This window comes from Pezoporus occidentalis, unplaced genomic scaffold (assembly GCF_034315485.1).
Source record: "Pezoporus occidentalis ecotype Australia unplaced genomic scaffold, CSIRO_AGI_Poc_V1 ctg65, whole genome shotgun sequence".
NCBI classification, from domain to species: domain Eukaryota; kingdom Metazoa; phylum Chordata; class Aves; order Psittaciformes; family Psittacidae; genus Pezoporus; species Pezoporus occidentalis.
The window spans coordinates 1,181,184-1,325,362 of record NW_026915998.1 but is presented as its reverse complement, the minus strand read 5'-3'; the positions used below and the strand labels follow the sequence as shown (position 1 = coordinate 1,325,362).

Below are 144,179 nucleotides of genomic sequence, written 5' to 3'. Positions count from 1 at the left end.
TACAGGCTCTGAGCAGACAAGCCCACTATTACAATGTTGTCAGGGCCCTGCTAGTTTTCTAGTTCAAATCCTTGTTCATGCTGTTTGCTAAGTACTTGTTCACTGTGACAGCTTTCAGCAAAACAGAACACACTGAATGCTTCTTTCCAAACAGCTCTGTCCTGCTGGGCTTCGAGTGAAACAAGCCCTTCAGACTCCATCATGTGAACTTTTCATAAGGAACAATCTCCTTTAGACAATTCCTTTCAGAGATACTATCCGTGAAACTGGGACTTGGGGATGAGGTGACATCACAGCCTTCTTCCTCTGGCCAGGGTCATGGCCACCAAAGTTGTATTTGTCAGGAGGCCTCCACATGGCATGGTGCATGATTTCCTTAATTACCTAATGTTTCCCCATTAAAAAAAAAAATCTACAACAACTTTCAAGTGTATTTTAGCACATTTTATGTTGAAAGAAAAGCAAATGCTTTTGTGCAGACAGTCAAATCCTAGCTTGTGAAAATCAGAACTGATTACTGAGACCGCAACTCACATGCAGTTAAAAATTAAAGGCAGATGTGCTAGAGCTGGTGGACCAAAACTGAGACAGATCTTTGCTATTTCTCTTGTTGGTTCTGTACCTTGTGCTGTTCTCTTCTGTCTCACTTGCCTTCTGTGTTCTTCTTGATAGCAGTCGTGCAAACAGGAGGTTTGATGAACAAGGCCAGGTGTATATGCTCTTTCCACTGAGTTAGCAAGTAAATGGGCAAAAAGGGCTGGGCTAGAGAGTCTGGGAGCATGCAAAATGCCGTGTGCACTTCAGCAGCAAGAACTTAGGCCCCTGGGTCTCCTCCCACCCCATTGCTGAGAACAGACCCTAGAAAAGTACCACCATCTCTCCAGGAGGTGAAGGTCGAATTGATGACCCATGAAAGCTGTCCCGACCCAACTGGCCACCGCCCCAAGCATCTGCCATGCATGGGCAGGGAGAGATAATAATGTGGTAAAAGCACAAGGGAAACAGTCACATGGAGAAAGCTGATGGGAAAGAAAGGTTGCAGGTGTATGATTTGATGCCTTCTGTTTGGTCCTTCTGTTAGTGCTGTGTCCCATTGATATGGGAAGAGAGCATTTACGCCATTTTGTGCTTTTTGCTATTCTTGGTTTGGTAAGTTAATATACAAAAAAGATACCAAATGAGTAATTTGGTGTTTTATATGGATATTTCTTTTTTACTTTTATATTATATTACTGTTCTTCTGTACTGCTTTTTTAAAAAAAAGACAATAAACACAAACACATTAAGAAGGCATTGACCTTAAATATCTTAAAACATTAGAAAACAAACATAAAACAATGTCCTTCAACCCCAGGTGGTGTTTGGTCCTTCATGAAAACGTTGCCTGTTGGTGAAACTGGTAACTGAAAACATTTTGTTTATCCACTTTCCATGGTGAAATGTATCCCAACTATGAGCTCCAGAGTGCATTTTTTCCTTAACACAGCTGTATGTTGCTGTTTTCTAATAATGGGTACAAAGGTTGCCTGATCAAAGGAAAGGAGTCTGAAGAGCATGGGAATTATTCATAAGAAGGAATTTATATGAAAATCTGTTCTACAACGTGTTCTCTTTGTGGTATTTTCTGCACCATCTTTGGATGAAATTCATTGAAGAGACTGAAATTTTTTTCTTTCTTAATTCTAGAAGTAGCAATTTGGTTTTTTTTATTTGTCTTCCTATAAATTTTCATCCATTTTCAGTCAGATCAGGGACTAGCACTCCTCTGTGTGAATTTGGTCAACAATTCAGGATTTTGGAACACCTGCTGTGAAGAGGTCAGGATAACTAACCTGAGATAATGCCAGGAGATGAACCTCACGAAACTCAGCAACGGCATCTGTTTGGGAAAGCCCAGAATGCAGGCTCATGGATTTTGTGGATAAGGGGACAGGCAAACCTTTACCATCCTGCAGTATTTTCCACATTGCTCTTTTTATTTACTTTCCTAGGGGAGCTGGACTATGCCATCTACTCTCTGTACTGGCATCATTCCTTCCTTCCTTATTTCAGTATCATAGATAGAAATACCTGCACACAGGACATGGAGGTTACTAACCAGCATGTCCTCCTTGCTGACAACTGATCCAAGAACCCTTCCAGATGGAAATCCCAATAAAGATGTGATCGGAAGATAAAAAAAATTAATAGGTGTCACAAAGACAAGTATCTCTTGTGTACCACTTCCATTTCCTCTTCACCATTAAGCGGGTTCTGCTGGCTTGAACCACTTCAATGCCTCAAACTTGAAGGAGCAATTGGAATAGTGGTAACTTCTTTTTAAGATCATAGAATTTACCTCCACTACTCATAGCAGTAGTTAAACAAACTAAAACAGCATCCTGGACCATCAGAGGTGGTCCAGGGCTCTTTTACCTGTGTAGAAATAACTGAGAATGTGACGCATCAGAGCAGTAGGTCTTTCTTTTTATTCCATATACTTCTAATGAGAAATATTCACTTACAGCTGCTACAAGTTATGCACTGGCTGCCTCATGCATTTTGCCTACAGGGTTGTAGATCAAGTTAGTAAAAAACTGGAGCAGGCTTGGTGTAATTCCACAAGTTATTTATACTCCTGTGTAACTTTGTGCACTCTCAGAGGTATCCTATTGCTGCTGTTGTGGAAGCTATAATTCTTTCTGGCTGCATCCTACCTTAATGAGAAATCACTTCCATGTGCAGTTTCACTGGTATTTCTCTGCCCAAATAAAGAAGGAAAGACTGAGGCCAAATTTTAAAGATACTGAACAGACAATAGCTCAGCTACATTTCAGTTGGAGATGTAATTGCTCAGTACTTGTGATTCCCTTGTTGACAAGGAAAAGAGAGAATGTCTTGATACTCAAGTGTTTATGTCTGTTTCTTTTCACCACTTGGGACCTGTGTAATTCCCATTGAGGATGCTGGGAGTTTTTTCTGCTCTGTAATTTTAGCTATTAAAATAATTTTAGCAACAGGCAGTGACTAAAATTAATCCTGTAAGATTAATCATTAATCCTCCTAAGGAAAAAAAACCACAAAACAAGAAACCTACCAAACCCCAAAAATACAGCAGAAAGAAAAGACCTCTGAAGAATCAAATGATATTTAGAAATCAGTTTGCTATGATGTCTGTTCTAAATGTAGTCAAATGAAATAATATTTGAAATTAATAATATTGCTTTAATGTGGTTTGCCTTAAAATGCTCACCATTTCCCATGCTGTCTAATTCACATCTCCTGGAAGAGCCAGTGATAGAAAGCTAATTTCAGTGTCAGCCAGGTGGAAGTTAGTTATACGACTTAGACTGTAACCTGCTGCTTTATTTTACAGGACCTCGTAAGTAACAACCAGCTTCTGCCCGTTCTTTGTCCTTTAAACTCATATAAGACCTCACATATAGACACAGAGAAAAGGAGAGCAAGAAGAGGAATGTATTCCAGAAGGGAGAACTTGAAGGTAGTTATGTAGAACCGTCTATTGCATTTGTTTATGCAGTGTAAGGGAACATAAGTTCTGTGCTTAACTATTTTCCTTTAAAAGTGCATATCACAGATTTCAAGTGTGGGCTGTACCAAACACAAACAAGTGTTTTATTCATTCGGCTGCGGGTTTCTCCCGTTCACTCCTCTGCATTCTCTCTCATCACTCTCAAAAACGCGAAACGCACGTTTCCAAGTGGGGGGATGACGGGGCAACTACGATTGAGCTTTTTCTAAGCAACCCTTGCTTTTTCACGATTCATTAAACCCTTTCTCCCTCGCGTGTAATTGGACCCCTCTCATTTACATGCATGAGGGATGCATAATTCTGAGAGAAGTACCGCGGTCCAAAAAAAAAAAAAGGAGGAAAGAAATAAAAAAGAAATAAAGGGAGGCGGCTTTTGGGCCAGGGTGCAGGAGACACGGGGAAACTTGGCGAGAGCGACCTGCGTAGCAGCGTTGCATCTCTGGAGGGAGGGAGCTGATCCCGCTGCTCGGTGCTGGTGCTGTGCGGGGAGGTGAACTGCTGCTGCTGGGAAAGCTTTGGGCTGCCTTGAGTGACCCCGGGGCTGGGGCTTACTTCAAAACCCAATCTTTGCTGTGACCTCAGCTCCCCAGAGAAGTGCTGCTCTGTGTCTGAGGCAGCAAACAGCTTGACTGCCTGGGATCCTCTGCCCGTTGGCACCTGATTAATTAATTAATTATTGCTAATAGAGCATTTGGTGCTATGGTGAAGCCTCCAGGGCTGAAATCGCAGCCACTGAAGCTGAACTGGCAGTTTTAGGGTGGCAGAAGTGAAGAGGCTCTTTCCCCCTTCCCCTGCACTGTGGAAAAAGCCTCTTCATATCTAATGGATTTTTCCCTGTGAGACAATAGTCTTGTTCCTCCTGTTCATAGTGGGGAAAAGTCTCCAGCCAGAAGGTGAAATATTTGACTGAGTTAAGTTTCTACTTTGAAAACTGCATCCCATGTTTGGGGTCCTCTCTTCCTCTGCACAGGCTCTGCTTAGCACATCTTTATGCAGCTCTTAAAGTTGTGCCAGTCCTGAGCTGCTTTATAAAAAGCTCTAGCATCATGTCTCCCACTAGTAACTCCTGATTTATTGGTAAGATGGTAATATAATCAGGCTTGTTGTGATCGAGATACTGAATAACAAAGCTTATTTTTTAAGCTGTGGTTTTGACTATATAATGCGTAGTCCAGACTGTCTGTGTGTGGGTCAGACAAGAAGTTAAGCACTGGTACCTGTCCTGCAGGAGAACTGCTCTAGCAATACTTGCTCTGTTCTACCTAGGCATCTCTGCCTGTGCTGCACTTGTCAGCACTCCCGTAGGGGGAACAAGCAAGAACTCTATTTTCCCTGGTACAAAGAACACTAATGCTGACTGATACTTTGGGCAAAGTATAAATACTGTCACATTTCAGGTGAATTCTTTGCAAGAGAGCAAGCAGCGTATGGAGCTTTAATAATTTACTTCTAGAGACAGCGCTTGGCTTTATGTGTCTTAAGGGGCAATGATTTATGGTGGTACTAATTTAGTTGTTTTCAATCCCTTAACAGAAAAAAAAGGATGTGTTAATACCCTCTGGTGTAGCACTTAGGGTTGTGTCTGTTGTTAAATGTCAAAACTCACTTCAGAGATTATTTTTAATCAGATTTATTTTTATAATTGTTTTTGCTAAACTAATTGGGTACATTTGATGGAAGAAACTATTTAAACACAATCAGGGCTAATATTTGTTTGCACATTGTTGACAGGGAAAGTTTTTAAGGAATTAAATTTTTGAAGAGTACATAAATATATTAATGAGCGTTTCTCCTAAGCTCTTACTTTATATGCTTAAGCCCATCTTTTAGCTTAACTTCCATTTAGAAAGTTGAAAGAAACTAGGAAATCCCTGCAGAGAACAGCGAGCCACACTTCTGAATTTCAATGTGTCCTTCTAGACAAGCGCCTTTGATTTTAAATGGTAACGTTGTTGCTTTAATCAGGAGACAATCCTTATATATTAGTTGTACTGGCCTATAATTGTAAGAGCTAAATGATACACAAAACTGGATACACATCTTTGCAGGCCGATTAATGGGGAGGACTGAAAGCAAAAGTAAACACTAACCTTACAAAATGGAAGAAGTTAAAAGATAAGTGTTAAGGACCTTTTTCTTTTTGGAGAATAAAACAAGATTTAGTAGCTTTCCACTTAATTTAAATGAAAAGAATCGCTACCTTACATATTGCACTGATAATGCAGGGGAGAGTGAAAACAAAACCGTCTTTGTAGCAGTGACACCTCCTATAGTTGTTGTGAAGAAACTTTTCCCCTTGGTATCTACTAACCAATTCTAATTAATGCTGCACATTCCTCCACTGAAATCATTTAATGCATAACAAGGGGGGGGGGGGGAGGTGGTAAAAAAAAAAAGAGAGAGAAGAAATTCTCAATGCTGATGATTGCCCTGTTCGAATTATGGGAGTGAAAACCCGGGCCCCCTAACCTACTGTCTATAAAGCAGAGCTTTCAAAGAGAGCTGCGACCTACAAAAGCTGTCAATCTCCCTTGCCCCGAAAGCCTGGGTTCACATGGATTCAAGTGACAGCCCTCCTCCCCCTCGCACAATACATCAATCTGTCTCTCCCCCGAGCACCCACAGCCCATTGTGCGAGCCGCAGGTGCCTAATGTAGCACCCATGGCCCCCCTGAGAAGCAGCCCTGCACAAAGGGCCCGGCGGGTGCGCGGGCAGATGGGCAGAGCCGGGGGTGCCACATAACCCATGGGGGGTAACTTTGTCTGGGGGGTGCCTCTGCTTCAGACCAGCATCTTCCCCCTGCTTTGGTAAACCCAGTCCTGTGGCAGGGGCTGGTGTGGGGTGTTTGGTGCCGGGTTTCTGGCATCTGGGAAGAATGGGTGTTACGAATGGATGCAGTACTTTCTAAGGTATCTGTGAATACAGAGGTGATGGCTGCTCCTGCCTGGTGCTCAAACTCTCTTCCCACCATCTTAATGGGCAAACAAGCCCTGGGGGTGTCTCTGTTCTGACCTACCTGCATCTATTGGGCACAATGGCAATGTAGAAGGGTGGTGTAGTCACCCAACTGTCCAGGCACTGAAGGATGGTTCTGTACAGCTGTGCTGGTGGTGGCCCTAAAAGGAGTTGACTGCTCATTTGATAATGGGCTTTGGGCAGTGAAGATGTGGCCTGTAATAGTGTCCCAGGCTTTCCCTAGATGGTGGGTAAATTGCTTTTTACTTGATGTCTCAGTTGCCTGATGTAAAATGGAGTGAAGGTTTTTCTCTTGTAAATGTGGGGAGATAGGATGTGTCTGTGTGATCGTACAGTGTCCAGCATGGGAGGACATTTCTGCCATAAAATAAATTAGTGGCAGTGGTAATGTAGATGATAAAGAAGACTTTTATCCTGTGCTGCATCCTGCTAATGCACTGCACAGTGGCAGAAGCAGCACTGGTTCATTTTCTGCTGTGTGAACTGTCAATATTTTCCCCACCTTTAGACTACATTATTTAGTTGGGTCTGGATAATCCAGAGGGTATTCATGGAGTTATCAGGAAACTGCACAAGGAAACTGGGTGTGGAGGGGAGGGAGCTCATCCATGTTCATACCATTATGAATGGCACATGAGCTGCTGTTAGTGTTTTTCTCCCAACACTTAAAGCACAGGTCTTCTATTCTGATCTCTTTTAGTGGAAGTAATATAGTCTGCTCTTGAGTAATCCCAGAAGTTACTCAAGAACTTTGCCTTTACTCAAGTTAAAATTTTCATGAAATATTTTATTCAATTCCCCTTTATATATACCAAAACCAAGCAAGCAAACAAAAAATAACAGCACAAACTTGACTTCTGTAAGTTCCTTACCAGGTAATTTTGTTCTAAAATGCCCCAGCAAGTCTCCCTTTCTCATCACCACTGACACAGCCCTATTATTTCAGGGCTGCATCCTCACCTGCAGGCTCCACTGGGTTGTGGGGACATCCCAGAGCTCAGTAGCGTGTCAACTACAGCAGCGTGACTCCTGCAGCACTGAGTTGAGTGCAGGCTAATTGCTGAAGTATTTCCTTTGCTTTTGGTGAGGTTTTGCTTCAGTGATTGCAAATTAAAGTGACACTGCAATTCAAGTCAGCACAATGAAATGATGCTCTCACTGCTTTGATCTTGGTCCTTGGATAGATAACTCCTTAAAAATAAAAAAGGAACTGCCGACTAATTTGGTACTAAGCATCAGTCAGAGATCAAAAATGTCAAAGTGCAGAGCCTGCTTGTAGGTGTGATGATAACATCTGTAGGTGAAGACAGGTAAAAATGTTCTGGTCCTCCCTCAGCAGCTAAGTGTGTTCCACTTTGCTGGCTGAAGAGCTATGTTTCAGCTTTCATTTCAGATGGATGTTTTACAAGCAGAAGCCAGAGCTGGAGCTGAGAGAAACAGTGGAGCAGGGCAGTCCAAGCCAGCCAAGTAGTCTTAGTGGTAAAACTGTTTATTTTGGGTAAAAGAATCACAGATGTAGGATGCCAGATCTGTTGTGGTGAAGTGAGAAGCTGAATGCATGAGCAGTAACAGTTTGATGGCTGTTAACTTTCTCTTGGTTGGGACTGACAGAGCAACTTCAGCCAGATTTTGAGCCTCCTGCCAAAGCATATGACAAAAGCACATTCATATTGGCATTGGCTTATCTTAGCAATTTCTTGCAGTATGAGATCAAATGATCATGTTGTCTGATACTTCTGGTTTTCTTCACTTGCCTTCAAGACTAGATGAGTAGATTATTCAGTATATCAGAACATGGGAAAGCTCAGCTGTTTCAAGCCAAGTTTTGTCTACAGCAAGATTCTATTTGTAAAAATTCTCTAGCTTAAAGTGTAGGGCCAAGTCATTAATTTGGAGGCTTACAGCAATCATCATCTTCTCTTCTGGGAATTGCCAAGTAGCAGGTTTTATTTCCTTTTCAAGGTTGACTCAACTCCAAAGTTCACAGGTTCACTGTTTAATGTTGTTCATGAAAGACAGGGATGTCCAAACTTTGCTGGAACAGGGCAACAGTGCAAACCAAAAATTATCTGGGTAGCACTGTATTTTGCTTTCCTTTTTGTCTTAGCTTCTGGTCACAAATGACATGGAAATGTTTCCCTGGAGCCAGCACTTCACCAAAGATTTGAGAGAGAGACACCTTTTTGCCTTGAGCAAGGGTTCAACCAGGCAAAAAAACCCTGATGTGTTTGACACCTCTGTCATGGTTATCTGCACAAGGAGCCAGGGTCTGGCAGTCCTGGGTAAACAGTGCTCTGAATCAAACTTTGTTCTCCTGAACTTAAGCATCTTAGGAGAAGTTTAAATGTATGACTGGTACAGGAAAAGATGGTCTAAATATGGCATCTCTCTTTGAAGGTAACTGTATCACTGCTAACATTAAAAAAAAACAATAAATCCACTAGCTCTTCAAAAGACCCATCTGCTGCTTTCTTATAAAACCAACCTCTTGCACATACACAAGTTAAAAATAAAGGCAAGAACCTGGACACCGAGATGAGCTTAACTCATCTGAAGTACAATTTGCAGCAAGGAAACTGGAACTGAACTACAGAAGTGATTCATTACCCATATATTCAGCTCCAGCAGAGAGCTGCAGACAGCTATGCTGGGCCTTAATCGCTTCTGTTAACATCATATTCTAGAGCTCATTAGTGATAAACAATGTGTATTAATATCATTCAGACAAGAACTAAAGATTAAGGTGGAAATCTATTTGCTGTGATGGCTATTAGTCAATTCAGAGCTGTTGAATGATGCTTGAGAATCTAATATGAATTGGGTGAGTCAATATTTCATCAGGCAGATCCTCTCATCTTCCTGTGGAAAGTTCTTTGCCTAAAAAAAGTTACTTTATGAAAAGTGCATGCATGAAAAGTACACACACTAAGTACTGCCTTATTGGTCTCCTCACAAAATGTGGATAATTGGATAAGAGTGGATAAGTGTAATTATAAGAGTGGACAAGGCCAGTTTGGGGTCTGATAGAAGCATGTCCACTGCTTGTCACGGTGGTAAGTTTGGCCCAGTGTTGACAACTTAAATGTTTTCAAAACATAGAGGGTTCTCAGCTTCAGTCCCATTTTCGTGGTCTGGGGAGGTTACTTGCTTATTGCGAGCAACTATGTGTTGGGATATATAGAATCATAGAATAGTTTGGGTTAGAAGAGACCTTCAAAGGTCACCTAATCCAACCTCCATGATTTCTCCAGACCTGACTGGCCAAGAGTACAATTTGTTACTCATTGTTCTTAATTCATAGTAATGAGATCCCACAAATAGCCTAGCATCAGATGTATGAACATCTGATACCAGCGGCACAAATAGCCTTCTTCACACTCAGAAGCTGTAGAAGCTGTTGTAGAGTAAATTTACCTGCTTCCTCCCCACACACCATTTCTTCTGTCTGAGTATCAGCAAATGTCGATTTCCCTTCCTAACTTTGTTCTGAATGTCTTTTCCCTTAGAATGTAGAAGACCCACATTGCTGGCAGCCTGTGTGATCTCAGGAACAAGCATGGTGCATGTGACACAAAGCACAGTGGGGGTCTTGTTCCTAGGCTGGGGAGGTAAGTCACATCCATCCATCTGGTGTTTTAACTCCCAAGTAAAGGGGTGATGTAAAGGGAGGAAGTACATCAAGCGAAGGGGGAGGAATGTGGTCCTGCGTATTTGAATGAGAGCCCAGTTCTGGCGTAGAAGTTTGTTCAAGGATTTGGAACATACTGAGAGGGTTCAAAGGAACTTGAAAAAGGGAACTTAAAGTCTTTAATGTTAAATTTGGGAAACTGGTTTTAGTTTATTTTTAAAAGCAGTAGAGAGGTAGTTTGGCTATTGAATTACTTATAAAACAGGAGAGCTGGAAAGGAGCCATTTCTATGTGTGTTTCTGAAATGATCAGCAAGATTTGACAGCTAGAGGCATACATTTGCTGCCTTCAGTGAAAGTGCCATTTCTTACCAATAAGGGGATTGCACATTGAATGATCCTGCTTGGATGAGCTCAGAATGTCATTGTTTAGAATACCTCTCCAAGATATACTTTATGCACCTTCTGGTAAAATTCTGTAACCTGTATATGCACAAGGTCAGACTACATGACCCTAATGCTGCCCATCAGAGCCCTCAGAACCGAAACTTCTATGGGTTTAGTTGGAAAGATGCTAGAAAATCAGCTGGATTCATTTGTATGAAATCACATGGGATTTCTCTTGACAGGTTTCACGTGTAAATTGCCTGTGTCTCACCAAATAAACTCCAATTTCTCCTACTTCTTTTTTGGTTGCTATCTCTGGTGTGGTCCATCTAAAGAAATTACTCTGGCAAACACCTGAGGAAGTCAGCATCAGGGTTTTTGTTATCAGAGATCACCTATTCCTGATGCTGAATGTCTGCAGCAATGTTCAGGGTAATATTTGCTAATGTCAGCACAACAATCCCATGTTTTGCTTTGTTTCTCATTTATTCTCCAGTGCATTATTTTTTCTCTTTCCGTCAGAATTAAGAGGGCATTTCAGTTTACAGGAGGCAGCACAGCTAGTCCGTGTGGCTGCATTTGCCAAACCCCCAGACTTTTCAGAACACAAACTGCCTGAAATTACCCTTCTTGTTTTGCTCTCCCAAAGGCTCTAGGTTTCCAATTCCCAGTGCCTTTATTTCTCCCAGCTGAGAGCTGAATCTGGTTTGTGGGTCCTGCAGTAATAACTGAACAGCGAGGGGCTCCTCCTCAAAGCCGGGAAGGGGAAAGGGAAAACGGGAAAGGAAAAGAAAAAGGAAAAGGAAGCTCGCACAAGCACTTCTGCCCAGTGCCCGGTTTCAGCGGGCACTTCAGGAGCATCTCCCTCTTATTTGTAGGCAGAGAGCGCCGCCTGCCGCAGGTATTACATTGAGTAAGATGCTTACAGCGCAGGCAGGAGCAACATGTAATGTTTTAACTTCAGATTTTTTCAGCTCCTTAGATAATGAGGAGCTGAAGTCCAGGGCGCTAGAGAGTGCACTGATGGGATTACAACAGCTTGTTTAGGAAAAGGAATTAATTGCACGTTAATCCTCTTCTATTTCGATTTTGCAAAAGTAAAGATTTTATCTTGTATCCTATAGCTTGTATCTTATATACAAGATTTTCTTGTTTCTCTTGTATTTTATATCTATGTCTCATATCATCTTATATCTTTAAATGTCATACCTTATTTTATTTTATTTTTCATTTTACTTTTGAGAAGCAGCACACTTTCAATTATCTATAATACTGACACCATTCAAAACTGTATGACCTAAAAGGAGTACCAAAGATGCTTTTGTAACTTAAGCTTTTAGAGGATCATTTCAGCAGATCAAGAGCAGCTAGTTGCCGCTGTTATTCAGACGAAAATCTTCATTTACACCAATTGAGGGTATTAATTTTCTGTTTTAAATGGTGAATGGCAAAAAACCTCCACCCTGATCTGTTAAAAAATGATCTGTCTGTGAGTCAGGACCCTCTCATATGGTCTTGTAGACCGATCTGATCAATGACTGTCAGAGCCCCGAGGGCACTAATAGGCCCTAATGGCCCTGAGCAGCCAGTTTCGCCAGGGGCCTCCCCTCCACACCCTGCCTGTTTTTAATCTGAGCCCGGAGTTGCAGTATCTGCTTGATCTGCCCTGCAGGAATGCTGATCCCTGGTTCAGCCACAGCCATACCCTGGCTGCGTTTAGGTCCTGATCTGTGGACTCATGTCCTGGACCAATATTGGTTCTGTCTCATCACCATGGTCCTGCCTGGTCATCCTAGGGTTGTGTCTGATGATGGATATTTTTGTTTGACCTGATCCTGAGCTGTGGATTGACTTCTAAACTTGACTATGGACCTGCCTGGTCACCATGGACTTGTCTGGTGATCCAGGATCTTGGCTGAACCTCACTTAAAGCACCTAGCTCCAGAAAAGAGCTTCTCCATATTAGGTATCCCACATGGTACGAAGTGCAAAAAGCTGCATGTCCTGTTCCTTCAAGATTACCCCCAGAGTGCCAATAGGAACTATGTCAGGGGGTACCTTCATTGACACACACTTGTCTGAACCGAGGGGAGTCCATCAGATCCTATTCGAAAATAGTGCCTGTGTCCTGGAACTAGCTGGTTTTGGACTGCTGACTTTTGTGACAAGCAACAGTCCCTTGCACAGTGTTCCTGTTGTTATGAGACAAACACATAACCACCGGGATGGTTATATGAGGCGCTTTATTGAGGCGCCGGGAACCAGGGGTACGCACCCAAATCTGGTTCCGATTCCCGTTACATCGCGTTCGCAATTTATACACTAAGAATTTCGTAACTAATACATATTCAACACAGATTACATCATTGACTAATACATATGCATCAAAGATTGCTACATCAATCTATTACGACATCAGCCTCTTCTGCGCTTGTGCCGCCCCCTGTGGTGGTCGCCCTGATGAAGTAAGGAGTCTTCCTCAGATGAAGTAGGAAGTCTTCCTCAGGTTGTCCTTTTCACCTTTCCTTTACTTGGCCAGGTCCCAGTCGTCTTCTGGACGTTAGCATTCTCTTATCTTCACCAGGATGCTTCTGGTATGCCGTTTTTGGCTATCTTAAACTTAGGTTCTGCTTGGGTAGAGTTTTACAATACATACACCTATACTCCCCTCACCATATGCAGTTATGTTAGCTCTTGTTACCAAGACTACCATTGTATCATGTAGTTACAGAGTAACTATGATACAAAACGCCAAAGTTACAACGTCTTCTATTATACAAAGCCTCACTATTGATTTATAAATTTCTCAAATATAATCACTTTACTATTTTATATGATTATTTTATTGTAAAAACTTCACCCTCTCTAACACTGTTGCTCAGGAGAAATGTCTGGAAAGAAAGACACAGCTCCATCCCCAGCCCTGGAGACACGTGGTTATGCTGTTTCATGCCACCTGGCACAGGCTGCCCAAAGAATATCGTGCCTTTGGAGTAAATGAGGATGAACCAAAACATGGTAAGGCTCTATTTTTAATTTATGATTTTTTTTTGGTGTGGGAAGTCAGTGGAGTTGTATTCATTTAACCCCCTTTGGGTTTCTCCCACTTGCTATTGGGCAGAATAGATTTACTTTTCATGTCATGGCAGCTGGAAGTAGGGCTTTTTATTGTGAGCACTTAGAGCTCTGAGGTGGAACTTGTCTCTTGTAAAGACATCACCTGAAGGTGGCTTAGTGCTTCTGGAGTCTCTTACTGTGAGGTAAGAAGTCTTACATGGGAGGGAAACTGACTGAGGGGAGAAGCACTTTCATTGCAGACTTTGAGCAGAACTCCTGGGTGTTTAAAGCAGTTCTTGTGTGGTGAGATTACTCTGAGACCTTTATGACTACTTCAGTTCAAAATCAGCTTGTTTGAGGCCCCATTGCCATGAGGAAGAATATGCAGAGATGCTGGAGCAGAGTCACCTGCAGAGGCTGACCTGGAGCAGGTTGGTCCATGGAGTGATTCAGGCCCAGAGGTCACCCATCTGACTGCTTGCAGACAGCAGGTCTAGTTCTGGCAGGTGTCTCAGGGCCTTGCGCCATGGAATTTACAGCTTCCTCATGTTTTGAAATGATGGAGTTATTTCTTTAGGCCCTTGTGGTCACTGGACTGTGTGGAGACTAATAGGGTCTTGTGTTATGTCTGGGCTGTGTGATGGCATGACAGGAGACCTCCTGCACAGAGAACGGAGAAGCCACAGGCAGTGCAGCAGCCCCCTGCCTGCTTTCATTTGGCCAGGCTGGATTCCTGATGGGATCTGGGTTAGCCCATGGAAGAGGTAAGAGCCTTTTCACCAGCAGATCCAAAGGCAGGTGCCTCCTTCCCCCTTCAACGTATTTTAAAAGCGCTTTGCAATGACCTTTGGTTCTTCTGCCATCGTGTGGCTGAGAGAAGGATGCAGGTTATCCACTGTGCATGGTAAGAGCTCTATTGCTTTAGTAGTGACACCTTAGTGGATAAAAGGTCTTTTAATAAGGATTGGCTTTGAGCTTTCTCCCTTGCCTCAGCTCTCTATCAGGGAAATAGGGATTTACAACACTCCCCGCCAGAGCAGGGGAGCAGTGGGAAGGGCTCCTCAGCTTGGTGTGAAGGAGTTTGAGATGCCCATCCGAGCAGATTCTGGGATGCAGGACGCTGAGAGCCTCCAACAGCTGAGCTGTGCAGGGTGCTGCTGTGGGGGCTGGTGGGGAAGAGCACACACTATCTTCAACCACCCTAGAGATGCAGCAGTGCTTCATCCATGCCCTGCATGGCTCCTGAAGAAGGGAGCTGAGTTCTGCCCCACTGGGACTGTTACAGAGCAGGGTGTTAGAAAGCCAAGTCAAGTGAATGCCTGCTAGCACAGCCCATGGGAGAAAGGAGCAGAGAAAGGTAAAAGCCATTCCTAGTGTCGAGGTTCTTGTCAGCAGTATCAAGGGGGCAAGGACTGCAGTGGGAACAGGAACATGTGTGAAAGCACAGGGAACAAGCCCTTATGGATATGGTGGGGTCTCGTTGCTGGCATCTCAATCTGTCATGCACAAATGGTCCTGATTAAACCACATGGGCACTGGTGCTGGTGCTTGTGTGTGTTTGTAAGTGGATGAAATCTGTGTAAGAATGCATGAATGGCTTAAATCATGTTAAATAAATAGCACTCGTACAAGTGCTGCAAGTCCACCCACTCCTAAAAAGGCACAAAAAGCAGATGGCAACTTCAATTTCCAATATTTATTCTTATTAAAACAGTGCTACTCAAACTGATTTATGGCAGTGATTTATGGCCTTGCAAATAGAACATATTAATGTAAGTAGTTGGAGTTACACTTTCATCACTTTTGTTAAAAGGAGGAGAGAGCAAGGTGGTACAAGAACATAATTTGTAAAGGGGGTGGGAGGGAGGGAAGGAAAGAGGGGGAGGACATTTCCTTCCCCAGCTGTGATGCACTGAAAGGAGAGGAGTGATGCAGCTGGGAGATGAATGCGACTGTCGGCTCCTGCCTCTCAGTACTGGCAGCACAAAAGTTGGATCTTCCCCAACAAGGACCTGGGTGAAAAGCAGGGGATGAGGAGCCATGTGGGCTGTCTTTTTGTATGCTGGGAGCAGGAGTTCTCCTGCCGTGTCTTAAATTAACCAGGTGTTGCATTGTCTTAGCTGTGGCTTTCTCCTAATCCCATTCCCAAGAACAGAAATGACGCTTCATGTTGTTAATGTGGAATTCCTCAGGGAACAGTGTGGGGAGCACAGGATACTGGAGCAGAGCACAAGGGTGCATCCAAATGTGCTGTGAGAACTACATGCTTTAGGCCTGATTCCTTCCTTCCTTCTGGAGCCTTTTACTGATGGATGCAAACTCCAGGGACTGCTTCTTCTGAAGGCTTGTCTGGAAAACAAACTCACTTTTTGGTGCTCCAGCTGTCGTGTCCACAGATGGCCCCAACAGCAGATAAGAACATGGGCAAAGATGAGTCATGAGTTCTTCAACAGCAAGTACCTGTGAGTCCAAATGCGCACTTGGGCATCTTGGAGCAAAGGGAATTCACATCCCAGCTTGACTATGCAAGTCAGTGGTGATGTGGGGAGCAAAGCTATGCTGTAGCCTTCCCTCAGTTGAGAGAAAAGGTTCCAATTACTCACAGCAGTTGGGGGGGAGAAGACTTAATTCGCCTGGGGAGAACAGAGGACACGACACCCACCTACTGCTTGAGCATGTTTTGCCCAGCACTCTGTGCAAGTTGCTGTCTTGGCACAGAAGTGGTGCCACAGGGTCTGTATTGGCCATTCCCAATGGAGCAAGTGATCCTCAGCTCTCCTAGGACTCTTCTGTCATTACACAAGGAAAAAGCAACATTGCTTCAGAGCTTCTGCTGTTTGCCCATCTCCTCAATGCACTGCCTGATGGTAACTCTTCCCTATGGGGATTTTTAGATGAGTCTTACAAATCCTCCCTCACCTCCCTCCAGATGTTTTATTTTCCCTGCTATGTCTCCATTACTTCCATTACAGTTTTCCCAGTGCTCCACACAAATAAATGCAGAGAAGAAGGGGGAGGGGGGGGGGGGGAGAAGAAATTAAATCAGGAGAATTCAAGGCAATTTTCCATTGCCTTACCCTAACATAACAGGGTCACAAGCCAGGTTAAGTAAAATTTACAAGAAGAAGAGCTACACTCCTGGATGCAGAAGCTGGAGTAAACAAATAATTTTTAGCAGGCTATTAAGTAAAGTGGATGCTAGGAAGTGAAGCATGACAAAGAGCAGCTTTAGAAGTAAGAAGTGAGATAGCCTCCCTGTGCTTTTGCCTAGCACACCACCAATGCTGATTGAGTCAAGATTGGGTCAGCTCCTGCAGGACTTTTCCCAAGGCACTAACTAATCACAGAATGGCCAAGGTTGGAAGGGATTACTAGAGATCATCTAGTCCAACCTCCCTGCTCAAGCAGGGTCACCTAGAGCTCAGGGGTATGTCCAGATGGCTCCCAAATATCTCCAAGGAAGGAGACTCCACAACCTCTCTTGGCAACCTAATCAGAGCAACCAGTCCCGAAACACTACAGACCTTCCCAGGAAGCACTTTTTATTTGCCAAGCTGCTCTGACTCACTCCAGTACATCCACAGCCACTCACCTACCAACCCTAATGCTACAGATTTGTCACTGGGCCTTAGGGGCACCACCTCAGGGACTGCTGGGACCCCTCTTGTCAGCCTCTGGGAAGTCAGTGGTCAGGTCCCCAAAGGTAGATTAGGGTTTAGATTTGTTCACTCACCAGTTCAGGTCACTTCTGTATCTTCTGACACTCCTTGTCTAGGGTGGGCTTGTGCTCCTCACTGAGGCTTAAAACTCTTTCTGTCCTTATTGTATTGAAACAGCATCACCTGTGTGGGCACAAAATTCTTGTAAGGAAAAAAAGAGCAAAACTGCATAGCTTTTGAGCGATGGCAGCTCCCTTGCCTATTCATATTCATTTAGTGCTTACAGCACGAGACTCAGTTTCATCCAGGGCAGCATTGTTTCAGTAACATGGTAAGTCTTTAATAGGTAGCACAAACCCCTAAGAGCAGAGGCTGATTGGTACCGTGTTTTGGTCTTTTCTGCACCCAGGGTAGAGGACTGTCCTATAGAAATCTTCACAGTCTTGATGTGGCAGCTCCCAGTCAGACACCAGTGCTACAGTCTCCACAGTCAAGCTGGACACAAGAAACTTGGTTCATAGCACTGAACTGAGATACAGCCCAAGAAACACAAGTATATATACCTAGTGGTTGATGGCAGCTTAAGTTCTTTGTGTGTTAGAAGGTGTCCAAAAGTTTCTTCTTCAGGTTTTGTTCCATCCTGATACTCTCCTGTCAGAAAAGGAAAACAGTGACTATGCTCCAGCTGAAACACCTCAGACCTGTCTCCTTGAATTCAACCAGTGCTGTACCATTTCCAGTGTGATGGTACACATCTCATACTCAGTGGGGTGCAGCTCTGAGCCTGGGTTATACCCTAGGCCCACAAGGTAAAATACACAGGGAGCTCATGACATTATTCATTGCAGTTTCAGAAATGTGCCTGTTTAACAGATGCTTTGCGCAGGGCATGGAGGAGCACATCTCAACCACTGTGCAGTGATTCACAACTGCCTCCTGGTACCCTCGTGCCAGAGGTTTTTGCCTAATTTCCACCCCTCTGCCACTCAGTGCATGGTCTGATTTACACAGACCTGCTCCGAGTACATTTGCAGAGCTGTATCTGAAAAAGGCTTATTCTGCTGTCTGACAGCTGCAATGGTATAAAGAAGATACATGTTACCCGCTCACCTATTGCCTTCGTCTCACCTCTAGGACATTTCTTACTCAGTAGGCTGAATAGGTCCATTTTCCTGACAACCTCTCTTTCCTGGAACAGAAATGAAGCTACGCAGTGCTCCAAACCACATAATGAACTCTAAGTCTCTATGCCCAAACATGGAAGTATTTACATATATAAGCACTAAAAGCTTCTTCATAACTTACCCACTTCAGAAGGCGAAGGACAGCAGAGAGGTTGACCATGACTTAGCTTAAAAGCAGCTAAACTTTTCACCCTAAGGGCATTGCAGCTCCAGAGCCCCTCCCCAGCATTACAGAGACCTCGAGCTCTTCACAGAGCTTTTCACAGAGCACTTACTTACTGCACTGTGCTGCAGACAAGAGGCTCAGATCACTCAGCAAATGAAAATATCAGAACACGCTTAATTTAAAAGCTAAATGTAATATCAGGATGATGCTTGACAGTGTTCCTTTAATAAAAAAGTGATGTTATTTGCCCAAAGATTTATACCTTTCAAAAGAAAATTTGATACTTGATGATATCTCTTTTTTAAGTGCCTATGCTTTCCATTCCTGTAATCCTTTTACCCACTATAAAATCCCAAAGGCTGTATTAACTTGAATTAAACTGAGAACCTTTGATATGTTTCGGATTTATGCTGGAGACCGTGTTGATAATTCAGGGACGTTTTGTTACTGCTGAGCAGTGCTTGAACAGAACCAAGGCCTCTTCTGCACTTCACCCCACCTCACCAGTGAGGATGCTGGGGATGCACAAGGAGCTGGGAGAGGACACAGCGAGGACAGCTGACCCCAACTGACCCAAGGGGTATTCCAGACCAAATGACATCATGCACAACATATAAAGCTGGGGAAAGAAGCAGCAAGAAGGGGATGTTTGGATTGATGGTGTTTGTTTTCCCAAGTAACCATTACGCATAATGGAGCCCTGCTTTTCTGGGATGGCTTAATACCTGCCTTGATCATGGGAAGTGTTGAATTAATTCCTTTTTCCCTTTGCTTTTGTGTGTGGCTTTTGCTTTACCTGTTAAACTGTATTTATCTCAGCCCATGAGCTATTTCACTTTTACTCTTCTGATTCTCTCCCCATCCCACCGGGAGGGTCAGGGAGAGGGGTAATGAGTGAGTAGCTGTGTGGGGCTACTCACTCATGATGACAGCTGGGGTTAAACCACAACACATGGTTAAGTTTAGTTACCCAAGGGACAACAGCCAGTCATGTTCCCCACCCAGCATCCTTGTGAAGTCAGCAGTGCTCTGTAATTTCACCTACTCAAATTGAGACCTAATAATCCACTCCTGTGACTTGATGAAGGACCAAGAGCAGAGCTAAAGGTTCACCCTGATTTTCCCAGCGGCCATCCCACAACACGCCACAAAACATGCTGTAATTCAGCTGTTCAAAGTAAAAGAAGTCGGTGTCACAACTTGGGCTAAAGGAGAGTAGAGCTCTTCCACTGCTCTGTGATAATTACCTTCAATGGCTTTATTCTCTGGTTCTGGTGGGCTGAGCCTGCTTCACCTGTGAGGGCAGAATGTACAGCCATCAGGGGCATCATTCCAGAAGACATTTGCATTCTGCGAGTCTTGAATTTCACCTTTCCTCTGTGGTGTATGGCCCTGTCCCCTCCAAATGCTGTCTCCAATGGGAAGCCAAACAGACACACGCAAATTCAAGTTCCACATCTCCACCCAAGCTCAGCTGACATCAGTAACTACTTTGTTTCTGAATACCTCCAAACAGCAGAGAGCTCTTTGCCCTGCAACAGCACATTTGATGCCTTGTGCTGATGCATTGTACTTTATGACATGAACTTTTAGAGTGCCCCAAGGTTATCAGCTATAAAAGCGGCTAATATGACAGTGGAGGTTTATCCAAGCATTGCTCCAAGCCCTGAGACTGGCAGCTCATCAATAGGGAAGGGGCAGTAGGCACTGAATGTTTTAAATCAAAAACCATGTCCTTAAAAGAGGATACTAACATTAGCGATTCTTTCCCCCATCCCACTAGGGTGGGAGTGAACAAGTGGGTGCGTGGTGCTTAGTTGCCTGTTGGAGTTCAACCACGACACAGAGGAAGCCACTCGAACTGTAGCAGGCACGTTTAGATCCAGAGCAACGATGCCATTACTGCCAGGGTGACAGCAGGCTGCCCCTGTTCATATCTGGGACAGCCACATGGCAGGCGTTGGGAACACCTCTACACGTTCCAGAGCAGAGGGAAACTGAGCAACACCTCCAATGCCACAAAAACTTATCTACAAGGAGCAGTTCACATACAGGTTACCACTGAAGTGCATTGCAGGGGAATGACCTCAGCTTGTCTGCCTCTTCCTACACTCAGCTAATTTCAAGAAAGTGCAGCAGCATGGATTTCAGAGTGCATTTATTAAATCACCTAATGTGGTATGTCCTGTGTTGCTACAGTCATTTCACCTTAACCCTGCCGTATGGGAAATGTCTGCACAAACAGCATAAGCCGTTATAGTGTTGTGATGCATAAACCCACGGTGGAATGAGAGAGAACAATTAATGAGTATAAAATTTTGTGTTGTTTTTCAGTTGAAAAAGAAGCCTGGGAATTTGAAGAGCTGTTTTTTAAAAAGCTGCCTAGGATGTCAAGGGAAAAAACCAAAAGAAAGAAAAGAGAATCAGCCTTTTGCATGTGATTCATGCCTAAAAACACCCACGCAGCTCATCACATTGACCTCAAAAGACAGAAATGCTGCAACAAGATGCTTCCAGAGAGGGAATCCATGGGCACTAAACCACAGGGAACAAAGAGCCCATGAATTACCCACTCTTCAGAGCTAATCTGCTAAGCAAATATTAATACAATTAGTGCTGATCCCTGAGTCTCATTGTTTTCAAGATATACTGAATTTTTTGAAGGATGGAAACTTGTCACTGCTGTCAGCAGATCTGAGCTGGAGGGAAAAAAGGCTGAGAAAAACCTAATGAAACAAGGAACTGTTTCTTTTCTCTCTGTGTAAGCAAAAAGCAACTGGGTATAGCCAGAGTGGCAGAGATGATGCCTAGTGTTGCTTTCATCAGGCTGCTCCAGAGAAACTGTTCTCTTGGCTCTTGAATTGGTATTGCCCATCACTGCTTGCTCTGCTGTCTCAATCTGTCATATGTCAAGCTAGTCTAGATTTACCGAGAAGGGAAGGTCTGAAGGGCCTGTGCTCATTCTCTGGGTGCTAGCACAGTAACCTGTGCTCCTGAAGAATTTCATATGCCCCAACAGTAGCTCAGCCCATCCCAGGCAGGAGGTTCTTCATGGCTCCCTAGAAGAGAAGAGGCTGTGTATTAGGGTATGACGTAGAACAATAGGCCACCCACTGTCTCATCTTTGCAATCCTCATTGAATCCAAACATAGATCTCTTTCTTCACCCCAATTACAAGGATAAAGAAGAAACCTACTGCTTGGGTATCTACAGATGAATCTGCATGAATACTTACAAAACTGCTTTCAACTTCTTTTCCCACTGCTTCATGTGATATCTGGTCAGTTTCTGACTTCTTCACATATTTTTGGACTTCTTGAAAAGTGACCCTCTCCATAGAGGTAGAATCACTGAAGAGTTTGCACAGAGACCTTCATTTCCTCGGTACACACCCAAGTTTGAAAATTGCAACCCTCAATGTTCAACCCAGCCAATTCTTGCTAAGAGACAAGGGTTAGGCTGCAGCTATCTATTGTGTGAGTGTCATAACCACTGGCTTTGAATACATCTGACTAGAAACAATGAACAAGCTGAAATACACTGGTCCGGCTATGAAATCCACAGCAATCATATTGAAGTGTCAGCCATAGCTTCAAACCTTTGAAGATAAGCAAAGCCTCTGAATGCTCAGGCTAGCAGTGTCCTAAGATACTCATAACTAAAAAGAAAAATCCATACGGCAGCCCAAGCACTGAGTCCTCAGCCCAGCCCCCTCTGAACAGTGCACTTGGAGTTATTCTGCAACGAGACAACATGCACATCAGAACAAGCAGCTCTTGTAATTCATTTATACCTTATTTGCATCCAGGATAGGTTTTTTCATATTCTTAACATTGTTAAACATAGTCCTGGGAAATTCCTGGCCTAATACTGATTATGGTTCAAAAATGATGTGTTCCTGAAGGGAAAATATCTTGTGAAAATATGGACAATGGCCTCACACAGAGTTGTGGTCAATGGCTCAATGTCCAGCTGGAGACCAGTAACGAGTGGTGTCCCTCAGGGATTGGTGTTGGGACCGGTCTTGTTCAACATCTTTGTTGCTGACATGGACAGTGGGATTGAGTGCGCTCTCAGCAAGTTTGCCGATGACACCAAGCTGTGTGGTTCGGTTGATACCCTGGAGGGAAGGAATGCCATCCAGAGGGACCTTGACATACTTGTGAGGTGGGCTGATGCCAACTTTATGTAGTTTAACCATGCCAAGTGCAAGGTCCTACACCTGGGTCGGAGCAATCCCAGGCACAGCTACAGGTTGGGCAGAGAAGAGATTCAGAGCAGCCCTGCAGAGAAGGAGTTGGGGATGTTGGTCAATGAGAAAATGAACATGAGCTGGCTTCAGTGTGCGCTCGCAGCCCAGAAAGCAACCGTATCCTGGGCTGCATCAAAAGGAGCGTGACCAGCAGGTCAAAGGAGGTGATCCTGCCCCTCTACTCTGCTCTTCTGAGACCTCACCTGGAGTATTGTGTGCAGTTCTGGTGTCCTCGATACGAAAAGGACATGGAACTGTTAGAACAAGTCCAGAAAAGGGCCACGAGGATGATCAGGGGACTGGAGCACCTCCCATATGAAGACAGGCTGAGAGAGTTGGGGCTGTTCAGCCTGGAGAAGAGAAGGCTGCGTGGAGACCTCATAGAAGCCTTCCAGTATCTGAAGGGGGCCTATAGGGATGCTGGAGAGGGACTCTTCATTAGGGACTGTAGTGACAGGACAAGGGGTAACGGGTTAAAACTTAAACAGGGGAAGTTTAGATTGGATATAAGGAGGAAGTTCTTTACTGTAAGGGTGGTGAGGCACTGGAATGGGTTGCCCAAGGAAGTTGTGAATGCTCCATCCCTGGCAGTGTTCAAGGCCAGGTTGGACAGAGCCTTGGGTGCCATGGTTTAGTGTGAGGTATCCCTGCCCATGGCAGGAGGGTTGGAACTGGATGATCTTAAGGTCCTTTCCAACCCTAACTGTTCTATGATTCTATGATTCTATTCTAAAAGATGAATGAAAACCAGTTAGCAACACTCTAACTTATCAGTTTAAGCATTTTGTAAGAATTCATCTTTTACTTTCCAAATATAAACACTTTTAGCATTAAAAAATATTTGTACTGGATAAAAATCATAAGTGAAATAAAAATCTAAGTTTAAAAGTGCACCATAATGAGTCACACAACTGTCCGCCAGTCTTAATGCATAATTTCTAACAGGAGCTGAAAGCAAAGGGAAGAAAAGCAAGAGCAAAGCAAGGATGCAAGATGCTAATACTCTGCTAATACTCTGTAACACCTTAAAACCTTTTCCGCCCTTGCAACTGAGGCACATACAGTTCCTCTGTCTTTAGCAACACTAGGAGGAATGCCTTTCATTAATTGATCATTTTCCCCTTGATTGCATGTAAACCTTTGCCATCCGTGATGTCTCTTTGCAGGAAGATCTGTAGTTCAGCCCCGTGCTGAGTGAAGAATCACAGCCTTTTGCTTGCTTCCAAACTGTTCCTATCAGTCTTATTTGGTGCCTCCAGATGCTTGCAGTAGAAGAGAGATCAACAATCAGTACCCAACCACTGTCCCTATTCTGCTCATATATATACAAGCTGTGGGCATATAGATGAGATACTGGAGTAGATATTGGATAGTGTAACAGAATAGATATTAGAATTCAGTGTAATAATATAATAAAGTATTTTGATAGACTAATAAATGTTCCCCCACCCAAGTCGTCACAAAGCAAGAAATCCCAAAGGTTTAGTTTTCAACATTTCTGCATGAAAACCAGTTTTAAAAGAGCAGAATTTCCTTTGACACACAAAATCTGACTTCTGCTAAGCAGTGCTGTTGAACAAGCACATTCTGAAGCACTTTTCCTGTATTGTTTCTTTCCGGAGACAAGCTCCGTGCTGTCCCCTTTCCAGGTGACGTCTGTTACTAGTGAGAGGATGTGACAGGCCGTTTAGAAGTTTCCTTTTTCACGTACTCAAGAAAGGATTGCTCTGAAGCTTGCCACAGTGAAGTGATTTCTTGCCATTTTCTCTCTTTGTGCTTAGCTGCAGGTTTCCACCTCTGGTCTGCAGCACCCTAGGGGAAAATACATACTACTTGTAAGCTGTCAAGGCAAGGCAACTCACTGGAGGAAGTCATAATCAGGAGGCTTAAATTAGCTGTAGAGGGGACTGCACCTTCACTGGAAAATACCGATTGAAACTGAAAACAGAGAGGGCAGCCCTGGATGTTGGTTGGTAACAGAAAAATGATAGAAGCAGCATTTTTTTCTTCTCCCTTCTTGCTTCTCTATTTTTTGGTCTCTCTCCATTTTAACCAGGGCAGTGCAGTGACTTTCCTGTCATAGATGCTTGTTTTGGGTGGTTTACGTTATTTTTTTCCCTTCCTCCTTTTTTTTCTTCTCCTCATTGCCCCTTTTCCTTTTCTCCAAAGAGCTTTCTTGGACCGAAAATGGCAGCCACCTGCTTCTATTGTGAGGCTGCTCCCAAATGCGAACAGCCACTTTACTGAACACAACTGCCTTTGGGCAGAAGCAGGCCCAGCTGGGACTAAGATCTACAAGTGGACAATTAGCAGCCAAGTAGTGGACTAAAGCTGGTTATTTTTATTGCTGCCTGAGGAGATAGGTCAGACAAGGCAAAACATTAGTATAACCAGCAAACTGTAAGCATCTGAAGCTTCTGCAGGCTCTGAAATGCCTGCGTGCCACATTTTTGCACAGCACCAGGTAGCAGGAAGATGTTTTTCACATCATGTTTGTAGCAAGAAAGCAGGAAGCACTCTATGTTATTGTTAATATCAATATCTCAGCTTTAAAAGCCAATTTAGTATTTTTTCTTTGCTCACCATGTTATGATTTTTCTTTGCTGCCAGCACCACTGGTTGCTGACAATGCCAGAATGGCATCTTTCACTTGCGTGTGCTAAACCTACATCTCCAGAACCGGTCCAGAGGCACGGGGCAGGCTCCAGATGAGCATCTGTCAGAGGAACTGCTGCCAGAGGAACTGAAAAGGAGGTGGCCGCAATTTTCTTATGCTTCTTTGCACATCAGCACCATCAGCTAGCAGTGCTGTTTGGCAGAGCTGGGCTGCTCTGTGAGGTGAGGATCTAGATTGGAGGGGATGCTGCAATGGAGAAGTAGCCTTAAGCTGTGGATATGCCAGTGTGAAACTGCAGTGCCTGCAGGGAATGATCTTCCTCATCAGAGACATTTGGCTGGACTTTGCTTCTTTCCAGTTTTCAGGCATGTTTGATTAGAGGAAATGGGACATTGGAGACAGAACCGGAACCTGCTTGCCTGAATCCTCCATGTACTGTTATGACTGCTCTTCAAGCCACAGTGACACCCCATGTAGTGTCAACCTGGCAGCCAAATTCCCAGAATAGATGCATGTGATTTTTTCAAAGCCTGTTGTGATGTCAGAAAACTTCCCTTTTTAGCTTTTGCCTCATCTATCAGCTAGACCTCGCTCATGGTTGCTGAGCCATAAATAGAGTCTAGTGGTTAACGTAGGCTAAGATTCATAAAATCATTTGAATAAGTTAAAGATCATTAAGAGGGAGCCTGAATATCCTAAATAGCTTTTATTGCCTTAACCTCATGGCATGATGAGAGGCATGAAAATGTGATGGAAGTACACGATGCTTCATTGTAATGCAGGGAAGCTCTTCCAACATATTTTACATCTATCATCGTGAAAGACTAAAGGCACCAAGTAGAGATATGTTTTTACTTGGCCCAAAAATGTTGAAGGCTGAGAAGAGGGGACAGACAGGCGGACTTGTACACCGCTTCCAGAGCACAATTCGCCTTCCCCTGAAGTAACTGAAGTACCTCCTAAAGGTGGACTATAAGTGAAGCTTTGAGTGAAAGCTTCCTATGGAGGCACCTGAACCATACTGGAAGGGGATTTAGAGTCTGCCCACCTATATGTGCCTACAGCTTCACCAGTGAATCCCCCCAGCAGCCAGGGTCATGAGCACAAACTGAAACCCTCTGGGACTTTCTGAGGTTGTGCCAATTGACAGCGCACTGACCATTAGTCTTCCCAGACAGAACAAAAGCCACCTCACTTCTAACCATCTATCTAGTCAAAGTACTGAACATCCCTGCCACAACCAATGAATCAAAACTGTCACGGAGTCCAAAGAGCTATCTGGCTAAGAAGCTGGTAGAGATGTTGTACATTTAAGCCAGAAGCATTTGCTGATGTTTCTTTCTAGTTGTTTACCACACAGCAAGGACATGCAATGACACAATATCTGCAGATACACTCACGTGCACCCACTTCTTCAGGAGCTGGTGAGCCCACCCATGGAACACCTATTGCTCTGGCAGCTGATAAAATCTTGCTTTGCAGTGTCAAATCCCCTGGAGAGGAAAACCCAAAACTTTAGGGAGTGAGCAAAATATTACAATCTCCCCGTCGCACCACTGCCCAGCAGTGAAGCACTTTATCTTTTCTGTCTGCATTCACCTCCTTTTTCCTCAGCTCAGAAATGGCAGCTTTGCTTAAATACTCAGAAAGAAACCTTTAAATGGTGAATTTTGGAAAGCAGGAAGACTGCTTCTTCATGTGTAACTGCCCATGAAGCAGTTTGCCTTCTAAATCCCCTATTATGCAGGACAGAAAGCTTCTTCCAATTCCTTTACTAAATGTCTCTCTTTAAGGATATGTGCAAGGAGTTCCCCACCCTGCTCCCACCTCAGCCCCCTTTCATTCACCTCCTCACTGTTGCTGTAATTCATGTTATGCAATTCCAGATGACCCAGGACACCCAGTAACAGTGGGCCAAGTGGAGCATTATGTGTGAATAAAAGGAGCTATGGAGCAAACCCTGATGCACCTCATGGGAAAACTCCTGCATGCAGCAGGCACATTTCTCCAGCACAGAGTCATGGAGCTGTGCTGCAGCACAAGAAACAGCAAAGGTCAGAGTGAGATGGGGCCTGGTATCTAAGATAGATGGGATTTGATTTATTTTTAACTGGTTTGTCAGTGGCTGGTGTCAGGCTGCAGTGAGCTACAGAAGACAGCACAGGTTTATAAAATTACATCTCTAGGATTATTTGTCCCTGTGGTGGAAGTGCAGGTCCCTGCCTGGTGACTTTCATGTTGTTTCAGATAGGGATTCTTAGAAGATTTCAATTTCAGATTAAAGATTTATGAACTTTACGTTAGTGACAGCATGACAAGTTTGCAGGTGATCTGTCTGCAGGCACGCGGCAGCTGAGGGCAGAGCTATTTTAATCCACAGGGCTGTTGTTTTGGTGGTGGTTTTTGTGTGTGTGTGGGGTTATTTTTATTTTCCTTCTTCTGTTGTTTGGTTTTGGTGGTGTTTGTTTATTGTTTTAAAGAAAACAGGAGATTTGCACCTTGGAGATGTTTAGATATGTTCCTACAGTGGCAGTCAGGTTAAAAGTCAAAGTTCAGCACATTTACTTATCCAGTACACTTCAATATTATTTTTGCTAATTGCAGCTTCAGTGCTCTTTCACTTAAACCATACTGAGCCTGCAGTAAAGTAAAAGATGGAGCATTCCCATGCCCTGTGCTACTCCTGCTCATCCCTGGCAGTATTCATCTCTCTGCTAGGGAATCTCTTTAAGGATGGGGCCCGTTCACTCAAAACACCTGCTAGTCCAGGCATGGCAACACCATTACAAGCCCTCTTGATTTGTCTCAGCAGCTGTCCAGTGCTCAGCAAGTTGACCTTAAAAACCTCGATGACTTCGCACATTAAGAGCCCCTGATGAGATCCCTCTCATGGATCTATCCTAGATTAGTTTCCACTTAATTCATAGGGTATTAATCTTTTAGAATTTGTTTGCTGCCTTTAAGCTGCACTTTGCAAGAGGCTGAAACACCAAGGGAGCCGTGGGTTGTAGATCAAGTGTATGTAATCCTTTCTGCATGAATATTTAAGGCTGAATTTGTGGGAAGCCAGCAATATTGGTTTCTAAGCTAAAGGTAAAATTAGTGGGGGCAAAAGAATAGGAATCAATGAAGGGACAGCAAGGGGCTGTGTGATCATACCATGCAATCTGGGATAGTTTTAAATCAGATTTAAAGCTGCAGTTCCCAAGGTCTACCACTAGATGGCGATAAAACCAAAACGCTAAAGCTGACTCGGCTTTATCATCTCTTCCCAGCGCAGCTGGAGGAGTTTCCCCGCACTACGCCACAGTCCAGCGCTGCCCGTGAGCCCAGAAGACACCACTTGTCCCTGCAAAGTCCAGCAGACTGATATCACCTCCTAACCACAAGTCGCAGTAGTTGGGCTCTGCTGCTGTGCTAGGAAGCACATTGCATAGGTGTACCTGCCAATGGCCGGTGTGCAAGGTAAGTGTAAAGATTGGGAGAGTTTTGCTGTTGCCAAATAGGGTCACTCATTGCCAGTCTTGCAGTGAGGCAAACCTGAGGTACCATGGTCCCAGCTGCAGAGGGCTCCAGGAGAGGACGCTTGCCTTTTCTTTTAAGGAAGGTCTCCATAGAGCATCCTCCTCATTATGGCACACGTACCCAGGCAGGGACTGCCACTTCCACAGTGATTACCGTTTCCCTCTAGCAAGACTTGAGTAGTCTGGAAGGGAAATCTTAAGTAGAACATTTAAAACGCCAAAATAAATGGGACTGCTCGAAGCACCGCGCTGCTCAGCAGGCGTCAGGAGCTAAATTATTCCAGAAGCACCGCGTGCCTGTCAGGAGCAATTCTGTATTGGCAGAGAGAGGATGGACAAAGCAGCCTGATAGATCCCTGCCTTCCATTCCAGCATCTATAATTTCTCTGTTAATCACTTGGAATTGTGTCCTACATGTCAGGACACATTTTGATTCCTTGCTTGATAAAGAGCTGGGGCCAGTAAGATTATTCAATTAATTGCACAGTCCAATACCTCCCCCAGCACCAAAACCTCTCATCCCAAATCAGCCAGGATTGTCTTTCTGTACCTCTGCAAGAGCCCAAGGGGGAAGAGAGCAGAGCAGAGAGAAACGTGCATTCCCCTCATTTAAAAAATGTGAAACACATTCAGGATGTGTAATAGTGTTGTAAATCTTATTTCCATAAAGTACCTCCAGGGCTAATTCACGAGCCATCAATCATATTCCAGCTTCTCCCAGCTGTTAACTCATCTTCAGGGCTTTTAATGAAAGATTTTGCATGCATTTTCTAAAGGCAAGTCATACCAACAGGATCTGGCCTACTCGGAGGTGAGGTTTACATGGTCTGGAACAAAGACCACCTTAGAGGCTCCCAAGCCCCTGCCTGGCAGGTTTCACTCCCCAGCAGAGTCCTCCCCAGCTCTGAGCAGTGTTACCTCACCCTCCATTCAATGATGCCCCATGGTGATGAGGTTTGGCTAAGGGACAGGCAGTGATGTATTTCCAGGTCACTTCCTTTAAGCGCAATCTGATTTATTCCCAGCCAGTGCACTGCCATTGTTCAGTGACAGAACCTTTAATTATTCCTTTAAATCTCATTTCAAATTCCAAGCACTGCCTCCCTCCCTCCAGCCTCCTGGAATTATAATCTGATTGTGTGGATAAACACACTGTTTCCTTTTATCCCACCCGTCTGAAGGCTCTTCTCTCCAGGAAAGGCCTTGTTTCATCTCCGTGTCATGTTAGGGAGGTGACAATCTCAAAAAGGCATGGGATCTGCTGTCTTGGGGACCAGGGAACACAATTGTCCCCAACCTGGGAATGCCACAGAACATCCAGAGAGATGGGATGCACCTCTTTAAAATGCTGCACATACAAATCTCCCTTGGCAAGACAACAAGTGACTCCAAGTTGCAGCAGCAAGGTGACCAGGCACTGGTGTGCTGCATTACAATGTCTGTTCAAAGCTGTTCTCCACTGACATCTCCCCTGCCCCAATCTGCTCACTCATCTCATGGGCCTCACCAAGTCCTTGTCTCTTTCTGCTCCTTGCAAAAACAACCTCTCTGATAGCCAGGCCTGTACCTCCCCATTCAACCTGCATGATTTTTCCTCCAGACGAGCCTGGGATAGCAGGGGAGAACTGTCCTCATGTTAGCAGCCAGGCAGCAGGTCTGCCCCCAACCTCTTCTTTCCTCAAGCTCTTTTTCCATATGCAAAGCCAGATTTGGGAGTATTGCATTGTCTAAGTCCATCCCCCAAATCAGCCTGCTGGCTAATCCTGTTTTAAGCATATTCCACATTCAAGGGAGCATCACTGTGGTTGCAGAAGACCTTTTTTTGCTCCACTTACTTGCACACGGTAACATTAAAACCAGCCTCAAACTGCAGGAGCCCGGTTGTCAAAGTGGCACAGTCTTTCCAAAACCAGTTTCTTCTCCACTGTGAAGGCTATAAAAATTAAAAGCCAGCAGCTACTTCAAAAAGGGAAAAAGCTGGGCATCTTCCCAGTATCAGGACAGGCAGTTTTCAGTAGTGGTGCTCACTCAAGGTTGTATTCTCAACTGATAACTCAGGTTTTCATTGATTTATTTAACCACTTAAAAAGCCCAAACAAACCAACTAATTTTAAAACTTAAAAAATTCTACTTCATACTGAAGCATCCAGGTGTTCAGAGCTGTTGTTTTCCAAGGGAAGTATTTAAAACTTTTAATTCCTTTTCTCAGCTAAAGTTAATCAGCAAATTCGCCTCATTTCCTCAAACTGTGTCTTTAGCAGAAGAAATCACTGGCATTGCTAAATCCAGAAACATTTTTCTTTCTTAAAAAATAACAAAAGAAGATGTGGGTAATAGAAAGCCAAGTTAAGCATAGGTGGGACAGCATTAAATCTAGACAGAGGCACAGTGCGAGGAGAGACATGTCTTAGTTTTTGCTGGAGGAGAAAAGATGTAGAAGTTTAGGTATAATTGTTGGTGGACAAATAAAGCCTCTGCTTGTGCAGCCTTCCCTGTAGTTCTTTTCCTTCCAGACCAGCTTTAACTTTCTACTCTCACCATAAGCAGTTGTGGTTTCAGTGCCCTCCAATGATCCAACATCTGGAATGGGACTAACAACTATTCCCAGCTTCCCTCCCAAGTGCTTTGCCATCTTGAAGGACCCTAATGACTGGTTTAAGGCTAGCAGGGAACCTCCAGCTGCTCACAAAATCCAAGCACCCTCCAGCACGGTGTGAACTTCCAGCCATCTGCATCAGAAGTGATGGAAAGCCAGCATCTGGACAGGCCATGGAACCAAGAGACTGTACTTGCACATCTTGTAAAGCTGCTACAAGCTGGTTGCTGCTGTAAAGCAGAGAGAGGTGGCCGGTATTGCCGGTGACCTGGCTCTAATCCTGTGCTGAGGACACAAAGCAGAAGAGGCCTAACCTCACCACAAGGTCATGCAAGTGTGTGTAAGGATAAAGCAAGAAACCAAAACAACTGAGCAAGTCAGAGTCAAAATGCTGATTGCTGCTGCATTTTGGGCAAGAAAGCACAGTCCGTGCTCCAACCTTTTGTCTGTTGACATCTACTAAAACCCATCTCCCCAAGCTCAGCACCAGCACAAATGCATTCTCTCTGGACTGCATGCATGTTGCTTGCTCTGTCTGCAACTCTCTCCTCTCTCCTTCCTTCTCTTTATTGATGTTTCTTCCTTTCTAGAAGCCTTCCTTCAGAGATGACAGTTCAATAGTGTAGCTATTCCTGATATGCCACTCTCCAAAGAAAGGGGAACATTTCTGTCCTACTAATCCATTGCCTACCGTGCTGCAGGCCTCACTCTTCCTGCCTGTTGCATCTCAGTTTAACACCACAAAACAGTGTCCTAGGGTTACCTCATTAAAGGCAGAAGAATTCAAGAGTAGCTATCTAGCACCCTGACTGTATCACAGCTAAAATGTGGTCTTACAAGTGACAGAGGCAGCCAAAAAGAAAACAACCATTAAAGGAAAAAACAACCCCAATTCCTTTTCTCACCTTTCTTTTGCTTTCATTCCTAAAAGATGATGGTTTTGCCTTAGCATTTCTGTAGGTTCCCCACTGCCCCACACAGCCTTTCACTATGAACAAAAAGATTGTCCACATTATTACCAGACAATCTTACTCACACTTTAAAGCTGTTTGCTACTTACCTTGGAAGGTACCATTCATATCACTGCTATAATCTTCGTACTTCTTTTGAGTAGGAAAAAAAGCCAATACCAAGTGCTATTAAACCTATGTGATACCAGCAGTTATCTGCATGGAGTGCCTGTACTTCTTTTCTCCAAGCCCCTGCTGAGAAACCAGCCCTCCCCACAAAATTCCCAACCCATCACACATTTGGCAGCTACCAATAATTTGTTTGGAGTCACACGGCTGCAACTGAACAGACCCATTATGAGTTCTGTGAGCAGCTTAATTTAGTTGTTGTGGATAATCTGTTTGTTTCCTTAGTGCTACATAGTTCAGATTGATTTTGCCATTATTTTCAGCTCCACAGGAAAGAAAATGTGTAAATAACTTCTTTTTTTTTTTTCAAATTGTGACAATCATTAACTGTCAACAGACCATCAGATAGTCAAAAGCCAGCAGCAGAGATCACTCTGTAAGAAGGAAAAGACCACAAGCTCAACAGGCACTCTCAGGCTCAAGCAGAGCTAGTACGCAGTGAACACAGCAAAACCCAGGCAGCCCTCCTACTTCTGGCCCCACACAACCATGGAAATCCATGTTTTCCTCAGTGAAAAGAGGGATTATGAGCCCATAAGGCTGTAACACGTCCTTGCACTTCTGGGAGAGTGCACACACAAGACATAGCTCTGAGCCTTGACTTTCTCCTGCAGAGCTCAAGACCTTCCTGGTCAAATCTCATACCCAGGCATGCAGCAAGCTCTCTGCCAACTGCCCTGCTTGAAGATCACTTGCTGGGACCACCCTGCATCCCCTCAAGAACACATCCCTGTGTGTTACTAGGGAATGTTAAAATCACTCCCAGCTCTGATCTCCAGACCTATGATACAGCCAAAGCCGACTTTTCTGTTCCAAAGCCACTGCTTACTTTGCCTTTTCTTCTGACTTTTCTTGCTCTTCCCCACCACTTACCCATCATCTCAGACAAACCTACAGCAGCAGCTCCACATCTTCAGACCATCATCTTCACATCAAACTCTCCTGCTACATCCAGCCTTCACACCAGCCAATAGTGCAACACAGCACACCCCAACACTTACCTAAAGGCTTGCATCCAAAAACTGCTCTCAAACTCCACCACCAGCCCAACCCTCCTCCTGAAGCAGCCCGCTCCTGCTGGCCTTTGCCCCTTTTAGCTCTAACTCAGTATAGCTGTGGCAGGTAGGGCTGACTGAGCAGGGCTTGTGAACAACAGGGTGATAGGTACCCCTGTTGTATTTGAACACCAGTTTTTGTGAGATGAGGCTTACTCATGAAGGGTGGGCAATCACATACCACCTCTTTTTCCCCTTAAATATGAGATTTCAGCAAGTCAGGGAGAAGTATACTTCCTGTTTAGAAAGCATTGCTTATGTAGAGCTTGATGCTCCTCTACAAAGTATGAGCAGGTATCATAAAACAACGTTCCTACTGATGCTTGCTTCCAGGATTAAAATCATGTGGGGACTGGGACATAGTTCTCCTAGCAACAGAGATCCTTCTCCTTACAGTTCCTAATTCACAACATGTCAAAGCTATCCATGTACCATCTCCCAGCCATGGGAAACAATCTACCCTCCATTTCATTCCAGCCAATCTGGCTATTTTACGGCTCAGAACAGCACACATCACTTACTGTTGCAATCTGCAGCACAGCTATACCAAGAGCAACACTCTTTATTTCCCAGAAGATTATATAAAGTCTTTAACCAGGCCAAATATTTTAAATAAACATTTGAAGACATGTTTGCATTCTGGGAATTCTTCAACGCTAGCAGATGGATTGATAGATGCACTAGATTAGTTTGGGTACAATATGATCCAACATGATACTCAAGTGATTCAAGCAAGGAAACCACATGCAGTGCACTGCTCAAGGAAAAATTATGTGTTTTCTTGTCAGGAGCATCAAGATGTTTTGATGCTAACCCTCTCTCCACATACATTTCCTATACAAATACGCTCTGCTATCATACATGGCCAGACGGCCACAAGTCCCTCAGCGTTTCTTGAAGTGATCATCATAAGGAAAATCTTGTTCCCACATGCCCTGTATTACACAACTCCAGGGGAAACTGTAGTGAAGCATTTCCAGTAAGGCCAGTGCAGGACTGATGGCACAACCAGTTTTGACGGGGGAGAGATGTGGACACCAGACAGGCAGGAGAATCATCAAACGTCAAAGCTTAATTTTATGTTAAGTCAGGTCTTCACATCACCTTTTCACTCACCTCCATATAATAGATTACCCTTTTCCTAAATATGTGTTTGAAAACAGTTCCTGAGTTTATCCTGGGAGCTGGAAAAAGAAACTCTGAGGTTTTTGTGTCCAGCAAAGCTGCCTGTGGTACACCAGCCTGGCTGTCTCTGAAGGCAGCATCTCTTTCCCGAGGCAGGCTTTTGAAGAGCTGTCATACTGTGACGTCTAATGTTCAGCTCATGTGCCTTGTTCTTGGATGCCAGCCTTTCACCCTTCATACTCAGTGTCATTTCACTGTCAGAGCAAGAAGAGCTGCTGCAGAAACTGCAGCAGTCGTGATTGCTAGCGCTGGGGTTGGTGTACCCTCTGTGCAAAGGGGAATTATGGCATGGTGGCAGCCAGGTGATGACTTGAGTCTGTTTACTCCTGGCATAAGGCTCATATTCTGGCTGAGGACTGACATTGACACCTCAGTTTACCTCTTTCCCAGACTTTTCACTAAGCCTTCTCCTTAATGAGTGGTTCCTCCTGTTTTGTGGGGAGGGGTGGGAGTAGCTTCACCTAAATGCATGACTTTCCCCACCTGACTGTGCCCTTGCTCTCCCCTTAGTACTGCATCTTTGTCATAGCACTTACCTCTCTTGGGAAAATGACTCATGTACGTGATGATCAGACAGTCTGATAAAGGAAAAATCACACATATTATACCAGAAAGGAAAATGAAATATACTTTCCAGGCCTCTGTGTGCACTAAAATAGGCTTCATTTTCCTGGGCCAGCCTAATCTGGGACACTCACCTACCTATCATCCATGGGCCTAAGAGCTATATGAAAGCTCTGGCACAGTTTCTAGCTTTGTCTTCCACTACTCTTGACTGAACTGCTGCATGGACAGTAACTTCCCTTTCCTTATGACCATGGCTCACCAGAGCCTCTTGCCATCAGCAGTCCACCTTGTTCAATGTGGTGAGGTTGTACCGTGGCTGCTGAGGATACTGCTGGCACCATGGTCACCTGCCTTCAGCTTGGTTTTCCTTTCCTGGTTTTCTTTCACTGCTAGATTTCATGCATAGACAAGACAGGAAAGGGAGGATGGAAGGAGAAAAACCTGCCCCCATGCTCAGACTGTCAGTGAATAAACAGCAAAGGCTGAGCAGGATGTGATGGTTGTTTGCAGCAGGCAAATCTAGAAATTAAAGAAAGATGTCACCTGGTAGGTGAGGAATGCAATGAACCACACTTTCTGCTGTCCTGTGCACAGCTCTTCTACTGACCTTGGAAAGACAGAAGGGATAAGACCACACAGCTCATGTATTTGACTGTGAGCATAATATTAGCTTGCGGAAAGCTGCATTTGCAGGATGCAGCTCAGCTCTGGTGAAAGCCTCTGGCAAACTCCTACTGTTTTCAATAGCATGCATGGAGAAATCCAGAAACACCAGGCGCTCTGTTGATGTGACTTGATGGATTTGTCAAACACGCTTTTGCAGTTTTACCATTTTAACACAGTTTTATGTGGTGCAGAATCACAAGCTTTTTCTGTGCTTGATGCAGCTTAACTGCTTTGAATTGCTTATAATGGAAAGCTGACCTTTTGTGTGCTGATGCCATACCACATCATGTTGAGGGAGGGAGTTTGGAGGCAGCATGTGCCAAGGTTAGGAAGAGAGCAGTTTGCAGCAGTGGGACTGTACTATGTGTGCAAGTCTCAACCCGGGAAAGTGGGAGGCGAGCTGTACTGGTGGGATTGACAACTTTGGGAGGTTGAAAGGGTGTCCCTGGGATCAGCAGATACCCCTTGCACTGCACTTGCAGCATGGCAATGGGAAAGCATTCCCATCCCTTAGCAGATGGTGTGTGGCCCATGCAAAGGGCAGCAGGGAGAACTCAGGTGGAAGGGGCAGACCATGGCAAGGAAATAGTTGCCTGCACACTGTAAGGGTTAAATGTTTCTTGCTCTGCCAGGCAGTGTGGCCTTAGGGTCTGAAGAGAAGGTAAGTGTCACAGAAGATATGGGGAAGAAAATGTCAGATATTGCTAACTGTCCCATGGGTGAGGGAAGGGAGAGGAGCTGCACTCTGCAACATGCAAGGAAAGGCTCCCTGGCTATTGCTGGTTTTGAAGACTTGGTTGAATGAACTCACTTTCTTTCAGCCAATCTTCAGAAGTCTTGGAGCAATTTAAACTGTTTTTGGTCGACAGCAGCTGCTCCACTGCCTGTGAAGAGGAGTGTGGAGCTAAACATGAAGGAGGAGCAGAAGGAACAGTAGCGGAGAGCAGCAGCGTTGCAGTGGCTTGTTTGTTTGGGTGTCAGCCAAACTGGAAATGGGGACACGTGTGAAGCAGGGTCAGGGAAAAGTGAACAGCAGAGAAACTGCTGAACATCTCAGCCAAGACTTTGTCAGTTGCTCAGCACTAGCACAGCTGGTGCTGTTGTGAGGATGCTTCAAGCTGTTGTTAGTCCCTGATCCTCACAAGCCTGGCTGCAGCAGTGGAAAAGGAGTGGGAGCAGGGTTTCTCCAAGAAATGAGTGACAGCCTCTGACTGCTGCCTTCAGAAGTTGGTGATGGGTTGTGCTGTGGGTCCCCCATGCCTATGATGGAGGTCAGAGCCTCACCAAGCTCCTTTACAGGCCATAACTGAGATCATCTATATTGCATTGCATCTCTCATCTTTACAGATGTGACGAGGATGTGTAAGCTGATGGGGCTTGAAATTATAGTCTCAGCCATGCCTGCAGTCCACTTGGACAAAACAGTGCTTTGCCTTCTTGTCAGGGAGCAAAGGAGGACTCTTCTAAACAAAGGAGGACTCTTCTAAAGTATGGTGTCCCCACTTACCACACAAGCACACGCTGTGAACTACAGGGAGATGTTTCCCATGTTCACATGGACAGGAACTGTTAACTGGGTAGACGCAATGGCACTAAGACAGAATAGCTTTGTGCTGGATGTGTATGTGCTCCACCACGTACACATCTATCTCCCAGCCAGAGACCATCTGTGGCCTTGCTAATGCTCAGTGGGAAGCAGGAGAGGTGGAGGAGGCGTGGGTGCTCCCTGGACAGCAATACAGGCATTGGGGGCTGTAGGAACTCACCAGTGCTCATTTCCAAGCCAAACCCTGGCTCTTGGACTCAGTGCAAAGAGCCTCAGACATCAGGTACATTAACAAGTAGGCTTTAATGGTCCTCAGCAGGCAACCTTGGCCCTGCCAGAGTTCCTGCAGCACAGTTGGGAAGATCAAAGCTGTCACGCATGATTGCCAACCTGGCTGATGGTGATACAGGGGAACAAATACAATTAAGCAGAAGGGACAAGGCTCTGCCTAGGTCTTCCCTGACAGCAGTGGGAGGTTGGAGAGCAGCTGGTGTTGATCTGATGTCATGTCCTGGGTTGGGTACTGGTCCCCAGCTTAGTTTCACACAGTGCTATGTGGGAGTAACTCAGCTCTTGGCATCCAGTTTTCAGCCCTTCCCTCTGCTCTGAGTGAACGGGGATGGTGTCTCCTCCTCTCTTCCTCCTTCCCTGCTCTGTAATTCAGGGAAGCACCGTGGTGCACACTGAGCTCTGGTCTTTTCAAATCCCTCACCAGGAGCCCAAGTGGGGGATGGGGAACTTCCCTGCGGTAATCCCACTTCTGATGCTGACTTTGTAACAGACACTTATAATGAATTAATTATGCATTATTAGCATCCATTATTCATTCCTATTATGTGTACATACATGTGTGGCACTGAATAATAAGGGAATTATGCCAAACAGTTAAATGGCCCTCCACCGAGAAACAGCCTAGAGACGAGGGACTGTATCACAGGCAGAGGGGGGTTATAGAGGACTGGCATCAAACTGGATGGGGGAAGGATGCAAACAGACTATGTAGGAGGAAAGCCAGGGCAGAAGGCAAGAAACTGGAAGAGATGTATGAATTACAGCTGGTTGAACAGACTATTTTTCATGCGAGTGAACCTAAAGCAATCAGAGGAAATCTGGGTCAACTTTTTTGGGAAAACAAAGTAAGACCCTAAAGGTCATTAAAGTCAAGCCTAAGTGGTTCCTTGAGCAGGAAAAGTTTCCTTTATTGTCTAGTCTGGTTTTTAATGTTAGGCTAAATAAAATTTGCATTAGTTTTGAGATTTTAAAAATGTCCATTTCAAAACATTTTATTTTGATGTCAAACCAAAAAATGTTTCAATAATGTCCTGCATGCTTTCAGCTGAAATTGTTTGTGGAATTTGACCCAAATTTGGGGTCTACCTCAGAAAGGAAAATTGTTGGCAATTTTTCAGCCATTTGTTTTGATTATTCACAGCATGGTGGGAAGGGAAGAGGAAGGAATCACCCAGTGCTCAGGGGAGAAAAGCAGATCAACCAGCACAGCTCAGAGATGCAGTTGGTGTGCAAAATACCAGAGCTACAGCAAAGCTGGAAAGGGGAAGCTCAGGTTTTCAGAATCCATCTTAGTTGGTGGAGATAATTACAAGTTCCACATTCCAAATTTCTTCTTCTGGGAACACTCTTCTTTGATAAACTCGTTCTAACAAATTTATCGCAGCCTCTCTAGTACTCAGCACATATCAAAGCCATTTTTAAGACTGAAGAGAACACTGTGGGTGAAAAATAGGAACCAGTGCTAGACTTTGTAGGGATCTGTACTACTGTAATCAACTGTAATCAACTGTAATACAATTGGATCAACTTGCTTATTTCACATACCCACTACTTAATATGTTAATGAATGTCTGTTTCTGAGCTTGGGTCAGCTGAAACTGGAGTCCAGAAATCTCAGGAGAGGCAAGGACCAGTGGGACTTGTGCATGGTGTTCCCTGTAGAAACACAGCACATCTTGTCTCTGTACTTGTTTGAGCTGACCTCAATAGAATGAACCCAGCAGGAAAAAGCCACCCTGGAGGGGTTTGGGGTTTGGGTTGAAGACTACTTGATTGGATCTAGAATACTTCTCTTAGTCCTTTCCAGTTCTTTATATTCTCAGGGAAATGTTTGTACCAGCATAGTTCTAGTGAAACAACTAGACAAAGAGGAACTTTTTCACAGGAGAATCCAATATGTTAACAAAGGACCTTGTTTTCTAAATCAATACAATTAAACCAGCTGCAAAAAGGAAAATCAACAACTTCTTAGGTGAGCTTTAAACCTAGGCTTTTAAGAGCCTTTCATTAGACAGATGCAAATGCTGTGAGGATGCCCTGATTTCCTATTGCAAGTTATTGTGAGGCCATGAGGAAAACATTGCAATTAACTCCCTTGCCTCCAAATAAGCACTTCTTAACCCAAACTGAGAGTACACAGACTGCCATTGTTCTCTCGAATCAGCTACTAGTTCAGACAAGTAATGCAGGCAGAACCTGATCTATGTGGAGATGGTTTGCTCCCCACATAAAGAGCAATGACCCATTCAGCTATTTTGTCCACCCCATGTTCTTGCAGCAGTCTAGGTTGTCAGTAGTTTATAGGAAGCAGGAATACAGGGCTAGGGCTTATCCTGGCCTGTTAAAACGGTGCTCAATCTAATGTGTGCTTCCCCTTCTGCTGAGTAAAGGGGGGGCGGGCTGTGATGGTGAAGAAATGGCCTGCTTTCCTCAGGGAGGCTGGAAGGAGCATGTGAGGTTTACATTAAGACCAACAAGTCCCAAGGGAGAGAGAGGTCCAAGGCTCAGTCTGCTGCAGCTACAGCTGAGTTTTGTCATAGTCAGGTCTTGTGGGAGTTACAAGTCACAAGTTACAAGTTTTCCCCAAGATGCAGGAGCTTATTTGCAGCTGCTGAAATTCCCAGAGTGATGAGGGCTGAATCAGCGATCCTCACCCTCCCCTTTCTGTTCCTCTTGCATTTCCAAAACCCACATCTCTTGTATACCCTTTCTACCCAGAAGAGGCTTTGCTGCACAGGAAAGGTGCATCAGTTTTACGTAACACAGAGTTGAAGCCAAGGCAGACACCTGCACAAGCCCTCTTCTTGGCACCCATTGTACAACCTTTCAGTGCCAAAAGCACCACCTCCTGCTCCTCAGTGACAGCACTGCTAGTCAAGGGCTTTATAGCCAGATCCAAGAAAGGGAACTGATCGATATCTCTCAGAATCATAGAATGGTTTGGGTTGGAAAGGACCTTAAGATCATCCAGTTCCAGCCCCACTGCCATGGGCAGGGACACCTCACACTAAACCATGCCACCCAAGGCTCTGTCCAACCTGGCCTTGAACACTGCCAGGGATGGAGCATTCACAGCTTCCCTGGGCAACCCATTCCAGTGCCTCACCTCTTACAGTAAAGAACTTCCTCCTTATATCCAGTCTAAACTTCCCCTGTTTAAGTTTGAACCCATTACCCCTTGTCTTGTCATTTCAGTCCCTAAGGAAGAGTCCCTCCCCAGCATCCCTATCATCTTCTTTGCACTCCTACCTCCTTAGACAGCAAGACTCAGGTACCAACCAGCCTCATTTCCCTTCAGACTCAGGAGAAGGGTGCAAGGAGCATCCTCTAGTGTCCTCTGCTGGGTTGCTGAAGTAGCACTGCTGGTCTAGCAAGGGGCTGTGCAAGCTCCCATCATGGCCACAGCTGTGACACTCCCTTAATAGCTAGAGAGGGATGTGGAGAGCAAGGCACAAAGCCAGCTGCCAGCACCACATGCCTTTGGCTAGCAGAGCTCAGCCCTGCAGGCAGGTACCAGGGGCACCATGAGCAGCATGCATGGAGCAGCCAGGAGTGGTTTATCGGCAAGATGCTTCTTGGGGCATCCCACTAGGACATCAGGTCTTTGTGGGAGCAGCACCAGCACTGGGGCTGCAGAGAGGAGCTGCTGGCAGATTGCTTGTGCTCAAAGGGACCTCACAAAGAGCTGGGTGAGTGGCTGACAGCCTGGGAAAGGAGCCATTCAAAAGCAGAGGGAAATAATTTTTCCAATTCAGGTGTGGTTTTGATGTTTCATATGCTTTTTTTTTTTCTTTCCCCCAGCCTAAATGAGGATGGAAATTTCAAATGGAAAACCAAGTTCTAAAATGAGCTAAATAAGCACGTCTGAGCTGCTGAAGCATTGTCCTGGTAATTGTTATATTTCATTTCTTTGTGATTTTTTTAGATGCCATAAATTTTGAACTATGACTGGACATGAATTTATGTAAAAAAGACTGGCTTTTTTTTGAGCATATTTATATAGGGGTTTTGGTTTTATTTATTTTTTTAATATATACTTTATTGAGACCTTCCCTGTTCCACGTCTGCTTTTGGCTTTACAGAGTTTGCTCTCTGATTACTAAAAATGAAAAGAATTCACCCAGGCACACCCCTGCTCCCACCCCCCATCTTCCTGCAAGGACTGTATGAGGCAAGGCCATGATTACATTCATATACCCAGGGGACCCTATATCTGGATTCCCAGAGGAAACTAAAAAGTTGGAGGCCTGTGGCCTGAGGCTTAGCCTCGGGTCACAAGCACTGGGTGAACTAAGGCTAAATTTCAGCTTCATAAATAAAAGATGAAGGAGGGCAGACATAATTTGCTCTGTGGGTTTTACCCAGGGGCAGGGATCGAAGGCGAAAAGAAAGCCATGAGTGGGTTAAAAGCACAGCTCCTAAATCAGGGAAAGCCTGGATTTGGCTTATAATAGTAGAGGAGGAAGCTGATGGAAGAGCAGACAGCACATTTGCTGCAGGGAACCAGTCTACTTTTTGCTCACCTGAATATCCGTAAGAAACATTAGGGCAGCACCAAGAAACCATGAAACAAATCCAAAACATGCTTGGTGTTGTACAGATGTAAAGGAAAGAGACTGCTTTGCTCTGAAAGGTTTGCCTCTGGTCATCACCCACTCTGCAGTGGCCAGTTCTGCACCTGGGGCACTTCTGTATCCCTCTTGGGATCACCTCATCCCCCTGGTCCCACAGTGCCATGCTGGCAGTCATCTCCTTCTCCTGCTAGGGACAGCAGGAACAGGACAGGCACCATGAGCAGTGTTTGGAGAGAAAAGGCCTTTTCTGCTTTGCAGAGCAGTGCCCAGTTTTAGCACAGGGTGCCTACATCAAGCTGGGCAGTGAAGAGCTTTTTTCTGTGTATTTATGGAGATGTTATGTGGCCATTGCTCTGGAGCCTTTCCTTGCTATTGCCCTCATGCAGCCACTTAGTTCTGTTCTTGTACTCCTTCTTCTGTGCCCCTGCCACCACCCTGCTACCAGTCTCCCCCTGCCCACCAGCACCCCTTCACTCCCCAGCTCTGAGGGACAGGGCTCAGCTGACTGGAGGAATGGTATCCATAGACAGAGGGCTGGCAGGACACCCAGCTGTGCCCTTTGCACTCCATCCTTGCTGTGCTTTTCATTTTTGGCTGGGGAAAGGGGAGCAGGGGGTATTTCATTTTGCTGCTTTAAACACGTGCAGGATCATCTACAATAAGAACATTGCTGTGGTCATTAAAAGTGAGACACGCTGACTCCCAGCATCAACACTGCCACCGAGGGACAAGGTGAGAACCAGCAGTCTCTCCAGGGAGTCCATGACTTTCCTGAGGTGGAAGCAACTGGTGTATTTGGGTTGAGGTGAAGACACTCTCCAGATTAGACTCCAGATAAGGAGCCCGGACATCGCCTGTAGAAGAGGGGAAAGACCAAACCATCTATCCCTAAGGCATAAATAATCAGTGCAAGACCCTCCGCTGGGATAAAAGCATGTTATTGTCTTGGCTTCCAATCACCACTGCTGTATCATGAGTTCTTCACAAGACAAAGCCACGCTGACCTGTTCTATTGATGGTGGCATACCTATTTTGAGGTTGGCCTGGATGGCCTGCACCACCAGTGTCTGAGGCACGGAAACCGGGGGGCCACCTGGAGAGGATCCCTCACCAGACCCCAGTAAGACCCAAACCATTCTCATCAGTGTTAACAGCAGAGAAACAGAAGCTTCTTCCAAGGTAGGCAAACCCTGGAGCTGGTGGGCTCTTCTACACCCCCTGCTTGGCTCACAACGTTGTGGCAGAGGATATGTTATGTCTGAGAGACAGCAAGGTTGAATTGTGGTGTGGTAGGGTCCTAGATTAGCAGCAGGTCAGCACAGAAGCACTGGCACTGTGAAAGATCAAGCAAGAAAGGTCAAATCCATTACATCAACTTCTATTTTGGCTGAAAATATATTCATTTTTAACATTAAAAAAATGTTTCTCCTGGGGTTAGTATTTTAGTGGCATTTATGGGAAAAGCAGACCCCTGCTGTCTTGCTTTTCAGGAATATTTTTGGATTTGTTAAGGCTCCCGTGGTCTCCCAAGCTAAAAATATTATTTGGGTTTTGGTTATTACTGCTGCCAAATATAAATCAAAACCCAAGCCCCAAATAGAATCTCATTAGAGGTTGTTTAAAGGTCAATTTAAAGAGTCCCTGTAAGACGGATTATTAAGACTGTGTTAGCGCAACCTGGCCTGGATCTTGGAATGGGTTTGGAGAGGTGCAAGTTCCCTTCCTGTCAGCAGACATGCTCCCTTGTCCTGGTGCACACCAGAGCCAAAAGCCATCCATCACTAAGCTACAACCGCTCACTGCAGTTGCTGGTCATTTGGTCATTTGCCAAGGTGAGCGGCTCCAGAGAGGATGCCTTCAACATCAGAGCGAGGGGAAACGCAGGGTCCAGGAGCCTCCATTCTGAGCAGCAAGAGCCACCGATGGAACCTCAAGCCCTCGACAGGACTTGGCCAGGAACTGAGGCCGGTGTGGGAGCTCAGCTCTGGCTGCAGGGGAATTAGAGATGTGTGCATAGCCACAGGGATATGATATAATAGGCATCACAGAAACACGGCGGATGGCTCCTATGACTGGAGTGCTGGAATGGAAGGTTACAGGCTCTTTAGGAAAGATTGGCCCTGCAGACAGGGAGCAGGAGGAGCTATTTATGTTAGGGATAGGCTGCAGAGTATGGAACTCAGTACCGGTGATCAGTTAACAGCTTGTGGGTCAGGGTCAAAGGGAGAAGAGCTATGGGGGCATTACTGTGGGGATCTGTTACAGACCTCCTGATCAAGAGCAATCTGTGGATGAAGCACTCTATAGACAGATAGGAAAAGCCTCACGCTCACAGGCCCTTGTTCTCATGGGTGACTTCAATCACCCTGGCATCTGTTGGAGCGACGGTACGGCCCGGCACAAGCAATTCAGGAGGTTCCTAGATTGTGTAGAAGACAACTTCCTTCTGCAAGTAATAGAGGAGCCGGCAAGGAGAGGTGCCATGCTTGACCTCCTGCTCACCAACATGGAAGGGCTCGTTGGAAATGTGACGCTCCAGGGCAGCCTTGGGTGCAGCAATCAAGAGATGGTCGAATTTGAGATCCTCAGGACAGTGAGAAGAGCGTGCAGCAAGCTCACTGCCCTGGACTTCAAAAGAGCAGACTTTGGCCTCTTCAGGAACCTGCTTAGTAAGGTTTCAGGGGATACAGCCCTAGAGGGCAGGGGGCCCAAGACTGTTGGTTGATATTCAAGAATCACCTACTGCAAGCTCAGGAGTGTTGCATCCCAACTAGAAGGAAATGTGGCAGGAGGGCCAGGAGACCTCCTTGGATGGATAAGGGGATGCTGAGGAAACTTAGAAAGGAAAAAAGAAGCTTACAAAAAGTGGAAGTGAGGAGAGGCAGCCTGGGAAGAATACACGGATTTTGTCCAAGAAGCTAGGGACCAGGTCAGGAAAGCCAAGGCCCAGTTAGAATTTAATCTGGCAAGGGATATGAAAGATAACAGGAAGGGATTCTATAAGTATGTAGCAAATAAAAGACAGACTAGGGACAACATGGGCCCTCTCCAGAAGCTCTCAGGAGAACTGGCTACCCTGGATTTGGAGAAGGCTGAGGTTCTTAATGACTTCTTTGCCTCACTCTTCACTGGCAAATGCTCTGACCACACCACCCAAGTCTTGGAAGGCAGGCCCAAGGACTGTGAGAATGAAGACCTTGGGCCCACTGTAGGAGAGGATCTGGTTCGAGACCATCTTAAGAACCTGAACGTGCACAAGCCCATGGGACCTGATGAAATCCATCTGTGGGTCCTGAAGGAGCTGGCGAATGAAGTTGCTAAGCCACTGGCCATCATATTTGAGAAATCATGGCAGTCAGGTGAAGTTCCCAAAGACTGGAAAAAGGGAAATATAACCCCCATTTTCAAGAAGGGGAAAATGGATGAGCCATGGAATTACAGAGCAGTCAGTCTCACCTCTGTGCCTGGAAAAATCTTGGAGCAGATTCTCCTGGAAGGCATGCTAAGGCACATGAAAAACAGCAAGGTGCTTGGTGACAGCCAGCATGGCTTCACTAAGGGGAAATCCTGCCTGACCAACTTGGTGGCCTTCTATGATGGGGCTACAGAACTGATGGACAGGGGTAGAGCAGTTGATGTCATCTACCTGGACTTGGGCAAAGAGTTCGACACTGTCCCACACTACATCCTTGTGTTTAAGTTGGAGAGACATCAATTTGATGGATGGACCACTCGGTGGATAAAGAACTGGCTGGATGGCCGCACACAAAGAGTTGTGGTCAGTGGCTCAATGTCCAGCTGGAGACCAGTAATGAGTGGTGTCCCTCAGGGATCGGTGTTGGGACCGGTCTTGTTCAACATCTTTGTTGGTGACATGGACAGTGGGATTGAGTGCACCCTCAGCAAGTTTGCCGATGACAGCAACCTGTGTGGTTCGGTTGATACCCTGGAAGGAAGGAATGCCATCCAGAGGGACCTTGACACACTTGTGAGGTGGGCTGATGCCAACCTCATGAAGTTTAACCATGCCAAGTGCAAGGTCCTACACCTGGGTCGGAGCAATCCCAGGCACAGCTACAGATTGGGAAGAGATTCAGAGCAGCCCTGCGGAGAAGGACTTGGGGGTGTTGGTCAATGAGAAACTGAACATGAGCCGGCTTCAGTGTGCGCTCGCAACCCAAAAACCAACTGTATCCTGGGCTGCATCAAAAGGAGCGTGACCAGCAGGTCGAAGGAGGTGATCCTGCCCCTCTACTCTGCTCTTCTGAGACCTCACCTGGAGCATTGTGTGCAGTTCTAGTGTCCTCAACATAAGAAGGACATGGAACTGTTGGAGCAAGTCCAGAGGAGGCCACGAGGATGATCAGGGGCTCAAGCACCTCCCATATGAAGACAGGCTGAGAAAGTTGGGGCTGTTCAGCCTGGAGAAGAGAAGCATCATGGAGAACTCAGAGCAACCTTTCAGTATCTGAAGGGGGCCTACAAGGATGCTGGAGAGGGACTCTTCATTAGGGACTGTAGTGACAAGACAAGGGGTAATGGGTTAAAACTTAAACAGGGTAAGTTTAGATTGGATACAAGGAGGAAGTTCTTTACTGTAAGAGGTGAGGCACTGGAATGGGTTGCCCAAGGAAGTTGTGAATGCTCCATCCCTGGCAGTGTTCAAGCCCCGGTTAGACAGAGACTTGGGTGCCATGGTTTAGTGTGAGGTGTCCCTGCCCATGGCAGTGGGGCTGGAACTGGATGATCTTAAGGTCCTTTCCAATCCTAATTATTCTATGATTCTATCAAATAACAGAATAACCAAGTCAGAATCCCACAGGGCCTGAAGCTGCTGGGTGCACGTGAGCACTGGCATTTGAGAATGAGATGAGCACATGGAGAGGAAGCTGGGGGCAGGGAGAGAAGAGATGCAATGGTGTAGATAAGCTGCAGAAGCCATGCTGGGACATCACAAGTTCCCCCGAACAATCTGGTATAAGCAGAGAAACTCATTACGTTGAATTCCAAGTCCCAGATTTGCATCTTTGAAACTAGGATTGTAAAGGAAAAGGTTAGACTGTTTATTTTTTTTGTTTGTTTGTTTATTCATTTTCTTAAGTGGCAGCTCAGATTAGAGCTGTCATCAGAAGGATAAGCACTGAGTCCTGGGCTAAATATTTCATTTCCACAGATGTTAACATCAAGTTGGTTACAAGAAACTCTTTTGCATTGTTTTTTCTTTGGGGTTTGTTTTTGCTGTTGCTTGCAGGCTTTCATTTAATTTTATTTATTTTTTTTTTGCCAGCCTTCTCCTAAATTTTGGGGTGAACAAGGGAACCAATAATTAAGCTCAAAGAAATTGATATGAAACTGAAAGGGGGAAGTAAACCCACATCACCTCTGCTTTTCCTTACAATTTTCCTGTGCTCAGCTCATCTGCCTCATGCAACAGTCAAGGAGGGCTTTGCCCTAATTCATGGCAAAGAAGAGATTTTTCTCGAGTATTACCAGAGGCAGGGATCAAATTTAGACAGCAGGGAGTGCTGCCAGGGTCACTTTTATCTTGCTGTTCCCCTGTGCATCACTGACGTCAGGGAGCCCACCTCAGACACACAGGTAACATTGCTTCTGGTACAGTCAGCAAAGAGAAGCTAAAGAAAGAAACAATGCTGAGGGGCCACAGCTCCTTTGTTATATTTCAGAGAATCACTATAAAAACTTCACATGGGAAATTATGTTTATGCTTCAATGCATTGAGCAAGAACATTCCATTTCCCTCCTCTGCCATTCAGGCTAAATTCAGCTCTCCCTGACACTGGTATCTTTGGAATACATCTGCTGAATTTATTCTGGATTTCCACAGCGGCATCTGGGAGCAGAACAGGGAACCTTATTTATTTATTAAGGCTATATGGGTTTGAGATTTGTTGCTGCAGGAGGAAACTTCCTCAATATATTTTATGCTTGGTTGCGGCGGATTCAGTGTTACCTTCAGAGGAACAGAGCCAATTAGCAGAGCCAGGGCTGCAGCAGCCTGCACGCTGCAATCCTCCTGCGCTGCTGCTGAGAGTGCCAGCTTCCAGGAGATCAAGCAGGGTCTTTCCTGGCTGAGGAGCCTTTGACGTCGGCGCTGATGCTGAGGCAAGGGAGACACGGATGGATTAAAATAGCACAGCTATTATCATCTTCACTCAAAATTCTCTTTCAATTTAAATTCCTTTGTTAGGAGAACAAGAAAACTGACTTTTTCTTTGAGAGGCTCTTCTTCCTCCTGGCTCCAGAAGCATCTCAGTGCTAGGAACAGCAGAGTCCAAGGCCTCACAACAAAAGGCACCATTTGGCTCCCAGGGAGGTTCCCAAATTTCTTCCAAACACAACCAAGTGCTGATGGTTCAAGTTGCGTGTCCTACTGGACATAAGATACAAGAGGCCAACCACATCCTACTGTCCCAATTTCTTTAGAGGTAAAGAACCAACCCACACAAAGAGAAGTCCCATGGGCTTGCTGTGCTCAAAACATATTCTCTGTGCCAGGAACTGGAGTTCCAGTTTCACCTTCAACTGGGGCAGCTGGCTCCCTTTTTCCTTCACTCTGTTGCATGTGGGAAACCAGCCATTAATGGCATTTTCCACTTTGTAAAATGTGTCACCTCTGGATGCAACTCTCTCTGCGTTTGTGCAGACTGGGATGTTCTCAGACTGGTGTTTAGGAGCTGGCACGTTAGGTTTTCCTTATAAGCACATTTAGGTACTTGTTGCTTCAGAGCTCGGGCATATCCAGCTGTACTTTGGTCTAGACCGCGAGGGTGACACCTGTGTCTCCTCTTCACCCCAGCTCTGCCCTCCTGCTTTCCTACATTGTATTACTGCATAGAGACTGTATCTCTCGCTGCTCAAAAAATGGGACTACGGGATGCCTCAATACAAAAAAGCCTCTGAGAAAGTGGTTGAATTTTTCTTGCTCTTACTGAAGGGAAGACATTACTATAAGGCCCAGTGTGATTCTAGCATGGCCCCTTCCTTCAGCACCTCAGACCCCAGGGTGCCAGCAAACAACAGAAAAATACAGAAAGGCTGACACCTGCACCCAGCATCTTGCTTCCTGAACATGAAAGTATTTTATGCCTACCACATATGACGTGACTCAGAGACACCTCCTTTCAGTATGAGGTACGTTAACACCCTGTGCTCAGCAGTGTCTGCCTCCAGCTCGCAGCACATGGGCAGGACAGGGATGTGCTGACAGGAAGAAACCCAGGCAAGGAGGAGCAATGGGTAGGGACATGGTTCTGAATGAGGTCCTTGTGCAGCTGGGCCAGGTCACACACGCACACTACAGCCCACAGCCATCCCCTGCCAAAACTGGTGCTCAGCTAAAGATTTGGAGTGGTGAGCTCCTGTACCCCATCCGTAGAGCAAGTTCTGCCTGTGGGGAAATAGGGACAACATGAGCAATGAAGGAGGAAAACCATCATAGACATCAGCCAGTGGGTTTACAGTACCTCTGCTCTAACAGCTACAGGCTTCCTCAGTTTTCCACCTTCTCTCCTTCCAGAACTCTGTTCCCCTCCCCAACCTCCAGATCAGAAGATGGTTTTCTTTCTCCTCCCTCCTTTCCCAGTGGCAGTTCTTGCTGAATTCGTGACAAGAAGATGAGCACGTTTCACACACAGCTGCCCATCTCTGGAGACCACTGGAGCGAGAGCCAGAGCTACATCACTGGGTACTCTGCGGCAGGACTCCCGGGAACCATCCTCCCCTTCCCTGGGGATGGGGCTGCTCTGCTGACGTGCTCGGCTGGGCATGAATAGGGTTCATTAGAGATGGAGGGGTCCTGCTGGCCCTGACTGTGGTGCAGGCAGCACAGCATCAGCACACCCCTCATTCACTCTCCTCTGCCTGTCTCTGAAGAGGGATTCATCTCCTTTCAACCCTTTCAGAGCCACCCCTGGCCTCCAGCTGGAGATGGGCACTTCCCAGTCATCCACCCTAGCCCTGCAGCTCACGGGCAGCTTGTCCAGGGAAGGAGAATTTAAGATGGAGAGTCTGGGTTTCTATTTAAGTACTGCAGCTACTTCCCAGTAAGGAGATAGAAAGCATGCGAAATGTCTGCCCTCCTGTAGAGCCTTGTCATGAATTTGCAGAGGATCACTATAACCCTTCTCTGAGGAGGGGCTCTCCAGGTTTGCTCTCCTGAGTGTTTGGTAGAGCATCATGCCACTCACTGCATCCCTGGCCCTCACTCTGCTCGTCCTCACTGTGCTCTGCAAACCCCTTGCCTCTGACATGACGGTTATCAAGGCTTTTTCTACCTCTGCTCCCTGCTATGCTGGTGTCACCTTGTTGGATTTCAGGTGTGCTCTGGGCCTCAGCTCTCCATCAAAAAGGAAGGGTTAACATATCACCTTGTCAAGGGGCCATGATGGGCACAAGCAGAAGTATACCAAGGAACATTCAGCTGCATAAAAGATAAATGGAGCAGATGGCAGTGATTCTGCCAAACTCCCCATCACTGCTGACCATATCTGTCTGCAAAGCAGAGCTCGCAATGCAAATTTTGGGTGGGAATAGTTGCATTTGCCCATAATGGCACTCAATGCTATTCTTGTGATGCCAATGCCTCAATGCCCCTGAATCCTGACCCCATCGCAGAGCTGGTCTCAGCTGGATTCTTATATATGGCCCAAAGTAGAGCTGGCATCAGGAGCAGAAGTGCATTGGATGGACTTGTGACTGGCTTTACCACAACTGTGATGATGTTCAAGGCTCTTCGCCAAACAACACTTGTGCACTAAAAAGTATCCCCTCTGTGCTTTCTTGCATGTTGGAGACCTTAGACTGTTCCTTTTCACTGTTCACTCATGTAACCCAAGTGGGATTTTCCCCTTAAGGCAGAACAAGAACCATGCTGATATGGAGCAGCTATGTGGGTGTGCTAATGTCTGCCTCATGAATGCAGGACATGGGATCCTAGCTGTCTGTATGAGAGTACTTGATAAGAGAGTATACAAAAAGCTCTTCAGTTGCCTTCTCCAAAATGCAGGGACCTCACCCCTGAAAAGCATTCACTGGTGAAGAAAAGGCCCCTGGCTGCTCTAAGGAACAGTGCTTTGCCCCAGCTCACTAGCTGCAAACCCATGCATACTCCTGACCAACCCATCTCATTCAGGTAAATCCCAAGCTGCTGGACTAGAACTTAAAAGGATCCAGGGGAGAGGAAAGCAGGATTATCGCATCCCTTTAGAAAGATTTGTTTCTATGCAGGGAAAGCCCCATTCTTCCCTCCCTCCCCAGCTTTGGAGGAATTGCCCACAGAGTTTTGATTTAGTATTTCCCACCTCTCTTCCTCATTTCAAATCCTGAGGCTCTCCACACCTTCTGCACTGGAAACAAAGCCTTAAAATAAATTAGAGGAGAAAGGGGAAAGAGTGCACACTGATCCCCCAATTAGCACCGAGCACTTAAGCAGTCAAACCTTTGCATGTTAATTGCAATCAGTCCAAACACAAAAAGCTGAAGCGACAAACCCCACAGCTAATTCCAGCTGATTAAGTCACTCCCCATCCCAGCGCTTGTGTATGTTTCTGGTTTAATTCCCTGGCCTCTGGACAGAGCCTGCTGATAAAGGCAGAGCTTTATTTTTACTCTCCTCCACCCACATCAGTTTGCTTCACTGAATCCAATTCCAGGGTCATGTCTGCACTCCCAAGTTCTTTCCCCTGGTCTGGACCATGGCGTTGGGTCTTGTGGTGCCAGGGACGTCCCCAGGACTGAAGGTTGATGATGTGGGGTAAGGAGCAGTGGAAAGCAAAGCAAGAACCAACACAGAATTCACAATATCCCTGAATAACTCAGGGGGGAAGGAGCTCTGCAGGTCTTTGTTTAACCCCTGAGCAAAGCAGGACCACCTTTAAAGTTAACTTGCGTCCTCCGGGCAGATGGTGAGTATCTGTAAGTCTGGAGATCCCACAGCCTACCTGGGCCTGTGTTTTGATGACTAACTACCTTCCCTATGGAAATTTTTTTCCTTTTATGTAATAGGATCTCCCCTGTTGCAATTATGTCTCTCATCCTATTACTATGAAAATTAATTAGGACCAAATTAAATCAGAAAGGGAGTATCCAGACAGAAGAAGAGCTCTCAATTCTCTGTGAAAATCAGGGTGCACAGCATAGCCTCTTCTTTGAGCACAGCAGGCTCAAACCAAGCTGCAGATTCAGACTTTCTGGGGATTTAGCTCCAGATCAAGATGTGTGTAACTACATACACCAATACATACAACTCTCAAGAAACAGCCTCTCTACAGTCTTCCCCAAAAAGAGGCTCCTCTTTCCAATATTCAGCATAGATATGGTGTTAGATCTAGGATGGTCAGCCCACTCTTCCCACCCCCTATACCACATAGAGCCACCAGTTACCCCTTGAACCACAGCGACTCTCTATTAGACCCTGATGTGCTCTCCTTCCAGTCACCTAAGGTAAAAAGTCAGGATGGAGACCAAACCTGATGATGTTTGTCACAAGCTGAATTAACATCATCAAAGCAGCTCTGTGTGTGGAAGAACATGCAGTAGAGAACTGCATGTATACCAGAACAGTGCAGAAGAGGATGTATGATGAAGGGGACACATGAACCCAAGACTAGAGCTGCACACACTGGTTCAGACTCTGCATTATTGTCCCTGCATCAGGTCCTAAGGATGCCAGGGGATGTCACGTATCAGAACAGGTTCAAGGTGTGGATCTTCAGTTGTGGGACTGGCAATTCTTTTTGAAGGTCCTGACAGAGAAAGCTGGGACAGACATTGGGAGGAAAAAGAACTAGGAAAACTGTGTGAGGCTAGTACAGAGCCCTGTAGCACATTTGTTAAAGAAGAGAACTGAGAAGCAGATAGGAGCTGTAAATCTAATGTGACATTACATAGGAAACTCCCTCTGAAGTGGAATGTGAAGGGTGAATGACTGGGACCCCACTGCTCCATGACAAGATGTTGCTCCAGTATAACCATGGCCCTACTCAGGAGGAGCTAGCTGTTGAATGACCCAGAGGACTGAAGGTTTGCATGACCTCTCTGGTCCCCATCATTCCTGTTGCTTTAGCACAGGATACAGCATGAAATGTCAAATTGGTCTTTTCAGCTTAGAAGCAATGAGGTCTGCAGCTCTTGGACAGAGCTCACTGAAGGGTTTTCTTTTCTTATTGTTTCTCTGTTAATTAGTTCTTTTAATCAAAGTGTTCTTTACCTATGAGCAATTCTTGGAAGCAAAAGTATAAATAGATTGAGGGCTCAGGCTCTTCTCTCACACACATCATTCTCAGGTCCTGCAGCTGGGTGCAGAAGGGCTGGTGCAGCATGGCTCACGCCAACGAGCAAGGGAGAAGCAGGTTCCAGGTCACCAGCACTCCACAGGACAAGGGATGCACAGTGTCACCTTGGCTCTGCCACTTCCAATGCTGTAGGTGCTCAACCACACTCAGGATTAGGTCTTACATAGCCAAACATGCACTTCAAACACACATGCTTTCTGTAGAAGGGATGGTAGGGGGATTGGAACTAGATGATCTTAAGATCCTTTCCAACCCTAACTATTCTATGATTCTATGATAGCTCAGTCTATTTATGTGTAGTACATTGTGTTCAAGAATATCAAAGCCCAGCACTGCAGACAATGCCGAACTTTAATTTCCTCCTGTAAGCAGGGCTGTGCTCATACAAATGTGCTATTTTTAGTTAGACAGAGTAACGAAGCAGTTCTCACAGAACAGGGGGACTTGAAGAGTGTATGGCTTTACACTGAATCAGACAGGAGGCTTAATTCCTTTTTTAGTCCCACATGAAGAAAAGAAATGAAGAAATGAAGTAGCTTCACAGAACTGGGGCAGGAGGAAAAAGCCCTGATCCTAACATAGGCTCGGCAGTTACAGTCAGGGTGTGGAAGACTGCCCCTCCTCTGCCCAAGGGGGTTTGAAACAGCAGGTCCCACATCTCTTTGGTGGTGAGGGCATACCAGGCTGCTCCATCCCTCCCGTTCTGATGGCTTTGAGTTACATGAGGAACAAAATGTTCACTGTTACAAGAGATGGACACTGTGGACTGCATCCCTAGAACATATTCCCTAGCAGCAGGTATAGAGTATGTTTCACCTCACACCTACGAGAGGGTAAGGAAATGGCAAGTAGATCACTATCCCCTCTACTATTTCATTGCCTGCCTTTAAGGCCCTCTTGGCTGTGTGTTCAGGAAAATTCCTCATGGGTGCAATGAAATCGCACCTGTTCTATCGCACATAGAACAGGTCCTGACCAAAGGAGCTTGCTGACCAAGCACCTGCACACTCCTACCTTCCCTGCTCATTGGGGTAGGGTACTCAGCAAGGTAAATCCCAAGGTGCTCAGGAAATGGCCCAAATTAAGCCCAAATTTCTCCCTCCACAGACCAGCTGGGAGCCAGACCAGCAAGTTACGAGACTTCCACCATGCACACTAAAAACTAACCACACCTAGGGGACAGCAACTCCAGCTTGCTGGCGATGTCCCCAGAAAGAGCTACTTGGTCTATGAAGAACTGAGAAGCAACTCAGGCACTGCAGTGTTGACCCCTCATCTTCTGATAAGGCAGGACTCCCCCTTGAGTGCAGCCAGGGTGAGGAAATCAGTGATCAAAGGGAGCCCTTTGGTTTGCTCCAGCCTTTCTCAGATACCTTCCTTCCCTCTTGCTATGTACTTACAGAAATAAATCATTTAATTAATCAGCTTTAAAGGAAAAATACAAACCCCACGCAGGTAATGGATCTTAACACTAGCTGTGTTTCCAGGGACGGAAACTCAAATCAATTACTGGAGCTCACCTACTATTCATCTACTTTAGCAAATACATTTGTCTGCTGTTCCGACCACCCAGGTACAGTGACTGCAGGAGGGATGCATGGCATTTAACAATGACCACTGCCTTCACATTTTTCATCACTTCCTGAATAAGAAAACAATAGATCTTAGCAGTTTCAGTGTCAAGAAACAGCCTGTGCAAGCCTGAAGTACTGTACACCATGGAGGACATTTAACATATCCCAGGAAGTCCCTTGCATGCTTCAAGGCTTCCTTAGAGAACTTCTGCCATGCCACTCCTAAAGCACAGGGGCTCTTGCATCCCAGCCTCAGAGGGCAGGGCTTTCATCAGGTGTGTTTTGGCTGTCTCAGAGTTTACCTTTCTAAAGTGAGCTGTCGCAGCAGTCTTGCTACCGAATACTGCTGGATCTTCTGCAATGATGGGAAGCAACAAGAGCAAAGCTGCTCCATGAGCTGTGACAAAAGCAATTGCAGTACAACAGTACCCAAGCAGAGCAGGGCTGGCAATGGGATCAATTGACAGACCAGTGTGAGACAAACCCAGTGCTTATTCCACCAGCAAGCCGGGACAGAGCCCAGCGCAATTCATATCAGGGCCAGGTCTCAGGTGAGGCTGTTCAGGTGATTTAAAACCTGTTAGTGCAGGCAAGGCCCTGACGCAGGATAGCAAACAGCATGACTCAGATGGATTCTTTGCAGGTTCCTGGTTTGCTTTAGTGGGTTTACCTGCTGCAGGAGGGAGGCCTCTGCACCTTCTGCAGCTCATTGATATAGCACAGCAGCTTCAAATATCTGCCAAGAAAAGAGAGAAAAGCCACCCTCCTTCCTTTCTCTCTTTGGCTTTAATGTCACCTATGCGAACATCTGATGGGACTGAAGGTGTGTTGATAAAAGGAGTGGAGAAAAGGCAGAGCACAATAATGAGCTGCATGACTTAGTCCCTAAAGCTGAAATGGGGAGGTGTAGAGCTGGTTCACAAGAATCTTCCACACCTCAGATGAGCTAAAGAGAACAAACCCAAATCTCTGTGGGCAAGCTTAGTCTGTGTGCGAGTCCACCATGGTATTGAATAATTCACAGCACATTAAACAAAACAAAGGTATTCAACCTGCCAAGAGAAACTGGCCCCTATAGTCTGGTTAGCTGTCACTAGTACCAGGTTCTTCCAGCCCTAGTCTTTTCTAAGTGATAACTATTCTCAACTGATAACTGTGAGTGTCCTTTTTTTCATTCATACTCTTAGGAGCCTTTCTCCTCTCTCATTTTTATTTCTGCTCTGTTTGACTTTGTATAATGCATCTTGTCTTCTCCATTTGCCTTCTGGCTGAAACACTTAACCAGCTGAGGTTTCTCCCTGTGAAGATTTTCCTCTCCTCCTGTGAAGCTTACAGAAGTGCTAACTCTGCATCTTTGTTCCTCCCAGGAAGATGCATGGAGCAGGTAGGGTTGCTGTCCTGGGACTGCAGTACTCTTAGGTTAATTTGTGAAATTCAGACTCAGCAGCTGCTGTGGCTGCTGCTACTCCAAGGGAGAAGAAAAATGCTGATGGTAACAGCTGCCACTATGATTTACGAGCCGTACTGGAGCATCTAGGAAGCTCCAGAGAGCTGCATATGGAAGGGGATTTTCTTGTGAATTACCTTCTTTAAGGAAAGGTACTAGGTATATATTTGAGGGGAAATTGCAAAAGACTCCTTCAGTGATGAGCAGTTCTATCTTCCTTTTGCCTGTCAACCCCCTCCCTGCTGTAAGGAATTATGATAAAGTGGTGATCTGAAGACACTTTCAGGAAAGGATCATCTTCTGTAAAACACTGTCCACTCACCTCTAATATCTGTAGAGATGATGCTTTTCATGACCCAAGTACCTCAACATGAGTGTCTAGGAGCTTTGCATAGTGGCATGTAGGTCAACGTGTGCAAATCTGTAGGGCAGTGAGAACATGGGTGAAACATCCTCTTCTGTTTCACCCTTCTTGACACCCTTCTGTGGACAAGCTTTTCACACAGTTAGGGAGATCCAGGGCTCACAACAGCTTCTGCCAGTGCAGCACTCACATTGTCATAATAGGTCGTAGGACTTTCTCCCTAAGTTGCACAGTATCTCTCTTATCCTGCCTCCAAGGACATTACGATGCTTCCCACCACTCCAGCTGGACAGCTCTACCAGTAAATGACATCAGCTGATTGGGATGACAGTCCTGTCTCATCTTTCTGAACCATCACTGGAGAGGGAGCAAGCTCTGCTCTGCAGCAGGAATCCTTGTAAATTCCCCATAAGAACCACAAATGTTCTCTGATTTTGCCACGCTCCAGTGGGTAGGGTACAGCACCTAGGGGATCTAGAGACCTGAACTCTATGTTTCTGGCTTTCTTGTTTATACCATTCTTGGGTGTTCCCTCTTGCTCTGTTTACATACCTCCTGGGGCATTCGCGTGCTCGTGTAGTGTGAATCATCATTGCTGTTTCATAACATGAAGCCAGGTGGACACTTTATCCAACAAAAATGTAACAATGAGCAGTCATGTACTTCTATGCCATCCTTGTTTTCAGAGCATAAATTATGGGTTTTTTTCCCTTTGTCCAGCAAGGCTGACCAGAAGCACTGCAGTGAGACAGTCCCAGAAGAGAAAGCTAAATTCTTCCAGGTGTGGTGCTGGGATATATACATATATGTATGTTGCAGGGGAAGGATGCTGAGGAGATTTTGGGCCTGGCACAGAAATACCATTAGACACAAATATTCGATAATCATTAGTTATTTGCCTTTTCACTTCTGCAAAATCTTGATTTTGACTTGAAACCTATTACCTAATTAATAAACACTTAATAGCACATTCCCTTAATTTATCTGCTGGTAACCAGCTCCAGCACTCACATTTAGGAAAGCTTGTCTCCAAGTCAGAAACTTACTTTTTGTTTTCAAATGCAAACACAGCCCTGGATGTATTCCCATGAATCGAAGAACATGTTGTTGTTTTTTTGAAGAAGGACTTAGAACTAGGCTCATGGTTAATTCAACAAATTGAATCAAACCAGTTGGCAACTCTGATTTAAAGTTGGCTCATTTTCACCCATCTGACTTCAAAATGGCAGAATGGATTTCGCTCAAACATGAAAAAAAAAGAGCTTGCCTTTGGGAAAAGGAACGGAGACTAGAAATAGAAATATGAAATAATAATAGTATTTTTATATCCTTCTTGTTCATCCCATGTTAAGCAGAAGAACTGGCTTGCCAGCGCTCTGCCTGCAGGTGCACAGCAGGGGAGGGATGTCTTTGTCAGATGACAATGACATCCAAGTGCAGAACTGAGATGCCATAGTGGTTTCTGCTCCAGCAGGATTGCGACCAGCGGTGCTCAGCAGGGTGCTGACTTTCTGCCTCTTTCCTATAAAGAGACTCCCTCTTTACCTGCAGCACCCACATTTAAACTCACTATTTCAACAAACTGGGCAACAGCTCCTGTTGTGCTCTTCACAGCTCCCTGAGGAGGGTGCATCTCCGCATAGCAACTGAAAGATGAATCCAGTTGAAAATGTTCTCATCATTCACCAATAAACCCACAGAGTGAAAGAATATACAGTGTGAGGATGTGGGTGGGTGAGGATGGATATACCCTGTGAGATCGGGTACATGTTAGATGGGCCATCTCAAAACAGCACCGCTGTGAGCTCTGTACCATGCCACCAAAATGCTGGCTTTTTCCACAGGGGGAGAGTTCTTTCCTGAGGCCTTGTACAGCAGAGATTTTTGACATGGAGCATGAGGAGCACAGCCTTGTATCTGCCATATCTACTGATACTGCTTCTTATTTCAACAACTGATACTTTCTAATTGGTCTTGCATGTTTACCTGACAACATCTCCTAAGAGAATGGCGTGAGTGCTAAAGCTGAATTCTTCTCTTGTTGCATGAGTGCAAGTACAGGGGAAAGGGATGGGTAGATCTTTCTTCCACATAATGGATACAGGCTAAAGTCAGACGCTTTCTTGACACAGAATAATGAGCTTTAGGGAGCTCCTCTAAATCCTGACTTAGGACTTGGCCTGTAAATACACAATGTAAATGAGACTGATATTTAACCTACAGGCTATACAGGTGAATTTTCAGTCCTAAAACTGAGGTAATAATACAAAACCACTGTCTGTAACGATTTATATAAATGGCATTTTTAACCAGGAACTCCTCTGGAGGCAATTATTCCAACCACAGTCTTTGCTATCATAATTTGTACCTTCAGTATTGCACTGTTCTCAGCATGATGTCAGAACTTCAGTGAAGCCATTCACCAAAGTTGGTGCAAACCCTGACAAGATGCTTGTTAGCAATATCCATCGCTGTGTTGTTTGATCTCAAGCATGTTAGCTTTCTGGTGGTTTATAGGAAGGTTTGATGGTTTGGGATATTTTGGCCAAGTAGTCAAGGATCTCAAACCTAGCTGTTTTGGAGGTAGGAGGTCCTCAGTTTTATGGAGAAGGAGCCTTCATCCCTTCAGCAGATATGTCCTGGGTTGATGAGTTACTTTTGCCATGTGTTTGCTGCAGTCCTGTCTTCCTACACTGCCCTTCTGGTGTAAGAAACAGTGTCAGAGCTGGCTGTTGGAAAGGAATGTGGGCTAACTCCACTTTGCTCATGATTTAACAGCTCTGATGGGGCTAAAAAGTCCATACCGGGATTCAAGGTTGAATCCTCTGTCTGATACTGCATTTCCCAGGGGCTGGTGGGAACACAAGGAACAGTTAATATTGAAACTGTTGACACAGTGCCCGATTTAGACAGCTGCTTCAGTGTCATCCTCATCTGGGGAAGCGAATTGTCTGGGGGAAAGCCGCATGATCTAAACAGCAAGCACAAAATGCCTAGGCTCCCTCAAACCACGTGCTTTGGTTGCAGCTGAGTTGGCTTGGTTCTACTCTCCAGGCAGAGAATGACTTAGGAGGGCTTTTCAGCACAGGTTCTGTTAGATGAAACTCCACAGGAGAACTGGCTGGAAAATGTTTGTTGTTGGTTTTCCTTCAAAAAAATCTGCATTTTTTTCAAAACCTGTAAAAAGGACAGCGAAATCATGCTCATTCGAATGCAATGATTTCAGCTGCCTTGAAATAGAATCTTTTATTCCATTTAAGTTTTAATGTCCACTTTGCACTCTGACGTCTCTGAATTTCCCTCCTTCTGCCTCTGCTGCTTGAAATTAGTCAATGAAAATTCTGTAGATAGAAATCAAAACATGAGCTATTCTTGGACACAAAATGCTCCAAAGATATATCAATGAAAAAATGAAAGCTTTTTGACACTGAACATTTCACATGTATTAAAGACATTAGTTTGAAATTTCCAAAACAACTCATTATATAGAATCTCTGTTCTTTCCCAAATTTAAGAGGTTATATACTTGCTTTAACGCATGATAGTTGGCAGCGCAATGCACTAAACTCTGCCAAGTTGCTACCTTCCAAACTCTGGGAGGTTGATCTGCAGAGGTATTTTCTGCAAATACAGTTAGGAAGGAGTGTATTGATAGTCCTGCATGTTGTTATACACACTGATCTTGAGGATTCCTTTCTACAAACTTTGTGTCTTATTTTGGATATAAATTCCCAAGCCACTGAAAAGTCAGAGGAACTTGGATGCTTCAATCACTAAGGGGTTTTGAAAATGTGGAGCTCTCATTATTTGAATATTCAGTAAATTTATCAGCACCACTGATGGTAACAATATCCCTGCTGTTATTAGCAAAAAATCTTTTCAGAATCCCATGACAGAGGTGGACAGGTATTGAATTTAATGGTGTGGTTATTGCTGCAAATGTTGTAGACCTGCCTTCTCTGGGCTTCCAGGATGTTTGGGTGAATACTGGTGCTGCTTACTAAGGACATGGGTTAATATAGCAAAATTGCTGTAATTTTAATCTAGACAAAATATTCTTCATAACAGGACAGAGGATAGTTATCTTGGGCAGGTGTGAACCCTGGAGACTGTCTATGGATGTGAAGCAGTTATTAGCATGTTGTCCCAGATTATGGCTAGAAGGAATCATTAAAACTTTTTCCCTGTTGTAGTATGAGATCTACTCATGGAAACCCAGGGGACAATAGAGTAAACAGAAGAGAACAGGAAGGTATGGTGAGATTAACAGGGCTATAATCTCACTTCAAATTAAATGAGATGGCAAGATGAGGAATTATTTGCAGCAGTTTAACATACACAGAGTTATCTCTTTAATAAAATGAAGGAGGGGTAAAAGGAACATCACAGAAGCTCTCCAGACTGGCAGGTTACAGGAACTGTACCTCACCATCACAGCTTGAAAAGATTTCTGGTTTGCTGCTTTCCTCTGCTCTATTCTTTTATTATTTAAGTGTAAACATGGCAGACACCATCCACTTTCTTTTTTCAAAGCTACCAAATAACTGACTTTTACTGTTTCTATACTGAGGACAAAGCCTCTTTATCTTTCACTTGTGATTTTGGTGAGGCTGAGACCCTCAAGGGTTTGGACATCCGAGACTGTGGACCACATGTCTAGCTCACACATTAGATTTCTAAAAACTTCAGCTTTAAACAATTATGGGGTCAGTGGCAAGGAATTCCAAGAGGAAAGGGCAACACCACTCCCAGGGCCTCCCCACTGTCAGGAAAGGGCAGCCTGGGGCTTTTAAAGACAAGAACTGTCCTAATGGCTGGTGGTGGGAGCTAAAAGTTGAATTGTAATATTTGAAGAAAGGAAGGTAATGGTTTTATATTATACATAGACTTCAGTGAAAAAAAAATCCAAAGGTATTACCTGCCAAATGTCATACAGTTGGTTTGCTGAACGCGTGGTGGCTTCAGTCAGTGTTGGAGAGGGGAGCAAGAACTGGATTCCATATGCTGGGTGCTGAATGGAGTTCCTAGCATGACTTTTCATCCTGACTTTTCATCCTAGCACCCGCACCGATGCCACTGGCAGCAGGTCCCAATTAAGAAGAGACTCAGATACCTGCATGCCCAGCTGGAGCATATCAGACAGTGTAAATCTTCCTGGTTTTCTGCCTGAGTGTGGCAGAGAGAACATGTCTCTGCTTCAGGGATGTAAGGATGGTTCCATCAGTGGCAAGCAGGTTTCCAGCATCCCACTTGAATTCCTGCACTATTCAATTTCCCTATATTTTTAACCCTTAGATGTATGCTTACAGTGTAAAGCCACAGAGGTGTGGAGCAGACTAAGCGGTGAAAGAACACAGCTTGGATGGAGCATGGACACACAGTGCAGCTGCAGTGACCAACTTTGGGCTGGTAACATCAGTCTGCACCACAGAGAACTGGGGATTCAAAGCCAGCTCCATTCTTTTTATCTGCATTCACAGCTGACCATGCATCCCACCTCCCTAACAGCATCCCCCTGTATCCACACAGCCCCTTGCTGCGTGGTGCACCTGGCTGCTCAGTACATGTGCCCACTCTGCACTAGTTGTCCATGGTTGTTCATACAGCCTTACTTGCATATTCAAAACACTTCTAGATGACCCCAAAAGGCCAAGGCTTTTAAACTTTTAAAATGAAATTTGGGAGTTGAAGACTCAGCCTATTAGCTGAAATACCTCAGTGCCTTACTGATAATGGTCCTGTCCAATCCACTTTTGGTTAACATGGGGAAGTTCGTAAATGCTTGAGCACTTCACTTGCTTGTGGAAGGACTCAAGAGCCTTTGGAAATGTAATCTGTGATCTTTGTTCCTCAGAGTTAGGGTAAGTTACTCACCTTATGGTGAAATAATAAGACTAGGGATTTATTCTACTTTTCCCTTAGGGTCTAGGAACTGTCGCAGAGCTAGTGCATATCCCAGCTCTTGGTTAAACCCAGCAGAAAGCTTGGACATGCAGAAAACTTTGCTTATGTCTTAGCAAAGTCTTAAGTCCTTTGGGCACACATTTCAAGTGGCATCACTACAGTTATGTTCTAAGTTAAGGACTTTGTCAGTGAGAATCCTCTGGATGGTAAGGTCAATTTGCTTTCAGAGGCCAGTGATACAGATTTGGCCTATAGACAGCACCTTGAAATGGAAACATTTAGGAACATTCAAACCAGCAGAGAAAAAGTTGACTGTTTCTCCTTTAAAGGCTGTATTTTATAAGTGTTACTTTTGTTTTGGGTAAGAAAAAGAAAAAGGAAACCCCCAAGCCCAAGAAAGATTCCTAACCAATTGATAATTAACAGTGTTCAAGTACATTTATGTCCACATACAGTATTTGTTAAAAAAGAAACAGTTTCTGTGTTTCAACACCTTTTTTTCCAAAAAAAAGAAAACAAAAGAAAAAGAAAAAGAGAAGAAATGAGCGTACACATTACATTGGTTTGGCACTGAGATGGACCATTTTTAAAAACATTTCTTGTCAGTATTTATAATGGTTTGTACAAAATTGTAAACTGTTTTCAAGTTTGCTTGTTTTGTTCATGATCACCTCTCAAAAACTGCTGCTGCAGGAACGAAAACATGCCAAACGGAACCCCGAAATCAAGCCAAGGCAACTCTCCCTGCCCCTTCCCCTTAGAGAAGGTGGAGGAGACAGCTTCTGAAAGCACCCGGCAGCAACAGGTGAGCGCATCCTGCTGCACGGTGGGCTCCGGCTGACACAGGACGGCTCTGAGAGCAGAGTGCCACCCACCAATCACACCTTCCCACCTCTAGAGTAGACAAAGATGGCTCTTTAGGTCATTTTATTTTATTTCTTTGTTGTTTGTCGTCCCCCCCCCCCCTTTTCTTTTTCCCCGTTTTTTTCTTTTTTACAAAAATTTCTACACCTAAATCACTTTCTAGAAACATTATTTTTCCTTCCTTTTTTTTTTTTTTTACATCAGTTAAAGCAGAATCTGCTTTTGTGAAAAAAGACAAGGATCAAGGTCTTATTTCATGCATCAAATGCAAATCAAAGATCATAAAAATGGGTGGTTTGCTCTTTTTTTGTTGATTTTTGTTTCTTTTTTTTTTTGTAACGCTGTGCAGGATGCAATGCAGCCACTCAGAGTACATTAAGATGGTTCACAGCAGTCCCTTTGATGGTATACATTGACATTGATTTCCCTGTCCTGTTGTCACTGTTGTTCAGTTAGTTGTTTGTCTGAAATTCAGGCCACGTAAGATGTCCCCAGTTAGAAAAGACATTGCCGCTTCTTCATCTTTGAGAGGAAGATGGAAGGGTGCAGTTTAAGAGGACGATACATCAATGGTCTAGATTTTCCTGGGAAAGATGTCTGAGCCTTCGAGATCTCATTTTGTTCACTTTGATACCTCTTGGAATAACATCCCTGTAGTGAGCACATTGTGAGAGGGCGTTTATCCCTCAGAAACTGGTTTCTCTTCTGAAAAGGGATGTGGTTTCACACTAAGGAACAATATTATGACATGCCAGGCCATGGAAAGAAAAAACTTCACAGACTGGACAAAAGTTCTGCCACCAGGGTTGAGTGTATTCCCAATGGATGGGATATTTCTGGGTAACTCTTGAGGCTTTCTTTTATTCTCAGTTTTCCATGTTCTTCTCCAGCATCCACCTATTCATCTTTCCGGATGTTAGAAACTTCTGTGTGACAACTGCTGAGCCTTTCTAGAGGGTTGCTCGCTAAGGATCTTTCTTTTTGGTCTGCCAAGCACATTGGCTCCAACCCAGTGAAGCTGTCAGATTCAGGCATGATTTTAAGCAGATGTGTAGTCATCAGGTCTCCTCCTGTGCTGACTTGAGCAAGGGATGGGGCTTTGCTGAACTGGCACACTGCGTGGGTTTAATTTCACCATGCTTCTCTGCTTTGCCCATCCCCTTCTTGCTTCGGTGCAGTTGAAATGGGAGAGGGGGAAGTTGTGTCAGCCTCCCCTCCCCTTCTAACCTCTTCCTTCATCATCACATAGCCTTGACAGAGGCTGAAACTTGGGGATTTCTGCTCAGTCTCTGCTTGTGAGAGGCTCTGGGACACATCTCCCATCTCTCTGCCCCCAAATTCATGGGACTGGTGAGATCTTTGATAACAGCTTAGAAGCTGCACTAGCAAAAGATATATTCCTGTTCAAAACACCCTTCCTGGGTCCCCAAATATCCCTGAGGCAGGTATCACAGGGGTCTCCAGAACTTCAGATCCTGTGGGCCACTGCCTCTGGAGAAACAAGGATAAGCATCTGCAGATATGCCAATGACAGCTTTCTTGTGAGGTGCACTTCCTCCTCAGCTTCCCACCTGACATGTCATGATATTGTGCGCAGCCATCGCTGCAGTGAGGAGTTACCTCTCATCTCCTGCACCCACCACCAAGACCCTCTGGTCTCGTTGGGAATGGCCATTGCCCCACAAAGCTTGGTGCTGCAGCAGCACAGGCTCCATGGCCCTGGGCACAGCCAGGGAATGGAGATGAGAATGAAGAGACCAACCAAATGCACCATCCCCTATAGGTAAAAATAAAGAGGGCCTGCCCAAAGACTGTGCGGGGTTGAGCGAGTCCATCCCAGTGTGGGGCAAAGCATCTGTCAGTGAAGAGGCAGTGCCGGTTCCTTTCTCTGCAGAGAAGAGTTGAGATCAGCCACTGAGAAATGCCTCTGCTAACCTGAGACAGGGCGTTCCTGATGCTGAAAAACTGTCATCATCCCCTGTCATCATCCCCAGGAGGTTTCAGCATCACAGTAAAGGCAATCATATTTTCCTTTCTTGCTGGCCTGGCTTCTCCCAGTCTGTTGGTCCCCAAGTCCTCCTCACCAGGCTCAGCAGTGCCAGGGCTATCTGTGCAGCTGGGGAGCGTGAGCCACAAGACAGCATACCCAGTGAAGCACACTGTAGCCAAAGACATGTCCAGAGGGCTGGGAAAGTCAGGGAAAATATCTTTGACCCTCCTGCCTGGACACTCTGTCCACTGGATCCCCAAATAAGACCTAGACCCAGCATCTGAGTATGGCAATTAACCCTGGAGCTGCCATCATTCAGCTGGCACGGCACTGAGAGCTGGGAGGCATCAGCCTTTAAGGAAAACCAATACTGTTCTGCTGTTTAAAACAGATACTGGAGGAGAAATTATCGCCCTCTCCAAAAAAAACAGTGTTACTCACCATGTGCTACCTCATCATTTCTGGGGGAAAAGTTTGCCAGTGTACTTGCTGATCTCAGCCTGTGCAAATGATAAAATGTGAATCCCTGTATCATAAATGGGTCTACCACTCCTCATCTCCCCACTTTGTCACACACATGTTCAATACTATTCTGTAAGCGCTTCCTGGCTGTGGCACTGGCAAGTTTTGGCTATCTTAGATGGGAGCAGGCAGCCCATAGCATAGAGCTGAGAACAGGTGGCTTGAGGTGGTTTGAGTCCATTGTCTCTAGGAGATAAATGATGACAGCATAATCTTCTTGGAGCAAGGGATCACATTCTGTTCCAGGGTTTTCTAGTCTAGAGCACAATAGGGTGCAGGAGCTCATGCTCACACAACTCCTTGTTTTGGCTCTGCAAAAAGCTTGTCCTTGCTTATCCACCAGTCCTGCTTGGCCCACTCATCAGCAGAAATGGCTGAGTCAGAGCTGTGTGGCTGCACTGTGCTGATGCACTCTAGCTGGAGTAGCATCTGCAGTGGAGAGAAGCCTTTCTGCTGAACAACAACAGCCTTTCCTAAGGGAACTGACACTTCCCTCTGGTTTGACTTCCACCTAAAGTTTTTTCTTTCAGCCTCACTGCAGTAACACAAACGATACAACACTCATTGGCCTAGCTGTAGAAAAAAGCCATTTCTGCCCCATGGAGGCAAGACTGTCCTCTGCTTTTCCAAAGCACTAAACATAAGATAGATAATTTCTCATATTGCTTTTTGCTCTTGACATGCCTCCCAGTCCAAACAAAGATGGATTGTAACACAGAGGGTCACCTGTATGTCTCAGACTCACTACAATCATCATCCTTGACATTCCCCATTGCTTATTTCTGCTAACTGGAAGCTGCACAGAAACCAGGTGCCCCTCAATCCAAATTCAATCAGTGCCCTACACTTGAGCCTACACATTTGTACTTCTGATGTGTACTTCTGCTGAAGAATTTGTCTCTGCAAGGCCAATGGCCACTAAACCAGATAATTAAGCTCAACACATAGTCCCTGCTTTTCACTCCCTTCTAAACCCATGCTTCACAAAACTTGCCAAGAATTGCAAAGCATCTTAAGATAAATCTTCACATTTTATGAGCAGCTGGACATTTCCTAGCACTTACCATGCTAGACTAAGTCAAAGGGCAGAAAGCAGCAGCAGCATAAGCTTTTCCAAGTAAGTTCAGACTCATACTGCCTTCATCTGTGTTACTTCATTTATGCAAGTGATACTTGAGATCGTCTTCACCCTCATCACTACATCCCAAGGTACAGTAAGGCATAGTGCAGGTTGGCTCTCCAGGAAGAGACCGTGTGCGCAAGAGGTTAGGGTTCAATACACAGCCTCCTCCTCCTCCCAGTGGCCTCAGGGGTGGTAGGATTAAACACTAGAAGTTACTGATATACCATCACTTCCAACACTACTGCCCACCTCTTCTGTACTGCGCTTGGAGGTGGATCAGGGAGCCAGCCCTAAGGTCACCATCCCAGCGGGCTGCACCTCTCTGTGCAGGCACAGGCACCGGGTTTGCCCTCCAACCCCTGTGGGAAAAGTCTGGGGAAATGCGTTATAGTATCAGCCTGGAGGACAGTGCCTCTTTATTACACTTGTCACCTTTCAGCTGTTCTTTACTTCCGAATGTACAGAACCATTTTTATTTGGTTTACATCAAGACATCAGAAATTAAACATTTCCAAAAAAAAAAAAAACCAAACCAAAAAGAAAGAAAGAAAAAAAGGAATAAAAGAACAAAACCAAACAAAAAAAACAAATGAAAAATAAAACCCAAACCCCAAGGCTATATACATCTTCTCCTCCCCAGTCTCCGCTCCCCTCCCTCCCTTCCCACCCTTTCACCCTCCCTCCCAGCATCTGCGTTAGGTCCTGCTTCCAACACATAGGTTTCACATCTCTCACCCAAACCGATGCTCCCAACCCAGTTTCCATGTCTACTGTAAAGACATCCCACCCTGCTTGGTAAGCCCAGTCGCATCAGCATTTGGTAACCCGCATGGTGTTTCTTGCCCAGTTGGCTCTGATCTCTGACACCAGGGGAGAGCTCAGCCCTTGCTCCAGCTTGGCGTTCACTCCCCTGCGCATCCCAGTCCAGCTCCTGCAACACTATCCTGATGCAAATGATTGTCCCTGCCTAAAGGGACTGAGCTCATGCTGATGGCAGTGCACCATGAGTCTTCCTCTAGTTATCCCATTTCTGACCTCACCATCTCCCAGAGACCAGGAACTGCTGCTGTGGCTGGGTTTCCTCGAGTGCTGCCTGCAGCTATACCCAGCCTGTCTGACTCAGTGGAGGTCCCCAGTTTTCAGTGCTCTAGTCCCTTCAAACCTATTGTATTGCACATATATTTTCACTATCTCTCTCCTATTTATTTTGTTTCTGAAGTTACAGGTCTCTCCCATCAACAACTCTCCCCTCATCCCATCCTATTAGGATTTCAGTAACCACGTTCCCTAAAGCCTTTGGTCTGCAGCTCCAGAGGTTTCTCCTCTGCCTGATAACAGAGATTTAAAACCCCCTCCTCCTCCTCACAATAAAGAAAACAAAACCAGTTCCTCCCCCACCTCTTATCTCCTCCTGCCAGAGCCTCTGGAGCAGATCTGGTCAAACAGACCAGCCGAATCAGTTCCCCGCATGGCTCTGCTTCTGGGAAGTGGATGTGCTGTCCATTGGACAGAGGAAGTGCCAAGCCTTGGCAGGTTCCCTACTTATTTGCAAGACATAAGCTGCTGGCGTGGTGTCAGATGTGCATGCAAGAAAGCTGGATGCCAGTTAAGACCTACAGTCCTGTTTGTTTCATGCACTGTGAACTTAACCTATATACACTACGGGCTGGTTTATGCTTGAAGACATGAATATAAAGGTATATATTTTCCTTTTACCTTAGTAAAAAGCCTTACTTTCACCCATGAAATAGCAGGGATTTGCTAGCAGGGCTCTTGTTTTCCTCTTTTGCTCTTTCTCTCATTCTCTTTTCAGTTCTTAATACTCAAGGTGAAGGGGGGATAGGAGGGGGACAGGTAGGATTACAGTCCCAAGGTCCTAGTTCCTAAAGGTCCCTGAGTGACAGCACTATACAGTATCAGAAAATGAAACGATAGAGTTGCGTTGGCCATGTATATCCTGAGAGAGATTTCATTTCCGTTTCTCCTCTTCCTTCTCCTCCTCCACATGCCTGCCTTAGGCTGTCATGCATGGGAAAGTTGCAAAACGTTCTCCCCCAGTCCAGCTCGCTCAGGCAGCCCGGACCATCCCTCATGCTCGTGTTTGCAGTCTCTGCTAAAAACCACAACCCAGCAAGCAGCAATCTTGACCCAAGCTCAAGCAAACCAAGCCCCAATCAGAATTGCCTCTTGCACCACTACAGTGGAAGTCAGAAGCAGCTCCACTTTGGGACATTCTTTCCTCCCTTTTTCCACATTACTCTCCCTTTACAAAGAAAAGGTGGACAGCAGCGGGCACACGAGCTGCAGTGTGAAAATCCCCTCCACTTTTCCTATGAGATGAACTTTGTACCCACTGCATGAGAAGTTCATGCCTTTCCCCATGCTTGTGGTGGCTTGAAGCCTCTGAGCCTTAAGTATGATCAAAAATGCCTTTTTTTCTCCACTATCTTCTTTCTGGATCACTGGACCTCAAAATGAGACATGGGTTTGTTGTCTTTCTTAGTGGTGGATCTGGACAGCTATGGAGGGTGAAAATGGGGGTGCCACCTCAGTTATGGAGGAGGGCATTTCTAAAGGCCTTCAGCATTCTTCCTTCACCCCTGTATGGGAACATATTTTCTATTACTCATCTGAGACACAGGACATTCAGTTGTTCTCCAGCTTTCTGCCCTGTCACCAGAAATCATAAGACAGTTCCTGAACTGTGAAAAGTCCTGACCTCACACTCTTTGGCAAAGATTATTGTGTAGGACCAAATAGTCCAGATGTCTGAATATATTAAGACTGACTCTATGAAGTAAAACTGACCTGGTAATACCAGGTCAGAAACATTCAAAGAGAGAAGCTAGGATGACTCCTGATAAGAAAGAGAACCCAGCCAACAGAGAACCGAGGCAATAGCAAAGGAGTCTGGCTTCCAGTCCCAGCAGGTGAAAAAATAAGCTGGGCTGAGCTTTTTCCCTGGAAAGCTTTTGGATTGTCTCTATGAAATTCTGGGCTCAATCTCTGATTGAAGCCTCAAATATGAAAGACAGCCCAGCTGCGCCTGATCTCCAGCTGGAGGCCTTGGGCTGTACCTGCAGGGTGCTGGATGGGCTCAGTTAGGACCCTACTCTGTGTGGGGCTCAGTGCCTAAGCAGCAAAGAGCATAGCGGGTTTTGCATCATCTGTGTGCTATTGCTCCTGCTGGTCTTTGGGACCAGTTGAGAGAGCTCTCAGGTCTCTAATTCCTAACACACATTTGTCAGGCTTTTACTACAACTATCAAATTACTGGAGGTCCTGAGTCATCTCCCCCAGCTTCATAATATCTTACCACATGGCCATTTGTTCTCCCTCCAATGGCTATAGGCTTCTTATAACAGCCTCTTTTTTTCCCTTCTCTGGTTCTTACCACCCTTTACATTGCAATCACATGTATAAAGGGTAAGTGTTTAGATATTGTATTTATTCATCAATCAGCTGGTTAGACTCCCCTTGAAAACTGAACCTGCTGATAGGCAGCCTCCATCAGGAAACTGCAGTCATCTGACATGCATATATCCACCTACATTATACTGCTGATGTCATAAAACACAACTTTATGGCTTCCATTAAGACCTTTAAAAGCCATTTCCAAATAGAATTCCACTAGAAAGCGTAAGTTTCTCCATTGGCCAGTCTTTAACTTCCTGTGTATAGGGTAAACAAAATCACCCAATCCAACACTATCATCCAGCTCCATTCACTTTTCAGACTTATATAGACCCATCTAGAACATAAACTATAACAATATTGGGAAAACCCATTTTCAACAGCATCACTCTTGAATATGGAAACCAACAAGAGACTGTTCTGCAGGACAGCTGGAAATAGTCTGATTTAACAATTGTGCTAAAACCTTGGTGAGTCCAAGGAGGCCTGGACCAAATGTGTGCATGCATGAACATGAGAGGGAGAGACAGAGATTGGGAGTGATTGAGAAGGATGGATGCCCTATTTCTACGCTTAGGATTCTGTTAGTAGAAAATGCATAAGACACATTACTGATATAAAAATAACAATACTTATTACTCTGATGAGCCCTGATCTTGCTTCATCCAAGTCAAGGCAAAACTTTTCATGACTTCAGTGCTACTAGCTCAGGCCTATAATGAATGGTTCACATTTTCTGTAGAGACATAAATGAATGAATGAATGAATGAATGAATGAATGAATGAATGAATGAAAAGATGTGCATTAGATGCATCTGTCATCTGAAAAACAGGATTTTCCCTAGTCTCAGAGGATCACTCTGCTCACCCAAACAATGAGAATCAAGGAAAAAAGAAGGGAATGCTAGCAGGAAAATAAAGGTACGGCTGGATTCAAGGCAGTGTGTGTGTCTGGTATGTAAAAACCTCCAACAGGTAAGAACAAGGTTCTCATCTTTACTCCAGGAATGGCAGAATGACCCTAGTTTTAAAGTTTTGCACTTGTGAATTTATTATTTTCATGGCTTTTGTTAATATTATAAGGGATATTATTAATCATCAGTGATTGCCAAAGTGGCCAATAATTCAGTGATTTTCCTGAAAGTCACTGGCTCCTTTGGAAAAAGTTGACCTTGCTGTCCAAGGCCATGTTAGTTACCCTTCTGTACCTTTATAATGAGCACCAGTGGCTGGAAGCTGCTGCAGACTTAGGGGCTTCCATAAGCACTGACAAGCTCAGGATTTTCATTGCAAGCTTCACCCTGCCCAGGCTTTGAAGACTGTTTTCTTCCAGCAGGATGATGCTGCATGGAACTCTACAGCATCCTTAGTTACATCTTCTGCAAGAAGGGACACAGGGTGCTCTTCTCTACACTCCGCATATATTAACAGAAATAAAGCAAGGCCTGATAGAAGCAGTACAGATCAGAGGGTTCCAGCCCATAGTTTGCTTCTGAACTCCTTAGGAAAGGGGATAGCTATAATTTCCAGACTTTTTCATTCCAAAGCACAAAGTTAAATGACAACCACCCTTTCCAGCACCTTGCTGTAGGCTATGGTCACTCAGTGGGCTGGAGTGTGAAGTCCCTTGTCTGGCACAAGGAACAGGTATGGGGGGGAAGGGTTGAGTTTTCAGAGTCCTGCAACTGCCTTTCTCACCAAACTCAGTAAGAAAGATGCAGGGTGGGAAAGATTGGGAACAACCCCTCCTTTCAGGGCTGAATCAGCTTAGTCTATGAGAGATCAGATGCCAGCAGTGAACAGCAGCACTGTCCTGATGCTGACCCCCAAAACCCTCTCTTTCCTCAACAAGTATATATTTGCACAGTCTACCTCCCCAGCTCTGTCTTTAATGCGAGCTGAGACTCCGACCTCCAACCTCACAAAGCTGCAGTGGGCAAACAAAACCCTGCTATTCCCCCCAAACACTGCCAGTTAAATGTCATCTGTGTTCTCTTTCTACAAAAGACGTTACAAAACCCCCCTCCCCAGCTCCCCTCCCCAGAAAACATGCTTGCACGCACACATCCGTGTCTACATACATGCGCACATACACGCACACAGATGCTTCGCACGCACACACGCACTCATACAGGAAAAACAGTTTGCAAACTCCTGAAGGTGGAAAAAGGCAACTTGCAAATGTGCCTTTGTTTTTGATAAGCTCCCTCCTCGCTCCCCCCCTCCCATAACCCCACATTGCCCCTTCCCTCCCAAATAATTGCCTTGTCCTCCCCCCTTCCCAGCTCTTCCAAAATAAATATTCTTTTTTATTTGTTGGTTTAAAAGATTCTTTTAGGCTTGTAAGCAAGAGAGAGGGAGAGGGAGAGAGAAAAAGAAAAGAGAAATCTCATAGCATGAGAATGAACCCCCACCATCTCATGAATCCATGAAAGGATAAATATGAAGGGGTTAAGAGCAGTGACAGAAGAAAGATTAAAAAAATATAACAACACTGAGTAGAGAAAGATGAAATTCAGTAGTGAAATGGAAGTGAGGATAGCGCATTAGTGAGCACAGCCAAGATAACCTATCACCCCACCAGCTTTTGACTCAATTTCTTTAAATCTCCCTCCCCCCCTTTTTTAAAACTTTTTCTTGTTTTTTGTGTGTTTTTTCTTTTTTTTTTATGTCATTTTTTTTCTCTTTTTTTTCTTCCTTTTTTTTTTTTTTTGATTTTTTGAGTGTTCTTTTTTTTTTTTGTGGTTTTGTTTGTTTGGTTTTTTTTACAATGGTTGAAGTCCTTCAGCAGGAAACCAAAATCAAGGCAAACACATCCCTCCCTGAAACCAAAACCCCTCCCATATACCCTTCTCTCCCTTACCCCCCCAACACACACTCCGTGGTTCTACATGTGCTGAAAAGAGAAGAGTAAGCTTAGAATAAATCTAATGAATCAAAGGAATAAATGATAATGATAGTAAAGAGTAAAACCCAAACCCAAAAGACCACAACACTCCTGTGTTGTCATTGTCTGAGTGTCTGTCCCTATCTCTCTCGGAGGCTGCAGGCATCAATTTACATAGTACAACCAGTAAACAAGGTTGAAGAATCCAAAGGTGATTGGAAAAATGATTCGTGACCACTTGTCAATGGTGCTGACATCTGCCAGGTCTGGGATTTTGAGCTTCAGCTTAGATGACCGCCGGCGGAGACGGCTGTTGGCACGGTTGCGGGCTGCAGCATGGTGGGTCAGAGGACCGTGGCGGTCCAGGGTTGGGTGGTGACCAAATCCATCCCGAGAGGCCAGCTGCTTGCGGAACTGGATTCCTGAGCCTTCGAAGGACATGACAGAGTTTCGAGAGTCGCCAACGCTGCTCATCATGTCTGTGGCCAGCAGCTCATTGTTCATCTCCAGAGTGCTGAGGAGGATGTTACCGTAAGGGTCAACCTACAACAGGGAAGACAGACAAAAAGGTAGGGGGCATATCCTGTGTACAAAGCACACACGGACACACCCTCAGGGAGCTGTTTTCTTCATAGCAATACTAGTGACAGGGTCATTTTGTGAGCTCTGAACCTGGACTTTTGCATTTGAAAAGGTGGTCCCACCAGTGCTGGAGTCAAAGGACTAGCCGCGTGTGCTTGCAGCAAACTTTTGAGTTGGGTAGTATGATTTGCCCAACACGGTAGAAATAAAAGCCACATGGGTACATCTGGGTACACCTGCTCTATGCAAGAGGATTGTCTTGATGAGACTGGCTTGAGGATGACGAGAAAATGATCAGGGAGAAAAACATTCCCAGTAATCACCAGACAGGGGAAGTGGAACTGATCTCTCGTGATGAGAAAGGCTGCTCCACAGCTCACCCAGGACTGAATGAACAGTGGAGTCTGAGGTTTCCTGTCGCAACGAAAGAAGGGGACAAACCTGCTCTCTCACCCTCTTCTCCTCGTAACGGTGGCGCTCATTGTTGGCCTTGCCAATCCGTTCACTCTGTTTCTTTTGCTGCCGGGGGCCTCGCCCGAAGAATATGTAGTTGACAAAAGCATACTCCAGGAGTGCCAGGAACACAAAGACGAAGCAGCCCATGAGATAAACATCAATAGCCTTGACGTAAGGGATTTTTGGGAGAGTCTCCCGCAGGTGGGTGTTGATGGTAGTCATTGTAAGTACCGTGGTGACCCCTGTAAGGAGAGGGTAGGTGCTCAGTTATGAAGGTGGGATGGTTTCCTGAAATGCCAGCCTCAGTTACCCTACCCCTTTCTCCCAGCTGGACAGCCTCAGAAAGGATGGGATCAGTGCAGCTGGGAAGAAAAGTTCCATTATTTGTAGCCCAGCTGCCCAGTGCGAATCACTGCAGACTACAAACCAGATGCCAACAGTGGGAGAAAATGTCAAAGCTGAGTATCATCAGGATGATGGGCACAAATATCCTCTGGACCTTGGTTCTTTAAATCCTCCCTGATCTTCCCTCTTTGCCTCAACATGGTAGGAAACATTCAGTTTTGCTTTCAGTCTCTCCCAGCCTCTTCTCCCTTTTTTCTACTTCATGAACCCATCAGGTTTCCCTACACGCTACTGAATGCCTCAGTATCCTTGACATGAATTTATAATTGGCTGTGTCTTTCCAATGCCATGAATAGGAGATAGAGTGAAGAGATTCCCTCTTCATGGTGCTTTCTTTCTGTGCCTACATCATAGGCTTCTGTCTACATCCTTGACCCCATCAATTCCCACCTTCCTCTCACCAGCTTTACCACTCACTACTTCAATTATAATCTATACACTCTATAGAGGTATAGATTATAATTGAACCACTCTATACATGGTTCTCATGCTCTCCTTGTTAGGTCTAACTCATATTTCCTGCACCTTAAATAAACTTTTCTTGGTCTCACTGAACACATTTTCCCCATCTACTCAGTCTCCAAGAGCCTGGTGCACCATAATTACTCTCATTGCTTCAGTCTTCCTCGATTTCTTCTCAGCCTCCTTCCTTCTCTGGACTGTCAGAGTGGCCTCAGATCTGTCTCTTTGACAGTCTTCTGCCAACTTCATTAAGATGGCAATGAGCCTTCATGCTTCTTTTGGGCGCAGTAACTTTCCCTCTTCAACCTAATCTTCTTTTCTGACTTCTCTAGCTCAGCTGTCCTGCTTTTCTTACTACCTTGCTGTTCTCTTTTCTTCTAGTGTCCCTCCTCCTCATCTCTCTTTTGGCAGCTCTCTTCATCTCCATGACCTTAATTTGCTATTCTGGTCTCAGCCCTACCTCTACAGTGATGGCTCTCAAACCTCCTTGTGCATCCTGGACCTCTGCTTGTCCTGTTTCCTTTTCACCCTCATGGACTCTTTAGTGTCATACCTGATAAAAGATTTAAGATTTGAAGAACTAATAGTCTTCAGTTCACAGAAGAGTAAACAGAAGTGAGATATATTTTTACTCACAGAATATATTATTTTGTCTATATTTAGACAGTAGTCTAAATATCCAGAAATCTGGGGAAAAGAAAGGTGGAATAGAATGTTACCCACATCTCCATTAAGAACTGGGCAAGTTGCAATGGAGACTTTGGACAAAGAAGAGCTTTTTGATTGAATAAGCAGGCAAACCTGGAGATAAAGCCCAGAGGAGGCTGTGGAGTCTCCTTCTTTGAAGCTTTTTAAGGACAAGTTATATAGAGAGCTGTCAGGAATAGTTCAGGGAGAGCTGTTACAGCTCTGATCTACAATGTTTTTCTTCTGTCTTCTCTTCTGAATCCAGATGTCAGCAGAAATTCAACAGCTGTGCATCTCATGTCCATCCTTCTGCTTGTGCTTTCACTGCGCCAGCAATGTCTGCCGTGGTCTCTTTTTTCTTACCTCAGTGATTATACTCTTGTCAATGCAACTTACCTTTTTAATTTACCATGTTGTCGTTTTTCCCTCCCTGCCTCCCTGCTCAGCCTCTCCAAGCAAGCACAGCCAAATCATCTATTTTATATCATTGTATAGAACATCCCTCCTTTGAGTCTTCTCAAACTCTGTCTTCTCCTAGAGTCAATTTAAGCCCCCAACCTTTTCTGCAGGACCTGGCCTCTACCTGTGCTTGATTGCCTCTCCAAGCTGTTTCCCTCTCACAGATGAAATCCTTCTCCCTCCTTGGCTCTCCTATTTCCTCTGAACTTTCCAACATGTTGCACAGCCCCATTCTCATATGCCAGCCATCCCCCCTTTCTCCTGTTCCTTCTCCAAAATCCTCAACTGCAATCCACCCCCATTTCCCTTCTGTTGCTTAAAAGACTTCATTTATTTCCTCTTTTAGGAAAACATTCCTATTTAGGGGAACATGTGCTTAAGAACTCAGACTTTAACTACTGTGCCACATTTGCCTTGGTTATGAAGGTCTTCAGCTACGAAAAGTGTCTGTATGGGGCTTAAACTATCATGAAAACGTGTAATGCCATTTCCTTTATGGCTTTTTTTTCATCTTTTAGCCATTCACTCACCATCTTTCCTACTCTTTGGCCACCCACCCTCAGCATTCATCATCCAACTAACTGATCCTGGCACACCCATTGGCCAAGAGGTGCCCAGATTTCTCTTAAGAAAACAAGTACAAAGCAGAGTGAAGGAACTGGTGGGCTCATGGCATGTCACAGTCTTACATGTACAAGAAGCTACGACCATTTATGCTTTTGTTATAGAGTTTAAACTTGCACCCACGGAAATTCATGGGAGAACTTATACTGATTCACATAATACAGATGGAAGCTTGGGGAGTACTGATACTTCTGAACAGAAAAAGCAGCTTTTCTGGATAAAAATTTGCTTTCAGAAAAAAATGTAATTCTTTTGGGATGACAAGCTTAACAGTCCTATGTGGCTTTCTTAGCTGCTACCTCATGAAAAAGGAGTATTTTCTTACAGATGTCCTAGCTGATCTCCCTCAAAAAAGCACCTTCTACAACATATAAAAGAAAAGGTACATACCCAATGCCACTCGTGCAGCAGAAGCATCATAATTGATCCAGAAGGAGACCCAGGACAGGATGGTGATGAGAATAGATGGCATGTAAGTCTGCAGGATGAAGTAACCAATGTTCCTCTTAATCCGGAAACTCAAGGATAAGCGCAGATATGAACCTGTCAATGAGATATTAAAGGGAGATGTTTGAGAGGAGGAAAAGGCTGTATTTATGGTAAGAGCTTAGGTTAGAAATTGAAATTTTATTTGGAAAATGCTGTCAAGAGGCAGGGATAATAAGAAATTTCTTTTTTTTCCTTTAGTTATGCAGACTCATCAGTTTTTAGAAGGGGGCTCTTCAGAGTCTGCTCAGATGGCTCAGAATATTAAGAAGAAAGGAAACTCTACATAAAATACATTATTATATCAAACATCACTGGAGAATGTCTGTTCAGTACTGAAAATGCTATAATAGTGTGTGCCAATTTGACACAGGCTTACACAAGAGACTTTAACCCCATATCTAGATGCAGTGAGATGATTTTCTAATGTTTCATGTGCTAACTTTGCCTCCAAACAGCAATGAAGATCTGAATCATATTTTTCCCTAGCTGTTCTAAAAATGGGTTATGGTCAGACTGGGTAAATTCATATGCAAATAGAGTACTGTTAGTTAATCTCTAGGTCTTTCTTAATTCTTTCTAAGTTGTTGCAACTTCTTCCTTATCTTTTTCCAAACCTAATGAGGACACTGATATTTCTACAGTTCTTTCATTGCATCAGGGTCATTCAGACAGGAACAAAGCAGGACCTCTCTTATGGCTGTGAACCAAAGTCCAAGTCATTCCTCCTTCCCCTAGGCAACACAGCAGCCTGAAACATGGGTGTAATCATGAGTTGGCAGTGAAAATAACAAGACAGTCTTTAATGACCAAGGAAGTAGACTAGGAAAAAGAAGGTCATGTTTTCTCAACATTATATGCCATTTGCATAGCTTGAACACAGTATTCCATCAGTCTTTCCATGAAGGTCTTACCTATTTAGACTGCAAATTTATTTTGGAGGAGCACTACCTCTTGTTGCAGGTCTCTAGATCACCAGTGCAATGGCACCCTGCTCCCATCATGCCCCCGAGGCGCTACTGTAGCAACATCACCATCTGCCACCACTGCTGATAGGCTGTGATTTCATGGCATTTCAAAAATTGTCCTATTTAGCAGGTGTGTGGCATGCTGCTTTGGCAGTGAACTCCGTGCCAGATCAAAGTGAAGACAGCAACCAAAATCCAAACCCTTCCAACTTTCCAACTGGCAGTATGTGAATCGTCCAAGGTATTCTCTCCAGATCTTTTAATTGCCATGCACAGATGGGTTTGCATCCTATCACAGACCACTTGCTTTTCAACTGATATATTCTTATGCTTACTGTTGCACCTACAGTAGCTTTGGGAGCAAGTTGAAAACCACATGATAAGGTAAAGGCTGAGAATCTTCTAAAGAGGTTCTGGTTTGAGCTCGATTGGTGTTTTGACTGTTCTGACTAAGAAATGAAAACAACTGCAGCAAAAAAAAATGTTCCCAGAAATGTCTGAAGAGAAGAAGAAAAAAAAAAAAAAACCTAAAAAAAACCCAAACCAAACCCCAAAAAAACTCAAACCAAAAGAAATTTGATGATTTGTTGAGCACAGAAAATGCCTCTTTTCCAAATGAATGTGACCCTAAGCTGAAGCCTAGATCCTAAGTTAATGCCTCAGCATCTGAAGCAGGGGAACAACCACACTGATGCTGATCAGCAGAAGGTTTGCACATTCCATGGCATCCCTTCAGCAGAGACTTACCGGTGGTAAAGACCACTTCCCTGCTGACCAGCCTCTGTTCGATAATGGTGAACTGGGGCAGCTCTAGCACCTCCATCCCCGTGACAGCAGAATCATTTCCTTGCCAGAAGAAGACAATGTCATCAACCGTGTAACCATCTGCAGAGATGAAGCACAGAGTGAGAACTAAGCTGACAAGCTGGAACTGGTAACACCCCCATTTTCACTAAGTTATCTGGAAGAGGATCCAAAGGGAGCCCCACACCATCAGATAGCAGGCATAGCTCCTCCCTGCTGACGTACTTTTCTTCTTCAGCTGAGCTTGGCAGTACAGTCCCCAGGGGAAGACAGAAAAAGTAGTCAGAGCTCCCACTTCAGGCTAGAATTCACTAGAAAAAGGTGAGAAGTGGCCAGGCCTTGACTCGCCACTCAATAATCTCCATTGCTGATATGACAGGGACTTGTGCATCGGAAGCCTGTCAAATGCACCAAACACGGCATTTTGGTTTTTAAAACCTGCCTCCTTTTACCAGAAGGGGGAGATCACACAACACATTCCGGTGGGGACAAGGTAAACAGAGCATCTAGGTGTTAAACATTCCCAGAGAGGAAAAGATCCACAACAGCAGCTGAAAAGAAAATTGAACATGAGAAAACCTCCTTCTTCTAGGTACCATCAGTCAAAATTTGGAGCAGAGTCTCTGAGATCAGGGGTTGCTTTTACCGTGTGCTGGCTGAAAAAGTGCTAATAGAAGAGAGGGAGTCAGGCTGGTAACACATACTCTTCCCATATGTTGCGGGGGAATGTATGTCTCAACTCAGTCAAGGGTACAGCATCTTACCAACCTATACATGCCAGACAGGTGGAAGTGCTGAGGAGCCCAGAGCCACAGTCCCAAGAGAAAGACTCCTGAGATGTTCTAGACTTATAGGGAATGAGGCCCAGAGGATGAAATCAAGCAACTCCCTTCCCATCAGTGTGATGTTTACAGCCCTGCCCATTGCCTTTGTGAGCAAGGATTCATCTCCACTTAAGAATTAATGCTGCTTGTGGCAAGCTGGGTTTTGAAGCACTGTGGCTATTGCTTCACAAGGGGTGGCCTCTTAATCTAAACAAAGTGCAGAGCTGCATAGGAGAACTTCTGTGTGCAAAGAAGCAGTAATATATGTACAGGCTTTGGTATGGCACAGTGCAAGGCTTCCTTTAGAGCATGAACTTCACCTATGCCCATAGACCACTTTAATTCACAGCCTGCACTGCAGCATGGCAGCCTTGTCCACAAGCCCTTGCAGCAGAGAGGCAGTTGGCTGGTGATACTTAGCAAGGATAACAGCCACAAGAGAGCTGGCACCAAAACCAGCACCAGTGGGATCTGGGGAATGATGGGTTGTTGAATGTACCATGGAGGAGATATTCTTCTACCCAGCCTTAAGAGCCAAGGGATATCACAGATCAGAGCTGAACCTTTGAGGGTGGTGTAAGAAGTGGAGAAAGAGATGAGAAACCTGGTCTGATCTCATAGCTGACCCTGCTTTGAGCTGCGGTCTGGACTAGAGACACCCGGAGGTCTCTTCCCAAACTGAATTATTTGATGACTGTGTAGCCTCCAAACCCACATCCTGTGCTCTCAGTCATTACTGCGCTTATTCATGGGTGCTAAGAAATAATAATGATCTTCCAAATGCCATGCCAGATCTGCTTCTGATGTAAAACAGCCAAGCCAGGGCTCCACCTCCTCATCTCATGTCATGACCCTGCTCCCGTGGCAGTGAGTGGTAAAGCACCCACACCTATGAGCCCACAGAGATTTAGGACCCCTAGGTTATCATGTCATCTGCCACAGACATTGGGCTACCTCAGGGTGTTGCACTGCCTCAAGTACCCCAGCTTTGTGCACAGGACCTGGTATTTGCATCATCTGTGAAGGGGAAACTGCAGCATCTCACCCAGAGCACCAAGACCAAGTGTGGCAAGCAGCAAGAAACAGCCACTCCTCCAGCTGGTTGCTTCCAGCAGATCAAACACTCTCAGTCGAAAACATTGTGTACGATTTTACATTTGAATTCATCTGGCTCAGACTTTCAGACTCTGGTGGTTGTTCCGAATTTGTCTAGGAGGTTACCAAGCCCTTTCCACCCAGCACTCCCCCTCTGCAGAGGTGCGCCCAGCCTGTAAACAAGTCACCTCTCTACCTCCTTTGCAGTAAACAAATCAGATTGAGCTATTGAGGTTTCCCATTGCAAACCATCTGCTCTAGCCCTTGAACCACTTTCCAGCATCTTTTCTCAACCTCTTCTGATTTCTCAACTTCCTTTCTTTCTTTTCACACCCAAACGTAGACAGAGCCCCTTTCCCCAGATCACCAGCAATGTATTCAGAGGCTAATTGATGCCCTGCTCTGATTCATGGCTCCCTGCTTTATATAACCAAGACGCACTCCAGCCCTTTACAAGAGCCTTCCTATAGCCCCTCCAGCAGCGATGCTCTGGGGTGCCATCCCTTTATCATTCCCCCAGGTCAATACCCATGGGGGTACAAGTCCCTCAGAGTGGCAGCCTGGCCTGTGCTCCTGCACCCAGGCACAGACCTTTGCATTTAGCTGCATCCAAATGAATTCTGGATGCATTCAGATCAAGAGGTATTCATAGATGCAGCAAGTAAGCCATGTGGACTGCCATCTTCATCATCCACATATTTAAAAGCAGTGACTTCAAATTTGCTTCCTGATCTGCAATGAAAATGCCAAATTACAGTAACTAATTTTAGGCTATCTCGCAGTTAACCAGTTCTATTCCATTTATTCCATGACCTGCTGGTATGGGGTACCCTTTTCTGTATCTTTTTTTTCTATTATGGCATTACGCAATATGAAATCAAACATGTTTTTCAGGAAGCCATTTTTTAAAGTGATTCGAAAGGGAAAGGTTGCTCAGTCTATAAATAAATGCTTTGCTTTGATTTCTAGCTTTAAAAAGAAAACCAGATTTCCATTTTACTTTTAAAAAGCAAAAGAACTTGCACAAAGACAAGGCATTTCAACCTGGAATATCATAAAGTGTTGATATGACATCTTAAAATGTCAGATTAACAGCCTGTTTGCAGCCTGCCTCATCAGGGTTTTTGTTGAATCCTGGCACACAGCTAGGCAGGGGTATGGAGTAAGGACGATTTGTGGGATGAAGGGATAGGATCAACAAGCAGTGCCAGCACTGGCTCATCTCCTGCAGGTAAGTGTCCTGAGCTACAGTGGAGAAGAAGACCCCAGCTGTCTGCTGCTGCTTTCCAAATCCAGCACCTCTGTATCATGAAAGGGCTATTTTGGTGGGTTTGGGGTTTTGGGGTTTTAATATATAATATTTGTATGCCAGCATAAAAGGACTGTTATTCCAGAGCTGTGTGGACTTGGAAGCAAACAAAATGGAGCCCTGCAGATTCCGAACGTGCAAGTGTGTAAAAGACAAAAGCTCTGAGGAAGGAAACTATTGAATCTCTTCATCTCAGCATGGATCTTAGAAATATCGTAAGGAAACATAGCTTTGACTAACAAATTGGCTTGACATGTCCCATTAAGAACAAAATCACAACGTGGGGAACTGTGGGTAATTCTCTGCCTTCTGTTTTCTTGGTTGTACGGTAAACTATTCTCAAAATGCTAAGGAGTGCCAGAAATGACATGTCATTAGTGCCTCCAGCAGGACCTAATTTACATCCCATTACCCGCCACGCCAAGTGCTGTGCATCCCGAGCAACCCGAGCGAGCGGGAGCAGGAAGGGGGCTCCCAGGCACAGGCAGGGCTGGGAGGCGGCACGGCACCTTCCAGCTATGGATGCCGTGGGACCTCTTTTATGAAGAAAGCAATTCTCTGATAATCACTGCTGAAACTGCATCATCATTACAGTGAGATCTGCTGCTCTGGACTGCTCCTGTGGGGATACTGCAGTGCATGTTTATGAGGGAGAGCCGGACCTCCTCCACCAGCACGGTTGGAAGATATTTTCCATAAGAGCCAAGGGAAGATCCAGGTGCGGGAGGGCTTGGTTCCCATTTCCCAAGCAGAGCAGGGCCAGCCATGAGTGAGGGTAGACTCTCAGGGATTTGTTAGGCTTCCACCCCCCTTCTGAGGGTGAAAGTGATTTTAATGCCCAGCCTGCTGTTAGAGCTCTGTTGTCCTGGGCATTTCACACACAAGGTCCCTTCAGGATGGAGTTTGAATTAGGGACCCTGGTGCTGCTGCAGGAGGGGTAGCCCATAAAACACTTGGGCGGCATCCCAGGAGCAGGATGCTGTGGGTTGGACTGGGTGGCATCAGGTACCCCAGGTGGCAGAGGATGGGCATGAGGCATACGCACAGCTCTCGATCTCCAGTGTGCAGTTCTGCTGGTCCAGGGGGTACCTCCGCAGGTCCATCATGCAAGCGGCTGTGGTCGTGATCCTAAAAGGGGAAGGGAGAAGAAAAAATCAGTTGTGTTTTTCCTTAAAAAATATAAAATAAAAAAAAAAAGAAAAGAAAAGAAAAGAAAAAAGAAAAAAGAAAAAGAGAAAAAGGAGAAATGAAAGGCAGACGTGAAAGTCAGGCAGCATTTGGGGCTGCTGTTTCCCTGGAAACCAGGGAGATCCATGGTGGGAGGTGTGCGGGGCGGGGGGCTGGATGCTGCTCAACCTCAACTGTATGGCATAAACCCTTCGTGACTCACGTCAGCAAGGCAGTATCTCTATTAACAGGGTGGGGAGGGATTTGTGTTCCTCCTCTGTCTCTCCCTTGAGAGAGACAAAGAAACCAGAAGTAGGCAGAGCGGGGAATAAGAGAGGCATGTCAGTTTGTAATAGGGAGACTGCCAATACATGCCCATAAAACCAAACAGGTATTGATTAAATCACCCAGCAGTGACCTATGGAGAAGAATAGCTGACCACATCACCTTTCCTCCTGATTTGCCCCAATGACCTACCTACAGCCTTCTCCCCTCCACCCATGCCCTCTCCATCACACCCACTTTGGCACTGCCAAATCCAAAAGCCCAGACCCCACAAGTGCAGGAAGAGGACATGAAGCAGGGACAGAGCAAATCCACATCTAACTCACCAGCTTGGCAACGTTAACAGACTGCCCCTGTTTCTCAAATATATTACTGCCCTTACTCCTTAATGCAGTTTTCTTCCTGTGCGAAGTATGTGCGCAGAGTACTGAAGATGGGGGAGAGATTGGTGCATTCCCCCCCTCCTTTTTTTTCAATTAACCATCTGGAAGGCATTAATCAAGCTACACATTTTTTTACTATGTAGGCATAACCAGTGAACTGTTAACAAGAAAGCTTTATCTTCTGAGCCCTGTGGCTTGGGAGAGAGAAAAGGGAGGGGGAAAAAAGGAAAAGCAAGAAAGCGGAGAGGATGAGATGGCGAACCAGCAAAAAAGGGGAGAAAAAAAGAGAAAAAAAAACACCAATGGCAGAAAAAAGAGACCAGGAAGAGGGAGAGAATGGATGAAGCTGGACAGAAAATTGGAAAGGGTGGGGTAAAAAGGAGGGGGGACAAGCACCCCCAGTGGGGCAGCATCATCCCATGGATACCAGGGCAGGGGCTGCACAGGGCAGGCGAGCAGCCCCGCAGAGCTGCTGGCTCTTTAAGAAATCTCGTGTGCTAAATTTATCTCTCTGCTGTCTGTGAAGTCTGTTTGTAGGAGATGAAGCCTTGAGGAGAGCCTTTGCCACTGCCTGCTGTGCTATAAATAGACCCGAAGAGACGGAGGGAATTTATATATATCCTCACTGAGTCTAGATACAACACTGCAACTGCCCTCTCTCCGGGCAGGGGGCCCAAGTGAGCTCTTAACCCTTCTATCTGTAATGCGGTTGGGGTGGAGGAGAAATCTCGGAGGGGGAGAAGGATAACGGGACATGAAGCTCTTAAATATTATCACCATGGCTTTGGGATTGCATGCATCGGTATTACAGCCTCCCAGCTTGGCACCCCTAGGAAGGCTGCTGGAAACACAATACCTCTCCCACCCTCATCCTCATGGGCAGGGTAGGTGGGCACAGGAGAGCACAGTGGAGACACAGACCTGAAGCATCCCTGGGGGGAAGCTGCACCTTGCCCAAAGTGGCAGGTGTAGAGTCTGTCCTGGCCAGGCACCGAGACCAAAGAGTCATCCACGGGCATGACTCATCCCCCTTTGCTGCACAAGGCATATACTATATATATATATATATAGTACTGCACCCATGGGAAATAGCAGTTACAAACGCATTTTCCTGTTTTCCGCAAAGTGCAAGATGCAAAAATGACATTTTTCCACTCCATTTGTGCAACCCTGCTGGCTAAAACCTTTCCACAGTGTCCACCCCAAAACTGCAGCCTGGCTGGTTAACTTGGCCCCACAAAGGACATCCAAAGGAAGCCTTTTCTGGTTTGAGAGGGACCCTCTTGCCAGGATTTGCTTATCACCTGCAGTGCTGGTTGGAAATGCAGAGCACGACACAGTGAGCTATGGCTACCACACTCCATGCGCCAAATCCTGCTCACAGTAGCAGCCAGCATAAATCCAGAGCTACTCCAATGATTTTTGCAAGATCACACCAATTTATCTCAGCAGAGATTTACATCAGGGCAGAATTTAGCCCTGCTGGTTCAAAAAGAAGAGAATCTCAGCACAGGTAGGACAAAAGGGAGAAAAACAAGACTAAGAAAGCATCTGTGCTCAAAAGGCACACAATTTCTCTTTTTTTTTCCCATTAAAGGGCAGGCATATCTGCACTGTATAGTTCAGCATCCTCCAGAGATACCTCAGTTACCTGCAGGTAATCTGCCCTTATAGTGCTCCTTAGGCAGGTGAGACCTGGGACCATGTAGTTTGAAGGATTTGCTCTGTTTTCAGAGTAGAAGTTGCAGAGCCACACACCAGGAAACACCCGTCTGGAGCAGTTCAGCTGTGGAGCAGTACCCACAGTGAGGTGTGCCTGGCAAGCCCAGGAATGCCAGCACCACAGGACCACATGGATGTGGGACTCCTGCAACATGACAAGATGTGAGGGGTAGGTGGCCTGGGGCACCAGGCTCAGCTCAGGTCCTGCCTGTGGGATTCCTAAACTCTGATGAACCAGCTGTACTTGGGATAAAGCTAGCGGCATCCCAGAGAGGAAGGGGGTGTTTAATTCTTCAGACTTCAGATGTCAAAAAGCATCCTGGACACCAGCTTCCCTTTGCTGTACCCTGCTTGTGGTCCCCGAGTGACCCACAGCACAGCACCTGCCACTGTTGGTGAAAGGTCCACCTATGGCCCTTGTGACTGACCCAACATTCACTTGCACTTAGGTCAAGAGATTTCTCTAGCTCCTTTGGTGGCTGTGACTATGGGCAGGTGGGACTCAAAGGGATGAGGGGTTCCACACATTTCTCACAGCCAGAGGGCAATGGAAGCAAAACTCAGGCTCCTCAGTGACCTTGTGGGGCCACAGGACCAACCTCTGCCTCATGCTTTGATGGGTATAAGTGTATTACCTTGTTACACTTTGAGCTGTTGGGAGATGTGTTTGCTTGGCACATAGAAGACAGCATGGAGAAAACTGGATGGAGAGCTGGATGGTGGGGATTTACACTAGGGAGCTCCTGCGTGTCTCAGCAGGGTTAACAGGCAGTAAAAGTGGAAGGGAAGTAAGAGGGAGAAAAATGAGGAGAGGATCAAAGAGCGATGATGGCATGAGCACTGATGGAGGAGGCAGGAGTGGAAATGAGCGACAGTAGAGCAGATAGTGAGGGACAGGAGGCCACCAGGGTAAGAGAATACAGGAGAGGGATATGTGGAAGCAAGGGGTAAAACAGCCTGGGGGAGGAGAACTGAAGAAGAAGGAGAGGTTAAAAGACAGAAAGCAGAGGAGGAGTGGATACTCACTCTGTGAGAAAGGAGATGAGGAGACAGAGAACAAAGCATCACTCTGTAAACAGCTCTAGACAGAGCACGCTGCCTCCAGAAGACACAACCAAAGTGAAAGGAAGCAGGGAGCGCGGGGGCCGGAGGGAATGCCAGGGAAGGATGCCACCTTCCCCGTGGCGTTAGCAAGAGGCGCTGGCGCCCAGCCAGGCTGCATCTTCTCCCTCCCCCTCCTCCTCTCCAGCTCCTCTACCCACCTCCCTCCCTTTTCAAACTCAGAAATTTGTGTGGTGTGAAATCTCCTCTGCTTTGACGGCGATTCACACAGACACTGCATCCGAGATGATGCGCACGATGCGCACAATGAAGGGGCCCTGCTCCCTCCAGCCTCTGCGCCCAGCCACCACCTCCACCTCCCTCTTCCTCCCACAATCTCTGCGCACCTCATAGACCTCCAGTGCAGCCCCCTCACATGTCACAACCTTTACACCTCCTTCCCCAAGAAAGACATTCATGCTCTTGCCCTCATCCTTTCTCCTAGGTCCGTAGGCAGTCATACTATTAAGCAGCCAAGTCCTCACTGCTCTGCTACTTTGCTGCACAACTGGCAGGTGGACACAGTTTATCTGGGGGACACAGGCCTGTGGAGAAACTGGGGGGGCAAAAAAGGAATATGTATTCATGAGATGTCAAGCAGCTCTGCCAGACTGTGAGCTGATGGAGATCCCTCTTCTCTGCCAGCACACAGTGGATCCAAACAAAGATGCTCTGGAGAGTATCTTCAATCCCAGGAGAGGTTGAGACAAACCACCTCTAGAAAAGCAGCCATGAAGCTCTCTAAGTGCTAGATCTCTATTTGCTACTATGAGGAAAGCTCTGCCCACTTAAAGCTTTTGTTGACAAAGCATTTGCTGGCACAGAAAGGGTAATGAACCTCACCCGGCTGTCCCTCTGCCTGCTCTGCAGCTGAACTCAGCAGCAGCAGAGGACTGTCCCACCACAGCTGCAGCTCAAAAGGGAATGCTCAACTTCCTGCAAATAGAAATACTTCTGTTCTCCACAGATACTTCAATCCTCCGACATGAACACCACCAGCCATTTCATTCCCTCTCTGGCTCTCCACATCACTGTTTACTTATTAATGGCTTCTTCTGTCTTACTTAGAATGATTATATAAATTCACACAGACTGAGCATCATAGAGCTCCAAACTGTCATTAAAACCTGCCATGGTTGAATGTCTTATTTCCACCTCCTCCTTATTCTGTTGCTGGCTGCCTCCAAGGTAACTGCACTTTCAGCTCCTGCCTGAGTCAGATCTCTCTCTAACAACTTCAGCTCTATAGGCCTTCAGCCACCCGTTCATCCTCTAGATCATTTCCAGTGTCTTGGGAGAACCAAATTCACCAGCTACAAGTGTAAGGAGCAAAAAATTACTTCCCCCAGATAGAATCTGATTTCAAACTCAGTGTGTCCAGACTCTTTGAAGAGGACTGGGTGGGTGAGAGGGAAGGACTATTACCTTTGAGGAATTCCTAAAGCAAATGGCCTCCCATTTCCCTCAAGCTCATCCCTGCAAAATAAACTGTACTGTTTGCACCATAACTGCATCTGTACCAGTGAACTGACCGCACCTGCAGCTGGTTTCTGGAGCCAGTGTCAACTGATAAGGAACAGCCTTTGTCTACACTTAAATTCTTACTCTCCAGAAGAAGCGTCTGGCTGCATGCAAAATACCCATTATGCATGGTTACCAGCCTCTGCGGTGCTCCAACTGGGAAATGCCCAAGAGACTGTTTGTGGACACAGACAAAAACAGGAAACAAATTGCCTATGTGGGCCACTGATGTCCAGTGCCCAGGAACGTTCCCTGACACCTTTGGCTTCAAAAGGATGCTGCCGAAAATTCTGTATGGATGAGAATAGGAGGAGTATAGCAGAAATATCCCCACTATTGCTTTCCTAATTCAAGGAGAGACAGAGCTAGCAGTTCAAGCACTTACCTGCAGTTATGGATTAAGTGTCATTGCACAGGGACTAACACAAACACTTCCACAGCAAAAGATAAACATTTTCTTAAGTTGCTGGTTGCAGCTTTTTGGATTTCAGATCTCCCAAGAAGCTGAAGATGCTCCTGTCCCCCCGGGATACAGACTCCCAAAGCTCACAACAGTTTGTAACAATAAGGTGAAGGGATGGAAGCAGCTCGGGTTTTGCAGGACTTGTGCAGGCTAACCCCATGGGGGAAGTTAGACTTGTAAGGGAATTCTGGTGACTAAGAGCAGAGAGAGAGGCAAAAATTGCTGTTTTGCTGACCAGGGAGAAAAAGAAACCCAGACAAACTGATTATTTTTACTCTGTACATTCTCCAAATCAGCCATAAAAACATGCTAGCAAATGTCACCTTCTGCCTGGCAGTAAACACAAACTTTGAAGGGCCTGGAGGGATTTATAAACCCGTGGTGAATTCTGCCGTTCTTTTAACACTGCCTGATCTTTGCAGACTCCTGGAGGTCATGTTAGAACCAAGAGCAAGGCAAGGATACAGAATATTTTCCCCTTGTGTCTGCTTGCCTAAAACTGACTCCATAAGCCTTGGCACAATCCTGCTAAGGTCACTCTGTTTCCAAAAGCATCTGTGCTTGCATAGGCATCCTTTGACAAATAACAGTGTGTGCTGCACTCAGATGGGCAAGGAAAAAAAACCTCTTCTAAACTAGGGTATCAGTCATTTAAATCACCCATTTTTCAGGCCTGCAAAGTTGCCTCGGCTGCAAGGTTTTGCTTTTCTACCTCTTTATTCTATTCCAGATGTGCTGTGCATCTGGCAAATTGTCAACTGGACTGGGGAACAAGAGGGACCCAAGTGGAATATGTTTTAAGAGAGATTTGTTTGTTACAGTTGTTTCAGGCAAGAGTGGCCTGCACTTCACAGAGCAGGAGGTCTCTTCCTTCAACAGCATCAGGCTGGGATGAAGTTGAATTAATAAAACAGTAACTCACAACATAAATCTGTGGGATTTGGTGAAGAATTGACAAGGCCCAAGGATGGGTTTAGACTGATGGCTGGGATAGGATAAGGAGGAAGACTAAAGAGATGCTGCCAGGGCGAGCCAGCAGTTTTGAGCACCCAGGTGATTTGTGAGGAGACAGTGGGAATTAGCTGTTTGTGGATACTCCTTGACCTCAATTTCTCCTAACAAACAAGTCAGACTTATAGGAGATGTAGCACAGGCAGCAATTCCAGCCAGGCCCTGATGATGTTTACCTCTGTTCTTACACCACTAAGGATGGATAAGCAGCTCTGGCTTGCTGCTTTATCCTGTTTCAGTGAGCTCCAATTTCTTACGCAGTTTCTGAAATATTCCTCAGCTTCCTTCCAGTATTTCCAGCTAAGTTCCCCATTCCAGCCCTGGGAATGAAAAATATAGAAGGGGATCTGCCCTTAACCTCAGCTGAAGAGGTGAGTTCCCATTTAAATATTCCCTTCTCAGCCACCTAATGAAGACTTCTCTGACCCCCGTATCTTTGTGGGAGCTGGCCCAAAGCAGAGCAATGTGATGGGAGCCAGGTAAGGCTGCAGGACCAGTTCCAAGCGGCTGGCTGGATGTACACAAGCCAGACTCTTCTCACCCAGGCTGCCAAAGGAGAGATTTCTATTGTCTTTGCCTAACCTGCAGAGGGAGCAGGCAGAGCTACTGGAGAGAGGGTAGAGCCTGAATCATCTCTCACATTTCCAGAGAAACCTCTCTCAGGGAGGGAAAAGAAGCAAAAATAGCCAATTTCTTCCCTTCTGGTCTATTTTCTGGGGAAATTAAAATTGCCAAGTGGCTTCAGCACATGAAAAACTCCTCAGTCTTAACCCATCAGGCCACCTTCTCTGCAGAAAATCAAGTAACACCTATGGAAAGAACAAGGACATGCTTGCAAACTGCAGGTGTCAAGTGAGACAGGAGCAGGAGAAACCTTTCTATCAGCTGGAGAAACCAATAATCCTGGACTGGGTCCTAGGGAATACAATACAGACAGGGCTGGGTCATGACCAGGTCAGGCAGGTTGGAGATGGGACATGTGAAGAAGTCTCTGAGATGAGCTCCAGCAGAGCACCAGCCATGGGGCACAAGGTCTGGCCCTTGCTGCAATGTGAGGGCTGATGTCCCCTGGGAGCCACTACCTTGTGGGGAGCAACTGACTGATGGGAATGTACCCCATGAAAAGCAGAAATGAAGCAGATACACCCAGCTTCCCTCAGTCTGAAACAGCAAGTTTTGAGCTATTTGAAGGATGCCAGGTTCTCTCCCCTTTAAGTACTGAACAGGTATTTACACTTACGAGGACAGCTGGGGTCTGCTTCCCTAAGACAGCATGCACTGGGCTCAGAGCCCTGATACGCTTCTGCACCTTTGTATGCATCCGAACTGCCTCATCTCTACAACACACCTCACTGCAGTGACAATCATGGACAGGAACTAAAATATCACAACACATGCACATGCTCCCCACCACCACCTTCGCAGGAGGAGATCCCTCATTCTCCCTGCACAAGATTTAGTCTCCGTCATCAAATTCCTCTGCAGATTTTCAGTTGCTCAGTTTACATTGCCTGGGCTCCTCGCCAGCCAGGCATTGCATCTCGCTTGCTGTCCACCCAGCTTTGTGCCTGCTTCCCAGCATCCCACTCCCCCTGTGAGCTCAGGGATGCAGTCTGGGTTCCTCAAAGCACCTGTTTTGCTGGAATCTGGTTTTATCCCTTCATCATTTCAGTATGAAACCAAATAGCCCCAAGATTTCCCTGAAGCATCTTCTAAAGCTGGTTTCAAATATGATTTCAAATTTCTGCATGAGAATTTCAGCATTGTTACAGTTGTTTCTATTTTTAGCTCTATAGCAAAATACTGATGACATCAGCATTTGATAAGTGTCAGCTTCTTTCACTACCAAATGGATGCTACACGGTCTAGAAAAGGAAATGAAAGTCTCAGATTGGGATGCATAGCTTGTATGTAAAGCTTATTGAATACTGTGGCAGGAGTGGACCAGTCTCTGGAGGGCCAGAGAAAGCCTCTGTGTTACTCAGATGTTGCTTATGGTAGTAAAGCAGTTTGAAATAGCAAGGAAAATATTGACAGAGGTGAAAAATTCTCTACATAAAATTAGGAGTGAAGCATCAGCAGTCTCTGAAATGCTTTTTCTTAAAAGAAAAATTTCACCCTAATATTTATTTTTTTTTTTAAATTTGATGAAACCAATGCAATTTCTGGCAAAAAAAAACATTGGAGGAAAGATACATGGAATTCAGCCAATGCTACCCAGCTCTTCTTCATTATTTCATCCACCTCCCTCCACCACCCATAGCTGATTGATTTGTCTTTGTGGGTAGCTCCTGTAAGCCTCCCTTCACGCTGCAGACTTTTCACATCATTTTAACACTTTCCTGCTGTATGCCACACCTGACCAGCTCTCCTCCTATGCTTCACAGACACTTCTAACTCCTGCAAGGTGTTTGGGGGCCAGGTGAGCTCATGCCACCTTAAAACCTCTATCACCTCTGCCAGTCTGCATCATCCCATCCCTCTTGGTGTTTGCAGAGGCAGGAATGCCCTTTGGGCTGGATCTGGGCTCCAGGCCCCTGTTTGGGCTTTTGGGATGTATGCCATCTGCTAACTCATTGGGGAAAGCGGTAGGGAACTCCAGTCCTGACTGCAGCCCCGCAGCAGCCCAGCATCACCACCCCAGCACAGCTCACTGCTGTTTATGCATTCCTTTTGTTGAAGACCTGGCAACCAGCTTTTAATCCAATCCCAGTGGGAATTAATTCTGGAGTAAGCTCTTGTATTGCACGCTTTCCTAAGATGTAGCTATATTACATCTGCTGCACTGCCTTCATCCATTAATTTGCTAATTCTACCAAAAACAAGCGTATGCTTTCCTGACACACAGCTTTCACAATGGAGCGGAGTAGAGGAATAAAGGGCTTTATTTACTCATGCAAACAAGTTATCTGAAGCCTGATCTCATTGTCGCTAAAGTCAGAAGCAAAATACCCATTGACTCCCGTGAGAGCTAACTTGGACCTTGGGGTCTGATCCAGAGCTTGAGCCTGATCCTGAACACTTGGTGAAGGCAGGGGCCTGCCAGGGTGTCATTCTCGCTGGTCTCTGACATCAGAGGCTGCTGGAAAGAAAAATGACTGTTGTACCACAAATAGCACGATTGAGTCACTTTGCTACAGGATCAGCTCAAAGGAGGGGGAAGTGACTGGCAAGAAGATATCAGGAGAAGGAGCAGGGCTGTGCTATCTCCTTCAGAGAAAAACAAACAGGCGAACAAAGGAAAAGGAACAGAAATTGCCCCCTTTGGCCTTCTTCCATCAGAGCAACTCCATTTTATGAATCCTCCTGAAAAACGCAGGAAAAGACAAGAATAGGCTTCAAAATACAGGAAGGACCTGCACTTTTATTCCTGTTTGCAAGACAAGCGTGGGTGTCTTTTTGCAAAGATTAAGGGAAAGGTGAATATTTAATGACTACTTTCATACTTGCTCACACCTGCCATGCATGTGGCTGTATTTTTGAATAGGATCGCAGTTATTTGCACCTGCAAAACTGGACCTAATATTTCTGTTGTCAGCGAAGTCACAGATGCACGAATCAGTACAGAAAGCAGCCCTAGAGAAATCATTGTTGATACCACTATGAATAAAGCTAAGAGGGACTTCAAGCATTCAGGGCACCTGGCTTGCACCAGCAACCCCCCCCCCCCCCCAAACCTCAGTGCTTTCAGAACAGTTAAATCCAGCCACCCCAACCTGAAGTACAGCTGAGGAAGAGGAGCTGCAGTTGCTCAGTGCTTTGTCTTTGCAATTGCTGTTTTCTCCAGGGGCAAGAGAGCAGCTTCCAGGAAAACCAGCCAAAAGTTAAAACAACACAGGCAGCCCTTACAATGGCCCTGGAAATAACAGGGGCAAACAGCTGTCATGCTCTTTCTTTTGGCCTGGATGCAGTTTTCCTCATCTGACCCGTTAACACAGGTCATGAGGGAGAGCTGAGCTCTGTTCCTCACACTTCTGGGCCCCATGGGAAGGGAAGGGACTTGCATAGTGTCCCAGCCCAAGAGCAAACCCTCCAAGGACTTCCATTGCCTGCTACCTGTGCTGCAGGGCTCATAGTGTTCATTATCGGAGCTGACTAAATGGCAGCTGATAAAAATACACTGGCATTTCTTCTTCTTTTGCTGGGCAGGTGTGTGCAAAGATTTCCCACCAGCATGGGGGAGGCAGCTTTGCACTCAGGTGGGCTGGCTCAGCAGCAGAGAGAAGCCCGAGTTTAACAGCATTCTTTACATCCTCCTTCCCAACAGGCTGAATTTATGGTCTTACCTACCCCAGCTGGCAGCATCTTCTTGCTTAGCTTTGTCTCTTGTTTTAACACAGTGAGGGAATTTGGGGCAGTTAGCTGTGGGAAGGCTGCTGGTGGGTCAGTAAAGCTGGCTCAGGGTTCCATGGTAGTATCAGCTGAGCAATGTACCTGGCCCAAGGCAAAGAGATGGATGTACCTGTCCCAGAAGGGGAGAGGCAGAACTGGGACAGAGTCAGCAAGTGAGGCTTGTTGCACCTTTTGCTGTCTGTGGGGCTGGAGCAAGAGGCATCCACTGATTAGAAGGGAAAAAAATAGTACATACATCACCCCACATATTGCAGCCTGTCCCTCAGCACCAGCAGTGACTGCTGCTCTTTGGCTTCCCAGGGCTCTGCCATAGGGAAAGCACAGGGCGCAGTCACCTCGCTGCCCTGGCAGGATGATGCCCTGAGCAGCCTCCTACTTTGCTATGCCTACACCCATTCCTACCCTCCCCGAAACATCCCTGCTACTTAAAGAGAGGAAAAAAATCATAACAAGTCAGACTTTGCCACAAAACACGAAGCAGCAGAGGAGCTGATACTGTAAATGGGAAGGGTGGGTGTACCCTCTCTTTGAAGGAGAAAGGTCTTTCCTCCCCCTTTGCTGCACTGGGATGTGAGCCCAGAGCTATCGCTATCATTTGTGAATGTGGAGACAGGTCTAAAAAGCTAGCTGTGAATTCTGGTAGTCAAAAAGGAAAAAAAAACCACCACAAAACAGAAAGGAGAAATGCTCAAAACAGACAAATACAGGGCTGAGAAAAGCATTGCCTAGATTTCAGCTACAGCATCCAAACCCAGTGCTCTTACCTATAGGTGCAAGCTCCCCTTTTAGCCCTCTGTCTCCTCCATTTAACTTTCTTACCTACCCTGGCATCTCCCCATATCCAGATAATGCCAAGCATTGCCACCTCCATCGCACACAAGCACAGCACTTTCAAAGGCTGTGGACTTGCCTACGTTAATTCATTCCAAACACTACAAAAAGCCTCATCACTGAGTACCATTTCCCTACTAGATATCAACTTTCAAGCCCCGATCTTCAGAATTACACCGATAAAGAGACATTTTTCTTTAACTATATAAAAACATTTCTCCTATCTCATGCTCAAAAAAGACTAAAGTGGTTTAACTCAAATGCTACAGAAATTCAGTTTTAAGTATGAATGTAACACAGTCTCATCTCAATAGGCCAAACTTACAGAAAGTCATAAGCAACTGAAAATGAATGTTTCAAATGGAAGCATTATGCAACATGAATGACAGTGACCTCAAATGCTCAGAGCAAACTATTCCTATCTCCAAGATTTGTCTATAAGAGTACAGGAGACATTGGAGACCTGAAGGAAACAACCATGTCCAACCTGCAGAAAGGACAGATACTTAAAACTGTGCAACACTCGAGTATCTTGTGGTCTTTTGGGTCCTTGCCTTACCAGAGCATCTCTGGAAGTGGGAGAAGTTTAGACGAGATGTCATTCTTGACCACAGCCAACAAAGATTCCCCTTAGACTTACCTCAGGCCATACAGGACAGTCCCATCAGGATGCAGCCGAATCATGCGGTTCTTCACTGTCACCCCGTGCAGAAAGGACTTCTTGTCATTCAGGAAATAGGTGTCAGGCAGCCACAACTGGTCAGCCACCCGGTTGTCCAGGGTCAGATTGAGAGGAAGGTCATTATACGCCAGGCGTTTGTCTCGCCAGCTCTGCTGGAAGTACATGGTGATGGTGTAGTCCTAGGAAAGAAACATGGAAGCGTCAGCCTGGCTCCAGGGCAGGGACATAACTCTGTCCCTTTGCTATTGCCACTGCCCAGAGCTTTTGTGGGTCTCCAAATTCCTGGGCACCCAAACGTTTGTGCCCACACCTCCAGTGGTGGGGTCTGCGCTTTGTTCTGGGGAAACGGAAACAAGACTGAGCTTTGTAGGGGATGAAAAGACATTACATGACTCTGATTAAGCAAAACTGCATCCCACTTTGTTGTGCCAGTCTGCGTAGAGTTTGCCTGCAAAGGTACTAGTAGTTCTGACTACAGTAGCACTAAAGGATGTCAACCAACAGTGGGCTACACTGCACTTAAGACTTCAAGGATTGATCTCCCAATTAGTCACATAAAGGTGTCTGGACACAATGCAGTCACGCTCAGCCACTGCTTCTTACCACACAGTTGGTAAAAGCCAGTTTTAGTTTGAGCAGAAATTCTGGAGATTCCAAAGGGCACATAGAGAATCTCACCTCGAGGCCAAGGTTTCAAAGTCAACCCAGGCCAGCCGTGACCAGCTATTAGCACTTGCCTTGTTATATGAGCTAAGTTGGGAGCTCATTGCGATTCTCAGGAAGGGACATATGTGAAGGAAATCTGTCACCAGTGGAGCATGATCCACCAGTAAAGGGGCAGTTTCCTGACTATCCCCAGCTAGAACAATGCCATACATATCTTCTGCTCCTCTCCTGCTCAGTTGACACTGCTGCTAAGACAAGAATTTTATAGAAGGCAGGGAGAGCTGGTAGAGAGGGGCTCTAGTTCTGCAGAAACCATACTAACTGCTGGATGGTAACAGGATCAGCTTGTTCAGAGGCACAGTATTGTGGCACCAAAGTAAAAGAGCAATTGTTTCTTCTCAGGTAAAACGAGTAGTACAGGAAGGGGTCTCGTACCCACCAATGATGGAAAACATTCTCACAACAGGTTTTAAACAGGTTCTGAGCCAAGATTTTTGGGAGTAAAACAACTGACATTAAAATAACAAGATGTTGTTAAAGAAGTGGGCAAAAGTCTTGCTGACAGTGGCCTTACAGAAGTCAGTGATTTTTCAGAAGCCCTTAAATAAAAAGCATTTTTGCAAACACATGCAATGATCTACAATAGGGGGGGCAGAGACACATTTTCTTTTCCCAAGCAGATACCTACAGTGCCACAGGAATCCTTTTGACACAGATTTGCACGATGGGCATTTCTGCTCTGCAAATTCCAGCTCTGTGTGAGGGGCTGGTGAGGACCTTGCTCATGTGGTAACATCTGGGCTGAGTACAGAAGTATCCTGCTGGCCTGTTTTCTCCTATTGACTTCCTTGAAGCCAGGTTTGATTAACACATCTGAAAACAAGCTCAAATAATCCCACACTATGGGTATGCCAGATTTTGGGCATCTAAACATGATTCAGAAATCTAGAACCATATGCATATCCAAAAGGTCACAGAACAAAATCTGCGGTGTAAACTAGATACAAAAGCTATATCTGTCACTTTCTGTGTCATATTGGAAAGAACAAAAAACACAGTGACAGCTTTCTGGCCAAGAAGCGGTTTTGCTTTGCTTTGTAAAGGACTGTTAATCTCCTGCCTCAGAAGCCTCGCAGTCCATCTCTCAGGGGCACAAACATACTCATTTCGGTTAAGACCTTGCAAAGGAACATGCTCTTCCTGGTTCCCCTCCCAGGTGTTTGGACCTGCATTGCAGTGAGAGCACAGAGGAGAATGCCTGAGTTCCTGGAGCCTCTTACCCTCATTGGTAACAAGCCTGTGGGAAGAGGCACCATTTCCATCCTCCCCCTTGAGGACTCCACCCGCACATCTTGGCAAGCTGCTTCACTGACCTGCATTTCCCTAACGCTTGACAGAGCCCTGCAACACCTCACCCCTCAGCAGGCCACCCTGCTGTCACTGCAGGCTCCTGCCAGCCTTCAAGCAGCAGCAAAGAAGAGGTGGCAGTGATTCTCCAGAAGACAAAAGGGACAAGGTGCTTACCAAGTGATGGGAACAAACTCAGAACGGTGCAGGAATAAAAGCCTACACCCTAACCATAAAGCTGATGGTGTTCTTCAGGTGCAGAGAGGTTTCTGGGGAAGAACCTCCAGCCCAGCCCAGCCCCGAGTTGAGCAACGTTCTCCAATCTTCCTGGACTTCTTGGAACAATAGATTTCTTTGGGCAGCATCATGGAAGTCTGGAGCAATTCATAATAATGGTTCATGTAGTGCCTGAGGTTTCCCTCAGCCCCTCTCTTTCTGCTGGTTTGTGTGCTCCACTTCACATTCTCTTGCTCTCCCTATCCCATCACACTGCTGAACAGTGGGCAGGATTTCTGGGCAGAAGGAAAAGAACAGGACAAGTGTCCACCCCACAGAGGTGTTTCCAGAGGACTGTAAAATGCTCAGGCAGGGCCAAGGTATGGCCAAGGCCAGTTACTGCTGTGACAAGGATGGGAGAGCTTTGCAGAGAGCTCCCTGCCAGGTACACCTACTGCACCAGGACCACACTGGAGGGAGCATGAATGTTCCAGGTTACCCCATGTAACCTCCTGCTTCATCTGGTGGCTACTATAGAAGCAGGGGCAAGCCTTGTAGAAGGGAGATACATTGCAACATTACACTGCATAAACCTTTGGGGATTGTTCAGTGTGAACTGGGATTTCTGCTTCTGAAAACCAAAGACTGGAGAAAAGGAATAGGGGCTTCTGAAGGGTGGACATGAGCAGAAGTTCTGTGCTTCTATCTTCTACCTGGTCCTCCATTTTCCACCCCCAGGAAAAGCAAGCTTTCCAAAGATAACTGCAAACTTTCTCTGGCTAGGTTTTGTAGCTTAACTGGTCATGTCAGCCTGTACCTACCCTGACCAGCATCCCACTGCAAGAAGCTGAAATGCTGTAGACAACAGCACTGGCAAGAGGAAAGCTTGTTTTGAGACCCAGATGAGCTGTGCTAAGACTCACTGACTTACAAATCACATGCCCCTTATGCTATGAGAGCTTGTGCGCTTCAAAAAAAAGCTGTTCCTCTCCCCTCCATCTCCACTAGCCCTTGGTTTGTCCCAGAAGTCTGGTACCCAGTAGCTCACAAGCTGCACAGCTCCAGCGCTGTTTCCATCCCCTTTACTTACCACAGCACTGCTGCGCTGCCTTCCCTGCCCTGCAAGATCCCCTGTCCCTGTTACATGTGAGACCACTCTACAGCTCCCCTCCAGCCCCCCACACAGCCAAGACAGTTCCTGATGCTGCTGGAAAGCTTCTCAGCATGGCCATCCCTGTGGGACCCCACTTCTCATGCTTCCATTCAGCCTGCTCTGCTGAGCAGCTCCTTGTGAGCTATCAGTCCCACCTCATTTACCTCCCTGTGCCCAGGTTTTCCAAAGGCTTTGCTCTTTCTGTCTCCTCCTTCTTGCTGTATGATGCACACAAACAGAGGTGAGAGCAACACGTGGAGCCAGCGCATGCTCATGTTGTAGAGGTGCCTCCATGTAAGGAGGGAGGACAGGTCACCTAGAGGCACACAAAAGCCCCTGGGAAGGAAGAGGAGCTTAGCTGGTGGCCTCACATGCTGAAATGACAGCTACTGAGGACAGGGCTGCTAGCATCCACCTCCAGACAAGAGGAGAAGACTGATAATCACAGCCTTTTCTGAAACTCAGCAGAGACCCCAAACCAAAGATGATGTAGGAGAACTGAACAGTGAAAAGCTGAAATGTTACAAGAGGGCATGGATGAAGGAAGGTATTTCCTGCAGGACCCCAGAGGCAACAAATTCACTGAAGCATGCACAGGGATTCCCCAGTTTCTCAGAGGACAGGAGAGATAAGTCTAAGGGAACAACAGCAGCTGAGGCACAGCAAGAAGGGAGATAAGTTGGCCCATTTTCAGTATAGCATCCTATGTCCCTTTCTGCTCACCACGGTGAAAGGGTCCAAAATTAAGGATCCCCCTTCTTCAGAAAGAGCTGCCCTTCTCCTGCACAGTTGTGTGTCAGCATGCAGAGCAAACATGGTATATGTCCCAAGGGGTTTTCTTACAAGCATGCTTGCACTCATTTGGAGACACAGTGGTACTGTGTCAGACCAAAAAGTCGTTCTACATTTGTAGCCTGTCTTCAGGAACAGTGAATAGAATAGCAGGGAGGAATATAAGCAAAAGAGAATCTGTTGTGATCCTTAGCTCTCCAGCTACTTGAAGCTTAAGGATCTCCTGAGCCAGAGCTGGCAGCTTCTGAATTGAAGCTACTCAGTTTCTCTTCTGAGAGCTTGTTTTATCTCTCAGAATATTGAGCCTTTGGTATCTGCAATCTTGTGACTATGGAAAGTGAGTTCCACTGTTTAGCTTGTCACTGGGGGAGAACTGCTGAATGGGTTAAACACAGGACAGAGCCGTATGATGACAGTGTCTGACATCCTGCAATGGACATTGTACAAGGCAAAGTAATGAAAATAACTTTCCACAAGGCCTGTGGTATTAGCTGAACAAAAGCATGGAGACAGGAACATAACAGTGTTTTGGGAGGTCTAAGCATTAATGTGGAAAACACAGTCAAAGTCATAAAAGGAAGTGACTAACAGGAAGGAATAGCCTAAGGAAGCAGAACCTCCTGCTGCAAGGCAGGAGCTCCATCTCCCAGAAAGACACCAGGAGCATCCCCCCGGGCAGGCTGCTTCATAAACCCTCAGCACATCTCCTAGGAGATGCAGATCACTGGCAGGTTGGCTCACATCATTTTCAGTTGTGCTGTGACCTACAGAGTCCCTATTACTAGGCTTGTCTAGAGGCAGAAGTGCACATGCTCATTGGGGCTACACTAGATTCAGAAGTCAGGATTAGAAATGGGAGGAATAACGTATGTGAAAGGGTCAGATCTTTGCTCAAAATACAGTATTTCTGTCAACCTGGGTGTTGCCTGTGCCAAGTCCATTTTGTGGGTGGCAAATGACTCTGATACCTTTTGGAGGCTTTGAAAGTAAAGTTGACAGTTTCGGGCTGCCAGTGGAGGTTGTGTTTCAGCAAGCACTTGTAAGGTACTGGAAGCAATAACTCTTCTGCAGGGGAGGACACACACTGCTCTTCTGCTGCTGCATGACTTTGGGCTTGAGAGATAAAGGAGATTTCGCAACTTGCCTCTAGCATTATCTGCACCACTTGACTTTTTCCTCCCCATTTCTCCTCCACCCTGACTTTGATAAAACACCTTCTTTTGGAGAGTTGACCAAATGGAAGTCCTTCCCCATATAAGCAAATGACATATGGTCTCCTTGTCCAAGATCAAAAAAGAACATTAGGAAAGCCAAGATGCTCCAGAAAGGAGGAGAAAAATGGAACATCTGACTTAGTAAAAACCAAGCTGCCACTGCCAGAGACTAATGAACAGTTCGCTGGCTTCAACTTCTTTGATGATTAAACACCATCTTCTGTTCCCGTCATTCTTGAGAAAGAAATTAAAGGACAAAGTAGTCCTCAAGTATGTTTCATTTTAAGGAGAGGGTAGGGAAATAAGAGGAATTACATTCAAGGGGAGGAGACAGGATGTGTCTGCAATCAGTGGCCAAGAACTGGAGCAGTGTGAAATGTACAGAATACATGAAGGACGGAGCTAGAGGGCCACAGCTCTTCCTTAGTAGAGCTTAAAAAAACTACTTTGCCCTCATAAGGGATTGTCCATTTCCATGAAGATGAATCAATGGGTCCCAGACCTTAACAAGTACCAGTAAATCTGACATAAGTAAATACCTGATGGCAGTCTTTCTAGCTCTAAGACAGCACAAAGTCTGTTCAGACTCTTACCATTGCTAAGGGCAGGAGGCAGCAGCTCTTGTACTTTCTGTACTTTTCATGGGGAGAGTATTCTGCCAAAAGACTGCTTTTAATTTCTCTTTTGGTACAAGCCAGTGCCCAGTTTACAAGTCTGATATTCTGCATAACTGTTATACATAAAGTGACAACTGTTTTAGATACTGCCCTTCTCCCTGTGCTTCACACAAGCCATAGTCTCTTTCTGCATCCCCTATTTTTGAATAACCAGATGTCAGCACTGACTTGGGCATCAGGAAGAGCATCTTCCACCTGCAATCTCTCTGCCAGTAATATAAGGTGACAGGAAAAGTTAGCTTCTAGGATCACTCTATGCCCTCCTGTGCTGCAGGTTTTTGTGCTCTTGAACTCATTTCCTTTAGGACCTGAGAAATACTTTGCATGGAGATGCTCCCTTCACTAATCTGATCTACTTTTGCATTAATTTGCATGTGTTTAATTGCTGAATGCATGTCCAGAAACTGGGACAGGTATCAGCTATATTCTCAACAACTGAGGGCGTGCAAGCAAAGCATCACTGTGTTGCCCTATTTCTCTCCTGCCATGCCTTAGCCCTTCAACATCTGGGTTGGCACTGATCCTGCAGGTGCGAGATAGAGGACATACCTAGATGGGTCCTAAGCCAAAAGGGCATTATCTGCCCACAACAGGACTTTCAGACTTCAAGGCCTGCATATCAATGCCTTATCTGAGCAGAAGGCAGCACTACATGTCATTTGCTTAATAGCCCCAGTGATGGTGGAAGTAGAGATCAGGAGGAGAAAGCCAGAACTGATGGGCACAGGGATGAATATCACGTGCTCTATGAGCACATGCAACACAGCAACCCTGTTCAGTGTTACAGGCAGCAATCCCAAAATCACCACCTGCAGCATGAAATCTTCCTCAGCAAGCTCTTAGAAAACAATGCCAGGCAGTTTCTATTCTTAAGCCATAAAAGCTGTGAGCTACCGCATACTATTTCTGCTGATCTGGTCTCCTCCCTAGGTTGTCCACAAACTTGTGAGCTGAGCAAAACCCCGTGCCCATTCTACCCCCAAAGCAGGATTGTTTGACCTTCCAATTTCTGCATCACTACCTAGTTTCCACTCCAAACCTCACTGTAACATAAAAATCCTTCCCATGCTAAACCAGCACAGAAAGCCATGTTTTGTCCAGACAGCCAAGTAAGGCTAGAGATGTAAGGCTATACATTAAATTCATTAAAAGGTGGTGCATGGATTTGACCTGTTTTCAGACAGAAAGTCAAAGGGAATAGTGCTTACACTACCCTCTTGTCCTAGATGGGCTGGGAACTGCTAAGGACTCATTGTAATACCAGGAGAGCTAAAAACAGGCAAGATGCTCACTTAAAAGAGGGGGAGTTCAGGCAGCAAATCACCAGCTGGGTAATTTCTTCAGAAAGACCATCTTTACCTTCCACTGTTTGCCTGCACTAACCTAGTATGCTACACAGCTGCCTTCTGCACACCTAGAAGTCGTAGGACAGAGCTGGCGCCTGCATCCCACCTCTTTTCCCCTCTCCCAACCCATCTTTTTGTGCTTTCCCAGTGACACCCTTACTGCCTTACAAGCATGTCGCAAGTGTCCTCCTGCATGTGCATATTGGCATATCTAATATACAGCCATTAAAGCTAAAAAATGTTTTTAATAATCACTTTGCATTTAATTAAACATGCAACAACCAGCTTAATAGAGTAAATTAAATTTGAGTGAGACATCTGAACAGTGACTAGTGAAGATATCAGTTTCTAAAGCCCTCAGAAGGACAGGGGAAGAAAACTGGTTCATGTCAAGGGAAAGGTGATGCTAGAAGACCAATGATGCTCCTTAAACCTTTCCAAAGGGGCTTCACAGCCTCTGCATGCACCATCAGAGAACTTTCACCTGGTGATGATTTTCTTACTTGTTGCCTGCTGAGATGCTCACTTCAAGAGATTAAAACTCAATAGGCTTTCTAGCAGGAGCAACTTGGAAAAATGTAATTTCTCCAAAACGTTCCCAGAACTTTTCATTGCTCTGTATCTCTCATATTTAAATGAAACATCCCCTCCACCTTGCCAAGAGCTTTACTGGACACCAATCAAGTCAGAGACGGCCCCAAGCAGGAGAAGCTCTGCAGCCCTCCACACAGACACTGGCTAGTAGAGATTATGGGGGAAAAAGGCTGGGGGAATGGGAAGCAAAGCAGTTAAGGGGTTTAGTAGCTCACTGGAACTAAGAAATCTAGAAAACACCTCTGGGTATCAATTTCATCTCACTTAATGCTAATCCTGTAGAAGACCTTGGGCACTTTCACCTCTGCCTCATTTTCTCTTAGCTGTAAAAATAAGACACTGATTCTAACTTGCCTCCCTGCTGCAGTTTGGGATCCCCACATCTCTGGGCAAGTGCTAAGTGTGTAATGAACAGAAATTGTTTTTTCTCCCTGGGGAAAATATAAATAAATAAATAAAACTTGTAATTCCCTGTAGCAGTCAAGACCACCAATGCAGTTTTGGGGCTGTATAGGTAAAGAATCATGTTATGAATGAAGCAATGCTACTATATAGGGTGAATAAAATGCTGTACGCATAGCTCTGAGCACTGAAACCATGAGGCTGTCTGCAACATTTATCAAGACATGCAGTAATTTAAAGACACTGTTTTAACTTGGAGAAGGAAAGCTCGACATTCCAGGTTCTGAAAATTGTCACAAAGACGTCATTGCCCAGGAGGTGGCCAGAGTCTAACAAATCCTTTAAATGATGTAAGACAGCTAAGGCGTCCTGAGCAGATCACCTCAACTAGGCTGGCACAGATTGGCTTGACCAAGCAGTTAGAATGGGTTTATTTCCTGCAGAAAGCAAAGTTGGATCATGTAGGAAGGATAACTGGGCGTAAGCAGATAAGATGGTGAAATGGGGAAGAGTAAAATCTATTTCTGGCAATAGAACAGTTAGGTCAATGGTGGTTTCCAAAAGGTAAAGAATAACAGCCCTGTACTTTGAAAAAGAAGACCTACTTTTCAACAAGCCCAAGTAAGCTGGATGCAACCTATGGCACTTGAAAACCCTAAGACTCCTGCCTGCAGAGACCCAGTTGTAGATCTGGGGTGACTGCTTCTACATAGGAGTATTCTGCACAGCCATATCTGTGGTCCCTCAATCTACCTCTGCCTCCATCCATGGGTTAGTCTGCCCTTGCTTAAGTCAGGATAAAACCAAAGGAACCAATCCAGGCTGCCACCAGCAGCAGAGAATACAATATGGCCCATATTATCATTCCCCCACTTTAGCAACCCGAGTCTTTGCTGCAGGTTCATAAACCTGATGGATGGGTGCCCTGTAGTTAACTGACAATAGCATTCAAAAGGCAGCTGTATGAAACACTGCTGCTTCTGCTGAGCAAGTCAAGCTGGATGCATGAAACAAAAGGAGATTTCAGCAGGCTGTGGAGGTCCACAAGCAAGCAGACTTTGACTTCATAGCCAACTGGATGGCAGAGAGCAAGCTGCAGTCTCTGTCCATGCTGAGTGAGTGCTCTCTGCAGTACCAGGACCAACAGTCCTGGAGCCAAGGAGCTCTATTTGCAGAGCTGGCTGAAAGTTGTTGGCAGGGAGCCCATGTGAGCTCGGTAAATAAAGTATCCAGATAATAAAAATACCCAAAAGCGCTATTTGATTTTTCTGAGGGTTCTGATACAGCTAGTAACACTGAGAGGGTACAGAAATCTGGTGGAAAGGAACAGGAGCATAGGGTAAAGCCATCCTTCCAGAAGAGTAGACACAAGGTAGGTCTGATGGTTCACAGCCTGTACAGCTAAATACCTGACACTCATTCATGGGGGGACAGTTGAAAACGAAGAGGCTTTGGGTTCAGGAATTAGACTAAGACTCAGGAAAACTAGGCTTGGACAGGAGCTTGTGTATTGTAAAACCTCAAGTCCCCTTGAACCTTAGTTGCAAACTCTTTACAGATAACAGGGTATCCATGACCTAGGAATGTATCAAAGGGGATGGACAGGGGAATACAAGCCAATGGCTGCCTTCCTCTGCAGTCACACTGAAGTTAAAGGAGCTACTGTGATGGAAGTTTGCTGCAGTGGAAAAAGGAGATGAGGTCCAACCTGTGAGCCGTGAGTGTTTTGGGTCTGCTTCCCCCTTCACTAGAGCCTCAGATGGGAGCTCAGCACACCCTGCAAAGAGGGAATACTCCAACCTGGTGACCCACTGCACCCTGGCACAGACACCAGAAGGCCAGCTGTGCATACCTTGCAAGCAGTCACATAGAAGAGGCCAGTGCATCTTGCCTTTTACTCCTTCCTCTGCCATTTTTCTGGCTGAAGCTGACCTGAGACTCTACTTGTGTCAGGCAGCAGAAACTACCCTCATTTCACCCCACGTGCATGGACACTTTCCTTGCCCCAAAAGATCCCTTCTGTCTGACTGAAGGACCTTTCTGGATCTCCAAACAGCTCAGCAGATCCTCTTCCTTTTACCATCCCTTTTCCTTGAATGTTCATTTTTCTCTGTAGCCTAGCAACTCAGCACAGACTCAGAATATTAACAACTCCTGTCCCCACACACAATCTTCTCCAGAGGCCTGAAAAATGTGATAGAAGAAAGGCTGAGAGGGGTAAGAGCAAGCACGAGAGAGGTAGGGAGCATGCAGGGAGCTTCTACCAGCATTCAGAAACAGCAAAGCTATTCAGCTGTCATATCTGCCACCTTCACTTAACATGTACATAACATATAGAGATATATATAGCCGCATTTATTTACATATTCAAATAGCAACACCACACGCACACACTTGTATTTGGATTTAGGTTCTATATTGAGGCGCTGGCACTCTTGCGCACATGCACTCTCTGCTGCTAGATGCTTTAAATGTATATATGACAAGATGTCAGAAGGTCAGATTCTCAGCATCTAATTTGGTTTTCAGTCAAACCACACGAAGGTTTCACTTGTGGGAAGATACTTCAACATTCTGCAGTAATTCTCTCCAATGCTGCAGTATTGCTATTGAAACAGGTGGCAGTTTGGAACATTGCTCTCAAATACTGGCAGCTTTTTAATATATATATAAAAAAATATATATATAAAGGTTGTGGGAGTTCTGCCTGTGTAAAAACCTGAATAAAACTAAAGCAGGAAAATAAAAGACAAGATGACATTTTTATCCTGGGCAAAGTTTGCTGCAGTAGCAATTCTAACTACTACAGGAATGCCAGGGTGCAAGCTGAAGCAGTTCATGCCACCACCATACAACACTGACAGGTTCAGATCTAAAGATAACTTGGCTGATACAGGAACAGATGGAGCACTGCAATACATAGCACTGTTCAGCTGAAAGCATGCTGCAAACTATATAGCCATGGACTCTCATCCTCTCCAACATGACTTCTTTCCTGCCGTGGGGTGGAGTCACCTAACGAAATGCAGAGAGAACTTAGCCTCTTCATGAGAGCACAAAGATGCTCCCATTTGGGAAATTGCCTAGTGAGAAAAACGTGTGAACTCTGCTTCTGAGCACTGGAGCAGGGTTGACTCAACCCTCCTGGGGCTTGAACTGGTGATACTGGAGGACTTCAAAAGCTGCTTCATAGAGATAACAGCATCATGGATAGAGACACAGGGGGAATCATTTGGAACAAGCATTGCCACCACTTTTTATTTGTGCTGCAAACGTCAAGGTCCAGGCTAGGAATCAGCCAGTCTACCCAGCAGCTTTGCCATAATCAACACTTTCCAGTTATGCAGACAAAGATTTCTGGAAATTCTCCCATTAAAATATCATGTGAATGCTGCAAGATGCCTAGGAAGAAACAAGCATTGTAGAATAGAAAGCCTCAGGGGCAGAAACACATTCTCTAGTTTAGCAGTTCACGGTCTTTCTTCAACAGAGAGCTTGTTTCAGCTAGGTTTCCACAGTTCACCATCTAATGCTCTATGTGCATGGCAAAATCATTCAATTCAGCCAACAAGGACATTCATTCAAGGGCACAATTAATGTTCAAAGCATCAGAGCCCTTCAGCACAAGCATAGGGGACCCCTTTATAGGAGAAGGGATAAAGGTGTCCTCTCCCACATGAGGACACCTCCAGGCAGTACAGTGGCAAGGACCTGGCAGGACTACTGCTTTACCAGGCTACACATGCACCAAGTCCTTGAGACCTGTGTCTCAGAAGGAATTCCTGTTGCTTTGTGCAGACCCTAGCTTTCAGCTGGCCACGGCATTGGAAGAAACTCTACTGTGATCTTTGGGTTGTTACTTAGCAACTTGACTCAAAGATGTAGTGAATTTACTGGGCTGTCTCTGCAGCCAAGCAACACCAGGACCAAGGGCATAGGGAGAATTTTGTCATGGGAATGGGATAAACTGCGAAATATTATGGAAGACAGATAAGATTTTTCCCTTCCGCAAGTTGCCATAAATGCAGTAAATATTGACACATGAGTCACACTGACCTATTTTCTCCTTTTTAAGCCAGGACAATCTCATCTGTTTGCAACCAATTTCAGAACCAATGAATGGGAAGCACTTCAGGCCTTTTCACAAGTTTGTTTTATTCTTAACTATCCTGTGCAAGAGCTCTTCTCCTGTGGAAAGACCATTCTTGTCTTTGGGGCAGAAAGGGGACCACTGGTTATTTAAATTTAAGCATCCACACCCCTCTACAATCACACTGCAAAGCACCCCTGAGGCCAGATGCTTAACTTGTCCTCATGCACTACCGTAGTTAAAGGGATCCTTCAGCATAATCTGTGGGATTTATGTCAAAGAAAAGCACAATATGGTGAACACATATCCACACCTGATTCTTGTCTTTTTAGACTGTATCAGAGCCTCAGCAGTAGCAGGATGTCACCACTGCAAGGATAGATGAAGCAACCTCAAATCTAGCAATGGCAGATAAGATGGGTCCCTGACATCTGCTTTGCTGCAAAGATGTTTCTAGAAGCTCAGTCAATTTCTACTCTTCCCATATACCTAGATGGGCCACAGAGCAGGCAGTGGCATCTCCTGCCTGCAGAAGAGACCAGCTCAAAGCTGCTGTGTCTAGAAGGTTTGGAGGTTACTCTCCACCCTGCTAAAACTATCTTTTGTTTCTCCAAACATCCCTCTAGCAGAGGGAAAGCATGAAGATGATGCTGCTTTCCTTCAGCTAGCCAAGTGGTTGTATGTTTATGCACAAGCTACTTGCTGTTGCTGGGGATATCTCACCCTAAGTTAGAGTTTACCAGTCTTACTACACCACACTGTAGGATCTGGCTGCTCTCCAGCACCAAGGCTCCGCCGCATCCTTTGCTACCTGCCACACTACCATCCCAGAAACCTACAGCAATCCAACAGGACTACAGTCCCTGCAGTTCCATTACAGCTCAGCATCAAAACTGCCTCTTAGTTTCACTAAATTTTGGCAGTCTTCAATATTCAGCAGCCTTAAATACCAAGATGTAATGTATACGCACAGGCTCAGTGTAGATACCACAGTATCACAGGGCTGGAGATACCCTAGGCTACATGGAAACATTAACAGCACTGGAGTGTCATGTCATACTTGTATCTCATTGTATATAACTCCCCTCAGACTGTAGGATTTAAATGTTTTAACCTTTGCTTTTCAAAAACCTTTGGATACCCAGGGACATAGAACAGACTGCCTGGGAAATATCTGTATGTCATTTCTCCACTGTGCAGGGATGACAACAAAACAGAACATTCTTAGTTAAGAATAAGAAAAATGCTAATATATTTGAAAAAGATATATGGTAGTATAGATACAGTAAAATAGTAGAAGCCTCTTCTTAAAAAATCTTGGTTTCTAAAGCTCCAAACATCTATACCAATGGAAAATCCTTTTCAGGGGCATAGTGCAGTAAAGTTGTTTATATTCGTTATTGCAAGCATACAGAGGGTATGATGAGAGTCCTCACAGGCTAGTGCCAAAGCTGCATCAGCCCCAAGGAAACCAGCATTTTGCATACACAATTTGATTGTCAGAACAGTTTGAGAATAGATTGGACATCATGCCTCCAGATCAACAATTCACATGGATATATATTCTTCTGCCTTTCCCCTTCTCCTTTCCTGAAAAGGTCCAAAGGCAAAGAGTTCTGAAAAGGAGAATATAAAGCCTAAGAGGTTGCTATGTTTGGTACCAAAGAAAGCCTCTCATGGAGCCTAACCATCCACACTGCCTTCTTTCATCAAATACGCCCAGCATACAGCAGTCAAGCACACATATTACTGTGCATGACTTACACTGGAATTGAAATTCAACTAATTGGTGCTTTTTCATATTGCAGTGAAAACAGAACTCCAAAGCTTGATCAGGACAGATTCCACCACAAAGGCTATCTCAAGCATGCCTAATTAATAGAAGGAAAATTTGATGGAGTGAGAAGAGTGATGCCCCATTGACAATGGCATAACTGCCCTGGTCAAGATCACCCTTACACACAACCTGATCCACTTTCTTTTGAGATAAAAGCCAATTTAAAACCGTTGCTGCTCATTGCTGTCTTGGGATGCGTTTTACATCTCTCAAACAGGGAAAACTTCTTTGCCAAACAAGCCAGTTTATATTTCAAGCAAGCTTTGGGAAGTTGGGAAATAACAGGCATTATGCCAGCACAAGTATAGTTGCTCTGACAAGACAGTAGCATGGCAACAGGTCATACATGAGTAGTGAGCAGGAAGCAATGAAGCATCAAGGCCAGCTCTGCCAAGCATCTTGCACCAACCTCTAACCTATCTGCACTGCAAAAGGTATTACCAATCCCACAGGCATCGTTCCTTTAACGCGTATATTCCTGCAAACATTTCTATTTGGAAGCCTTGTTTCTTGCGCTATCCCTCTACAACAATCCTTTTGTAACTTTTCAACTTGTCACCAGGTTTATAAAACTTTAAAGCTAGTGCTATACAAACTGAAACGATGTTATTGCAGATGTAGGAGAGCATCTTGGGATGAATAAATTATAGGAGTCACAAAGAAATCACAGCTACATGGCTGGATGCTCCAAGCTGTCTACGGTGTGCAGATATGCGGGAGAGAGCAGGTTTAAACTGCACAGATCATAGGGCACGAAAATTGAAGCGTTATGAAGGGGAACCATCTCGTATTTCAAATGCATACAGAACTTCTGTTGTTCTTCTTATTGAAATAGTTCATCAATGCTTGAATCTGTACTGTCAGGTACTAGAAAAATATGTCCCCAGAGATTACCTAGAGAGAGGAAAGGCTACAGTTGGAAGTATTAGCCTCTTGTCCCACCATAGAGAAAGTACAATATGCCCTGAACATGCTAATCTTCAGCTGTGTGCTGAAAGGACATATAAGAGTGGGGAAAGACTTCCAGCTCCTTCTGAAGCCATTGGTACTGGATACAGTCAGAATTGGATCCACCAAAGCAGGTTGGTTGAAGCAGACCACTAAGGTGATAGTGACTTTGGGCAGTACTCAGACCATGTACCACAAGGACAGAAACCTGCATGCTGCTTCAGCTGCAGGGTGTCTTGAGGTCCACACTGCCAGTGCTCTTCATTCTCCTGGGTCAGAAGAACTAATAGGCTCCCCATTAACCGGGGTACCATACTAAGAGTTCTGAACATAGCACTGTCCAAGTACCACTATGCACCAATGAGCATCTATAAATACCTGCATGTGTTCCATGCTTACTGCAATCAACCATCTGTAGCAAAATGGCATTCAGCAGATAACTCATCCAGCCCATTTCCTTTAAGGAGAGCTAGGATATACCATCCTTCCATTCTATGCAGATCTCCTGAGCTACTGAACATTATTATGAAGATTTTCCTCTTTGCAGACTGCCTTTAAATCCCCAACTTGCAAATTTGTGCAGGATATGAAAAGACTCCCAGCTAGACTTTTCATCTTCATGGATCAGCACTTCCCAGAGGGTTTGTCAGTCAAACATGCCCTCCCCGATACCTATTTGGCCTGGCCTTGGCACCTTTTCCTAGGCATTTCAATTGATGTCACTGATCTTGGCTCCCCAAATAATCCTTCTAGTCACTGACAAGAATGGAGGCTGCAGCTCAGCATTGCTTCACAGGGCTAAGAGGAGTAAGCAGTAATAAAGCATTACTCTAGCAGGTGAGCTTGAACATACGGCTGACCACACACAGGCGGCAGCTATGATGAAGAGGGTGCCATTTTTTTTAGTAGTAGTTTTGGTCCCTTATCACTGGGAGACCATTACAAGGCCAGTACTGTACCCAAGAACATCCTGCATGCTCTCGTGACTCCATCTTCTGAGAAATATCTGGGCACGACCTTCAAGGAGATAGAGGTACATCAAATTTGTATGGTGTGGCACCAGGAAACACACAGCATGTGCAGGCAGCAGGAAAGCGTTCTGTATATCAGAGTGTCTGGGAACTTCCAGCATAAAGACTTAACTGTGTTGCCTTTGTAGAGAGTCCTCTATCCTCCAGGATTGAAATGTCACTATATCATCACTTTGGGAATACAGTTCCTATGCAAGCGAAGGCAAGGAGTGTTCTTTAGGTCATGAGTGAAGCTGTATTCCTCCACATCCAGCTGGACTTGTGTGGAAAGCAACCTCTGGAATCATGAAACGGCTAATCACTGACAGCACTTGTTCCCTGCCATCACACAGCCAGCAGGCACTGGGAGTCCCAGGGCAAGACACAGGAGAGCTGGGGGCTCTCCTCAGCCTGCCCAGCCCCAGCACCAGGGCCATTGTTCCCAAAAGGATGTCTGAGGATTAATTAATTATCCTACAAGGGGCAGTAAGTAATAATACTCCTTGTGGAACAATAGAAACTATTTGGTTGCCATGACAACACAGCTTCACTTGTGTGCCTTTAATTTATTCATTGCACAGTCCCTTTCCCAATCACACATGATGCCAAAAAATGCCTTGTTTTTCTTGCCAGTATCCATGTCCAGAGCAGGGATAAGGCACAGCCCTTTCCCTGGGGCATCTGTCACATAGAAGAGCGATGCCCAGAAAATCTCTTCAGGAAACTTATATCACATGAGAATTCCTCTGCTCCCTAAATGTTTGCTCTTTAAGAGGATTCTGATTTTTCACCCCCTTTCTGAAGCTACCTCTCCATGGTTCTTATAGACCTTGATCTTGTGTAGGTTCTCACATGTTCTCACTTTTTCCCCATTCTCCCCTTGCCTTAATATATGCAAGAAGCATGGGCAGATTGTGCTTGTCAATTAAAACAGAGAGCCAGGAGGGGTAGTGAGAAGCCTAGAAGTGACATGCCTTCCCAGTATCAACAGAGCATGGCATGAACGTGAAGGGAAAGGCAGAAGAATATATATCCATTAAAACACATAATGTCCATCAACAGGGCTGCCCAAGTTCTGCAAGATCCAGAGCAGCATGTGGATAAAGGTCCATGCCAGGAAACCTGCTCTCCCATGCATCCCACAGAGACATTATTGCTGCTGTTTCTGCCCAGCTCCATGCATACACATTTGCTCCAGCCATTCTCAGGCAGAGGGAAGCAGTTGTTTACTGGAGAGGGGAGAGCATTGCATTCCCATGGCAAGGGTTGGAAAGCATTGCTAAGGCCTGGCCACAGATCTTCACAACAGGTATGACAAAGCACTTCATCAGCCTTTGTAGTCCACAGACACATCTCCAGCAGGAGACTCATCCTGAACCTGCTTCTGCAGTGCTCAGCTATCTTCTCAGGTCTAGAGAAGATGATCAGTGCAGGTGGTACAGGTAAGGTGAGAACTAAATCCCTCACTCCTTTACGTCTGTGTAAGCTGGGGTCTTAAGCTACAGGTCCAGACCCCAAATTGTTCATTCTGCAAGGAAGGTGACAGCTGGTTCATCGCATAGGAAAATTCAGGTCCAAGTTGAGACTGGGGGAGGAGATGACTCAAAGTTGAGCTCTGGCCTGACAGGCAAGATAGATGGAACTAGGTTAAGCCATCTGGCTCTTCTAAGTTGAGCCTAACCTCAAACACAACTAACCAATGCAATGGGGACATAGGTCTGTACTTGAATTTCTGACTGTACACACTGCCCAGTGTCACTGTTACTCGACCAAGGTGTAACACACCATGCAGATAATTATGGTAATGGTGGGATGATAGCAAAGAGCCTGCAGAAGAAACTGTTTCATGAGAACGTGGATGTTTATGGTTGGCCCTTCACCCTGGGTCATTTGCATCCAGGATTTTCAAGCAGTTTGGAAACAAAAATGACTTACTCAGATTGTCTCTCCTCCCCTCCTCCCCACCATGCAACAGCAGAATAGCTGGTGGGCCAGGGAAACAGGGCAGGAGAGTCCAGAAACAGCTAAATAGGACAGGAGCACTGGGAGACCAAGGTTTTAATTGACTTGAACAGCAAGAGCTCTAAACTGGCCTAGGATTCTCCTGAATGGGTAAGGAACTGAGGAACAGGACAGCTGCTGCCAGGAGATGCCCACCAGCCTTCCACTCCACTCAGCCTCTTGGAAAGGGGATTGGAGGAAAAGCCTCTGGGTAGGAAGGCAGAAGGCAAGATTAGGCAGTGATCAGTGCAATCTATGTCCTCTGCTAGATGCTAGGGGCTTCTGAGGTACAGATAACACAGGCTTGGATGTGTATCCAAACCATGACCAATATAAGTTTCAAACATCACCCCAAACTGTTGCTATACGAGCAGATATTTTCTTCTCAGTGGCATGAAAAACTCCAGCCTAAAAGTGCCAACCAAAACCAGAGCTCCATTAGATGCCTCTCTTTCCAGTGCAGATCTCCAAGGAAATGCCAAATTGCCACCAGTAAACATGAAAAGCCACCGTTTCCCAACTTGGCAGGCGCAGGCTGCCTGTAAAGCCACCACTGCCTTCGTGTCAACTGAAAAGTACAATTATCATCTACTCTTTTAAGGCATAAGCATTAATGGCTCTGTAAGGTGGCTGTACAACCAGCACAGAAGTATAAGGGATGTGAATATACTCTGGATAAGATGCCACTAGCTCCAGAGGTGCCAGCAGAGCTCCTCCATCCACGTGTTCACAGGGATACTTCAGTGTGCCAGTATAGACATTGACTGACCCTACTGGAATTTACCACACGTTAGGAAGAGAACTACAGTCTTCCAGCATGTCCAATCACATCACAAGTACCAGCAGCAGGGGTAGGTGTGTACCACAGAGGTCCCACATGCCAGTCCTGTCTTGCAAAGCATTGTTTCAGTGAGTTCAGGGTTGTTTCAGCTTAGGGTTGGGCTGAGGCTACAGGGGACAACTGGGAGGCAATGTCAGTAACACAGGCTACCCAGGGGGAGGAAGGTTCAAGGCTCAGACTGAAACCAGCATGCTAAGAAATTTGGGAGAAAAATATAATTTCTAGAGCGCAGTTGAGTGTTTGATTGTCTCTTTCATCATACGTGGGGAAATCATCCTTGAATCCCTGATGGTTTAGTGAGGAAGAATTCTGTCTTAAACCAGAGCTCCCATCACCCCTCAAAATTCTGTGTCTAGAGCAGAAGAAAAAACCCACTTCTTCAGTACCAGAGAAGTGTCACTCCTCCTCCAACACCTTCCCAGCTGCAGGAAAGATCTGTAGTAGGAGGTGAAGGAAGCAGGGGTGTGACTACCCTGCTTTTCAGAATGCACCCTCAGATCTGAGGTGGCTCCAAGGAGCCATTGTTTTGGAAGCACACCTCAAACAGAAAAGGGAAGAACAGCTTATTAGGTTTTTTTTTGGTTCCCAAACTTACCATGTTGACTTCAGAGATCTGGTCAATGCTGGAGATATGGATGCTCATTCCCACTGTGACAGGGTTACCTGAAACATAAATGGATTGTGTTAGGACCATATTCAAGCCTTCCTGCCTTATCTGCTATTAAATAATTGCCTAGAAATGCACGGATGTGATTTTAAACAGCCTCACATTCCCCAATTATCAAAAATTTCTGAATCACATGTATTCTTCTCTAATCATTTGAGCACATTTCTCTAATTCCAGGCTTTACAGGCTCACCCTTAGAAGCAGTGCAGCCAATGCTTGATTCTTTAATTCCTGGAAGTTAATTACCCCCTAGTTATACAATTATCTCTGGTTATTCCAAATAATGCCTTCAGAGACCATCAGTAGGCTCCCAGTGGGCTTGCATAAGGTGTTACTGATTGACCATACAAAGAACATAGCAATCAAGCCCATGCAACACACTGGCTGGAAAGATACTTCAGCTCACTCCTCCATCACTCTGTCAGCTCTGAGTGCTCAGTCTGAAAACCCCAAGTGGATTTTAATACCCAAGATACCAGACAAATACAGGAAGCAGATCTATGAAGTGAGAAAGCAGCATTTGTATAGCGGCTTTTCAGAGCAGACCTGCGCTTGGATTAGAGAACAGATTCCCCATTTCAACAACAGGCATCAGGGCACATGTCACTCCACATCCTCTCACCTGCAGCCATCGGCAGAGGTTTGCTGGGAAATTCAGATCTTCCCTTACCCCGTGACCAAGCTACTCTCATGCTGCAGTAAGTGCCACTGACTGTGACATGCGAGATGAGCTTGTGAAGGAGCACCGCACAAGGGCAGCCACAGCCAGACCTATTGCCCTCCCAGGGCAAGAGCTGTATTACCTGTATTAGTCTCAAGGCAGAAACCAGACGTTTCAGCCAACTTCCAGATGTGTGAGCATCCCAGCTAGATCCAGACTCATATCCAGTTCTACTTAAGCCCCTTTAACAGGCAGCTCCCACAGCCAGCAGACAGGACAGCCCTTTCACTGAGGTTGAAGCCACATAAAACAATTTGTAGAGATACACATCTACTACAAAACCCTGCAAAACCCCTCCTCTAACTTGAGATGGGGTTCCTGAGTACTACCCCTTTTCTGTCATCCCCACTGTGAGAGCACAAACCGAATCCCACTGCAAGCAAAGCCCCTCCTCTCACATGTGCAAGGTGGAAAATGACTCCTTGCAATGCGGCACTAGAAAGGGAATGGCAAACAGTTATGCCACTCAAGGTATTAACTCTTCCATGGACTCATTAGTAGATATAAGTGTTGAAATATTTACAGATAATCATGAAATGGCTTAGAAAGTAATCAGGAGATTGGGGGAGAGGGGAGAACCACACAACTGGAAATGAAGTGATTTTTTAATTATGTGTTACCAGAAGTAGGGAAGTAGTGTCATTAGGGCTGCCTTGTGATTGGGTGCACTGTTAACCGCGACCCTCTGCTGCAAATTAAGCGGCATTATCCTTTAATGGAATATGAACAACACTGAAAACATCGGAATCAACAACTGTAATTAGGCCCTGCTATGCAAATAACCTTAAAGAGGTACTGCTCTTTCCCAGCACCCCTGACTCACTGGTAGGGTGCTCAGGACACCTTGCAGAGCCTCTGAGAATCCCTACACAGGCACAGTTCCAGCCACATCTTTGGTGTATGCTGCATTCATCTTTCACAAGGGAACCAGGTGGGAAAATAACCAAAAGTCACTTCAGGGAAAGCCAATTCTCCTTCATCCTCCCTTGTGCCAGAGTCTCAATGCCACAGGAAAGCTTTTAGGGAAGTTACCCCTTTGGTAGATTGTCCTTTTTTCCTGAAACTTAGGCCTTGTGATAGAAGCCATGGCAGGAGAAGGAAGTCACCACTTGCCTGCGTATCTTACAGACTAGTTGGTTACAGGAGGAAAGATGGGGCCATGCACAGGGCTACAGCAGAGCTGGGGTGAAGCCAGCCCCTGACTCTGGAGACTTTCTGCCATTCCCTGTTGTTTCCTCCAGCAGTTGCCCTACTGCCTGCTTTACTTTCAGTTTGTCACCACTGGCACCTGTGTCACTGTGGCTACGTGTCCCCTCCTTCCTCAGTGCAAAAAAGTGGTTCTTCCCCCTGCTGCTGTGTAGGAGACCCAATGAAACCAGCAGGTTGGGTGGCTATAGCAGGGGAGCACTGACAGTGGCGATATACAAATATTTGTCAAATACCGACTCTATCCAATCTAATCTATCTGTCTAGACATTTGTGCTGTGTTCATCACCATGGTATCTGAGCGCCGGAGGTCATGCAGTGACTCAGTGTCAGAGCCATGGATAAGATCCAGACCTCCTGACTCCCAGCTCCAAGGCGAATGCTGGAGTGGAGATCAGCTACACTGCTCCCCATCACCCTGGCTCAGCTGCACCCAGCTCCCATGCGCAGTCAGCAATGTTCCTCTTGGCTACTCTGAGCACAACCCCATCCATCACAGCAAGTGGGAGGCTCTGCTGCCTGCTTGCAAGCCCTGGTGTGTGTGCCCATCAGCTCACAGGCAGAAGTGTGTGACTGTCATACAAACACTCCAAAGATGAAGGTATGCAAAGTCCTGCCTTTACTGGACCAACTCTTAGCTTGACCACAGGGAAGCCATTTCACCCTCTCCATCCCTGTTGTGAAGACTGGCTTGAAGTCTCCTCAGGACAGGGACACAAGAGCATGGACACAGCCAACAGAAAAAGCATGCCCTACCTCTACTGCAGCCTGACGATAAACTAGACTGGTTGGTGCCCAATGTTCAGGCTGTAAGTGGTATACATAATAAACAAAGGACATCAATTCTGCCAACAATAATAGCTTCAGGCAAGAGGAATACAAAAGTAGGGTATTTAAATATGGGATAATGTCATCTGTGAATTTATCCAAAACCACAGGACTGCATTCGTGTATCTGAGACAAGGCAAAAGAGGAAAACCTAATATTAAAGGTCCATGTTTTTATCTGTGCCTTGCCAAGTGGGTGCAAAGACCTATTCCTTCTCCCCTTACAGAAAAAGCTTATACCCAGGAAAGATCTGTAGGCAAGATCACGAGCGAGGGAGTGTGAGAAATTCTGCCACATTCACCCAGGAATGGCGCACTCGCACATCCCCTTTTCACACTGCAACTGGAGGAATCACCAACATTTTGTCCTGAAATTAATTTGATGCCTGTGAGAAATGTACTTGGGAAGCTGAAAGGGAAGCAGACAAAAGAGTTATAATAAAACCTGCCTTTTTTTTTTTTTTTGCAAATGATACTTGTCACATATAAAAACAGTCAAGGTAGAGAACAAGTTGTGCTAATCTGCAATATTTTCCCAGCAACCAGTTATTACTTTCACATTTTATAACATTTAAAAGTTCCAGAACCTAGAGTCATGTTGCTACGGTAGAAGTCATTCCTATGGCACGACTGCAGAGGAAAGGTTGCTTCCACCCCGTGTCTGCCTGCCCTGCAACCAGAGGTGATGGCAGCCTTGATCAAGACATAGCTTCCAGATGTCAGCCTGGTACCTCAGTTGTAGAAAGTAGCAAAGACATAGCACAAAATTCAATATAACAAGTCTCCAGACAGTGTGTTCTTACTTGGACAACCGCCCTGTACTAAGGTCCAAGCTCCCCTCTTCTCCACTCCTACCCCAGAACGTTAGACTAGAGCAAGCCTGGGTTTCTTTGCCATCAGATCCCCAACTGCAATAGAGATACAGCCAAAAAAGACTCAAAACCAGGGCAGACAAACAGAGCTTACTTTATCATCCACTGAAGCCACACCAGTTTTATGAACTACAGCCAATGCTTTGAGGAGCCTGGTTGATGCATTTCTGACCACGTGAACTTGGCAATGTTGGCAGAGCCGAGGCTTGCGGTTGCTAAGGGACAGGCATCAGCCTCAAACCTACCCTTTTGCTTAAACTACAGGAGCAAATGCACCAACAGGGATCTTGGGAGGTTGCACAGCCCTTATCTTCCACTGAAGCAGACCAGCGATGCCTTTAAATCACCAGTGTCAAAATTCCACGGCTCCCCTGGACAAGCTCATCCTGCATTTCACTGCACAGGATTTTCCTAAATTTCCAAACTGAAACTTCTCTGCAGTGTAAAGGCAGGTTTGTCTCATCATTTCCCCCCAGTGAAAGCGAAAGAATAGATCAATCATCCTTCCTTAACAACAGCTTTTATGTACTGAGAAACCATGACATCCCTCTCCTTCCTCCACCAATACTAGATTAAATGCACCTGATTTCTTCAACCTCTCCTCAGAGGTCATGTTTTCTAAAGCTCTGACAATTAGTGCTGCTCTCCCCTGGCCTTTTGCCCATTTGTCTACATCTCTATTTTAAAGCATGGTACCCAGAAATCAGCCACAGAAGTGAACGTCACCAGTACAGAGAAAAGAAAAAACAACCTCCTGTGTACAGCATTGGAGAAGCATCTCCAAACCCACTGCACCCACCCTGGGAGCTGCTCACTTCGTGTAGGAGGTTAGAGATGCTAAAGGGGCAGCCTAGTTCTTGCCAGTAGAGTGCATCATGCATGCAGGATGAGGGAGTACAGTACTGTCTGTTTAGGACAACAGAAAAGATTATTCAAGACAGTTTTGTGCATGAGCCCCAGCATTCCTTGCTTGCACCCTGCCTGTGGCATCACCAGTCTCTGAGATCTCTGCAGCAGCAGGAAAGCTGCTTTAAGGCCTTCTGCTGAGTAAACAAACCCAACCAGAGATATTAGAGGCTTCAGCCACTAAGCCTACATATAGAACAGGTCTGTGCCTTACCCTGCAATGGTAAATACCCACATAAGGCATAAGACCATGTAAAACCTTGCTCCCCATCCGCAGCTCTCCAGAAGCCAAAGGACAGCAGTGGTACTAGAGACCAGAAACAGCAAGTCCCAGACATGATTGCCCTGCACAGGCTGGCAGAACTGTTTCTGCAAATGCAGGGTAAGACAGGCAGGCATGAAGAGGGCAAGGTTTGACAATAAATGTAACTACAGGATTGCAGCACCTTATCTGCATTTTCAGTGATCCTCACCCCAAACAGCATCAGCAGTTAGGACACTGTCAGGCTTGCCAAAGGCGATCAGTGGACAGACTGTAATTACTCTCCCAGGAGTTTTTCCTTCAGTCTTATTCCTGAACGAGGGAATCAGTATCCCTTGATTCAGTATCTACTCGGTCTTTCTGCAGAAAATGGTTTGTCCAAGCTGCTGCCTCTGCTTTGTTCACAGCACTGAACCTCAGGGCACCCTGGCTTTATGTTTACAGCTTAAAACCATGACCCACGTCACTGCTACATGCAGCGATGAGCTGGTTATACAAGGGCTAACAGACATGGTTAGTTAGGAGGAAAGAGCTCCCAGGTAATAGAGATGCAGAAGGTCACACATTTCGTATGCGCCTTATCACTAGCTGAGGAGCTGCTGCCTGGATGCAACCATATGATCTCTTAAGAAGTCCCACTCTGTGCCTCCCAAACGTGAAAATTGAATCATTTTCAGCTGATGGACTAATTAGTCCTGGGCCATAGATTTTTTAACATACCCAAAAGATAACTCAAAAGATACTCAAATTCACAACGAAGGAGTCTTTACCTGCACCCCAGGACAGGAAGGATAGAAATGCTCCTGGATTTTCACCACATAGGAGGATTGTAAGAAGAGTTCACAAACTGGTATCTTCATAATAGCTGTGCTCACGGATCTCAAAACTGAGGCTCTGCTACAGCAGTTAATAAGAGAATGTCTAAAGGATGCCATCCCAGCAGGCTACTCAAGCCAATCACAAAGAAGTTTTTCAACAATGATTTTCCTGTTCCTTTCCTATTTATTTATTTTTTTTATAGCTTATGCACAGCATCAGGCACATACTCAGTTAAGTGTTAACATTGCTTTAGGAGTGAGAAAACTTGACTGTGTATCATGAAAGCAGAAACATTTTGGGAACCACTTTCTCCCAGCATCAGTGATTTGCGGTGACATCGGGAAGTGCCAAGTTCAGCGGGGTCTTTTAAGAGCCTACTTAAACTTTTCCAACAAAATCTAGGTTTAAATATCCATTAAATATTCTCCAACCCTTTTTCCCACTTGGTTTTTCACTCTTATTTCCATGACCTCACCCACAGCCAACACTTATCTTGCAGGCTCAGCACAACAGCCAGGGACATCAGACACATATAGAGGCTGCTACTCCTAGCATATATCACTCCATGACATCCATTGGATTTAAAAGAGCAAAGCATGCCATGACATTATGATTTTGGCCCCTGTTACACAGTACCTGAAAGAGAGATGGTCTCATGGCAAGTCAGCAAATATGACATTGCCTTCTTGTCTGTGGGGGACCAGGGAGCTATTAGGGACTTGCTGCTGCTGAGCAATCTTCTCCACATGAAGCACATGTGATACTTTTCTGCAGAAAGACAAGGCCCTGGTCTCCCAAATATCTGGGGCTGTCAGTACCTGCTACTTCCCCTTGGATTCATTGTTGTGCAGGGGCATGGAGACTGCAAGGAGGTCTGCCAGAAAACAGTTTCTTCTGCCTGACAGGTTTCCTGCGTTTTGTCATACTTCTTTAGGGAGTGCTTGGTGCTTTTAAAGCCACTGAGCCTGTGCACAGGACAAGACTGTGCCTAACCTTGCTAGGTTTTCCATCCATCCCCATCAGAGCAGACACAGCGTCACCCTGTGCAAGGAGGCTAATGAAGATTTCCAGCCTTTACCATTCTGTTCTCCTGGCAGCCTGGCTTTTCACCTCATCCCGTCAGATACCTGAGTTTGTGCTATTTATTTAAGATGAGCTAATACTAGGGACTTCCAAAGGGAAATGAAAAGTTAGAGCAAGCTCTCACCAAGACAGTGATATCAGGGACAGCACATGTTTGATGGAGTACCTGAGGGAGGGTACAACTACAGCAGAGCTCTTGAGCAGACTTTTGAGTATCTACACACTGAGCAACTCAAGGGCTTCAGGAAGGGACAAGCTTTCCTCCAAGCAAGCAATAAGGCCAATTCAAGTAGCCAAGAGACACAGCACTTGCAGAGCAGGCAGAACTGACCACTCAAGTACTGCTATCCTGTGATGCTCTTTGCAAACACACAGGTTAACCTTGATAAAGGCAGCCACTTTTCCAGCATGTTGTCAAATGAAGCTGTCCCTGTAGATCTGAATAGATACAGAGCATTTTCTCAAGCAAGCTGTGCCTGCCTGTGAGCCAGTGCTGAGGGATCCTTATGGAGGAATAATGCTTTCCCAGTGCGGATGTACCACTCGTTCTGTAACTATTCTAGGGAAAGCAGAAAGCTAAGGAGCACAATCTGTGAGGCGCAGTGGATTACCTAATCTATCTCATGGGCATTTTTAATGGATTAGTAGGTATTAGAGTGGAATATTGCAAATATCCCATGGAAATTTGGAAGTGAGAGAGAGCAATCAACTGGCTGCAAGAACAGTGTAAAGGTTGTCCCAGAGGTATCGAAGGATTACAGATGAAGCTAAATAAGGGTTGATTTTAAAAGATGTTGGTAGAGAGCTACCCAAGATGAATAAAAACAAGGTCTAAAATGTACAGTCTTAAAAATGGAACAAAAGAGTAGACATCAACCCTTACAGCGTCTGTACTACTGGTGGGCTCAGCAAAGCACCTGTACACACACAGGGCTTTCAGCATTGAGAAAAATTACTCACTGCTCAGAATGCCAGCTGCTCTTGGAAGAGGCCTAGGTCAACATGCAGGAGACATTGATTTTTAAAGCTGTTTCATCCTCAGTGACGAAGATAGCCTTCCATATTCATCTCTCTTGCCCAGCTGATGCATGCTTGGTAAGGTTACAGCAAAATGAGGGGAAAATAACTTCCCAGGTGTGTCAAACTGCATATTTGCTCTCATTTACAGACATACACAACTGCATCAGCTTACCAGACTTGTTCATTATGAACCTGGCACTACCAGTGGGTCCCAAGGAATCAACTCTTTAAGAGCAGCTTTACTGAGAGCACCAATTCTCAACTACCATTGATTTCTTGAAGCAGGCAACACCCAGCCCAGACCACAGCCAGTTTACTTTGCAGGGCTGCCACAGCCATCAGTTTCTTTGTTGGAGCAGGGTGGTTGCAGAAGGCAGATCCAAATCTGACTATCAGGAGAAGAAGGCAATACCCTGAGTTTCTGGTACACTGTGCTGCTAGAGCAAGGTTCTCTCACCTCCTCTCCTCCCAGGGACATTCCTCCTTGTGTCCTCCAGGGTATCCACACAAACCAGCTCTGTAGTTTTGCAGGCTGCAGGGCACACACACTGTGTGTTTTGCTTTTACATCCCTCTCTGCAGAGCTGGCCACTAGAAAGCACTGCGTTTCCCTGTGGTTACACTGAGCTATCTCTGGGCAAAGCAGAGACACTGAGCACCCCAGATCCCTTCAGCTCTTTCTCTCCACCAAGAGCAGCAGCAGGAGGGCAACAGAGCCCTACATTGTAGACTGAATTGTAGACTGACAGCAGATCAACACAAGACAGGCAATTTTTCCCCAGCTGCAAAGTGAAGCATCAGACCCACACTGATCAGCCACCCCCATGTTTTTCCACCTGAGAAGACTTCCCTCCTACCTCTGTCAGGATCCTGGCAGGCAAGCACATCTCCCCTGTGGGCCCTGCCAGTGCAGCCGTGGGGCACAGCTCTGCCCTCCTACCTGGAACCTGGGCCGGGAGGGGGGACACGACTCAGGAGCAGTCCAGCCCTTTTGCTTTTACTCGGGCCCTCAGAGCTTGTGGTTGCTCAATCACCTTACAACTAACCCAGGTACTTCTCTGCATGCCCATAGCTACCACTCTCCTAGGTCAGGCAGGCTCAGAAGCCTTTGGCACTCTTCTGCTCCTCGTTTCCTACCCTCACTCCCTGTTACCCTGCTTTTTAAGAGGGCAGACCTTCAGAATGTTTGCACACAGACACTAAGTATTTTGAACCCTAGGAAATGTGCAAAAGGGAGCAAAGGCATTTAGTCACACACACACAGCTTTCCACCAGAACACACTCATCACAAGCCTCAGTGCAGGCAGCAGCCTTCTCCTGCCTCTACTCCAGCTCATGAGGTTAGCCTCAGAGCAGACCCTCTCCCAGGACTCCCTCACAGCCTGGAAAACACTTTTATAACCCAAAATGCTGGACACCTGCACAAGTGCTACAAGGTCCATAAACACCTGTACATTTTCAAGTAGGATTAAGGCTGAAACCCTACTGCTGGGACCTTCCCAGCACCATGACATTGCTTACAGCAGCAAAGGAGGCAGGAGAGCAACAAACTACCTGGGAAAACCACAGCACTATCCTCCTATCCACAACCAAACAGCTCCTAACGGCAGCGGTGGTACTATATGTAGGGTATCCCATCCCACCTCATGCTATCCCAGTGCTTGCTGGGGACTGATCCAACCAGGATCCAACCACTTGGCTCCATCACCCCACAGGACCCTCCACTCTCCTTATTCTCCCATGTTGCCCATCAGTCTCACTTCTCATCTTCCCACTCAGGGCACAAAGGTGCTGATCCACCTTTTCAGCGTTGGGTTTCTCTAGCACATTACCAGTAAACATCTGCCACATAGAGGATCCTGTCTCTTATGTGCACTGGAAATAGCATCCCCAAACAACTGCAGACCTGGCCTATACTTGAGTATGTGACCCATCTAGGAAAACACTCTCACACATTACCAAATCCTGAGCCATCTAATCCCCTTAGCTGAAAATGAGCCGAACCAAATTAATTTAAATGGGTTAACACAAGCTTCACCGTTTATACCAAATCCATTACTCTGTCTTGGAAATATTTGTAAGAACAACCAAATATCTGGACTTGTAATTTTTAACAAAATGACAACAAGAAGGTGTTTTCTTTTTTTCCCCATTTTCAGATTTTAATGAGTTAGTCACACCTCCCCATCGCTGTTTACGTTCTTGTCTTTAAAGGATACCAAAACACCTAATTCCTGGATAGAATCCAGTTGGACACATGCAGTATGAAGGGAAAAAAAGAAAAGAAATAAGACAGCCAGGTCAGGATGTGCCAAACTTGCACCGATATTAAAATCAGGGCTGGGACATCCAGGAGCAGGAGGGGCAGACCTGCTGCGGACCCCTTGCTGTACCTCCATGAGGTGCTTTTTGAACATTGTCCTTTATCACTCAACACAGCACAAAATCAGTGGCTGGAGGACCCAAGGGAGAGAAGGTCAATCCTTTCTTGCTACTTTGTGGAGATAGAGCCCTTTCCCTGTTCCTTCCTTATCCCTACCGCCACATCCTGCTAGTGGGGCTCTTGTTAATGCTGACTATAGATGCCCCCCACCACCATGTCTGCACACCCAGTACTTTCCTTATCCTATGAAGGGCACATGGTCTTTTAGCTCAGCTTGAAGGCAGAGCTTTGGGGTAGTACAGTGCCCAAGACTTACACTCAGTGACAGTCAGGACATTACAGTACAAGTACTGAAGAAAAAGAGTGGGTCAAGCCTGAAAATATCATGACATTCACATTAAAATCATGAGTCTGAGTTAGAAATCATGAGAAGCAAAGCACACACAAAAACAAGCCTCCCTCTTTCCTAACGTTACACATGGGATGATATGTTCTTATCTCCTGGTTTCTGGGTCACTTGGCTGTGTCTTGTTCAGGTTGTTTTGTTTTTTCCTGTCTCAAGACAGAGAAAATCTGACAAAACTCGGTGGTGACTGAGGGGTTTTGGAAGAAGAATTCAAGTCTGTAAGTTGGTCACTTCTGAAAGACTGAGCCCTGCACTGGTGTTTCCATCATATCAGCAATGATTGATTTGCAAAGGGGTCCTGGAAATTCAGCAGGTCAAAAGCTACCAGGGTACATTTTACCCCAGCACCTCTTATTAAGAGCTAGAACTAACTGCCATTTGCTCACCAAAATAATTGCTTTCACTCAGGATGCACGGATGAGCGAATCTTGCAGAGCTTTTACATATATATTCATCTCCAGCAATTCATCAACATAATAATCACGCATTATTAACTTGAGTACTCATCACTTATTTTTTCTCTCCAGCTTCAAATACTAGCAAGGAGCTAGTGTGCAATAGGGAAGAAAAACATGTAGGGGAGCTTGTGATGGGTGTTCTATTTTTGATATGAAAGGATGATAAGAATCAAAACTCAGCTCATAGCCTACCCTGTCCCTCACTTCCATAAATCTCCTATGAAGCTGAGACCCTTCCCCAGGGGCAGACCGGGCTTTCCTGCAGACCTCCCAGGAAGGAGGAGATTTCCTTCTTCATTGGTGAATTGAAGGTGACAATGCCCCATCAATGAGCTTCCACCTCTAACCTGGGTGTCCTCCTCTCCTGATGTGACAGCCTCTGATGCTACACCTGCAATGGGCAGCCCCCTTCTTCACACATTCCTATGAACTGCCCAGTGCAGCCCCCAGACCTGGCTTTTCCCATATTACAAGTTTCCCCCAACCTGGAGGAGTCATCTGCTGTGCTCTCACTAATGCAAAGCTCCTTAAAGAAAGAAGTCTGCAGGTGGATTGCTCTGCTATGGCCAGTGTGTAGGAAAAGAGCAAGAAGAACACCAGGAAGCTGCCTGGTAGCTGAGGGGATGTGTTTGGAAAGATGTCCTGAGCAGGAAACCCACCCTGGTTCTGTGGTGTAGCTGCTGTTAAGACCTGTGGAAGATGAAGGGGCAGTTCGGTGTTCTCACATCTCAGCTGACTGATGAGCCCTGGTCAGGAATGTAAGCACAGGATGATAAACAGTCAAAGGAATCAAGTAAGGCACACTGCTTCTGCGTCATTGCTCTTGGTAGGGGCTGGTCTGTGTAGTAGATACAAGCTTACCATGGCTTTTAGTGGCTGAAATGACCCTGCGGGCTCAGAGAGCGGAGTCTTGCACTGAGGCAGGGAAGGCTCTGGTGTCCCTTCTTGCTGACAGCCCATGGTGAGATTCATTACAGAAGCACAAGAGTGAAAGTTGGAACTAGTGCAATAGGCAGGACCTCCTCCCCACTTAACTCCTGTATGACAGGATCATACACAGTGAACATGTCATCTGCCACATACAATTTTCTGAAATATTCAGCCAGGGATCAAATCCTCAAAATTTCAGTTTTTCTGAGAAGGATGGTAGGGAATGCCCTCCTGCTCCATGCGCCAGAAGGGGAACTGTTTGTGAACAAACTTAATGCCCGCTGCATGTGAGAGCCTGTCCCATGGCTATAGCCCTTCCATTTCTCTGCAGCAAGAAGGGGGCCCACTTGCCTGCTCCCTTTGAGGATTTCACAAAGAAAAGGTCACGGTTTGGTGACCAAGCTGTGGACCAGAGCATTAAAGGTGCTCAGGAGTGTTCTCATGAATAAAGATCAATACCAGGAAGCTATTCCTTGTTCTGCCACAGGTTTCCTCTGTCATCTCCACCAAGCTGCTCCCTCTTGAAGTCCCCTAGATGTAAAATAGACGTAGCAGGGGTCCATCATCCCATGGGTAGTAGGGAAGATTAGTTAGTCAGTGTTTGTACAGCACAGGAGACTTGCTGCTATCTGTCACATAGAGCTCATAATACCACCTTAGAACAAATTATATTTGTGCATAATCAAAATCACATCCAGTTCAGCCCTGATTTGAGAATCCTTTTTGGCTTGTGATGATGTCCAGAGCAGAGAGAGCACAGCTTGATTCCAGAGCCCGGGCTGAGCTGGAAGAGCTGGCAGGTAGAAATATCTTGTTTTGACTGGTAAACTGAGCAAGTTTGACGTGGAAACCACTGAGGGAGAATAAATATGGAACAACAAGATGTAATTTTTACAGAGGCCCTTTTCCGACTATAGCGGCATTTTGAGCCATCCCAGATTTGAACTAAGAGGTCCTGAGGTCTGAGGAAGGAAATTCAAGCCACGATAGGTTTGTTTAAGGCTCACTCCTGTCAAAAGCAGAGACATCTGTAAGTGCACAACTACTTAACGGCACTATTCCTGCAGGACTACAAAGAGCAGGAGAAACAGGAAAGGGAGGGGGGAAAGATCAGAGAGGAAAAAGGTTTTTATCTCCAACATAGGACCAAGGATAAATGCCAAAACCAGAAGAATAGCATATAGGAACTGCATGGTCAGTGTTCCCCAAATCAGCCTGAAATTCATACCCTGCTCAAAGCAAACAGCAGCTCTCCTACACCCTGGGAAGGAGTGCTGACTGAGAAGAGCTGTTTACTTCCATTTAATGGGAACAGGATCAGATGCTGGATCTCCAGAATACTTGTTTATTATTTGATCTGCTCCTGCTATAGGGCTCCACCATCCCACATTTCTCTTTCTCACATACGTGATGTGAAATCCTTTAATGGGCTTTATGCCAACATTAAGCACATCATTTGCCTTCTCCATATTTCTAGCAATATGTTAACGGGTTTATTATATTTCACATGAAATATCAAGATATAAAGAAACATTTAACAAACCCCACCAAAGGCTATCCACAAGAATGGATCTTACAGACTTCCACTCCAAATGCTGTCACTACTGCTGAGGAACCACCTTACATCAGTTCAGCTTGACACTTCAGTAGCCTCCAACTTCTTTTTCTTTGAAGCAGACATAGGTGACAAAAGTGACATGCACACACAGCCTGTGTTTCATGTAGCAGTAAAACTACAGCACATTCCTTGGCTTTTATATTTTGTGCTATGTGGGTTAAAAATATCTTGCTGCCTAACTGGGATATTTGGAGACTTAGGAAATGAACAATGCGGATATGTAAAGCTGCTCTGATGAACAGCTCTAGGGCTGTGGGAATATATTTTGAGTAATCAAAAGGACTTGTACTAATGGGTTTTACACTCTTTTTACATTGTGCTTTCAGTGGCAGTCCCTTGAAGGCAAGTTTACCAGCAGGAATAATCTCAGAAATGGTGAGTGTTCTGTAGATGTTATTCAAGGAGGAAGATGGGTCCAGGTGAGATGGCAAACAGCCTCTTGACCGGCTATAAGCAACAATCTGCTTTTAATGAGTTAATTAATTAAGATACATAGGAATTATTCTACTAATCAGAATGTTGAATGCATTGTATTCGGGCATAAAAAATCTATGACTAAGAAAAGAGGCAAAATTCATGGACTAAATGCTTTGTTAAAACACTGATAACATCTTTCTTTTAGAGAGGAATCTCAGAGCCCCTCATTAGCCACCATGAACTACTATAGACCACCTCCAGCACTGCTGGAAGGTGACTGTGTCAGTGAGTGGCTGAGCTGCAGGGTAATAGTGCACCAGTCAAGGGCGAAAAGGAAGGAGGAGGGCAGCCGGTTATGATTATCCAACATGTGTTTTGGCACAAACACGAGAACCAGCATCTCCTCCAGTTCCTGTGAAAGTAAACTGGCTTAATGGATGACAGCAAGACTTCGTGCCCACCACATAATACCAAATCCAGAAAACAGTGATTGGTACCACCAAAAACAGCTCTAGGCACATAGATTGATCAGAAACCCAAGTTCAATTTGACTCTGGGCTGAAACTCAGGGTAACTCATCTTCATTGCTATCTTCATTGAGCCACCTGAAACTCCCTCCACTGCTCTGCGTCAGAGCTTCCTGTCTCTGAAGGAAGATAATAAGAATCTTGGAGGGCCATAGATGAATGCACAAAGATGTCCAAGGTGCAGCAAGAAGCTCACAAGCTCTATCACACTGGGAGAAGGTTCTAATATTGTAAAATATTTTTACACTAAAAAAGTATATATGTGAAATCTATATGGATTAAAGTTAGGTGGAAGGATGCCCACTGATGAATGGATGTTACAGAGCCAGTTCTTAATTGAGCAGTCCACAAGATTCTTGTTCACTCCTTTTCCTTGTTTGACAAAGGATGGATTTGCTGGGAGGATGACGCAGGATTAAGTACCGGAGGATAGTGCTGACAGTGGGGTCCCTGCCTGATTTGCTGAAGAAGCTGATGTAGGTATGCAGTGAGTGAGGGGGAGGCCTCTGGGAAAGGGAAGAAGATGTTTGTGTAGCTGAGTCCTGTTCTCCAGGACTGGATGTGTCACAGGGGTTCCTAGTGCTCCTTCCTACACAAGTCACCTAAACCTCACATGTTTTGGTGAGCTCTGCATGTCTCTCTCTTGAGGCACTATACTGAGCTCTGAGATGTGGCTGAGATCAATAGGAGCTGTGCTTCCAATATGCAGTGTGCTGATGCCAATGCTGCCAAGTATCCTGGAGAATCAGGTGTTCTAGCTGGGCCCCCCACAGCAGGGGATGCCTTTGGCTCCTTGGAGGGGAGGTGTGAACATGTTCATGCGGCACTGGTGAGCTTGACAGCAGATATAAAGCCAATCAATTCTGTGTTGTCAGTGGGTAAGCATGTGAAACAGTCAAGAAAGTATCAGTCCAAGATGGTTTTTGCTTGCTCATTCCCAGGCTTTGCATCAGACGTTCATCTCACTCCCGTCTGGCTCAACCTGTCCTAATCACCTGCCATGACCACCTCAGCTAATCCCCATTGTCATGCTCCCAGCCTGTCCCCTTCTTGGATGAGGGAACAAGAAAGATCAGCTCCACGTGTAAATGGTATCTGTGTGCTCTGTGGAGGAGTTCAGGAGGAAGTAACTGTTGGACCTTGCCTCCTCGTGCACCCTCACAAGGGGACCAAATACAGATCCACAAAGAAACCTCAATTCTGGCTTTTCTGAAGTCCTGAGAGTCTGACTTTACAGCCTCAAAGTCCTTTTCACAGCATATATTTCCTATAAAAAGAGCAAAGTGGAAAAAAAAATAGAAATTCCATCATGTGGCAATGTGCTAACATCCACATATGTCCCAAGAAGGACTGGATCCTTTCATTTCCTGCCACTTCAGTTAATGAAGAAAGACACAACAGCAGGAGGTTGTCATCATCCTTCTGGATTAGTCCTAGAGAGGATGTGACCCATGGTCTGAAGCCAGGAGTCACGTAAATGAGAGAGGAATTGAGGGCTGCACAGCTGCAGACAGTTTTACTGACCAAGAAGATCCTTTTCTCAGGAACTAAACTGGGACTACAGGCAGCCTTGGTGACATATCCAGCTTTCCTTCAGACACTGGGGCTTGCAACCTTCTCCAGACAACTCCTGCCTTTCCTTCCTCAATTTACCCCTTTCCCCAGTGTGATCCATATTCACCCTCTGCTTTCAAATCCTCTGCCCTGCCAGGGTATAGAGCAGGGTGATATTTCCTGCTGTAGTAAGGCTCTGTGAAGTGCAGCATTTGAGGCTAACCCTGTGTCCAGCTTTGGGCAATTTCTCCTGTGTACAGTGAAGGAGATGGCCCCGGTGGGGGGAGTGCCTTCCTGCTAAGCCTCAATTCCCTGCCCTGGAGCGTGCAAAAGAGTTGGCTCAAGGCATCTCAGAAGCGTTGGGAAAATTGAATCTGGCTGCTCTGAGACTTAAGCATTTTTGCTACAGAAGTGGAGGGGGAGAGAGCTGGAGAGCTGAGGACTAAGCCCTGGAAGGGCAGGTTTGCGGCTCCTACAACCCTGGGACAGGCACCCCAGGATCAGCGGGCTGCCCGTCCCAGCCCCACACCATGGCCCTCCCACGTCAGCACCACCACTCTGGAATGCTTCACCAGGACCAGAGAGAGTGACCATGGTTCTTGTCCTACCTGGGTTAGAGGCAGCCTTGGGAACCTGTCTACTGAGCATGTATCTGCGCCAGCCTTGCTGAAGATGCTGCCCAACATCTTAGGAGAGGAAAAAGCCCAGCAGGTACCTGCATCAGCTCATTCCCAGAGATCTCTGAATCATTTTGCCTAAAATTTTCCCCCTCCCCTTCAAAAAGTCAAAGCGAGCTGCATGGAAAAAAACACAACCACTGTGGCTGTGTCTTATATGCAGTAGAAAACAGGGACCTTGTCAAGAAACCTTATCAATGTGTAACACCACCAGACTTGGCTATGCAAGAACCCAAATTCCCGTTCCCCCCAGTACAGACCAACTAAGAGTAGCTGTTTCCCAGACACACAGGGTTGGTAGGGCAGAGCTCAGCCACCCCTCCAGCTCCTGCTGCATCCATGCCAACAAAAGCAGCCACTTTCAGAGCCCTGAGCTACTGACGATGTTTCACTGCAACACTTTATGCATCAGCAATCATTTATTTCCACAGTTCAAGGTTTCCGGTGATGCTGTTATGCAGGGAAAGACTGAGGATTTCATCCCCAGGTCCAAATTTGGAGTGACCTTTGAGGAAGGGGAGCCCTTGGGGAACAAGCAGGATGTGGAAGCAGGCTGAGTCTCAAGAAGGGTGGAGGTGTGATGGAGAAGAGAGGGGCTGAGGGCAAAAGAAGCAAGGGGTAGAAAGGAGGGAGTCCAAAATATTGAGGTTAAAGCAGGGTTTGGGTGTCAGGCTTGAGAGACGTGAGACTGGGCAAAGGTGATGAGACCTGGGAATCCAGGTCCATGCCCCAGAACACATGAGGAGCAGGACACAGGCTCATTTCAATCCAAGACCCCCTAAGTGCTATTTGTCCTTAGGGAAGTGTGAATTAAAAATAGAGCAGGGAAAGCTGGTGGATCCACAGGCATGAAAACATTGGGTTTAGTGTGTAAACCTGAAGGCTTCTCGGTCATTCCTTTTTCACCAGGCTTTTTCAGACACCATGCACACCACCCAAGAGAAACAATAGGAACCCTGCAGTCTGTGTGGGCTGCACGTAAGGAGCAGAGAATGCCCTCACCTTGCTTTTGGCTAACAAGATCTGTGATTGCTGCTGGGAAACCATAAAGTGTCCCTCTCCATCCATGCCTGGGAAACAGAGGCAAGTCCTTAAACTCTCACAAAGTTTTGGGCTGGAGATGTTGCACCAACAGAGAGCAGCTGAGTCACGGAGCTCAAGTGGGATCCTCCTGCCATTCCTTCATTTCCCTCTCTACCCTGGGGCAATAACAGTCTTCAGTTGCTTGCTGTATTTTGGCTTTCTTTTTTTTTCCTCCTATGGAACTAATGCTTCTGAAAGCAAGTGCCTGAGAGCACTTACAAGAACCAGGATGCTTCTCTGAAAGCTCCCTCTCTCCCCCACCCGTGGCCCTGCAATGCTTCCCAGACCTCATCTGCAGCATCCTCTCCTCATCGAGTCCTAAATGGTGAGCATCCTGCTTCACTCACTGTGGTGTCATTGTTGTGCTCACAATATGCCCACCGAATACTGCCCCTGTACTGTCCATCCCCAGGCCAGGGCCAGCTGGATTTGATCTCCCTGTGAGATACATTGCCATGGCCCCTAGAGCTGAGCAGGGTCCCCAGCATTCCCTGCCAAAAGACCTCCCTCTGCATGATTGCTCTTCTTGTACCAGGACAGAGATCTCCCTCTTTAGCAGAACAAAAGCCCTTGTCTGCATCTGTTTTCTACCCTGCAAATCCATCCTCCAAGGCTGCTCTAGATCCCCACCACAATCCTGGCCAAACCCCTTAGATCTGCTGTGCAGTGACCCCCTGCCCTTTCAGTCCCAGGCATCTCCTTGCTCAGCCCATGAAAACTGTGTTTTCTGGTCCCTACATGTTCCACATCTCTTCAACATGGTGTGCTACCCTATGGCTTGGGAGACTGTCCAGGCCTCCCCAGGCTGGAAGAATACACAACCTGCACCCCAAGAACCGATGTACCTGCATCACCTTCAACACCAACTCTTCCACTTCACCTCACCTGATGATTGACCCCCCTAGACTGCCCCCACTGAACAGGGATGTCTTTCTGGAGGAGTTGCTCCCCGATTTTTCCATCACATCCCCATAGCTCCAACTCTCCCTCTTTCCCCCGTGTGTCCCCTCCATTCAGCCCAGCTCCCCAGATGAGCACGTCACGTTCACTGCCACAGCACCACCCCTGAGAGCCGACCTGCTCATTGGCCTAATGGGTTTCCAAGGGGGTGATGGAGAGGGGAGGAGAGCGAGTGGCTGATGCTTCCCAGGCACTCAGCTCGGCCCAGAGCTAACGAGGCATCTCCAAATTAAAAAGTGAACTGCAATCCCCAGCAGGCCTGTCCTCCTTTTGGCATTAGTCGGAGTTCTCTTTCTCAAAAAGAGGGCTGGAGAGCAGCGAGTTGCATTTGGAGCCATCGAAGCAACACATCCCAGGGATGCTGGAACGAAGGGGTTAGGCTGGGGAAGCACTGGCTCTCTTTGTGAGGGGCAAGATCTGCCTCACCATGGGAAGGAGCACAAATGGTACGTGGGAATAGGCTCTTCCAGTGCCTCTACATCCAAAGGTACCTCCTGCTCCACGGGCAGCAACTGTGGAGGAGGCACCCGAGGGTACAAAGGTGGTACCCTGCCTGTGGGACTGAACAGGCAGGGACAGTGCAGGGGTGATGATGTGAGGGGAGGATGGTAAGAAGGAAACAATGCTCCTGTAGGAGGAAGATACAGGGAAAGCCAGCAGGGAAAGGGCTGAGGTGGGAGGGGAGCCTGGTTTATTGCTTTTGTGGGTTGAATTTCTAACATGGGAATCATCTGGGAAGGATCTTTCTCTGCCCACACGTCTGGGGTGCCCAGCACTGCCCTCCTGCCCCCAAAGCCCTCATCCTTGAGGGCTCTGGTTTTTAGAGGTGCTCTCTGGAGCAGCTCAGCCTGGCTCACGGGCAGCTGAGTGGTAGCTGCTTTGTTCCAGTCCTCTCCATTCTGGCCGCAGACAGCTGCCTGTCCATCCAGACCCCTCCATCACTGCTGGGCCAGCCCTGAGGCAGCCTCATGCCATTCCTCCAGGGCACACAGCTCCAAGCAGGACCTGCCACCCCTCTGAGACGCTCTCTTGGCCATTCACAGCTCACCCTGACTGGACTTCCTGGGATGAGCACACAAGTGAGTGAAGAGTGATCTCCGTCCCCAACAGAGATGGCTTACACCCATCTTGGCCAGCTAGAAAGCAGCCGAAGAGTGGCAGGCTGGTCCAAGTGGAGCACAAGGTGGGCTGCAGGGCAGTGGACTGGAAAACAGCTCAGGGTGCTGGAAAGGGGGTTCAACCCAGTCCCATGCATCCCTGAGAGACATACACAAACGTTCTAGGGTTATGCCCAAAGTGTGCCTTTTTCAGCTGCACGCAGTTCACTGGGGCGAGATTTGCCATCTTCACAGCAGGGCTGTTGGATCAGCTAGAAGCCATAAGGGCTTCTAGATCCTTGTATGATCCCACAGGATTTCTCCTGGCAATGGATTTAGCCCAAAATCCCAGAGAACCGGTGATCACTGGGGATAGCAGTGGAGCAACGAAACTTCCCCCCACCTTTCCCCTAGGCTTGTAAGGCTTGCCCAGCTTTCAGAATCACCTTTCAACACATCCTCAACTGTAAGTGCTGCAGGGACAATTTTGACTAGATAAGCTTATCTTAAAAGGGAAGGGGACTAGATGTGCCAAGAGTGAGGGCATCCCTGCACACCAAGCACCAAAGGCATGGCCACTGGTGCTGACAGCCAGGACTTTGCACTCATGAGCAAAGAGAAGGGCAAGAAAGGGTGAAAGGCAATGGTGAGACGAGTGCAGGAAAGGGGTTTAACATCATCTTTCTATATCTCTGCTTGAGTGAGTTAAAATGCAGCTTGTACTTTGGGAATTCAAAGTAGAATCAAATAAAATGCAATGGCTGCCCAACAACATGCACTTTACAGCCAGGAAGGATGCTGAGCCCAGCCTGTTCATCACACAGACCCATACAGGGACAGCAGCACTGCCCTGAGCCCTGTGTGCCCTGCTCAGGTTGAGGGAAGGGGTGTCTGTGTCCTGGGTACTGCAGGGACCTGCCATCAGAGAACATAGGCTGTGAAATGCAGCTGCACTGATGGACTTCTATCCCCATGGCTCCCCGCTGCACCCCTCTGCTCTGTGCCTCCGCGGAGCTGGACCACCTACTGTTTTACTGTATCAGAATCATCTCAGTGGCTTACAAGATGGTTTTCTTGCAGTTTTTATGTCATCTCTGCAGTTCTCCCCCTCATAAAATGTGACTGCAACAATTCCTGTGATTGGGACTGTTGAGCTAATAGGGACATTTCATGTTTCTTAAACAGAGCTAATAAATCAAATACCCCCATATCGCATGTCCAAAGCAGAGAAGGGAGTGGGGGGATCCCCATTTCCTTGCAGAGCACTGCAAGCCCCTCTGAAATGGCTCCCATTGCACAGAAGTGACCTCCCAGATGGCCCTGAGCGCTACAGAGGTATGAACATCTCCCAAAGCCCACAGCCCTCCATGAGGCCGGGGTCCAGCAGCTCCTAGCGCTGCCACCTGAAAGCCCCTGTTCCACCCCAGGGTAGAGTGTGGTGGGGACTGTGTGCATGAGGAGGGAAAGGAGCCTCTGATGAAGGGTAAGGGGCAGTCAGTGGATGGGGGCAAGTCTGAGTGGGGTGCAGGGAGACCAGAAGCTTCAAGGAGAGACAGGTTTGTTCATGGGGTCACAAGAAACTGGAATACACAGGGGTGACTTCAAAATCTGATTAAATCAGTGGCCATATTCCTCCACCCCCAGCTTCAAGGAACTCTGGATTAGACCCCTTGAGAGAAAACTCCTCCCTTGTACCACCGTGGAACTGGCCCTGGCATCTCTCCTCCTTATGAGCAAAAGCATGAATCTGCTACCCAGCAGTCATTTGGAGAAGAACACCTCTACATGGTTCCTGTCCTCCTGCAGGCTGAAGATCTCCCAGTCCCACACATGTCCTTGTGAGGAGGTAAAAGCATTGCCCAGAAAAGACTGAGAACAGCCAAGCTCTGCAGGCTGGGGACAGAAGTCCTCCAAACCCCCCTCCCTGTGCCGTCAGCTGTGGTTCTCCACTGCCTGCTCCTCTCCAACAAAGGGTCCTCAACCATACCCGGGAGTGTGACAGGACCTAAGGTTTATCCACCAGGATGACAAAGAGAAGGCCCTTCCCATTCTCCTTTTTGCTCACAGTACTCAAGAGAGGAATTGCAGATCCTTGCATCTCCTACTGAATAGCAGCCAGGACACCAGCTCCCAGGGAATATTTTACCCCATATTGTTGCTTGAAAGGGCAGCCTGGCAGAGCAACCAACAGACCAATGTTCACCCCAACCCTCTGCAGGGAAAAGAGCTAAAATAAATGGCAGTGGGAACAGAAGTGGAGGAGGGATGACCTGGAGTCTGTGATGGAGGGAAGTTTGGAGTAAAGGAAAAACAGGGTGTCTGTCCCAGCAAAATGTCCCCAGGGACATCACGCTATGGACAACCCAGTTGTGTGCAGGAATGGGTGACGGTGGGAGGAGACGAGCCAGTGAGAGGAAGGAAACCAGGAGAGAAGAAGGAAAGGTGAAGGAGAAGGCAAGAAGGAGTTGAGGGCTAGCAAAGGAAGGCAGGAGGTGTCAGATGGGAGTGTTTCATGAGGCCAAGCTGGCAGCATGGACACAGGACAGCCCCCGTGCTCCGCTCCCTGCGACCGGCCATCACCATACCTCCAAAGTCAGGCCTGAGGCGGACGTCATAGCCCTTCAGCAGTTTGTCCACAATCTCTTTCACCACAGAAATATTCCCAGTGGATGGGCTGAAAGACAAAAGAAGAGAGTCCTCATCATCCCTTGTGCCATCCTGGCTGTGCAGCACTGCCGCAGCATCCCTCGCGCCCCTTGGCACCAAAGTTCCTGTGTGTGCTACAGACACCCAGCTCACTCACGTTGAATGTCCCTGCACAGGTCTTGGCCTGCACACAAGCCCCAGAGGGCTGCTAGGGCTCCTAAGCCATCCTGGGGAGTGACACAGGAGTCTCAGCAGTAGTTTGGCTCTTCTGTGGCTCACCCTGACTCCTGGGTACCACAAACTACATCCCCCTGCACTCCGGCCCGGTGTGTGCCTGCATCCCCGCAGTGCCACGAGGCTGGTGCACCCCTCAATGTGGGCACCACTCACCACACTCACTCTTCTGGGCCACTGACCCACACATTTGGGGTGCCTCACTGTGCCCTTCCCATGGGTGGGTGCACACACACACACACACACACACACACAGAGGCAGAAATTGTCCTTTCTGTTCCACCAAGGTGTGCACTGGGTGGCTCCAGCCTCTCTTTTGCAGAGCTCACTCCCTTTTGCCTTCCATGCTGGGCATTTGCTCCTGGTCTCACCCTGCACAGCATGGACTGGTCACACAGTGAGGTCTCGACTACAGGAGTGCCCCCCAGCAGTCACCCGGCACTGTCACACACCCCAGTGCAACCTCTGCTCCTCAGTGCACCCAGGTATTTCTTCATATTATTGAAGTAAATAAAAAAACAATGCTACTTTAGTCCTATGGCCTCAACATACAGCTGATCTTTGGCATGTAAAAATGCCTTTTCTGTCACTCAGTATCATTGTGGCTTCTTAGCAACACAAATCAAGAGACAGAGGCAGGGGAGGAGAGTCCATCTTTCCCTCTTTGTGCCAGAGCAGTGATCCTTTCCCTGCCAACCCCATGGCTTGTACACAGGAGGGGCATCTGTCCTCCCTAACACCGATCCAGCCATTTCGGAAAGAAAGGAGCTTCTTCTAAAAACAGCCCAAGAGCCAAAGTAAAACTGAAGGTGGGAAACCAGAAAGCAGAGGATGCTAAAAATATTGAACCTATTCAGCGCTGCAGGGTATATAGGTTTTCTGCCTGAATACCCAGCCTCTGTGCCACCCTCATTCCCTGCTTTGCATGAGAATAGAGACACTGCTGGTGACAACTGCTGCTCTTTGCAGTCACCTACCACAACAGCACGTCTCCCTGTCAGCACCACCTCCCACATCCATCCAAGTCAAGCTGGAAAGCTGCACCATAGCACTACCACTGCCAGCCAGCCCTGTTCCTCACTGGATGCAGGGGTTTGCACTGACATGTCCGTGTGTCTGCACACACATAGACAGACACACAGACGTGCTCTCCTGATGGTACGAAGGATGTTTGAACTCCTTCCTATGCACACAGAGATACAGACACATGAAGGTGCCGGAGCTCGAAGCTACAGCTGTGATAAGTGCCCAAATGTGTGTACATGTATGTGATGATAAACAAGTCTGTGTGAAGGTGACTGTGGGTGCAGATCTTGCTTGGGTTATGGAAGTGTTCAAGGCCAGGTTGGATGGGGCTTGGAGCAACCTGCTTTAGTGGAAGGTGTCCCTGCCCATGGCAGGGAGGTTGGAACTGGGTGAGCTTTAAGGTCCCTTCCAACTCAGTCTCTCCATACAGGTGTAGGTGGAGGCATGTGGGACCACTGGGAAGTCCTGGCATGCATTAAGGCTCTGCATGCACAGGCTGTGTGTGTGCAGGGATTTCTCAACAGAACAGTGAGGTGCAAATAGGAGGCAGCACACTTCCCAGGCCCAGCTTTGGTGTATGGACAAACCATTCAGCTCAGTGACAGAGGCTGTGTGTGGGGGGGATGTTTGAGCCACATTCCTGAGTGTGCAGCTTAGAGGGGTACAGCTCTTCACTGCATTGCTTTAATCACTGTAAAAAGGCCAGAGAGGGGCACACAGGTGGACATCTTCACCACACTGTGTCTAGGCTGGCAATGCCCACTTCACCTGTGGATCTCTAGGCAGGTATGTGAGGTTTTGCAACATGCTTATATATATAAGATCACCATGGATGGATAGTGTGCACCAGTATCTGTTCATTTCTAGACAGTCATTCCCAGGTACACAGATTTCCATAGTCATAATTTCCATATTCCTCATATAGACACTGTATTTCTCAAGGGATTTAGACACTTCTGTAGAGCTTCACACAGGACATAAACTCAGGAGGCAGTGTCATCTCCTTAATACAGGCAAGGAAATTGAGACAGAGGCAGTAACCAATGTGCCAGGGGCCCTGCAGAGCAGGGCAGTGGGAAGAGAGATATAGGGCTTCTTTCCTCCTCATCAGCTACAAGTTGGCCCAGTGAGGACATACACTGCCACCCTGAACAAGGGCAAGGCCTCTTGCCTCTTGATGCTATTTTTGATCCAAAAAGCCATGTTCCCCCCTGCTGAAGAGGCAAACCCAGCTGCGAGCAAGCAGCTGCCTTTAAGTGCTATTCCTGGCAAATGTGGGTCTGCATCCGCTCAGGGAGCACGTTCATCCAGCCCGTGAACTGGATTTTTTAATGCTGTGTCCCTGACTCTCTGTGGGTGTGCGGGTGCTTTGCATATGCACATACACTTGCAGCCAAACGTCTACATACATGTGCACTGTGCTGCTGGCTGGGATGTGTGGGAGCAGCTGAAGGCATGTGCACATGGGAGAGTGTTTTGTCTCCAAGGTGTACAGATTATACATGCAGACTACAGGTGAATAGCAGCCCTGGACATAAGCAGATATAAATACCCATGCAAGGTCATGTCTGAGCAAAGGCTTTTGATATGGGCATTGCTTGGACACTGCCTCTTAAGAGTGCTGGTGTATGTGTCCATACACAGTGGAACCAGGCATGAATGGTGTGGGTAAGGTGGGCATGGATCTGCGCATGTGCGTGTTTATAACTATGGGAACATAAATCTTTGTATATAGAGATCTGCAAGGGACCTGCGTGTGCGTGTTGGGAACACACTGCTCAGCGCGCCCGGCTGAGCAAGGAAATGCCACAGCTCCCCTCCCAGCAGGCTTCATGCACACCGTCATCACAGAGGTACAAACCCACCTGCATGTGTGAGCAGGGAGGGCGAGGAGGAGTAGGCAGTGCTACTCCTGTGTGTGAAGGCAGTGGATAAACGCCTGTGTCGGAGCAAACAGGTGTTCTCCGTACACCTTGTCCAGGCTGGATGGGTGCCTGGATCACTCGGAGTGCTCCAGGCATAAACCAGGAATAGCTGCAGCTTGGGTATGCAGGGTATTAGTGCAGATTTACATGCCTACACGCAGAGCAGGTCAAGCATGCTGTGCTCTGTAGGTGTGTTGTGAGACACATGTGTGTGCACCCGAACAGGCATGGATGAATGCGCACATGCAGGGATGTATCTGAAAGCCTCGCACCCACAGATGATGATGTTGCATGCCATAAACCTGCAGGGAAGCACAGACATTGCCTCCACTACACCGCAGAGCCGGGGCTGTGTTACAGGCTGGATGTGCGTGTGTGCTCTATGTGTGCGCTGTGTGTGCAGACACAGGCACAGCCAAGGCAGCCCTGTGCCGGGTGCGTATGCACACAGCTCGGTGCCGTACACTCCTTCAGCTCCCACAGGCACCATGTTACACAGCAAAACGTTTCATTTTGCCATTTTCCCCCAGGTCACGTACTGGGGCGGGGGGGGGGGGGGGGAGAGGATGCGCTGCAAGTGGGCTGCGAGGTGGGCTCCATCTGCAGAAAGCCTGTACCACATCTCATGTATGAGCATCCCTCCTCCTCCTAAAATGACATGGGCTGGGAAATAACAACCGCAGGCAGCAGGGGAAGTGATTTGGGGAAAGAACCCCCCCCTCCCCTTTCCCCCGTACAAATCGATGGAGAAAACCCCAAACCAAACAAACAAACCCTGGATCAGCCCTCCTGTCCCTGCAGCCTGGGATCGCAATGCTTACCTTTGCGCACAGCAGGCGAGACAAAGAGCTGCTAAAGCAGAGACAATTCCACTCAATCTGTCTGCCTGAAATGTCCACATTTCCACAAAGACGAAGGAGGAAAAAAAAATCTTTGGAGGGGAGGGGAAAGAAGGATGGATCTTCTGAAATCCCCCTCCAAAAAAAGGGGGGGAGGGAAAAAAGAAACCAACCCCCCCCCCAGGCAATGATTTCCTAGAGAAAAAGAATAATGAAAAAATCCCTAAAAAATATGGGGGAAAAATATTTCCCCCCCCCCCCCCCCCTTCAGTGCCAGTCAAAGAATTCGTTTCTTCTTCCTTTCAGCATCCTTTCAACAAGAGACATCCTCTGGCAACGGAGAAAATCCCAAGAGAAAGAAAAATAAAATGCCCCAAAATGGGCTCAGCAGAACATGAAGCGGAATCTCACAGGTACGAGGGAGAGGGGGAAAAAGGAGAAAAAAAAAAAAAAAGAAAATAAAAAAAAAAAAAGAAAGAAAAGAAAAAAGAACTCAGCGTCCCCCGAGCACTCCACTTGGATTATTTTTCCTCCTGCTCTTTTGCCATCCGGTTCTGCAGATGTTGCATGGCTTCTGCTACCCACCTTCAGAGGAGGAGGAGGAGAAAGAGTGTGTGTGTGTGTGTGTGTGTGTGTGTGCGTGTGTGTGAGGGGGGAGGCGTGCGTTATCTAGCAATATGATTTTATTCTGGATTTTACCTACTTGCTCCCCCTTCCCTCTTCATTTTCCGAGGGCGAAAGGGAAGCAACCCAGCCCCACCGTGCAGTTCTTTTATTATAGGGAAATCTCAGCCTCGTCACTTGGAAGGTTTGGGGCTTTTTCTAAAAGGGTTAAAGAAAAGGAAAAACAAATGCAACCCAGAAAATAAATAAATAGATCTATGCATGTGTAGAAAATGAATAAAGCCCTGTCTGCAGAGAGAGCTGCTCTCCGAGGGAGGACTGGATGTCTCCCTAGTGCTGTTGCCGCAGCTCCTGTGGAGTTTTGCTGCTCATTGCAAAGTCACAAGAGGAGGGGAGGAGAGAGGAGGGAGTTTGTGGATGGGGAGGGGGACACTCCGACAAACTGGGATCCTGACGTCATGGCTGACAACATTAACCCCTGCTGCCTTGCAGAGGGGATTTTTTCTTTCTCTTTTAACCAGGGGGGTGTGAGCAGGGAAGAAGATGGGAAAGGTGATGGCATTTGGGCAAGTGGGGGG

At 46.0% G+C, this 144,179-nt stretch overlaps 1 protein-coding gene and 1 long non-coding RNA gene across 4 annotated transcripts; both read right to left on the bottom strand.

Moving 5' to 3' along the window:
* Positions 1-15,320: 15,320 nt before the first annotated feature.
* Positions 15,321-26,950, bottom strand: LOC134175003 (uncharacterized). 2 transcript variants are annotated; one of them, XR_009968864.1, is made up of 3 exons: positions 26,859-26,950; positions 17,314-17,422; positions 15,321-16,040 (listed from the first exon to the last, which is right to left on the bottom strand). It is a non-coding gene; the product is annotated as an uncharacterized LOC134175003 (long non-coding RNA). The 2 variants fall into 2 exon arrangements; XR_009968863.1 differs by lacking the exon at positions 26,859-26,950 and adding an exon at positions 17,803-17,993.
* A 44,177-nt stretch (positions 26,951-71,127) lies between these two features.
* LOC134175020 (gamma-aminobutyric acid receptor subunit beta-4) lies at positions 71,128-143,970 on the bottom strand. 2 transcript variants are annotated; one of them, XM_062640432.1, is made up of 9 exons: positions 142,960-143,970; positions 138,893-138,981; positions 116,411-116,478; positions 96,640-96,860; positions 84,208-84,290; positions 79,878-80,015; positions 78,067-78,219; positions 75,037-75,281; positions 71,128-74,544 (listed from the first exon to the last, which is right to left on the bottom strand). In XM_062640432.1, exons 1-9 carry the CDS (start codon positions 143,037-143,039, stop codon positions 74,167-74,169), a joined length of 1,455 nt encoding a protein of 484 aa, XP_062496416.1. In that variant the 5' UTR covers positions 143,040-143,970; the 3' UTR covers positions 71,128-74,166. The 2 variants fall into 2 exon arrangements, with proteins under 2 accessions (XP_062496416.1, XP_062496415.1); XM_062640431.1 differs by having other exon boundaries at positions 75,025-75,281; positions 142,960-143,968.
* Between the last annotated feature and the right edge of the window lie 209 nt (positions 143,971-144,179).

Coding starts and splice junctions, on each gene's coding strand:
- LOC134175020 (XM_062640431.1), bottom strand. CDS start 143,039: ATGTGGACATTTCAGGCAGACAGATTGAGTGGAATTGTCTCTGCTTTA. Junction 138,982..142,959: donor CTCGCCTGCTGTGCGCAAAG/GTAAGCATTGCG, acceptor TTTGTCTTTCAG/CCCATCCACTGGGAATATTT. Junction 116,479..138,892: donor CCTCAGGCCTGACTTTGGAG/GTATGGTGATGG, acceptor TTTATGTTTCAG/GTAACCCTGTCACAGTGGGA.